Source organism: Dipodomys merriami, unplaced genomic scaffold (assembly GCF_024711535.1).
Source record: "Dipodomys merriami isolate MVZ:Mamm:240054 unplaced genomic scaffold, mDipMer1.0.p SCAF_25, whole genome shotgun sequence".
Classification (NCBI taxonomy): domain Eukaryota; kingdom Metazoa; phylum Chordata; class Mammalia; order Rodentia; family Heteromyidae; genus Dipodomys; species Dipodomys merriami.
The window spans coordinates 15,667,825-15,805,836 of NW_027203937.1; the positions used below are offsets into that span (position 1 = coordinate 15,667,825).

Sequence of the window (138,012 nt, forward strand, 5' to 3'; positions counted from 1 at the left end):
GCTCTACCACTTGAGCCACAGCGCCACTTCCAGCTTTTTTCTTTTTGCTTATGTGGTGCTGAGGAATCGAACCCAGGGCCTCATGCATGCAAGGCAAGTGCTCGACCACTGAGCCACCTTCCCAGCCCCAGAAGATATTCTTGACCATTAAGTATGGTCAGGCATTCATAATGAGAAGAGGGGGCCAGTTACCATCCTTTATTAACTAACACAGACCTTTCCCAAAGCCACCTCCAATATTTCTTTCAAGTCAGAGGGGGCCACACAGAGTTTCCTCACCAGTCCCTGTTCCCTCTGAGAACCTCAGTCCCTCCTCTGTGCCAGGTCAGCCTTCTGACCCAGCTTCTAGCTTAAAGTCTCATTCTACCAACTTCCAGCTTAGAGTCTTCCAGGTTCTGCCAACACCTTTGCCTCTGACTCCTCTTCCCATGCTGGCCTTACCTGCAGCCCTTTGTCAGCTGTCCTGGTCACCAAGGGTTGTCCTGCTCCTCTTTTCTCACTCCACCCACCTCTGACCCAAAGTCACCCATGATCTCAGCCACCCAACACACAACCAGGACTTAGGTCCATTCATATCCTTCTTTTTTCCCATCCTGGGGCCACTTGAGTAGCTAGGATTACAGACATGAGCCACCTGTCTGGCTTTCATCTGAACTCTTAAAACAGCCCCACTCTGTCTTCCTGCCTTGGTCTCTCCTCCAAAGAGCAGCCAGGCCACTCCTGGCCTAAGCTCATTCTCCTTACCCAAACCCTCCAGAATACCCTCTGTCCTCTGTCCTTAGCATAACACCTGATGTGTGTGACATCTCCCTCCACGCATCTCCCAGCATGCACAGCCCGACCTTGGCCTGCCCATCATTGTCTCAGGATAATCTCTGCTGACCAGAATAGGCCAAGGGTCCCCAGAGGTGTTTCCCTGATTCCAAGTCCTTATTTTATCTGTTCCTCCATCATCTGATGTCGGCTGTCTGTCCAGTCCCCTCTGCTAAGCCACAGCATCATGGTATTTTATTTTATTTTATTTTTTCATGGATGAGAACCAGAGGTTCAGAGAGGTACAGCAACCTTTTAAAGTCATACAAAGTCTGGGAATTCGATAGTGATTGATGGGTAGAATCTTGGGCCAGCCGTAGGATCAGGGACTGGCACATGGCTCCTCTGTGCTTGGACCCCCTCATCATTATAATGGGACTGGAGTGAAGGCTTACAGAGGAGCTGTGCTGAGCGGTCCCAATTCCCCTAGCTTCCCAGGCCAATTAGTGGGTTTTACATTGCCCACCCACTGAAAATTCATTCATACATCAAGACTCTCCAGTGTCTGCTGAGTGCCAGGCCCTGCACAGGGCACAGGGGGGAGAGAGGGAGAGAAAGAAGCAGCAGCTCCCACACGAAGGCGCGGGTGTGGGCGTGGGGAGAGCCCACAGCCCGCAGACACATCACGATTCGTGGTGTGCTGTCCTCAGATACCTCGGCTCTCCATTTCGTCTTTTTGAAACTACCCTGCTTCTCCTTAGCGACGGACGCTAGGAAAAGGGAAGTGTGGAAGAGAGGTCCGCTCTTTTATTTTCAAAAACTTATTTTTCACCGCTTCCTAAAATCTGAACGTTTCCTAGCTCTCAACTCACGTCTGCGCACTGAGCCCTGGAAGGAGGGGAGGAGAGAGAAGAGGGCAACTAGGCACCATCATGGGGGCTGCACCGTGCCGAGGACCCACTTTGCCTCTACCCTGCCCAGGCCCACCACAGGCCTCACGCCTGAATCCCGGACAACCCAGCCCTTCCAGCCGGATCCCTTTGATGTCTCTTCTGGAGCTCAGATCTTTAAGAACCCCCAGCTCGCCTATTGTCTTCTGTCCAGCCGGACCTCTAGGCTCTACCCCGCCCGGTCCGAGGTAAGGTCCACGTTCCGCAGAGCTCCGCCCCCTATCCACTCTCTGATTGGCTCCTACTGCCCGACGGCTGGGGGCGGGGGGACTCACGATAGAGAGCAGGCGTGTGCTCCACCCTTGTCCGAAGCCTCAGGGGGGCGTGGTTTCCGACGGTTCCGCCTCCGTGGGCGTGGCCGAGCTCCCCGGCGCTTGGGCGTGGGGCGGCGCTCGCTCGGCTCACCTCGGCTGGGCTCGGCGGGCCTTCGGCCGCGGCTCCGGCGGGGGTGGGCGGCGAGGATGACAGCGGCGAGGGTGGCAGCGGCTGCGGCGCGGCGCTGAACGCCGCGAGCCTGAGCCGGGAAGAGGAGGAAGTGGAGCTGCGGCCGGGAGCTCTGGAGCCCGCCGCCGCGCTCTGGCAGAGCGAACCGCGTCCCGACCCGGGAAGACTTCACCGCGGGGCTCCAGCCGCCGCGCCTGCCCGCCGGCGCCAGCCCTGCCCTGCCCGTCCCGGCTCCGGTCCCGTGCCCGGACTCTCCCAACCCCGCGGTCCGGAGCGGACTGTCGAGACGCTCGAGTCTTGAGCCGGTGCGCCGGGGCTGGACGTCCCTTGGCCCCGCCGGCGGTGCAGGTTCGTTCCCAGCCTTTCTGTCTCTGTGCCCTCCTCCCCGGGGGGGGGGCGGTCAGCGCAAGGTGGCCCCGGGTCCCCGAGGGCAGAGCAGCCCGGACGCCCCCCCTGCTCGGGCTTCACGAGAACCGAACCTTCGGCGGCCTCGGACCGAACTGCTCGGAACTTGGAACCGAGCGAGCGCCGGGGAAGCCCCAGGCCGGGTCCATTGCCCCGTGAGAGGGTCTCAGGGCGGCCGGGGCGGCCAGAGCGAGCCACGGCGCCGATCTGCCGGCCGAAGCCGACCCCTTCCTCCGCCCTAAGCTGAGGACTCAGCGCTTGCCCCGGAGAGGACGCGGGGACTCTTCTTCCCCGTGGCCGGCGAGGGCAGAGGCTGCAGGTGAGAGCCCCGGATGCGCGGCGGGAGCGGGACCCAGCGCGACAGGGCCCCGGCCGGCCCAGGGCCCCAGGGCGTGGAGGGGTCCTTGAGAGGGGCTGAAACTGTCTCGGAGAGGGCGCGAACCAGGGGGAAGAGGGAGGGGGGAGAGCACTCCTTGAGCGCCCATTGTGTGCTGGTCCGTGCCCCACCCTTGCACAAATAGTCCCTCGTTTAAAGCTTAGGATACCTCCTGAGGTAGAAGGTGGTGTGTATCGTTACTGGCACTGGCCGCTGGGGAAACTGAGGCTTCACCGGGCTGAGGGGATGCTGCTCCCTTTCCCTCTTGGAGATCAGGCTGGAGAGGATAAAGAGGGAAAGAGTGCCGTCCTAACCTGGGAGGGAGAAGAAAGGAAGTGGGTAAACTGCCTGAGAGTGGCAAGGTGGGGCTACTGGGTCCAAACACTGATCTTGAGGCTGAGGAGGTGTCTTCCCCCTGCTTCTCACTCCTTGGGCTCTTCACCTCCCCTTCCGCACCCCCCACCCCCAAAAGAAGGTGATCCAGAGTTGAGGGCAGAGATGAGAAGCTTCCCAGTTCAAAGCTTCTCTCCCTGGGGCCCAGGATGGGGAGCGACTACCCGCTGTCCCTGTTGGCACCAGACTTCAGGGTCACCAAGACAAACTGGACTCGCTGAGATGCTGCTCATTGTTAGGGAACTTAACAGTGGGGGTCCCCAACTGGTGCCCTCCAGAAGTTGGAGGAGATGTGGCCCCTCAGCACTCACCCTGGCTCACCTCCTAAATACTAGTAATGGGGAAAATGAGGACTGCTCCCTGAGGGTGGCAATTGCCCCAGGTTCTAAAGCCACTAAGTAATTGAGTCAAAAGTAGCCTTGCAAAAACTTTCCCAACAGCCGTCAAAGTGTCCACTCCCCTCTATTTTCATCCTCTGGGTACAAGGCTGAGATTTTTCCCTGTCCCTAATGAGGTCAAGTGACCATGTATGCTGAGAGTGTGTGTCATTAGTACCAGAGCCTGAGACACACCTCCAGCCCCATAGTCTTTGGCCCAGATTAAAGGCCTGACCTCAATCTCTCTTGGACAGGGGAACCTGCAAGATCCCTCTAGTCCTGGAGGGGTGGGAAGGTTGATTCCAGGTCTTAAGACTGGGGCTGCCAGGGCTGGGGGCAGTGCCAGGTGTCTTAATTCCCAGGCAGGGGTTCCTTCTGCTGCCCTCTGAGGTGTTATGAAAGAGGCTGGCATGGATTCTGTGGGCATTTGTTTGGGTGGGGGGTGGGGGAAGGACATATGGCCTTGGTCTGGGCTCTGTGGCCTTGACTGGGGACTTGTTAACCCTTGCTAAGCCAGATCCCTGAAGTCAAAGGGAAATCACCTTGGAAAACCCCTAGGAGGTAGAGCAGAGGAGTGCAGACTGCAAGCTTGTCTCTGGGGTTGGAGGGGTTGGAGGAGCCTAGGAGGTGACTAAGGGGCTTGGGATTCCCCCTTCTCTGCCTCTGTCTGCAGAGTTAAATCCTTACAATAATCCTTGCATCTCAACAAAGCCCCTCTTTGATGAACTAATTTCACACCTGTGATCTCATTTCATGGCTTAGCAGGAAGAGTCTGAAACCTGGAGAGAGGCAAAGCCAGGATGGGGGTAGTCTCCTGGTATCTCTTGGATATATCACTTGGAAAGTGGGGGGTCAAGGCAGCCTGCCTTGTTTTACCTACCCAGATAGTGAGGCTTTCCTATCAGCAAACTATCAGAAGGAAGTTTCTTGCATTTGCCAAGAATGGGCTTGTTCTTTTTTCTTTTTTTTTTATTGGTTGTGGGGCTTGAACTCTGGGCCTGGGCATTGTCCCTCAGCTCTTCAGCTCAAGGCGAGCACTCTACCACTTGAGCCACAGCACCATTCCCGGTTTTCTAGTGGTTTATTGGAGATAATAGTCTTACGGACTTTCCTGCCCGGGGTGGTTTTGAACCGCGATCCTCAGATCTAAGCCTCCTGAGTATCTAAGATTATAGGTGTGAGCCACTGGTGCCCGGCGTTCTTTTCTTTTCTTTTTTTGTTGATTCTGGGGCTTGAACTCAGGGCCTAGGCACTATCCCTGAATTTCTTTTGCTCAAGGCAAGTAAAGTGGTAACGAGCCACAGCCACTTCCTACTTTTTCTGAGTGGTTTATTGGAGATAAAATCTCATGGACTTTTCTTGCCTGAATTGGCTTTGAACCTTGATTCTCAGATCTCAGCCTCCTGAGTAGCTAGGCTTACAGCAGCACCTGGCTGGGCTTGTTCTTAATGTCTGTTTTTTGTTTTGTTTTGTTTTGTTTTGCTTTTTGATAGAAGATTGAAGACCACACAGGTAAAAACTACTTACTCAGGATCTCTGAGTTTGTTTCTTCAACTATTTGGGTGCCAACTGCCTACTAGGTGGCTTGGAAGTTACCCAGATAAGGTCTAAATGAGATAATGAGCTGGAGCTCAGTGGTAGACTTGCCTAGCATGTGCAAGACCCTGGGTTGGATCCCCAGTACTATAGGAGGGGTGGAGACAGATACAGATACACCGTGCCTGGCCAAATATCTATTTCCTTCCTTATGAAGAAAAGGAAGCAGGAGTTTTGACCAGGAAGTCTGGGAAATTCTCAGACTTGACTGAGAAGGCAGACTGCTTACTATTAATGGGCGGGGAGACCTGAATTTGCTGAGCTCAGGCTTATGTGGGGGTCAGACTCCATGGGCCACCTCCCTTAGTCTCATATCTTACAGCATCTGCTTGGGACCCTCACAAGAGACTCCTGGAGTCTGACAATCACACATCCCTTGTGGCTTTCTGTGGAGGTGCTATGGAGGGGAGAGTTGGTATGCATTCCCTTGAGCCACTGTCTGGCCTCCCTAGGCACAAGTTATAGTGAATAATTTATTGCTCCCCTCACTGAGAGGCAGGCTAGGGAAATAGCTGTGTTCAGGTGAGCTGCTGACCCTCAGTAGAGGTGTGGAATGGCTCCTGTATGTGGTTAGTCTAGGATATAGAGTGTGTGTAGAGGAGGGGACAGGGCAGGAAGAGGGTGACCTATTGCTAACATGGATCTCTTCTGTTACTGACCCACAGTCAACAATAGGACCAAGTAGCTGAGCTAGAATCAAGTTGTGATCATCTGTTTCAAAGAAGTGTGGAGGGGAGCGGGAGGAGGTAAGGATGAAGATGCAGGACAGGAGGGTGGTGGGGGAGACCTTTAGGGACTAGAGTGATGAGAAGGCTTGGTGGAGGGGGGGTGGTTTCTGGGCTGGAACTTGCTGTAGACTAAGAGACTGAGTCCTGCTTCTACCACCTGTGAGACTGGGGACAAGACACCTGAACCCACCAAGCCTGATTTCACCCTTTGTATCTTTTTTTTTTTTTTTTTTTTTTGTCAGTCGTGGGCCTGAACTCTGGGCCTGGGCACTGTCCCTCACTCTTCAGCTCAAGGCTAGTGCTCTACCACTTGTGCCACAGCGCCACTCCCGGCTTTTTCTGCTTATGTGGTGCTGAGAGATTGAACCCAGGGCCTCATGCGTGCAAGGCAAGCGCTGTACCACTGAGCCACCTTCCCAGCCCCCACCCTTTGTATCATTAACCTAGCAATACCTACTTCTCCAGAAGGCCACCTGTGTAGCACACAGCCCTGATTGTTCTTAGCAGAGAGGCACTTCCCTGTGAACACACAACACAGAGTAGACCAGGGGCAGGGAAAATGGGAAGGTATGATAGACATGGGGGAAGACTCAGGCCAGTGACAGCAGGGCTAGGTTTGTTAGGTTAGTAGCAAGGGGAGAGATGAAGAGGGGTGAGTGATCAGATGGGACAGAATTCAGGTTTTAGAGAGCAGTAGGGAGGCCTTTGTAGCTCCCTGTACTTCCTCCATAAGAGGCAAGCCAGGCCAGGCCCCTGATTGTATCATTCAAGTCCTTGCCCACTAGAGCCACTGTATGGCCCCAAGCTTGGAGCCAACTATCATGATCTAAACATGTAAATGTGACTATACATCACTGTCCCTGTACTCCCCTATTCTTACCCAGATTCTGTGTGTCCAGGCTGACTGGGTGTCACATTCTCCTATAAACATTTCTGCATCACCCACCTTCTAGGCATGCTCCTTCTAAATCTCCAGCACTTAATAGGAAGAGTCATAACACCTAGCTACCTTCTGCAACATTCTACAGTTTGTAAAATGCATCTTTACATTTAGCAATAACAATGATATTAGCAATAGCTGATACCCTTGCATATTTATTATGAGCCAGATAGTATACTAAGCACTTTAGAGAGCTTCCTATTCACATTACTTCTGGGAAGTAGCTACTGTTATTCCCTGAGACTGGTACTCAGAGAGATGCAGTCTTGCTCAAAGTCACACAGCTAGGCAGTGGGGAGCAGCAAGTCAGATTTTTGCATCTATTTTTTTTTTTTTTTGGTCCAGTTGTGGAGCCTGAACTCTGGGCCTGGGTGCTGTCCTTCAGCTCTTCAGCTCAAGGCTAATGCTCTACCACTTGAGCCATAGAACCACTTCCGGCTTTTTTCTGCTTATGTGGTGCTGAGGAATCGAACCCAGGGCCTCATACATGCAAGGCAAGTGCTCTACCACTTAGCCAACTTCCCAGCCCAGATTTGCATCTTTTTGGGTTAGCAGTCTGTAATTTTCTGTCACTGAATGGACAGCCATTGAGCTTTTAGGAGATATACTATGTGCACTCCATCCAGTACCTTGAAATCATTCTTTGCATGAGAAGAACCTGGAGCCTTCTTCCCAAGGCTAGAAAAGGGCAGTGCTGGCCTAAGTGTGGGGCCTGGGAAGGAACCCTTGGCTCTGGGTCCTGTACTGGCCGGCTGGTGACCTGTGGTGAATCAACCCTCTCTGTGGTCACATTTGCCTTCTCTGTGGTCACATTTGTCCACATCCATGGTAAGCATCTCCTGCCTTCTGCAGTGTCCTTCATGACCCTGGCAGGAAGAGGAAGAGGAGACCATAGCATAGGGCCAGAGGATGTGGTGTGACAGGCAGCTGTGATTTTGACCTGGCCTCTGTCTGGCCAACAGGGACTATGGCCACTTGAAGGACCGCACTGGTCTGGGATGCAGGCAGCATGGTCATTAGCTATGATTGGGAGCTGCCTGGGCCAGGCCAAGTTGGCAGGACTGGAAGCTGGCTGGCCTGGTTACTGGGGGGTCATTGGCAGGGCAGCTGGCTGAGCAGCAGCATCAACTCCCTTTGCTACCTCTAGGCATACACCAGGCCTAAAGTTTTGTGGGCCACAGCTTGTCCTTTTTCCTGCAGTAGCTGCTGGGGGAGAGACCAGGCCAGCAAAGCCCTGCGAGGCCTGGAGACACCTCTGTTGAGAAACCTCTAGGACTCCTCTAAGCAGGTGGCACCCAACCCTCTTTAGCTGCACTGATAGATCTGTAATTTCCATTTGCCAACTGCAGCAGGAAGGGGGTGGGGTGCTATCCTTGCCAGCCTAACAGGACTAGACTCTGACATCCCCACTCCAAGTGCCAGGCAGTATACCTGGCACAAAGTAGTCAGGAAAGGCAGTATGAACTGCCCCGGGACAAGTTGTTCAACATTTGCACCTGTTTCTTTACTAAAAGCTAGGCTGGTAATAACAGTCTGTGAGGGCTTAAGAAGATGAAGGGAGAGGTACCCACTGAGGTCTGGCACACAGATGTCTCCATCAATTCCCTCTAGCTTTTCTCCCTCATTGGCCTCATGAACTAGTGACTCAGGAGCCCATCATAGACCTCAGTGAGTAAAGCCTGGAAGGAGGGTGTGGCAAGTAGAAGGGAGGACTTCCCCTTAAGATCTGTTGAGATGCAACATCTCAGTAGCATGTGAGTGGGCAGTAAGGGACCTTGAACTGGGTTCAGGGCCGGGAGCAGAACTATGATGTCCAGGGCCTGGGTGTCTTTTCTGTCTTGGGCAGCAGAAATGACAGCAGTTGGGTGGAGCCATTTGGGGTCCAGCCAGCAGATGCTGGGCAGAAACTGTCCCTTCTTAAAATGGGGAGGGAGGTGGCCTTCTTTTGGCCCTACCCGTATACACTCAGCCACATCTAACCACAGTGGGACACCACTGTAGAAGCTGGCCTATAGGGAGACAGATTTGGAACAGATAAACTAACATTGCTGAATTTTGAGGCGTGAGCTTCTGAGCTAAGCACTGTGGGCCTCAGCTGTCCTATCTGTAAGATGGGGCTCAGGGTGGTACCTGCTTTATAGTACTGGTCTACTCAGTGGACTTGAGCTGTTGTTCCAAGCTGAGGGAGAACAGGAGCTTGGGAAGAGTGTTGGAATGGATTATGGGCACAGCATTGCTACTATGAGGAATAAATGAATGAATGAACAGCCTGAACAGGGGCAATGACAATGCAGAATATAGCAAGGCTGGCTAGGCACTGGGCCGTCTAGAATAGAGTGGAGAGGGAGTTAGGGCAGGCTTCCTGGAGGAAGTAGTGCTTTGGATGCTGAGCTCAGGCGCAGTGAGGTCTGCCCTGTGTGTGAGCTCAGAGGGGACTCAGAGGATGGTCCACCCCTAGAGAAGCTGTCAAGAGTGAGGCTCGGGTGGACACAGGACTGCTGGGCTCTGAAGCTCTCTTCCTGCCACCCCACACTGGGACAGCCTGTAACATTCTTTACCAAGGGCAGGAGGAGGGCCAACAGGCAGGTGTGGAGGAAGTAGGGGCCACAGGCCTCAGAATCCCAGCTCTTCCCAGGCCGGGAGGCCAAACCTCCTATAGAAAACAATCCACAGGCCTGCTTTGAGTTCTTTTATCTTCCTACTCCCATTGCCGCCAGAGGGGTCTCCAGCTTTCATCCTGCAGCTGGTTAGCTTTTGAACAAGTAGATTCTGGGGGTGGGGGTGGAAGGTGGGGGAAACAATCCATAAAGAAACATCTCACTCTCCAGGAAGCTTAAAGAGAAAGTCCTCTCCCAGTACAAGGATCCCCCCCACATCCGTCCCTGCCCCCAAGGATCTCAAAGAAGCTGACCCAGAGACAAGCTAAAGTCAGGAGTTCCTCATGCTGCCTCCACTGTGACTGACTAGCTGTGGACTTGTACATTTTGTCTGAATTCTGCCTTCCTGGGAAATGGGGTCAGAGCATGAAAGACCCTTCTTAAAAGGGATGGGTAGAGGTATCCAGGTCTGTGGCTTTCTGGGAAACTTTCCAAAGTCCTTCATGGGCTGTAGCCTGCCATTGCTGGGGTGCTAGCTGTCAAAGCTTTCAGGTGCTTTCTGGGCAGCCACGTCTGGGAGCTGCCTGCTGCCCTCCACATGTGGCATGCAACCACATTGTATGATGCTGTACATCCCCAAGATGGGGAGTCACACCCACACCTCAGGGCCATGTCTATCCCTACAACCCCCTTGTCCAGAGAAATGTGGGGTGGGAAGAGTTTGTGATAAAACTGGGTTCCAAGGTGCCTGTTCTCCCAGTATCTTCTTCAAGCCTTAGTTTTCCTCTTCTGGAAAATGGGAATGGCAACAGTTTCTGTCTGAAATGAGGCCATGCATGGAAAGCACAGTGCCTGACACGTCACCATCAACAGTGGCAGATCTGGGCTGGACTCAGACCCTGCCCCAGACACTTGTGCCAGGTTTCCAGGATTGCAGCTGAGTGGGGGAGGGGATCACATCGAGTCTAGAGGCCCTTCCCACTATCCCCCATCTCTGGAAGGGATAAGCAGCAAGCATTTTGTTTTGCTTGGTTTTGTTTCAGTGGTCAAAGTGTCAGACTCTCCAGAACAATGAAGCCTTGTGCAGACCTGCTTGTTTTCCAACCCAGACACCCAACTGCACCGCCTGCTTGGGGCCCATCCCACCTGGGAGAACTGAAGAATGTTGGAGAGGTGTTTTTGGAGATTTTGTTTTCCATCCTGGGGAGGGTATCCAGGGGACATCAGAGGCCTCTGTGCAATTCCTTACTGATAACTGACTCCACTCAAGTCAGCCACCTGCACCGAGAGCCAGATCAATATAGTAATTTCAGTGTGGCTCAAACCCAACAGGTTTCAGAGACAGAAAATGTGTGTGTTAGTCGTGGCTTTATCCTTGCTGGCAATATGACCATGGGCAAGTCATTTGTCTCTGTGACCACCAGTGTCTGCCCTGCCCAATACATTAACTAGGAGGGGCTGCCTTGGCTTGTCTGGAAAGTGAGTGAACTGGGAGAGGGAGCTAAGCCCTCCACTGATCTCCCTGTGCTTGGCCAAACCCTTGTCACGTGCATCCTTCCAGTGGCTGTTCTTTGATAAGGTTCCTTCTATTTGGACTTAGAGGAGCCTGAGGGTCAGTTGGGGGAAGACTGGCAAAGGAGAGGCTAATAGCTAGGCTTCCTTTCCTCTGCTTTGCCCAGCTATAGAATGGGGAATTGACACAGGGTATGGCACAGCCAGGAAGGAAAGTGCCTCCCTCCCTCCCTCCCTTCCAGCAGTAGCTGGAACAGACCAGCAAGGCTGTAGGAGCAAGGGGGAGGAAGTGGCCAGCTGTAGGGACAGGGTCCTTGACCTTCCAAAGAGGGACCCAGTCAGTCCCAAAGTGCTTGCACAGGGGATAAGCCTCAACTTTCTCCCCTCCTTCCTCTAGTCTTTCCTAGTTAGGCAAACTTCCTAGCAGCTGGCAGCTCAGGGCCTGCACAGAGAAACCTAGAGAGCTATGAAGACCACAGACTCCACCTCATGATTTATGATGATCAGTTTCAGAGGGGTCCTAGCCACCCCTACCTCCAAATCCCAGCAGTCTTAATTGCCATAGACTTCTCACAAAGAAGGGTTCTGCAATACCATCTCTCTTTTCTGCCTTTTCTCCAGCCCTCATACTGCAAGTGGCTTCTAGGGAGGCCTAACAAGGGACGGACTTATCTTTGGAGTGGGCAAAGGTCACGGGTAGCTAGTATCAAAATTGCTTGGATGCAAAGAACTTTTCATAGCTCCCCCAGCCTAGAGCCAGCCCTAGAAAGCCATTTGCCATGCTCCTTAAGCTGGGTAGACATCACTGCCCTGGGAGCAGCCTTGTACCTACATGGACCTCTGACCAATTAATTCTGTCTACCACCCTGGGCTCAGCCCTTGACTCTGTGAGGCTAGGAAGGCCAGCAGGAGAAATGTGGGTCCTGCAGCCTATGATAGGGTCAGGGTCAGGGATGGAGAGGGTGCGGGTTGTACATGGGTCTCCTAAGCAGGGAGTAGGTAGCATGCATCTGGTACAAGAGTTGACTCTGGGACTGTAAGAGGCACAGTTAGAGGATGGGAGTGTGGTTGAGACACCTCAAATGGAAAGCAACTGGAAGGCGCTGGCAGCTGAGAACACAGAGCCCTGTGGCCTGCCACCAGCAAGACCCAGTGATTCATCTGGGCCTCAGTGAGATGCCTGTGAGGCTGTGGTGGTGTCTCCATCCTCAGAGGGTCCTGAGGACAGAGGTGCATGGGTCTTGTAGTCCACAGAGTCCTGGCTTGCAATCCCAGCTCTGCCTCTTTTGAGCGGAATTTAGAAGACCTTGACCAAATCAGGTAACTTCACTGAGCCCGAGCTGCTCATCCATGAATAAGGGTAGCAACACTTACCTTCTAGGCTGCTTGTAGGCACAATGACATAATAGATGAGGTAGCATCTTACATTTCAGAGGAAGTGCTACTACCACCCTCATCTTGCTCCCCATCTCTCTATGTGCCATCCATTCTTTAAAAATATTTTAACTTGTGCTGAGTGCCGGTGGCTCATGCCTGTAATCCTAGCTTCTCAGGAGGCTGAGATCTGAGGATTGCGGTTCAAAGCCAGCCTAGGCAAGAAAGTCTGTGAGACTCTTTTTTTTTTTTTGGGCGGGGGGGGGGGGTCCAGTCGTGGGGCCTGAACTTTGGGCCTGGGCGCTGTCCCTCAGCTCTTCAGCTCAAGGCTAGCACTCTACCACTTGAGCCACAGCGCCACTTCTGGCTTTTTTCTTTTTGCTTATGTGGTGCTGAGGAATCGAACCCAGGGCCTCAGGCATGCAAGGTAAGCGCTCTACCACTGAGCCATCTTCCCAGCCCCGGTCTGTGAGACTCTTATCTCCAATAAATCACTTAAAAAACCAGAAGTGGCGCTATGGCTCAAGTGGTAGAGCACTTGCCTTGAGCTGCAGAGCTGAGGGACAGTGCCCAGGCCCAGGGTTCAAGCCCCATGACCGACAATAAATAAATAAATTAATAATAAAAATAAATTTAACTTGTTATATAAAGGTCATATATAGAGTGTGCCATCCAGTCTTAATGCATCTTAAAGAAGTTCATTCTTATCTCTAACCAAAGTCCATAACACTGTAACTAGAATGCTTTTTCTCATGTTAGGGACTCTGTAGAGACAGATGGAGCCCATTCTCCATTCAAATGAGCCAGTCAGTACCTATAGTGAGTGAGGCTGGGAATTGGAGCCATTTGGCTTTGTTTCTACCCTAAGACTTGGGGCCCAGCTGTCAATGGCCAGAGCCTCCTGACCAGGGCAGTGTGAGTGGGTGCATCATGCTAACTATTTACAGTGCTCTCCTCCCAGCTTGAGCCATTCCCCAGAAGGGTGGCTCTGGAGAGAGTCATGGAATAGGCCTAGAATCCAGCATTCCTGGTACCTTCTGCCTTGCCGTGTGGCCTGAGGCTAGGTAGCAACTTCTCTGAGCTATCATGGGCTTAAACAATGTGCTCAGGGGCCCCAGTCTCCCCATTGAAGATGCATACAGTTCTGACCCTTTTCTTGTCTCTGCCCCTCTTGAACCCTAGCTAGCCTGGGAAGACAGCAGATGAAGGTCTTACTGATTTTCTGGCAGTGGTAGGGACTGAGTGGTCTCCAGATTAGGGCAATCAAGGGCAGCTGTGAGTTCAAGATTAGCTGAGGGATTTCTGGTGGGTAGAATAGTTTCCCTTCTCAGAGTAGGGTACTCCTCTGCCTGCCTACCCAGTCAACCAAGCAACCTGGAAGTAGACCTGTCTCTCAGGCCATCTGCTTTAGTCCCTGGTTACACTGCCATCCCTGAGAATGGAAAACCAGGAGCCCAGAGAGCCAGAGGTCTGGCCTGAGAACTCACAGGCTGTCCGTGGGACCCACAAGGGACCAGGAGTAGCTCCTATGACGTCTGGGCCAGGCTATCTTCTCTATGTGCCCAGTAGGGATGAAGCACTGGAGAGGCAGATGCTCCTGAGCCAGGTGATCTTCTGGGCTGGAGAGGGGGCTGTGAGATTTGTGGGCTATTGGGGAGGGATATCAGCAGGGGCTGTGGAACTGTAGCTCTCTCCTAGTGAGGCAGCTGGCCAAGGAATGCAGGAGGTCGAGGGATCAGGAGCCCAGGAGTTCTGGGTCCAGCCAGTTCTCAGTGCCCTGTGGACTTGAGTGTTTGGTTTCACGGAGGAATCAAGACTTAATTCTTGTTGCCCTTGGACACATACAAATCTAACTTTACAAAGCATTTTCTTATCTACGATGTCATTGAATCCTCAGGAGAATTTGTTTGGGAGAGCAGGTGAGTGTGAGATGTGGAAACAGACACCTGGGATTACTTTGTGATTCATTCACACTCTGGCCTCCATTTGCACATCTGTGAAAGGGGCAGAGTTAGTACCCTGCACCTATGGTTGAGGGGGTGTCTGTGACTGCTGGTCCCATGCCTAGTGCCACTTTACAGAGGGGAAATGGAGGATCAAGGAAGAAAAGTGGCTTGAGAAGCTGCACAAGGATTTAGCGCAGTCCTCCAGAATTACTACCTATGTGTGTTTTTGTTTTTTTCTGTAATACTTACCTCTTGTATTCAAGAGACCCAATGCCTCATTATCTAGAACCTTTCACATATCATGCAATCTGCTATGGCTTTGTATCTACAGTGCCTAACATTTGCCTGGCACATAGTAGGCACTTTGAAAATATCTGTCCTGGGCTGGGAATGTGGCTTAGTGCCTAGCATTCATAAAGCCCTGTCTTCGATTCCTCAGCCACATAAACAGAAAAAGCCGGAAGTGCCGCTGTGGTTCAAGTGGTAGAGTGCTAGCCTTGAGCAAAAGAAGCTCAGGGATGGTGCCCAGGCCCTGAGTTCAAGCCCCAGAACTGGCAAAAAAAATATGTCCGGTGCATGAATGTGTTGAGTAGCATAAAATGTAACAAGCAGCACTAAAGCCAGGCACTGGTAATCCTAGCTCTTCAAGAGGCTGTGATTTGGAGGATCAAAGTTCAAGGCTAGCCTAGGCAGAAAAGTCCATGAGACTCCATCCAAAATAATAAAAAGCCATACATGAAGCATGGCTCAAGTGGTAGAGCACAAGACAAACAAGTAAGGGAAGGTCTTGAGTTCAAACCATTAGTACCATAGAAGGAGGAAGAGGAAGAGGTAGAGGAGGAGAAGGAAGAGGAAGAAGTAGAGGTAGAGGAGAAGGAAGAGGAAGAGGAAGGGGAAGAGGAAGGAGAAGAGGAGGAGGAGGAAGGAAGAAGAGGAAGAAGGAAGAGGAGGAGGAAGGAAGAAGAGGAGGGGGAAGGAAGAAGAGGAGGAGGAGAAGGACCACCAGGCATGGTGGCTCGGGTCAATAATCCCAGCTATTCCCAAGGTATAAGGATTGCAATTCAAGGCTAGCCCAAAAGGAAAGAAGTATGATATCCTATCTGGAAAACAAACTAAAGCACAGAGGGCTGAGAGCTTCTCAAGTGGTAGTGCTCTTGTTTAGAAGTGCAAGGCCCTGAGTTCAAACTCCAGTACTGCCACAAAAAAAAAAAAAAAAAAAAAGTAAGAATCAGTTTTCCAGGCAACTAAGGCCTATGTCATGCCCCCGAACTTTTTATGTGCTCTCCACCCTTTTAAAAACAATGCAGGGCTGGGAAGGTGGATCAGTGGTACAGTGCTTGCCTTGCATGCACGAGGCCCTGGGTTCTATTCCTCAGTACCACATAAACAGAAAAGGCCAGAAGTGGTGCTGTGGCTCAAGGGTAGAACGCTAGCTGTGAGCTGAAGAGCTGAAGAGCTGAAGGACAGCACCCAGGCCGAGTTCAGGCCCCATGACCAACAATAGCAACAAAAACAATGCAGATGCTCATTACCTGAAATGGTAACCCTCCTACATACACCTTAATAATAACAATAAAATTATACTTTTAAAAAACCTTACCATTCACAGGAAAACATCTTGGAAAAAAAACCCACAGAAATTCCCAGCACAAATGCCTAGCATTAGGGGGCAGAGAGTTGAGGATCACAGTTCAAGGCCAGCCGAGGTAGGGAAGTCTGTGAAACTCTTCAATTAAGCACCAAAAAAAAAAAAAAAAAAAAAGCTAGAAGTAGGGCTGTGCTCAAGTGGTAGAATGGTAGGGTAGTAGCCTTGAGCCAAAAAGCTCAGGGACAGTACAGGCTTTGAGTTCAAGCAACCTTCCCCCTACAAGAAAAAAAAAAAAAAAAAAAAGCAAATGATTTGGGGTAGAAACCTTCATGTGAAAGGTTACCTTTCCCTGAATGAAGCCAACACATTAACCTTCCTGGGATGGGCTTCATAACCCCTGCCTACTTTGCTGGGAGTGCCAAGCCCACCTGGCCCCTGCTTTGGATGACCCCAATCTCGGGTCACTGCTCTCAACTCAGGCCTGTTTAACTCTGCTTTCTGACTCTTTCTACCCTGTCTTTTTACTCTGATGACCACAGACCTGCTTCCTCCAGCTCAGTACCACTTTCTTCTTCTCTTCTATTGTGTGCTTGATAATCTTAATTTGCTTCTTGTTCCACTTTGAGATTGAGAAATGGGGCAGCTAACTATATTAGAATTGGCATTCCATCTAGGCCCTAGTGGCTTATGCCTATAGTTGCTACTCAGGAGGCTGAGATCTGAGGATCATGGGGCTCAAAGCCAGCTGGGGTAGGAAAATCTGTGAGACTCATCTCCAATTAACTACCAGAAAACTGAAAGTAGTGCTGTGGCTCAAAATGGTAGAGTGCTAGCCTTGAGTGAAAAAGCTCAGGGACAGTGCCCAGGCCCTGAGTTTAAGCCTCATGGCTGACAAAGAAAGCTAGGCAGGAGGTATGACTCAAGTGGTAAAGTATTAGCTGAGTAAGCCCAAGGCCCTGAGTTCAAACCTCAAAAAAGAATCAGTGCATCATTCATCCACTGACACCTAGTAAACTAGCCACTGGGAAGCTTGAGTCTGGCTGGGGAGACTATCCATCCTGATGGAAAACCTTCTGAGTGGCTTGGGATCAGTGAAGACCTGACCACATCCTCCTGGCAAGTGCACACAGGGAAATAATGATGCACACAGCAAGTGTTGGTGCAGAACCTCACAGTTTATAATCTGCCTCTGCTTGCGTCATCACTTTAAATCTCCACAGCAGCATAGACAAAAGCATTATCCCCACTTTACAGGCAATGGAAACAAAGCCCAGAGGTTAAGCCTCCTCCTAACCTATTGCCAGCACACTCAAATTTCCAGCCTGGCCTATGACACCCCTCTCTCACACTGGTGCTCTATTTATAAGATGTCTGATGCCACCTTCTCTGTCACCTAGGATTGATGGTGGTGGCTGAGATTAAGTTATCTGTGTCTATAAAATGGTCAGTGTAGGGAAACGTGGCCTTGGCTGGTTGCCACCTTCAGTATACACACCTTGTCCTTCAATCTCCTCCTTAGTACGTAATTCCCAAACTGTGTTCTAGGAAGCCCTAATGCCAGGGGACATTAGTAAGCTCTGGATCACGTGGACATGCACGTTTGGGAACTAGTAGATCATGCAATTCATAGTCTTTTCAGGGCCTTTAATGCACTGATTTAGCCGGGTGCTGGTGGCACATGCCTATAATTCTAGATACTCAGGAGGCGGAGATCTGAGGGTCACAGTTCAAAGCCATCCCAGGCAGAAAATTCTATGAGACTCTTCTTTCCAATTAACCAGAAAAAAAGCCAAAAGTAGAGCTGTGATTTAAGTGGTACAGTGCCAGCCTTGAGTGATAAAGCTAAAGGACAGTGCCTGGGCCTGGCGCATTCACACACACATGTGCGCGCACGTGTGTGCGCGCACGTGTGTGTGCGTGTGTGTGCATGCGTGCATGCGCGTGTGTGCACATACGTACATACACACAACATTGATTGGAGTTAGGAAGCCCCAACAGGTGTCACAGGATCCAGCCAGCCTTTTCCAAGCTTGTGTGTGCCCCTGTTTGGTCACAGAGCAGAGTCTGGGACTGGGGAAAAGCAAACCCCCCACTTTGCTGCTTTGCACAGAAGCTAGTTATCTGGCCCTGGACTTTTTGTGTTTTGGGAAAGCATCCCAGGAACATCATTTGGCCCAGTAAAACCTTCATAATCATGGCAGGGCTTCAGGCAGCAGGGGCAAGTAGAAGGTGAAGATATTTTTATTCTTTATCTACCAAACGAATATATCTCAGGCATCGCCTAAGCCAGGCACAGAGCCAGCAGTGAGAAATGCCAAGATAAGTCTGACTAAGAATCTTCCATTTCATTTCCTTGGGCCCACTAAGGTTTTTTTAAAGAAAGACAAAGACAGGCCTTAAAAGGAAGAAATGTTTCTTTTTAATTGTTCTAGGTCGAGGTGGCAGGTGGGTGGGTGACGCATTCACTTTATTAAGTGGAGCTGTACTGAGCCCCTGTTTAGAGCCAGATCTTCTAGGGCACGTGAGATTACTCAGCTCCAGCCCCCTTGGGCAGAATACACAGATGCTGAGAGGTCAAGGGTACAGGACTGCCTGGAGGAGGGAGGGAATGGAAGGCCAGCAGGAGAACTTCTTCCTGATACCCACCAGCCTGAGCTGGGGACTGGGGACTGGGGACTAGGGACTGGGGTGAAGTGCTGCTAAAAGGAGATGGAGAGGCTCTGGCCAGTAGGAGAGAGTAGCAGAGCAGAAGCTGTAGAAATGGTAATACATGGAGGCACTGGAAAGACCCTGGGACTGTGGGGACAGAGGAGGTAGAGATAGCATTTGGAGACAGGCTGGAGAAGTTGCTGGGACAGAGCACAGGTGCCAATGAGTATCCAGGTGCCCAGCTGACTGCAAAGGCCGGGGCCAGGTTACATTCATCCTAGTGTCCACTGAACTTGGCTGCCGCCTGTTAGGTTTTTGTGGGCTGATTGGGCCTAGACAAGTCCTTTTGCTCTCAGGACCTCAGTTCCTCATGTGGTCAAGGCCAAGGGCACATCCTTCCTGCCCTGGAGGGCTCTCAGGAAACCTGGGCATGTGTGTGGGATCACTTGCTCACCTCATCCTCTAGCCTGAGGTCCTCTGAGCTGCTCCAGCTGGGTGGAGGTCGTGGGTGGAGGGCTGCCTGGCAGTGGAATTTGTATCTTCTCCTCACCTCCTTCAACAGTGGCCATTGAGCTTTGACAGATGCCTAGTGGGATTCCCTCCCTGTTGTTTATTCTAAGGCCCCAGAGCTCCCTGTAGGCAAGAGCTGGGTAGAGCAACTGGGACAGGCCTTTAGCCAGGCTGGGGTTAAGGCTTGATATAAGGGTAGGAATTCTGCTATGTGAAAATGGGCAAGTTACTCTGCCTTTCAGCCTCAGTTTCCATCTCTTTTAAAAGGGAATAATGTCCTTCACACTGGAGACTGGTGGCAGTTCAGTGACTAAAATTTGTGAACACTCATAATATACCGCTTTAACCTGCATGCATGTAAACATCTGTGGTGATCAATATATTTATTTGTCCAGTTTCTATTCAACTCTCTTGACCCACTTCAGGTCCTTTTCTGGAACTGCTATTAATGGTGGCTCTCTGTTCTGCACTCAGCCTTTGCTGGTAGGTGTTATCCAGGCCACAGCAACAGGAGCCTGTGAATTATGTACAAGTTGTACATATAGGTGGAGCCAGGTATCTGCAGCCTAGTTGTTTGGTACTGAGTGCCTCTTGTCTCCTGGACATAGGGACCAGATCCTGCCCTCCATCTGTGACTGGAGGGTCTCAGCCTTTGCGAAAGGGAAAAGTAGGGAGCACTTGTCAGAAGCTCTCCCCACCCCTTACTTGTCTGCTCTGCTCATAGGCTGGCCCAACAGGCCTTGCTCATATATAGGAAATTCTGCATCCCTAGTCAGTGGGACACAGTGGAGTGGATGGTTGGGGCTATGGGCATATGGCCTGTGGGGCATACGGCCCTGGGGCTATGGGCTATGGGCATACGGCCCTGTGTTTCCCTATTGGTGCCAGGAGGTATCAGTCAGTCAGGCAACTTGGATCTCTAATGTGAGAGTTACTATTCATTTCAGCAGGACCTGGGGCTCCCACTCTGGGGGACCTGCAGCTTGTGAAGGTGCTTGGGGCAAGTCCCCACCTTGCCTAGGATGGGGCCTTGGGGGCCAGGATTAGATATCCCAGCATCCCTTTCCTCTTACTTCTGAGGGCCCCTCTCAATGCCCTTGTACCCAAGCAGCTCCCAGATGGCATCCTGGCCCCACCAGGGTATGGTGCGGGGGGGGGGGTAGGGTGTGGACAGCTGGTGAGGCTGGCTCCAGAGGCGACACAGATGCCCATGTGCTTGGATTGGTGGGGGAGGGGGTGCCTCATGGCTGGCAGGCATGGAGAAGAGAACAGTGGAATACCAACAAAAACAGAAGCAAGTTAATGAAAAAAGTAACCAACCACCCTTTTGGAACCCGGAGCCTTGTGCGTGCTGGGCTAGCACTCTTCCATTGAGCTGCCCCCCTCCCCAACCCACTACTTACCTTAAAGAAGGGCAAGCAGGTACAGCCTGGGTTCCTGTCCTGGCTCTGCTCCTTTGTCTATGCAACCCTGTCCTGGCTCTGCTCCTTTGTCTGTACAGCCCTGTCCTGGCTCTGCTCCTTTGTCTATGCAACCCTGGCTTTGTAACAAGGCCTTGTGGTAAGGTGCTGGTGACAAAGCCAGCTATGCAAGGCCAGAGGGAAGTCAGAACAAACAACCTCATGGGTGGCACACCCAGGAGGGTGCCAGAGGCATGATAGGCCTCTGATTTGTAGGAGAGAGCCAACTTCAGTCCTCAGCAAAGAAACTAGATGTGGTCTTCCTACACAAGAAAGAGGTCATGTCTGTTACTCCTGGAAATGGCCAGTAGAGCTGAGTTGGCTCACGCCTGGCACCCCTTCCTCCTAAGGATTTCGGGTCATCCTAGGGCCTCTAACCTGTTTTAAGCACCAGTCAAGACAGTGGAGCCATGCAGCCCTGGGCATGGGGGTGGGCATGTTAACTGGATGGCCTGGATGAGTCCCTAGTCCTGCCAGTCCCTTTAAAATAGAGGGAATATTCACAGAACTTTCAGGTTTGATGGAAAATCAACTGGGAATACATCTTGGAGGGAAAGCAGCAGCAGATGGGTAGGAATGTGGGCTGGGGAGGGTTTGACCCAGGGTGCAGGCCAAGGTTAGGTTCCCCATTCTGGTTCTGGTGACAGCCAGGCTCTGTGGTAACCAGCTGACTGGAACCTCATTTGCTTTCTTTAATGGGACAGCTGGTTAATTAGCCTCCAAGTACTACTGACAAGTGCTCTGAGATGTCCCTGGCACGTGCCAGGGTCAGTCTTCCACAGCCCAGGTGTGTGTTCTGCAGCCAGTCCTGTGCATGAGGCACCTATACACTATCCTATCCCTGCTTCTCAGCTTGTCCCCTGGATGACCTTGTGGAGTAGTCACTGTGTCAGGGATGAAGGGGTAGGGGACAGCCCTGCCTTAGTAGCCCCGGTTAAGGATAGGTGGGAAAGAGGAATCCAGAGAAGGACCAAAGGCAGGGATGTGGACAGAGGATGGGGCAGCCACTGTCTCCAATCTGAAAATAATTCTCTTGAACTCTGCTACCAACTCCCTGTATGACCTTGAGGACATGACCCTTCTCTGCCTCCATTTTCTCATCCAACAGAGGATGTCGGAGGAGGTGGTCTGAGGAAGACGTGACTGGAAGCCAAGCAGTGAGGGAAGTGTGATCTTTGAAGCCAGCTAGGCCTGGGGTTTTCACCATGCACCTCCATTCTCTAATTGATGACCTTGGGAAAGTCCCCCAGCTGTTCAGAGCTTGTGTGACTGGCATAGAACAGACACCGAGTGTGGGTGCTCTACTCAGTCGTGTTTGGCATTGATGACCTCTCTGTCTCTCCACTTTTCCTTTCCCTGCTTCTCTTGCCATGCCCCAGCATGATTGAGGTGAGCTAGGCAGAGGGGAGTGCTGCTGACCTCCGTGTTGAGACCACAGCTCCATTGCCTGGGCAGGATCTGGACAGAGTGGGTAACATCCACCTATGTGTGCCAGCTGGGAAAGGGAGGGAGGGAGGGGACAAGGTCTTCTTGTCTACGGAACTGTGGATTCTTCCTATTCTCAGATCATGGAAGCATTGGATCATGGGATCTTAGAATCTTGGCCCTAGGAAATCCATGACTTGGAAGTGACCTTGGAGGGAGAGGGAGCATCAGAGTCAAACTTCTGTCTAGTTTCCACAGCCCCTCGGAGGATTCCCTGAATACCCAGAAGGTCCTCTTGTGGCATGAGGCTGCAGTTGGGTCACAGGACGTCCCTACCCTAACTGATATGGGCTCCACAGCCATGAATGGCCACCTGGGGCTACTTGGTTCTGCTGAGTGGCTGGGAGGGAACCAGGCCTTGCTAAGAATAGAAGGCTCTGGGCAATTTAAGTAGCAACTGATCACATCAGCCTCCCACCAGCCCCAGGGAGCTTATTAAATGAGACCTGGTGCCTCCCTGGGCCTTCCAGGGTGGAGGGCAGCCACTAGGCTTCCCCAGGATTTGACCCTTGGTCCTAGGGGAAGATGATGATTTTCCTTTTTGTCAAGTAAAACTCATCACTCCTTCTCCTCCCTGGAGCCAGCCAGGAAGCATTTCCCAGTGTCCTAGGGGAAGGGCTCTTCTGGGACAAGTTCAAACAAACAAACCAGCCTTGGAGTAGAACAAAGAGATAGATGAAAATGGTTTAGTCTGAAAGGAGAGGACTGATGGTAATGGGCCATTATTGAGTACCTACTGTGTGCAAGGCTGTAGGCTCAGCGTTTGGCCCTCTGACCTCATGTAACCCTCCCAAGGGCTTCGAGAAGAAGGGATCCTTGTCCTTCCATGCAGGAGAGAATAGAACTTAGGAGAGCTGGGATTAGAACCAAGAACTTCCCTATCTCATTCTTTTGAGGAGAAATTAGGGATTCCTGGGAGTCAAGGGAACGGATGAGGCTCAGAGTTCTTGGGGAGAGCTCCAGGCAGTCAGTAGCTCAAGTGAGTCCTGCTTTACCTTCTGTTGTCAGATGGAGTAGGAGGAGCCTGGATGGATGGGGGAGGGATGGGAGTGCTGACACTAGCACACACGTATTGAGTTTGAATTAGCCAAACTCTCTTGGGCCTCAGATTTCACTCCTGAAGAATGAACTGTGGCTTCACAGAGCAGAGTCCCAAGGTCGAAGCTCCAGATTCCGGCTTTAAAGACAGGAAGTGTCTTGATCTTTCCTTCTGCAGATGATCTAGGGATCCTAGATCATCTTCTGATTGTACTCATGAATAGACAGCAACTCAAATAATAGATGACCAAGAAATCTCTTCTGACCCTTCTGAACCTCCCTGTGGAGCACTGCCTGGAAGGTATCTGGAGGAGTCAAGTGGGCAGGGCCTGGAGTCAGCTTGATCTCTCCCTCCCAGGAAGAGGTCCCAGACAGAGGCAGAGGTCCCAGCCTCTGTCTGGGCTTAACCAGTTTGTAGTGTTAAGTATAGTCACATTACCTGTGCAATAGATCTCCACAGCTGTTTTTGTTTTTGTTGTTGTTTGTTTTTGTTTTACAGGGCTGGGGTTCAAGCCCTTCCTCATGCTAGGCAAGCCCCCTACTGTTGAGCTACACCCCTAGCTCCAATCCTCATAGCCTTTTCATCATTCAAAAGCAGAATTGCTTTCCCATTAAACAACTCATTTTTTTCCTTCCCTATCTCCAATAACCATTTGATGTTCTGTATCTATGAATTTGATGACTTTAGATATGGTATATATGTGGAATCTCATAGTATTTGTGTCTTTGTAACTGGCTTATTTCAGTTAGCATAATGCCCCCAGGTTTCCTTGTTAAGACCTAGAGTAATATTTCACTGTATGGATGTACCACATTTGTCTAGTCATCTTTTGATTAACACTTGGGTTAGTTCTGCCTCTTGGCTGTTGTGACAAGAGGTAGGTAGTTAGATAGGCCTGGGTCAGACCCTGAATTTAATATCACTGTACTTGGGAATCTGAGTCCTTCCCTAACTGGCTGCCCTGTTCAGTGGGCTTGTTACAAAGAGCAGAAAATGGTCTGGCATGCAACAATCTGATGAGAAGTAGGCAGGATTCATTTTCATTACCCCTTCCCTTCTAGAGATGGATCCTTTTGTTTATGGGTTGCAGTATCCATATGCCCTCATCATACTTGCACTCCACCCGTGAGGCCAGCATAATACTTATGTTTTAGGGCTTGTCAGCACTTGGGTCCAGAGAGGCAAGAGCTTGTTTAGCCTCACAGAACCAGTCAGTGGTTTCCAGTCTCCTCGTGCAGTCCCTGGAGTTCCAGGCCTTCTCTCTGGAAGCACTGGCTCTCCAGGGATCTCTGTATACTGCTGCAAGTTTCAGGGCTGGATGAGGCAGGAAGCAGAGAAATGAACTTCTTGGGAAAATCCTCATCCTGAGCAGGGCCCACGGTACTTGCCAGTCTCCTCAGATCCCCTTCTTGCCCTCCAAAGCTGTGAGTAATGAAACTACCCAACAGCCAGCACTCATGTCATGCTCGTTTGCATGGTGAAGGCTGTGTGAGGTCCTTGTGTGACACCTGGTAGCTCATGTTCAGCTTTTGTTTGCTCCTATTCAGTCATTTGATTGTTGATGCCTTCCTCTGTCCTCCCTTCCCCTACAGGTCTGCAGTGGGCCAGGACCAATCAGACCTTAGAGGCACTTTGGTACATCATTGTAGCCATAGTATAGATTCTGGGGCTCAAATCTTGGTTCTGACAGTTACTAACTCAGTGGCCTTGGACAAATTGCTTAAACTCTGTGTGCCCAGATCCTCCTCCTCTAAAGTGGTCATTTACAGTTCCAGTTACCATCATCATATAACAAATCACCCGCAAATGTCATGACTTTGATTTTATTGGTTTATGGTTTCCATAGGTCAGAGACTTAAGACAGGCACAGTGAAATGACTCTGGATCGCTGTCTCATGGCTATAGTCAGATGGAGGCTGGGATTGGCATCCTCTCTCACTCTTCATGCAGTCACCCGGCTTACTTTCTTCATGGCCTGATTGAGCTTCCCCACAACATGGTGGCCTCTGAGTAGTCAGAATACCTTGTGTTGGCTTAGAGAGCAGCCCAGTGAGTAAAGCAGGGCTGCATCACCTTCCATGACCTGGAAGTCTCACAATGTCCCCTCAGTCATTACTTATAAGTCCTCCCTGACTCAAGTAGACACCCTCCCTTATTGGAAGGGTGTCAGTGGCTAAGAAGAGCATGGATGTTGGAGGGGCTGCTGCAGATGTCTTTGGAAGTACAGTTGGCTGCAGTCAGGAGGGTTGCATGAGTCAAAACTGAAAACACCTTCAGCAGTGCCCAGGCATTGCCTATAAGCCATAATCATACATAGCCAATGGTGATTCTGAGCGTATGCCATTAACTTGGGGTGTGCTGAAGTTAGGACCCTATTGCCACTGCTGAAGCCAATCCATGGAACAGCAATGCTTCCCATTTGGGCACTGAAGGAGTCAAAGGAGTTTATCAAGCAAAGACAAGTGGGGAGATTAATTGTGCAAAGGTACAGAGCCAGAGACTGGAGTTCCTTAGAGCAGGACATGGCTCTGAGTATGAGGTTTTCCTAAGACTCAGAAATGAAGACTGGAAAGGTAAGTTGAGGCCAGCTTGAGAAGAGCTTTGCATATGGAGTTTGGACTTCATCTAGTAGGTTCCAGGGAGTTCTCTGATGTTTCCCAAAGGTGTGAGGAGGCATGTCATAATAGAGAAGTCACTTCTGAAGTGAATTCAGCAGGATTGAGAGAGGTTGCAGCTATGGATGATGGAAGGCGGAGGGAAGGGCTGACAAGGCTCACCCCAGGTGTTTGCCAGTATCATTTGCATCAGTTTTGAGTGTGATGTGCACATCTCAGCTGGCTCTCTCCTTCCCATACATTCATTGTTCAGAGTAGCTCTTCTGGAGTGGAGGGCATCTGCCTTGGCAGAGGGGTCAGAGGAGCCTGGTGGCCAGCCCTGGGACAGCTGGCAGGACCAGAAGACAATCAGTGACTGCCTCCTCTGCTCCTCATCTGTGGGGAAGGCCCTAATCCTTCCTCTCACCATACCCTCCTCACTCTGTCTATAGCCTTGGTATCCAAAGGGATGGACGGGCCATCTAGGGCTGACTGTTCCTCTCCTAAGCCCTGAGCTACAGCAGCAAGGGCCACTCAGTCTAGCTAGGCCAGCCCTTACTCCTGCCTTGGTGACTCCAAGTGAGACCGTGGCTCAGGTCTTGTGGGCCTGTCTGCTCTCCATGAGCTTAAGTGCCTGTGCTAGCATCCTCTGTGCCACCTGCGGCTGGCTGTATATATGTGCTCTTTATAGGTTTCTTTATGTTCCTCTGAGTATGTGTGTGTGCACATGTGTATGTGTATATATGAGATGGGCCCCCTTGGTCTCTCTAGGCACATGTGATAGGTCTTTGTAAGAGGCAGGCATGTTTGGTGTTTCTAAAAGGGGCCAAGGGGGCTGGGAATGTGGCTTAGTGGTAGAGAGTTTGCTTAGGATGCATGAAGCCATGGGTTCAATTCCTCAGTACCACATAAACAGAAAAAACAAGAAGTGGTGCTGTGGCTCAAGTGGTAGAGTGCTAGCCTTAAGTAAAAGAAGCTCAGGGGCAGTGCCCAGGCACTGAATTCAAGCCCCAGGACTGGCAAAAATAAATAAAAGGAGCCTATAGAGGAAGGGGAAGAAGAACCAAGGGGAGATCAGAAATACAAGTTCTCAGACATAAGAAATCACTCCTGGGGCCCTGGGAGTGATTAGCTAGGTACTAGAGCCTCATTTAGAGAAGATGTGCCCTTGCCTTCTGAAGCCAGCCTAGGCATCAAAGTGCAGATGTAGGTTTTTTTAGGGGGGGGCAGTGGGCTGCTGGACCGATAGGGGGGATTGTGCAGGATACAGGAAAACAGCTGGGGGCATGCCCGAGACTAGTAGGGAAATCCAAGAAGGCTTCCTGAGGGAGGAGCTTGAGGGGAGAGATGATTGTAGGGAGACAGAGAAGGAGGTGGGGATTGGAGTGGAGACTGGTACCCCATGGGAACTGGGGATTGGAGGAAGAGGCAGGTGAAGGTCTCATTTCTAGGCTGAAAGGCAGAGAATGGAGGAGCAGGTCTAAGAGAAGGCAGTGACCACTATGGTGCAAGGCTGCCATGGGACACCAGGCAGGTAGACTCCTCAGGTCCTGAACTCATTCAGAGATAGGGCTGGATGAAGCGAATGTCATTGTGCCAGGGGAGCAAGAGGCGTAAGGGGTAGGCAGCCATGTTGAACCTGGGCAGAGAGGGGCAGGGAAGCCTAAAGGGGCTGGGAACAGAGAGAAAACTAGTAACTGGTGTCCAGGAAGCTAGAGAAGGAGACCTTTCTAAGAGGTGGGCCAGGACCAAGGTCAGCTGTAGACAGAGAGGCCTTGGGTGGATTTACCCACATGGAAGTTGTGGATGAACATTGGTGGGAGCAGTGGGTCGTGGATCTAGCAGGGGCATGGGGTGACATGGAGATGTGGAAATCTGAGCTTAGCAGAAGTTTGGGAAGAAGGAAGGAAAGAAAGGTGGACAGGCTAGAGAGCATGGAAGGAGATAGGAGGTTGTCTTAGGCCTGTTTATAGCTGAATGGAAGGAGTCGGCCTACAGGGAGATGATGCAGGAGTGGGGGAGGGCAGCCTGGCACTTGACAGGCCCTCTGGAGCAGAGAGGTGAGGATGGGGGTGGGCGGTGTCTTTCTGCAGGGGTAGACATAGAGGGCCAGAAGGGGTCATGGTGGTTAGGGCCTCTGGCTGCATCCCTACCAGAAACATCCTTATAAACCAGACTCAGGCAGGAATTGAGGCTCTGGCTGAATAGCCATGGTCCCTGGCAGTTTTGTCTTCAGTGTCATTTAACAAGAAGGGCCTGGGAGGGTCTAGATGCTGATTCACCTATTTCCAAAGAGGCTACGCCCAGCCTCAGCCCTGAACCTGGCTTCCAACCAATGGGAAGTTCTTCTTTTGGATCTAGCCTAAGACTCTTTTGCTATATGCTCCCGCCTAGTGAACTTGTTCAACCCTCTCCCCAGAGCCAACCCTATCAGCCAACCGCTTCGAGTGGCCTCAGTGTTTTTACAACTTGTTTTCATGAAGTTGGTTTGAAGTCCCTCTGCATTCCCAGAATGTCAGACCCGCCCTGATTCACAAGGATTGACCAAAACAGGATCAGAGCCAGAAAGAGGAATGTGAGGACTTAGTCATCGTCCATCTTCCACAGATCCTCCTCTTTCCCTCCCACTAATTGAAGGAAGGAAGCAAAGCCCCTGGATCACCAGGAGGGACAGTGTTAGCACTGGGGGAGGTGAACAGGACAGAGGATACAGGTGGTAGACAGAGGGGCAGGGTAGGAGAGAGGAAAGGCCATCCGACAGAGCCTGCTGGATGGGGCATCTTTAACTCTTTGTCTCATCCTTAGTTTCCCAATATCTACAAGGGGACAATGAATGGTACCACCCTTCTGGGTGACATGGAAACAGACCCCCACTCAGAAATCTCTGCGTGATGTAACAGGAAGTTTTTTGGGACAGAAACTGCAAAGGAAAAATTAAGCAGGTTACTTTAGCCTAGTCCAGCAGAGGTGCTACCTTGGAGGATGGCTGTGCCTTCCAGTGAAGAGGTTCAGCAGTTCTGAGGCAGCTAGACTCCTCAGGGCCAGGTGGACTCTTGGGAGGGATCACACTGCACAGTATGCTCCCCAAAGGGACAGGGCCCCAGCAGATGTGGGTGGAAGATGCAGTCTGCTTCAGGGGATTAGTGCTCGGATTACATGAGACAAAGCAGGTAAGATACTGACTGCCCAGAACCTGACACAGTGAGTGACAGCTGTTAGGAAGGAAGTTTGCAAATCAGGGAGTCCTGGACTGAGATCAGCTGCAGCCAGGACCTTCTGACTGCTGCCTCTGCTGCACCCCAGACTGGGTCATTCCTCATTAGTTTCTAGAAGTCCTTTTGAGATCCCTTGTTCTCACAGATGCCTTAGCTCTGGTCAATCTCTCCAGCCTAACCAGCCCTAGAGCTGCTAGGGGCTTGCTATAGTGCTCTCCCAGACCTACAAGGTCATCAGTGAAGGAGACAGGGACTGGGCTACAGGCAGGGCTGTGGAGGAGGAAATCTAGGCCTTTGTGGGTCATCCCCGTTAATTGCACTTGGCTTTTCTTCCCAGCTCACCCCACAGAAAAAGGGTTGTTGTTTTTTTTTCCCTGAGCTTTTCCAGAGAAAGTTCCCTGGATCACACTGGTCAGCAGGTCCCAGGACAGAACAAAGAGAAGTTGTCTTTCCAGGCTATTATGACTAAATTCCAGAATCTGACCATGTAACTTTAACTGCTGGTGTCGGCCTGGGTTGGCTCCAATAGCCCCTGCCCTAACTCTTCTCTGTGACACCACAGCTTCTGGGAGTCTAGCCTTCAAAGCATGAGCTTGGGTTCTTATGCAGACTTACCTGCTGTGTGACCTTGGCAAATTTACCTCCCCTCTCTGAACATCAGTGCCCTGCCATATGTTCCTAACCAAAGTTACATATGTCCACTAAAATCCAATGATTTCAACATGGTGCTAATACCTGTTTGACCCAGCTATGTCCAGAGAAGTGAAGTGTTTGGCCTGTGACCACACAGCTGAAGGGCAGAAGACAGAGAGGGCCAGGACCTGCTCCCAGGCCCATGATTGGTTCACCTTGACTTTTCTCAGCTCTTCCCTAGCCTCTCAGCCCTTGTCTTTCTTTGGGAAAATTAAAGCTCCCTATGGTGAAGGCAAACTGAGTCTAAGTGGTCCCCATCCCCAAAGCACTGTGGAACACCTACTGTGTAAGGGTCAGTGTTTATACAGTCCCACCCTGCCCTTAGACTTAGGCAGCAATGAAATCCAGATGTTGTTAATATCTTTTTTTTTTTTTTTTTTTTTGGGTCCAGTTGTGGGGCCTGAACTCTGGGCCTGGGCGCTGTCCCTCAGCTCTTCAGCTCAAGGCTAGCGCTCTACCACTTGAGCCACAGCGCCACTTCTGGCTTTTTTCTTTTTGCTTATGTGGTGCTGAGGAATCGAACCCAGGGCCTCTGGCATGCAAGGCATGTGCTCTACCACTAAGCCACCTTCCCAGCCCCTGTTGTTAATATCTTAATATTTTGAATTCACATATGAAGTTCAGCCCGGTTTTATCTGACATATGGAATAAGATGAGATGTCTACCTAGGCCTCCTCATTTTCCTCACTCACTGCTCCTAGCCTCCTGGCAGGAGGAATTCCACGGGTGGTGTGCAGAGGCTGCTGGTAGCTAGCCCTCCTAAATCTGTCTAGACAACCTGAGCACAAGTGGCCAGTACACATTTCCGGAGTTCTCCTAAGTGCCAGTGCACAGTGCATGGACTGGAGGAGCCTGTGGCTTAAGGGCAGAGCCAGAGAACCCGAATCACTGTGATGGAAGGTGGCAAGGTCGAGTGGAGGGGGCAAGAGGGCCCCCTCCAAAGCTGACTTCAGCCTCTCACATAGCTGGGCCCAGCTGGGCCCCCCTCTTCTTATTCCCAGCTCCTGGGCAGGTTAGGGTCCTAGACATTTTATACCACTTCCTTCTCTAGACTCACCATCCTATGTCCACTGTCATACTTGAGCTCTGCAGATTCTTCCAACCTCAGTTGGACCCTGAGTGAGATCTCAGCCTCCTGAGTAGCTAAGATTATAGGCATGAGCCATCAGTGCCTGCTGAATATATTTTTGTAAGAAATATAAGCTAATATAAATGTAAACACAGGAAATACTTTATATTTTCAGAAGTTATACAAGATTATTAAAATGAAAACAGTATACATCCTCACTATTATAAGGTTTCATTAAAAATGCTTTCATAAAAATGAAACTAGTTGGGCGCCAGTGGCTCATGCCTGTATCTAGCTACTCAGGAGGCTGAGATCTGAGGATTGTATTTGAAGCCAGCCTGGGCAAGACAGGTCTATGAGACTCTTATCTCTACCTACCAAAATCTAAAAGTAGAGCTGTGGATCAAATGGTAGAGCTAGCCTTGAACAAAAAAGCTAGGGGATAGCTCTCAGGCTCTGAGTCCAAGCTCCAATATTGGCACAGAACAAGCAAGCATAAAAATGAAAACAAAAATGTCAAACACAGTTCTAGTGTTTGACATTTATATCGTTATCAATTTAGAGTGAGTACAACTAGGCATGGTGGGGCATGCCTGTAATCCCAGCACTCAGAAGGCTAGCCTGAGCTACTTAATGAGATACTGTCTCACATTTCATGTTTGGCTAAAGTAAAAGGGATTGTTAAATACCATAGGATGTTCCTCAGCCACCATGTGTGTTCTCTGTGAATACCACACTAATAATTCAGGAGTACTTTTAGAACCACAAAATGGAATAGGAAAAAATGCCAAAGGTGGGGGGGTGGTGAGGAGATGAGCATTACTGGAAAACTGATACTTATTATGCAAGCAACTCTTGCACTTTGCTATCAGAGAGAAAGGATTTGACAAGTTAATTCATCTTCCCTCTGAAATACGTCTACCACTCAGCAGCCCCTTCCCCCACCTTGCAGAGCCTTATCCCCTCACCAGATGCCCTGCACACAGCTAGACAGTCACCTTTGGTTCTTCAAGTACAAATCAGGGAGAATAGTTTGGCTGGAGCCTGAGCTTACTTGGTCAGGGAGCAGATGTTTAGGTTACAGGTCACATGGAGATTGTGTATTGGGGGCTCCAGGATGTCCTTTGACCTGTGCGCTTGGGCTGGTGGTCCCTTTTTCTATGTAAAGGTAGCTTGGGAGTGATCTTGCCAATGAGAGCTGCATTATACAACTAATAAAGGATGGGGCTTATGCCACAGCTAGAGTGTAAATATGTGCTTCAACTTACCTCCTCCTTACTCACCTGTGAGTGAGAGACCTCCATTTGCTCACCCTAGTCTTTCATCTCAGTCTTCTGTATAGCCCACAGTCTGACTGATGAAGGAACTGAGGCTCAGAGAATGCTGCTGTGCCTAAGGTCACACAGCCAGGCTGCCACAGAAGAGCCCTGTGGGCTAGGTTTCTCAAACCTGAGGGTGTACAACAGGTTTGAGTGTCTGGGGAAATCTGAGCAGGTGCCTCTACATCCCATCAGCTTCCCTCCCTGCATCAGCCTCTACCTTCATCCTTGGGGTTTCAACATGCAGAGCCACTTCCTGTTTGGGCCCTGCACTTCCTTCAAGGGACTCACTGGCTTCTGCACTGGCCTCATGCTGAGAAGCCAAGATAGGGGTGGAGCTAGGCCTGGGACGTGTCACTCTCTACCTGGACTCCAGCTGTGTGGTCATGACAGAGCCTGGGTCTGGGCTAGAGGTAGGAGGTAGGGTGTGGATGATCAATGTTAGACTGTTCTGCTTCAACCTGCTTGACTCTGGAGAGGCCAGAGCAGGTATGGGGTGATCTCTGCATCCTGCTCTCCTCTATCTGCTTTTGAAGGTAGCTGCTGGCCCAGTGGTGGCAGCTCTATCCTCCTAGATAGACCGGAGGCATTTTCTCTTCATAGGACAATAAGGTGTGGTACGAAGAGTGCCAGACCTAGGATTTGTCAATTTGGATATCTGACACTAGCTTTCTGGAGACCATGTCAGTTCCTTGCCAGTCTCCTTTTGGGACCTCCATACCCACTCTGAACCTGGAGGAGGGCTCGCTGGCTGTGAATTGTATTGAAGGGTTTGCAGTAGGTTATCTGGGGTTGAATTTTAACTTTGACGCCTTGCTGGGTAGATCCATCTCTTTAATTCTCTTGTCAAAGTTAAAGAAAAGTCAGGTGCTGGTAGCTCACACCTGTAATTCTAGCTATTCAGGAGATTGAGATCTGAAGATCTTTGTTCAGAGCCAGCCTGAGCAGGAAAAGTCTCCTATTAGCAAAAGAAAGAAAGAAAGGAAGAAAGAAAGGAAGGAAGGAAGGAAGAAAGAAAGAGAGAGAGAGAGAAAGAGAGAGAGGGAGGGAAGGAGGGAGGGAGAGAGGGGGGAGGGAGGGAGGGAAGAAGAAAGGAAAGAAGGAAGGAAGGAAGGAAGGAAGGAAGGAAGGAAGGAAGGAAGGAAGGAAGGAAAGAAGGAAGGAAGGAAGGAAAAGCTGAAAGTGGAGCTGTGGATCACTTAAGTGGTAGATCGCTAGCCTTAAGTTCAAGCTCCAGAACTGGCACAACTCTCTCTCTCTCTCTCTCTCTCTCTCTCTCTCTCTCTCTCTCTCTCTCTCACACACACACACACACACACACACAATTGAAAGGAAAAAAACCCAGAATGATCATTAAGTATTTTACACATTAGCTAACTAAATGCCTGGATCAACCCTATGGGGAAGATTCAGGTTCTGTTACCGTTTTATACAAAAGAAGTTGATGTATAGAGAGGTTAAGTAACTCAAGGCCACCCTGTAAAAAGCCAAAATTCTAACTTGGATGGTTTGGCGCAACCTCATATCATAATGATGTCCTTGCTACTCAAATCATGGTGCATGTCCCTGCAGCTCCGACATCACTGAGAATTTATCAGCTTGTGGGATCTCCAGCCCCAACCTGGACCTACTGAGTCATACTGCAGTGTAACAGGATCCCCAGATCTGCTTATATCCTTCTGCCACTTAGCCCTGAGGATCACTATGGGAGATAAAGGAAAGAAGTATTTTGTAAATTGTAAAGCACTGTGCCTTCCGGGTACTATGAGATGGCTTGGCCAGGGTGCGGTGCAGAGTCTGCAGAGTCTAGCATTGCCTACCTGCTTGTAGGTTGGGTTTGCTGTGTACTTGTTCGTGTCTGGCTCCAGAGCCTGACTTGGGACAGGGCTGGCACCAGACCTGAGGTGCTGCTTCTGGGGTCCCTGCCCTGCCTTTGCCTCTGCCAGCCCAGTATCCCTGGGTAAGCAGGGTGTCAGCACTGGCGTAAGCCTACAGCGCTAACCTGAAGCCCCTTCCCCATCTTCCTCCCCCATGGCCTGTCTTGCATTTCTTCTTCGAGATCCTGGGCTGGGGTCTGCCTTGCTGGCTGCAGGAGCTGGGATGGGGGAAGTGATGATGAGTCAGAACTCAGGCGCATAATTGCAGTGCCCCAGATCCCCAGATCCGCCTCCGGCCCACCAGCCCTCCCCTCTTCTCCCCTGGCGGCTGCCTAAGAAGAACAGCTGGTCTGGCAGCTCCACAGAGAATCAGGTCCCTGACATCAAGGAAGACCTCTGCCCAGCGTTTGGGGCTGGGGTTGTGTTCCTGGGACTGGCCCCAGACAGGGGAGTGAGGGTTTATAGAGTAGATGGCATGGGCTTAGGCCCGGAGCTGACTTATGGGCAGCATGTGGGGAATTGGGATTGGGCCGTGGTGGCTGGGGGGTGGTCTCACTAAGGGCCAGGTGTGAAACGTAGTGGGGAGGGTGGAAAGATGGAAGAGCTCACTGGATTTGTCTCCTTGTCCCCTCAGCTCTTCCAAAGAAGTGACATAATCACCTCTCTGGACAGGACAGGTCCAGGAGCCCAGCTCACAGTCACTGGTACCTTCTTCCAGGTAAAGAAAAAAGAAAGGAAGGAGGCAAGGAGAAAGGAGGTAGAGACAGGCTGTGGAGAACAGCTCTGGATTCTAAAACAATGTATGCTTCTCTCTCCCATGGGGAAGCACTGTACACTTTTTAGGGAAAGGCAGAAAGAGCAGAAATTGCCATTCCATTTTATAGATAAGAAAAACTGTTTTTCTATCCTGTTTGTTTCATGCTTTGTACAGTGTACATGCTCCAGGTACTTGTCTAAGGGGAAGCATACTTAGTCCTCATAAAACCTGTAAGGCTGGTGTCATTATGTTCCTCTAATAAGTAAGGAAACTTCCAGGCCCTGGTGACTCATGCCTGTCATCCTAGCTACTCAGGAGGCTGAGATCTAAGGATCATGGTTCAAAGCCAGTCAAGGAGGAAAAGTCCATGAGACTCATCTTCAAATAATCACCAAAAAACCCCCAGAAGTAGAGACATGGCTCAAATGGTAGAACACTAGCCTTGAGCAATAAAGTTCAAGGACAGCCCCCAGGCTCTGAGTTCAGGCCCCAGTACTAACACACACAAAAGGGAAACTGAGGCCCAGAGGTATTAAGAAGTTTGTGCAGTTAAGTATGTGGTAGGGTAGCTTTCAAATCCCAGCAGTATATCTACTCCCAAATCCTATGATTCACAGCCTTTTGGGAGCCCAGTGTGAACCAAGTTTCCTTGACCTCCAGTGTGGGGGGTTTAATGGGCTCCCAACTGCAGGGAAGATTTGTATTGGAAGAGAGAATCCTAGAGAAAGCAATGCTTTAGCCAAAGGAATGAATGGCAAATAGCAGAACTGGAAGACTTGCCTGGTAAAATTGACATGATCCTTTAAGCCATGGCCAACTCCTGGACTTGCTTCCTCAGTAGTCAGTCAAGGCTGATTTTCTCCAGTTGCCAAAAGAAACTTGAACATTTGAAGGAGTTAAAGAGTTTAGGCCCCAGGTTCTGAGACATGTCTGGAAGCACAAAGAGAAATTGCTGCTCTTTGCAGAATGCTGGAAAAAAGGGAGATGTTAATGACAGGGATGAAGCTAAGAACCTGCTCAACCTTAGGTCATCTTCACTACCTTAAGTGCAGAAATGGCAAACACATGGCAGATATTTAAGAAAAATTTGTGGGAGAAAACTGAGATGATTTTTTTTAGTAACTTAAATTTTTTCTATAAATTAGGAAAAGGGTAATGTTTTCAAAGGTAAAATACAGAGCAAGCACAGGAGTAGCTCTGCAGTCTTACACGTTTATTGTTTGTTTCTAGCGATGAAGCCCAATTTGGCCTAGAACATTTTTTCCTCCTACCTCCTCCTCTGGATGTCTAGAATTTACAGGCATGTACCACCATGCCCAGCCAGTTGTGTGATCTAAAAGAAGCATATTGTTTCCTTCTTTCCTTCCTTTGCACATTTTAGCAGCTTTTCAGATTGGCAAATGCATGAATACCTTATTGGAGCCAGGCCCAGAACAGGGGATACAGGTCCTCTATACAGTGAATCCTATAGACCAAAGGTTGCTAGGGTATCTTATGTATCTTATGTATCTTATTTATTTATTTATTTATTTTGGGTCTGGTTGTGTGGCCTGAACTCTGGGCCTGGGTGCTGTCCCTCAGCTCTTCAGCTCAAGGCTAGTGCTCTATCACTTGAGCCACAGCGCCACTTCTGGCTTTTTTCTTTTTGCTTATGTGGTGCTGGGGAATCGAACCCAGGGCCTCATGCATTGCAAGGCAAGCGCTCTACCACTGAGCCACCTTTCCAGCCCCATCTTATGTATCTTATGCAGATGCTACGGGCTTCAGAAAAACCTGGCCAAAACTGGGTAACTATGGGAGGATCACAGCTCAAAGCCAGCCTGGACAGAAAAGACTGGAGGTATGACTCAGGTGGTAGAATGTCAGCTGTGAGCTAGGAAACTGAGCTAGAGCATGAGATCCTGTGTGAGCTAGAGCATGTTCAAGCCCTAGTACTGGCATGCCCAGCCACCCCCCACCCCAAATAAGAACAGGGAAGGAAGAAGAGGAAAGGGAGGGGGAGGGAGGGAAGGAAGGAGGGAAAGAGGAGAGGAAAGGAGAGGAGAGAGAGGAGCCTGGCCAAATAGATGAGAAGTCTCAGCCTGGAGAGGCGCTTACCCTGGTGGCAAGGCAGCCTTGGAAACAGGTGATTATGGAGCACTGAGACCTGTGATAAGTCTCAAGAGTTGTGCCAGCTACTGTGAGAGCAAAGCTGGGAGGCAGTGGGCTTCTGTGAAGGAACCAGACCGAGTTCCAGCAGGTCCATTTGTTAAGGTAGAAGGAGGAAGGCAGGGCTCTCTCAGTAGAAGGCACGGAAGTGGGAAAATGAGATGGCGTGGTATCCTTGGAGGCTGGAGTAGAAGGAAGGGTAGGGGAAGTGAGGCTGGGGAGGTGTCAGAAGGAAACTTTAGATGGCTGGACTTGCTTCTCTTCCCACCTCTGGATTGACTTGGGAAGCTGGTTTGTATAACAGCTCTGCTAGTTTACGTAAGTAAATAAAATAAGTCACCGCTCCCCATTCTTTTAAGGTGGCAAAAACTGGGCAGGAGACAAGTTTGTCTGGTACAAGTCTCTGCCAGGCTCAGGTACAAGTCTCTGCCAGGCTCAAATTCCTCCTCCTCCTGACCCCATGTGTGTGGGTCCCAGAGAGGGGTCCATCAGGAAAAGCAGCCTGATCCCTGTGGCTGAATCACTGGGCTCCTGGGTGAGGCCTTGGGCATCAACCTAAGGGTGAAAGGATAGGGAGTCTCCTTGCCAGGCATCCAGCTGGCTCAAGCGGCCCAGCCAGAGGCCTTAGGTGTGTTTGCCAGCTCTGCTTGTCCCAGAGAGAACCTGGTAGTGCCACTGGGGGAGGGTTGGCCTTCCTACAGTCCTTCAGAGAGGTAGGGATGCCATGAGGGTATCAAGCCTCTGCTCGTGTGGACAGCTGGGTGCCAGAATCTCTGCATGGGAAGGGAGTCTGGAGAGAGGAAATAAACTATTTTGAGACAGCTAGAGTCTCATAATTAGATCCTTGGAACTCACAACCCTCATGTCTCAGTCTCCCAGCTGAGATTACATATGTGTACCACCCCATGATTCTAAAACTCTGACTTGGGGTATGCACTGCCTGAGATTTTTTGTTTGTTTGTTTGTTTTTTGGTTGGTTGTAGGGCTTGACCTCTGGGCCTAGGTGAAGTCCCTGAGCTCTTCAGCTCAAGGCAAGCACTCTACCACTTGAGCCACAGTGCCACTTCAGTGAGATTTGGAGTTCCAGAATGCTCAACTCTGCTCTCAGAGCAAGGTCATTTGTGGTGGCTGCTCGGCCTAAGCTTGTTGCTCTGACCTGGGAAGAAAGGTCTCTGTTCTCGGGTCCCCATAGAGGACCCAAGGCTCCTGGGTAGACACCTGAGCCTGGCTTCTATCTAATCCATGGCTCTAGATGTCTCCCAAACACACACGTCTGTTCCCCGAGGTTCCTGCTTGAGGAATAGGCTCTGCAGATACCTGGTTCTCAGCCTAGTGCTCAGCAAACCTTTGGCCTCCCTCAGCCTCAGCTTCCCTGTCTGTGAAATAGGAATCTTCATAATGACCTGGATGATACATGTGGAAGTTCTTTGTAGACCGTAGAACACTATGTGTGGAGTTGGGCTTGCAGCCACTGATGTACAATGAGGTTGTCTCCTTGAAAGGAAAGAAAAGCCACTCTGATTCTCCATGAATCTCTCACTCAAAGCATTTCTGGGCACTAGAGCCACAGGACAGGACAAGTGGTACCCTACAGATGTGGTTGGAGGAGGAGGAGGCTGCCCTGTTTCTGCTGGAAATCAGAGAGCTTTCTAGAGGGTGGAGGGACTGTAGAACCCACTATGGGTGGGGACAGGCCCATAGGAAGGCCTAATCTGCCTCCCCTCCAGCCTTTGAGAGAAAGAGAGAGAGAGAGAGAGAGAGAGAGAGAGAGAGAGAGAGAGAGAGAGAGAGAGAGAGAGAGAGAGAGGGAGGGAGGGAGGGAGAGAGAGAACACAATCTGCCTCTTGGGACAAAAGAGGAGGGTAAATAGAAGTCCCTGACATTGCTTTGTGAGATTCTTAATGACCCTAATTATGGTGTGATTAATTCTTCCGAGGGCTCTGGCTGTCAGCTCTCCACCACCCATGAGCTTTTCCCTAAACAATAAGCTGGCGTGATGGGGGTAGGACCCATCTGGCCTTTTCATTTCTTAGGCCTCTCCAACCCCCAGCAGTGGGTAGAAACCCATTGCACCTGCCTGAGAGACAGACATCTCCCTGCCCTAGGCCTCATCTTTCTCTGCACATTTCTTTAGAATCTAGGGCTTTGTCTGAGGCCCAGAGAGGCGGAACTATTCACTCAAAGTCACGCAGTAAGTTGGTGACAACTTGGAGCGGCTATCCTAGCCATTTAATGAAGGTATTAGAATGAACAGAATACTGCAGAAGGCCAGAGTGCTGTGGTGTGGGGACTGGGATTGGTGGGCTCCACCTTTCCTTGGGTGGGTTTTTCATGAGCCTGAGGAGTGGGAAGACCCACAGTCAGTCCTATTCACCTCCTCTAGCCCCACCCTGGGACCCGGGCTTTGTGTTAGAGGTTTCCATTGGGTTGTTTATTTTGGGAAGAGGATCTAGTTGGTGAGCTCTTTGAGGGAGTACCCTGCTGGGGGTCCCTGGAGGAATGAGGTGACTTCTGCTACTCAAAAGCTCTACCCAAATAGGATCTGCTAACCAGAGCCTGGAGAAGCCCTGGTGGCCCCTCCTGGCTTCCCCTCCCAGGCTGGCTTTGTGCTCCTTGCTCCCTAGAATGCTTATCTTTCTACATTCTGTATATTTATCTTGCCTTATTTCTGAATTCTGGATAGCTCCATCTATCCAGGTAACCTCTATGCAGAGGCCACTTCTGGGACTGACCCTTCTGTCAGGAGGCTTTCTGGAAAGGGTGTCCTAGACTGAAGTGAGAGGCTGCCGGGCCTTGAGGATGGGCACAGGGGCTCCCAGCCCCTAGGTGAGACTGGGAGCTGGGCATACAGTGAGGAAGGACGACAGAGAACCCTAGCCCCACTCTGCATCTGTGCTCGCTAAGGACCATGGTAAGCCCAGTGGTTCAGTGTCTTTCACTTGTGAGGTTTACTTGAAGTGAACCACACTGATTCTCCATGAATCTCACTCCAAGAGCTGCTGGACACTCAGTGGAGGCCTTTCAAATGCCACTGTGTGAGCTTCAGGGTCATAGGGCAGGACAGGTGGTGCCCTGTGGGTACAGTTGGAGGAGGAAGCTATCCTTCCTGATGGGAGAAGGTGGCAGCACTTTCTAGGGAGGACAGCCAGGAGGTATGTGTGGGTGGGACTCCAGAGCCTATTACTGTTTGTGAGTGATCCAGGCCCTGGTCCCTATTCCTTGACTATTGCCAAAGATGGCAGGGGCCCTTGGGCAGTGGTAGAGCTCTGGGCAGCCTGGTAGGGGTGGAACTAGGCTTCAGGCCTTCCGGCAGCCTTCTTCCAAGTGTTGAACTGGGTCCCAGGAGGGTGAGTCACTGTCAGGATTCCAGTGATTTAGCCCTGAGAATGGAGGGGCCCCCTCCTGCCTGAGAAGGAGGGGCTATGGGACTGTCCTCCTTGAACAGGCATGTCTCTGCTTTGCTCCGGGGATGAAGAAGGAGAGGTGGCTAGAGTTTTGGAAGTTGAGTGCTAGAAAAATTCTTGTAGATCATTTGAGGTATTCTGGCCCCTCTGCTTCTCCATGCTGATAGGAAAGCTGGGGGTCACAGTAGAGCTTTGAAAGTCACCCTGACTGGTGGTACAGCACAGCCTCAGACCATCAGCCTTGGACTAAGCTGGTGTTGAGGCCCCAGTAAGGGTAGTCAAGGCTGAGGAAGAGGGAGAGGAGCATTTCTCTGATTCTTCTTCCCTTCTCCCAGGCCCTGGCAGGCTGTGGAGAAGGCCAGTCCTGGCTGCCTCAGCCCTAGAACCCCCTGGGGGGATTGTCCTCCTCCACTGGTTGCCCTCCCTGCTTGGACACCCCTGGTGCCAACCAAAACACTGAGCTCTTCCGTGGGAGGTGCTGGTTGCTGGATGCTATGGCTGGCAGAGTCAGCACCCTGGGCTCAAATCCTCTGTCCTCCATGATTAGCTAGCTATCTGGCCTACAACTAAAGTACAGAGCCCCCTCTCCATAGCCTATACCCCATTCTTTGCATCTGTATCACTGTGGTGCATTTGTTACAGTGATATATGGATATTGATATGTTATTACTAACTGAAATTGACAATTTGTTGTTAAGTTGCATATTCTTTTTATTTTTTATTTTTTAATTTGGTATTACTGAGGTTTGAACTCAGGGCTTTTGTTTGCTACACAGGTGCTTTACCACTTTGCACCATATGCCCAGCCCTTTTTGTTTTCGTTATTTTTGAGATAGTGTCTTATATTTATGCCTGGATTGATCTGGACTGTGATCTTCCTGTTTATGCTTGCATAATAGGCAAACACCACTGCAACCAGCCATTGGTTCAAATGAGGTTTCACTAATATTTTGCCCAGGTTAGCCTAGAACAGCAATCCTTTTGATCTCCATCTCCTGATTAGCTGGGTCTACAGGCATGAGCCACCACACCCGGCCTGTGTTGCACATTTATAGAGCTTGACTAGTATGTCATGAAAGCATGGGGCATTACTGGGACGTACAGACTAGGTAACTGCCCCATTCCTGCCCCCAGCTTGTGCTCTGCCTCGTTCTCTCTCGCACTCCCTGAGCCCCCTAAGCCACTGATCTTTTTGCTGCCTCCACAATGTTGCCTTTTCTAGAATGTCATATAGATAGAATCACACAGTATGTGGCCTTTTCAGATTGGCTTCTGTCACTATTGGCAATATTCTTCCAAGTTTCCTGTGAGTTTTTGTGGCTTGCTGGCTCAATTCTTCTTATTATAGAACAAGATTCACTGTGTGGCTGCACATTCACTCAACCCCTTAGCTTTAATGTGTGGAGTAAGGCTGTGGGCCTCCATTGCATAGGGCATTGTCAGGCATTCTACAGTGCAGCACTCAGTGTGGTAACCAACAAGCCCTACGGCCCGGGGTACCAGTGACCATCATGACAACTCATGGTAATAGCACACATATATTGGCTTCAACACTTCTGGGAATACAACAATAGAGTTTGTAGAAACCACTAAGCACCAGGAACACAGTGGTTGTCTTGGGCTAGACAAGGATTTCACTTGCAAATGAGAAAAAGAACTCAGGTTAATTTTGAGCACAACAGATTTTTAGAAGGAAACAGAGCCATTCCCAGAGACCCCCAGCTTAGGTGGGACTGAAAAGGACCCAGGTATAAACAAGGACCCCAGGCCATTATCATGTCCTTACAACACTTCCATACCAAGCAGACAATCTCTAGTTAATTTCCAGTGCTGGCATTTTTTTAAGTTCATTTTATTGAGATTAAAAAGCCACACCCTATACAATCTTCCTATTTGAAGTTTCCAATTCAACAATTTTTAGAATATTCAGTCATATATCCATCATCACTATATAATTCCAGGACATTTCATCACTCCAAAGAGAAACTCCATACTCATATGATCAGTCATCCCCATTCCTCCCTGGTCCTCCCAGCTCTGGCGTCCTTCATTTACTTCTTGTCTATGCCTATTCTAGACATTTCTTAGGAATGGAGTCATGTAATACACAGCCTTTTATAATTGAATTCCTTTATTTAGCGTAATGTTTTCAAGATTTATTGATGTCATAGCACGCAGCAGTGTTTTATTCCTTTTTATTGCGGTTTTGGGTACTTTTGTGGACTACCCCCATCTAGCCCCCCTGGTTTTTTTTTAATGTAATAAATTAAGGTTCAAAGACAGCTAGCTAGTGCTCTGTCACAAAACAACTCAGTTGGGGAATTCAAGGCAGAATCCTAGGCCCTCTCACCTGGCTAGGAACTTTCCACTCTCAGGAAAGAGAGAAGGCAGCATGGCCTGGGGGGCTGGGAGGGCCTGGTAGCTGGCAGCCTCAGCAGGAAAGAGGAGCAGGGACACAGGTCAGGTGCATTCCAGGAGAGCAGGATGACAGAGGCCCCCACCTTCGTGCCTGTGCTTCATAGCAGGTACTTGTTCCACCTCAGGCATGGACCCAGGGAAGGTCTTGGCCCTGTGCAAACAGGAGGCCGTGGGAATGCAGGGCAGAGGCTAAGCACTCAGACAGAAAACTGGACTTGGGGCTGGATAGCAGCTTTCTCTTGTCCCGGGGCTCTCTGCAGGGGATTTCGCAGGAACTTGGCTGCTTCAACAACCCTGGGAGGTAGCTTGGGAGAAATCAATTGGTGCAAGTAATACCATTAGCCTGGCTAGAAAGGGAGGGGTGGTGACGGGCTGGGGGTGAGTGGAAGAAGCTGCTCTCTGAGGCTTATCTGAGTGTCAAGTGCCCAGTACCTGAGCCACATATCTGTTAGCAAGAATTCCTGGGTCCTTCTCTGAAGCCCACTTCAGGAAGCCTCCAGTACCTTTTCTTTCTGTTGCCCTGTGCTGGCCTCAGGGGACATGAGGATAACCATGGTGTAGGTGTGTGTGTGGGGGGGCTGTCAGCAGTGCACACACTGAGTAGAACAAAGTGAAGCTGACAGCATTCTCTCTCTCTCTCTCTCTCTCTCTCTCTCTCTCTCACTCTCACTCTCACACACACATATACATGCACACACGCACATATACACATACACATGCATATGGTCTCTTCTCTTCCAGTCTTTACTTCACAAGCTGCACTGGGGACAGCATCCCCACTCCCTGCCTGGCCTATTGGCATACAGTGTTCCTTCTCCAGGGACCTCCAGGAACTCTTCACATGTTGGGGCCTGTGGGAGCCTGATGGAGCAATCCGGGACATCTTGAAGGTCCAACTCCTGCTTGGCAACCTGGGATGCCTCTAAGAGAGTTGACATGCCATGGGGCGATGCTAGGCAGGTATGACCAGAAGAAACTGGCTGTGAATACCTTCTACCTGGAGTCATGCATCACCTCATCACTGTTGTGAGGAAGATGAGGGATCAGGCCCCAACTCCACATCCCAGTCTATACACATCCGGAACTCAAAGCTCTAAGTTTTGAACCTGTCCTGCGTCCTGAGATAGTGGGAACAGGACAGACACAATGGCCTCCCTGTACCAGCTAGACACCACTCCAAGTGCTTTCCAGTCATTCTTGCTTTCATTCTTGCTCTTCTCTGGGAAGGAAGTGGTACCATTACTTTTCAGTTGGGATAAGAACCACATGGCATAGTACCACGGCCAACAAAAAAAAAAATCACATGGCATAAAATGCAAATATTTCCAGTGTGCAGATTCATGTTTGGTATGTTCATCTTGTAGTATATTCACACAGTTTTCACCTAATTCCTAGTTACCACTATTGAATTCCACATTTCCATCATCCTAACAGCCCCTGCCCCGCATACCCACTGATAGTCACATCCCCATTTACCTCAGTCTATCCCTTAACAATCCTAGCAATTCCTGATTACCATTGACAACCATTAAACCACTCTGTCTCCATGTATTTGCCTGTTTTAGAGATTACCTAATGGAATTTGCTTCTTTCCCTTAGCATAATGTTTTCAAGGTTCATGTGTTCTGTAGCATATGTTAATATTTCATTTCTTTTTATAGTTGAGTAATATTCCATGGGATGATAGCCCTCAGCTGATGGATATTTTGGATTGCTATGAATCACTGCTATGAATGCATTGTGGGGTGGAGTGGATACATTTTCACTTCTCCTGGGGTAGAGTTGCTGGGTCATATGATAACCTTTACATTTGACATTTTAAGGAAGTGCCAAACTAGTTCCCAAAGTGGTGGTACCATTTTCCATTCCTAAAACATTGTCATCACTAGTCCTATTTTATGAGAAACCTGAGACACAGAAAGACTTAGCTACTTACCAAAGGTCACACAGCACAGCCAGAATGCACACCCAGGAAATCTGACTCCAGGGACCTCCCTCTAACCAATGGCTTGGCGAACTGAAAAGCATGGTCTCACCAAATTTGACCTGGTGCCTATTTTTGTCCAGCTTGAAAGCTAAGAAGGTTTTTTATATTTTTAAACATTTGGGGAACAAAATCAAAACAAGAGTATCTTATGACATATGGAAATTATATGCGAGTCAAATTTCAATGTCCATAAATAAAGCTTTATTGGACACAGCCACACGCATTTATGGATTGTCTATGGCTGTTATGACTATAGCTGAGAGTTGGGTGTTTGCCACAGAGACCTGCAGAGCCCAAGTGCTTCCTGTTTGGCACTTAGGAAGCTCCTGCCCACCCCACACCCTGCTCCTTTCTCTCTCTCTCTCTCTCTCTCTCTCTCTCTCTCTCTCTCTCTCTCTCTCAGCCTCAGTTTGTTTTAAGACTCACTACCTGCCACTTTAGGTAGGTGTGACAGCGATATGGAACAGGGGTGTAAAATATCCACATGATGCTTGCTGTGTTTAAGTACTCGGTCCATGCCACCTTTTAGGATAAAGTATTTAGCATCTTTTTATTGTTATTATAAAGGTGATGTACAGAGGGGTTACAGTAATATAAGTCAGGTAAAGCGTACATTTCTTTTTAGACAGTGTCACCCCTTCCCTTTCCCTCTTTCAGTTTTTAGACAGTGTCACCCCTTCCCTTTCCCTCTTTCAGTTTTGGATAAAGCATTTTTAAATGTTTGTTTTGGCCTCGCTACTTAGGAGGCTGAGATCTGAAAATTGAGGTTTGAAACCAGCCTAGGAAGAAAAGTCTTGAGACTTTATCTCCAATTAACCAGAAAAATGTCTCAGGTGGAGGTAGTGGTTCAAGTAGTAGAGCACTAGCCTTGAATATAAAAAGCCAAGTGAAATCATGAGACCCTGAGTTCAAGCTCCAGTACCAGCACACATGCACATGCACACACACATTCACATGCACATGTACTTGCACACACACAATGTTTATTTTGAAAGTCTACTATTGCTAGGCTCTGTTCCAGTTATGAAGGGTACAACAAAGAATAAAACAGACAAAATCCTTGTCTTCAGAAAACTTAGAATGGTGTATGCAGACAAAATAAGCTTGAATTATATTTAAGAACATGACTGAGAAAATCAAACTGAGAATGTGGGAAGGCACTTGGGAAAAGTGGAAAGGAGTCCCAGTTGTACATATGATCATCTGAGAAATCTCATTATTGTATCCCTATAATCCAAGCACCTGGGAAGCTGAGTCAGGAACACTGTGAGTTCAAAGCCAGGCTGAGCTATGTAGTGAGACCCTGTCTCAACACAGAGAGAGGCTAATTGGAAAAAAAAGGACATTTGAGCCAAGACTGAAGAGAGTGAGCCATGCAGGTTTCTAAGGGAAGAGCATTTCAGGCAGAGAAAATAGCAACATGCTGGGCAATGTCTATGAGATCAGTGTGACTGGAGGAGTAAGACAAAGGAGGATGAAGTCATGGGTGAGTAGCAGGGGATAGGTCTTCACTCTGGTAACAGGACCTGCTTAGAGGCTTTGAGCAGAAGGTAATCCACACTGACCTAGGCTCCAATAACTTTTGGAGTGGTGGGCCTGACTCCTCACAGCCCTGTGTTTCTCTCTGCAGGACCAGCCAGGGGCCTCCATGGGCGCTTGAGGGCCTGGTGCCAGGGCCACGGGCACGAGCATGGTGAGACACCAGCCGCTGCAGTACTATGAGCCCCAGCTGTGCCTCTCCTGCCTCACAGGCATCTACGGCTGCCGCTGGAAGCGCTACCAGCGTTCCCATGATGACACCACACCGGTGAGCTATCCCTGGGTGGACCCCAGGAGCCACAGCCAGTGGCCCAGGGAGATTGGGTGGCTCTGGACAGATAATAGCCCTTCTGGGTTCCAGTTTATCCCTCTATAAAATGGGTCCATGGTAACTCCTGGGTTGCTCTGGGCCAATTGGGCAAGGAAGGAGCTCATTCTGCCAAGGATGTGGGGAGTTGTTAGAGGAGATGCTGACAGAGGCCTGGGCAGGAAGGATGACCGGAAGAAAGAAGTTCTCAGCTTCCTGGCAGAGCTGGAAGGTTAATGGGCAGTCAAGTGCCAGCAGGAGGGTGAGGAGGTAGGCCCCGGCCATCTTGGAGCCTGGGAGCTGGCAGGGTCAAGGCCTGGCACCAGGGGCCCAGTCACCTGAGCCACCAGCCTGCCAGAGCTGGCAATAGGCACTAAGCTGGATAAAGAAGGCCTCCTCAGTGCTGGGCTCCCCAACCATTCCCGATCCACACTCCCTTCCCCTGGGCGCTATCAGCCAGGGGATCTAGTTTCTTTTCTGAAGGAATCCAATTCTCCAGTGGTGTTTATCTAAAAGCTTTGCTGCCTGGAGAACAACTTCCCTCCTCCCTCCTGCTTGTCTGAACAAAGAAGCCAGACTCCAGTTCAGTCAGCCCCAAACAGGCTGGAGTGGTCAAGGGGAGGTCAGAAGCTTGTCTACCTGTCTGTCCAGAGCACTACACTGGGTCACAAGTCTAGACTCATGACCCAGATGGTGAGAAGTAGTGAACTCCAGAGTGGATACTGTCCTGATTCCAGCATGTAGGAAGCCATATAGTCAAACTGAGGCATGAGAGAGGAAGAGGCCTGACCAGGGTCACAGAGAAACCCCTGGCAGTGCTGACACAGGGGACTGCAGTCTTACACCCTGGCTCCAGCCTGGACTGATCTCCCAAGACACCTTATGAGCACCATGTACGTGTTGTGGCTTTTCCCTCTGAGATGGGCTGATGTGCAGTGGCACCTCTTCCTCTGGTACTCAGTTTCCCATGAGCTGCCTTATCTGGGCACTGGAGGAGAAAACACAGCCCTCTCCTGAGCTGGCATGAGACAGGCACAGTGCTAGCAGTGAAATGCTCAAGCCCTGTCTTCTTTATCACTGACATGGGAGAAGGCTGGGTTGAAGACCAGCATTCTGTGGCCTTTGACTTAGCTCCACACCCTGTTCTGACCTGAGCTTTAGACCCCATCTTATGCTTGCTGGGAGCTGGTGCTATGCTGACTCTCTGGTCCTGTCCTCAGTAGGACATGGGAAAACAGAAGTCTGGGAAGGTAGTGCCTAGATCAAGGTCACACAGCTGGGATGGGCTGAGCCTGGATCTGGCCCCAAGGGGTTCAGTAGCTGGGGGTGGGGAGCCTCAGGGGTAGGAAGACAGCAGGAACAGGAGGAAGGTAATAGAAGGACAGGGCTCACCAGCAGAAAGCCTCTTGGCCATCAGGACAGACACTGGAGGAAGATGAATCTCCCAGAATGCCCCACAGCCTTCCATGGTCCCAGGCCTGCCTTTCCTATGCCATGGAGTCAGGAAAAGCAGAGCAGCACAGGATTCTTGGTGGAAGAATTGAATGGGCAAAGCCATGGCTAGGAGCTGGGGTGGTGCACCCTATGGGATTCCAGGGTCTGGGGCACCAGCTACGGGGCCAGTGTTGAAGGAACATCAGGAGGCCACAAGCCAGGCTGGCTTGGAGAGGAGGAAGGTGGCAGCCTTCTGTGGAAGGGGCTGAGCTCACCTCAAGTGACCCAAGACTAGCAGCTGAGAAGGAGCCTCCCCAGCTCCCCCCTCGGCAGTCGCGCAGCTCATCCTGCCCCTCCCCTACTTGCACAAACATCTTTTCTCTCCTCTTCCCTCTTCTCTCCTGTCCCCTATGCAAGAGCTGGGCCAAGACAGTGAGGGGCTGTGGCTAGGCTCTCTGGCCAGGCACAGTGACAGGAACAGTGATCTGGTGTCTCAGAGACAGGCCTGGTGCACAGCAGGGGGTTCCATAAATTTTTCTGGACTGGCAGTGGCCACGCTGAACTCTGGGGCTGCTGGTAGGGAGAGAAGTGCCCCAAAACAAGAGGCCCTTGCAAGAGGAGGGACCATCAAGGACCCAGTGCCTCTCCTCATTCCCGCCTTCCCTTCCTCCTGCACCCCCAGACTCAGAAGCTAATCTCTCTGAGCCTTACCAGTGAAGTGGGGTGACAGACAGGCAGGTAAGTCACCCAGTCCTCCTCCTCCTCCTCGGCAAGTATGAGAATAATGGTGAAAGTGGCATTTGTTGAGTCCCTACTGAGTGCAGGCTACAGTGGTTTGCATGGTTTGCTCAACTAATTGCTACAGTACCCCTGTGGGTCGTGATTAACTGTGGGCACACTTCACAGATGGAGCAATCCAGGCAAGAAGGCTCCACATAGGAAGTCATAGCAGACCTGTAGCAGGAGCCTCGGGAAGATGAGGCTGGGGGAAATCACGTGTGTCTTGAGGATGCCTGTGTCTAAATAAGAACTCGCTGGCGGGGGAAGGGAGGAGGGAAGCTGAGTGATGGAGAGAGGGAGATAGGACAAGGCAAGGAGTGTCCTCAGATGCCAGGCTTGGGTCCCCTGGTGGCTCTCTGGTCCAAATCTAGCCTGAGTACTGAAGAAGACTTGGGATGAGGAGGGTGGCAGAAAGCTCAGGAGAATTCCCCCCATCCAGGCTGCTCTGCTTCCTCCCTTCCTGCCTCAGAGCACAGAGTCTACAAACAGGAAACTGGGCAGCAGAGAGGTGGGATGGCCTCTCTTGCCTTGGGTTGGGGGCCTGGAGGAGCCAGGCTGCAGGGGGGCTGCCTCACTTGACAGCAAAGAAGGGAAACAAGGCTTTTTATAACTGGGGATAATTAATTGGTTGTTGTCTGTGACTGCCAATTAAGGACTTGGTAGGACAGAAGACTGTTCTGAGGCAGTCCCCACAGGGCTCCCTGAAGTCTGCGTGTCTACAGGGGCAGTTCAGTGTCAAAACCAGCTGCCTTGTAGCAGGAAGGATTTGGGTCAGAGGCTCAGAGGAACTTCCTAGCCAGAGACAATGAAGGAGCAGATTATGGTAGTCAGCTGTTCCGCTTGCCTTTTTGTTGAAGGCTGTTATGATTTTAATTGATCCCCTCCATCTTACAGATGGGACTCCAAGAAGAGACATTTGTTTATTCAAATCAAAGTGCCAAAGGCACAGCTTTTGCTCTGTCCATACTGCTCGTACCCACAGCCTGCTGTCCCCCTCTTACTCTCCTGCTTCCATATCCAGTGGTCTTGTCTGAGATGCACTGGTTATTTATTCAATTAACAAACACTTCCTGGTATCGTCTCTGAGATCACATGTATATTAGATCTGGTTCTTCCCTCCCAGGCTGGTGGAGGAACAGACATGCACTAACACACCCAGACCACCCTGGGTGATCATTTCCAAGCCCAGGGAAAGCTGAGAGTTAGCCCCATATCCTCTGGGTGAGGAGTGTTAAGAGCAGTCCACCTGTGTATTTCAGTATCTTATATTAGGGAACAGAAAGTAATTGAGCCGTGTGTGTCCAGGAAGGAAAAGTTGTGGTGGGGGGTAAGGGGGGGAGAGGGAGGAGCTGATGCTTGTGGTAGTGCTAGACAGCCAGGGCCTGCCAGGGAGAGCCAGCATCAGACTGATGTGGGTTACATCATGGAGCATGCTCTGAGAATCTTGGAGTGGAGGTAAGGAGGATCAGGCAGCCAGAAGAGAGAGGCCAAGGCCTCAAGGATGGGGATACATAGGGATATAAGCAAGAGAGGAGGAATTCAGAGACATCTACAATGTGTGTAATCACACTTTGGCTAGGTGGAGACCGAGAGAAAGGATGCTCATGATGACTCCATCATCCCATGGTTTTCAGCCTGAATAGACGGAAGCCATCTCCAGAGAGGATGAGACCGTGCTGTGCCAACCATGCTGTGCTCAGAGCAGCACAGGGGAGTGGGGAGGACAAGGTCAACTGTCTTGATCCCAGCTGCCTGTCTTCTGTGATGGGATCTAATGGGAGCCCCTCCTGCCCTGGCAGGGAGATGCCTGCTGGAGAGAAGTCTGTCCCCACCTCCTCTGCCCTGAACGCTTGGCTGCCCAGGCCTTGTCATGCTTCTCCCCATTCCCTGCGGGGTTCCCTGCCTTTGCTCCACTGTCCCTGTGCCTGCAGTGCTCCTTCTATGTCCTGTTTTTCACTCATAGCAAATGTCCACACCCCTAACAAAAACAAGCCAGCTCTCCTCTGGTCCCATCTTTCTGCCCCTCAGCAACCTTCCCCTCTCCCCCAGCTGCTGTAGCATCTTGGGCCAGCTTGAGGATTGTGATTTTTTTTTGTGCCTCCCTCTAGAGTTGTCTGTGTTGTTATGGAATAGCTTGTGGCTGCACAACTCTGAGCCTGGCTCAAGTTTAGCAAGGTTTACTGAATGAGTCCCAGGAATGGTGAATAAGGAATCTGGTTAGGGGGTGCCTGACATTTGCTGACTGCATGATTACTCTTGGGTACTGGGGCTCTGAAAGAAGGCAACCATATATGTATGGGTGGGTACAGCTGCTTTTTTGCTCTAACTTCTAGACCCTTAGCTGTAGTTGGGAGGTGAAGCACTGACTCAGCCCATTCGACCTCCAAGGCCATCCAGGATTGGTGGGATTGGACTCTGCAGGAGGACAAAAGGGGACAGGGGACAGTCCCTTACTTATTGTCCTGTCAATAGGTAGGTTTGTGCCCATCAGGACACAGGGCAGGGAAGAGTAGACCTACTGAGGAATTGGTGGTGATAGTGGTGGTAGTGGTGAAGCCTCTTTGAGAAAGGCTTTGGGGCGTGACTGGATTCAGCTATATGCAATTAGGCACTGCTAAACAAGAAGCTCCAGCCTGAACTCTGTCTAGTGTTGACCCGAGACTGACTAGGACTTTGAACAAGGCCCAGACTCTCTGGGCCTCAGCTTGCTGGTTCAGTGGAGGCAGAGAATCTCTTCTGTACAAGAAACTTGTGAAGGATGGTGTTCCCTTCCTGAATGCGATGGGAAATGGGACTCAGGGGCAGTGCCGGTAAGGAGGAACCTCTGGGCTTCATTTTCTCTCTTCTGAGATGGGCATCAGCAGTTTTTGCAGCATTTCACAGATGGTCCTCTGACCTCCAGAAAGGAAGGGGAGACCTTCAGAGCTAGGTCTGTGGCAGAGAAGGGGGCAGAGGATTTGTGGCTGCAGTGAAGCCACGCTGTCCTCGAGAGTCCTGTGGCCCACCCAGCTCTTCTCAGAAGGGCACTGATAGCACCTGGTATGCCCATGTGAGAAAAAGCTATCTGGGAATTCTTGAACATCCATTTGGGGATGTGCATGTCTGTTGGAGGCTCTGCAGCCTCCACCCTAGGGTTAGGGCAGGGCCTGAAGAGCCTGAAATAGTCCTTCCTTCCTAAGAGACCCCCCAGCTATGTCATGTCCAAGAGGTGGGCAGAGAGACCAGGAACCGCAGACTGAGTCTGATCCCACCCTCCTACCTAATGAGTGGCTCTGAGTGCATCCCAAGGGCAGACAGAGGCCTAATTGCCCAGTAGTGTGTAGCCCTGAGAAATAAATCCAGCCTCTTAGGCTGCCAGGAGCTGGCTGGGATAGAGATTCTAATAATCCCTTTCCTGCCTCTGCCCTAATGCTGCCATCTCTCTCAATCCTGCCTGGACTGCCTTCTCCCCCAAATCTCTCAGGTCAGAGCCAGGGTAATCCTGCCAGGGCCTGCCCATCTCCCCCTCCCAGGAGCTCCTGCACCCTTCCTTGCCCACATTTCCTAGGCCTTTCCTATGCATCAAATGTCCTTTTGGAACTTAGTGAGTGGGGAACAGGCTGATGTATAGAGGATCAGGTGTTGAGATGGGGTTGGCAAGTAGGCAGACTTCCTTCATTTTCTCCCTCCCAGGTCAAGAACATAGTTGGGCTCAGAACCCCTAAAGCAGAGTTGGGACCACAGGGAAGGCATTGGAGGCTGCTCAGCTGATCAAGAATCCATGCTGGGCAGAGGCAGCACACAGAGGAAGGGCTACCTAGGGCTGGACAACCACTAGAAGCAAAGCTGCAGACATCTGAGGTCTTGATGGGTGAGGAAGCCATTATTGTGAGTGTCATCATGGTGTGGGGACAGCAGAAGCATCTGTGTGACCAAAGAAAAATTAGATCCTGACTCTTTCTTACCTCACACTAAAATAAATTCCAGATGGATTAAAACGTATTTTGTTCTGCTTTTATACATTTTTTCTACTTAGAAAGCACATGTTTGTTGAGAAAAATTGAAACAGCTTGGAATGATATCCAGTGAAAGAAACTTGAGTCTCTGTGCCTTAGAGAAAGGGTTTTCAAACCCCTCTTTGGATGCCAGTGACAGCAGTAGGAAGCTGGGCGGGATACAGCGTTAAAGGTAAACTGCAAGCTCAAGAACTCCCAGTGAAAAAAAGTATGACCAAGTGTCTTATCTAGGCCACCATAACACAACACCAAAGGCATAACCAACCAATGAAGGAAAAAATGACTAGACCTGACATAAGGATGAATTCTCCTCCCCCCTTTGGTGGTACTGAGTTTGACTCTTGAGTTCCAAGCTTGCCAGGAAAGTGTTTTGTCACTTAAGCCACACCTCCAGCACTTCTTGCTCTGGTCTTTTTTTTTTGGTCTGTTGTGGGTCCTGAACTCTGGGCCAGCTCTTCAGCTCAAGGCTAGTGCTCTGCCACTTGAGCCACAGCACCCCTTCTGGCTTTTTCTGCTTTTATGATGCTGAGGAATCGAACCCAAGGCCTCATGCATGTGAGGCAGACACTCTACCACTGAGCCACTTTCCCAGCCCTTGCTCTGGTCATTTTTAAGATAGGATCCTGCTTTTCACTCAGACCATGATCCTTCTATGTATGCTTCCTGCCAAAATTGGGATGACAGGTGCCTAATACTAGGCACAGTTTTTCCTATTGAAACAGGTTCTCTTAAAGTTTTATGTTCAGGCTGGCTTGGCACTGTGACCCTCCATCCCCACTTACTCCATAGCTGGGATGAATAGCATGTGCTACCATGTCTCACTATTGGTTGAGATGGGGTTCTCAAGAACTTTTTGCTTGAAACATTGACCTCCTGATTTCTGCTAATGAATAGCTGGGATTACAGGACTAAGCCACTGAGAGCAGCTGAAAATTTAAATCTTTATATGAAAAGCATGATCAACAAAATCAAGTTAAATGATTAAGAAAAATACTAGCTATATAAAGGTTATTACTTTATGTAGAGAGAATTTTTGTAAGACCATAATAAACTAGTTCCTCAAGCAAAATCTGTCCTTCTCTGTGGCTTTGTATCGTTAGCCCTCTCCCTGCCTGGATGAAGGCTCCCCAGCTTTATAAACCCAGCAAGCACTCTGCTTCCAGTTGTATTTTAGGTATATCTCCTCTTCCAGGAAGCCCTGCATACCATCCCTCCTCCCACATCAGGTGGTGTTGAAAGACTCTGGCCTCCATACTTCTAAGCATCCTTTGTTTGCCCCACTCCACTCATCCCCAGAAATGGACTTACATCTTTGCTGTACAGTCACTGTTGTGAGTTGCTCAGGATGATCTGCAAGTAGCCAGGCCCAGCAGAGGAGGCCCGAAAAGCACAGGGCACATGTGTGTGGAAGGACTGGAAGAGAACAGGAGCCAGGAGTGGCAGGGCAATGCTGGAATCTGACTTAGTGTGGGGTAAGAGGTAGGGATCCACTTGCATCTATCCCCGAGTGGGGATTCCAAGTGTCCCAGGACCATCTGCGGAGCTCTTCATTGTTCTGCACTGGTTGACTGATGGACTATTTAGTGAATGTCCATGTTTTCCAGGCATTCGCCTCCTTTAGATCTCAGTTTCTGCATTGATTTTTAGAGAAGACCAGATGATGAAATCCTCTGAAATCTTGTCTTACTCTGAAATTCCAAGGTCTCCCACTAGTACCACCTGTGATTTGCAGGGTGACCCCGCACAAGGCCCTAACCCACTGATCCTGTTTCCTCTGTGGCCAGACAAGGATAATTACATGTCCTTGTTGCTTTGAGACAGTTGGGAGCCTTAAAGTCACCCAGACCTGAGTGTGAATTCTGGCTGCACTCATTATGTTTGCCTTTTGTGCTGTTGGGTCAGTCTCTTCCCCTGTCTGGGCCTCAGGCTTCTCAGATTCTATCGCTTGTTTTGCCTAACTATGGGGAGGAAGAGATAGAGTACCACACCTCATTGTGCTATGAAGAACTCACACAGGGCTCTGTCTTCTGCAGCTCAGGCTGCAGCCTGTGAGGGGGATTGAGAAGCTGAGTGCCGAGATCCTTTTCCCAGTCCCACCCCCACCCCCAGTTTCAGCTCCTGGGGCCACAGCCTGCAGAGCCAGGCCTGGCCTCTTGTGTCTGGTGGCCCCTGGCACCCACCCTGGACTGGGGGCAGGTGATCAGGCTTGCTGTCCTCAGCAATCAGAGAAGGACTTGGTACAGAGCAGGGGGAGGGAGAAGACTTGATCACTGTCTTCACATAATTAAAGGGCTGTCAGACGCAAATGATAATTATAGGACCAATGGTGGATCTGGCGACTTACAGCTTAACATCTGTAATCGCGTTGGGGCCTGGCAGCCCTCCTGTGAGGTGGTGATGATGTCATCGCTGTGAACAGTGGAGGAAGCTAAGGTTTGAGGCTCTGAGTGCCTGGCCCACAGCCATACAGTCAGTGGGTAGAAGGGCCTGAATTAAAGCTTAGCTCTGTATTACGCCCCCCCCCCTCCCTGGCCCTTTGACCCTCGTATGGCTTGCCTTTTTGGCTAGCTTTGTTATGTGCAGTATTTGAAAAAGCAGCTGTGGGGAAGATTTCAGCTCTTTTGGGGGCAGAAGGAAGGAAACGGCTTTCTGCCTGGCCAGTGCCACACACTGTGCCTGTGAGTGATCTCTCCAGTGCTCTGTGCAGCATGCCAAACCACTGCTCCCATTTCAAGAGCTGGAAGACGGGGCTCAGAGAGGATGGGTGTCTTCCTGGAGGTCATTCAGCAGTTCCACCTGGGATTCAAACCCTCTTTCCCCTGTCAGGCTTGGGGTCTTGAGTTCTGAATAAAGAGGACCAGGCCACCCTTCAAGAGGTCCTTTCTGGATATCCTGAAGCCAGAGGGGGCTGGGCTCCTGGCTTTCCCCAGGTCTGCAGAGGGAGGCAGCGTCTGGCCTGGGGGACAGGCAGGAGACAGGAGCTAAGTGGAACAGCTCTCACTCTAGTGTCTGTGATTCTGTCTCTGATGTTGTCAGGGTGGGGCTGGCAGCTCCTGCCAGGCCCTGAGCAGACCACAGAGTTCAGACTCCAAGTTCTCTTGGGGGAGCTGGAGCACATGCTCCACACCCTGCAGGTCGCCATCAGTGGCTGGCAGCCATGAGTATCCAGAGGCTAAAGAGGAGCCAGGTGGTGAGTGGCGGCCAGAAGTAGCAGGACTGTCTCACCCCAGCGTGGTGCCCACACTTCCTGTCGGGTTGGGGTTTGGACTGTAGTCTTGCTCTGGGACTGTCTGAGCCCAGCTGCTAATAAGCCCTTTGTGTATGCATGTTCTTCTTGAGTGCAGAGGGCTCTGGAGGGGGAGGGACAAGGCAGAGGCATGGAGGGCGAGGAGAGGATGTGGCTGTCAGCAGGAAACGGGAGATGGAACAGCAGCACTCAGTGAAATTGGTCCTCTGTGGGTCAGATTAGGATGAAAGACTAGGGCAAGAATGGCAGTAGCTGAAGCAGAGGTTGCACAGCTGAACGCCCACAGACTCTGGGGCTGAGGCCTCTGGGATCCTCCATCGTAAGTGCCAGCCCTCAGCCTCTATCCTTTGGGAGTAAGGAAGTAGCATCCTATCTAGCCACAGCCAGGATCCTCTCCAAACCAGCCTTATGCAGCCTGCTGCTGCTGGCTGAGCTCAAGAACTGCCAGGCACATGAAGGAAGGGGCTGCTTCCTCAGCCCAGCTCTCCTCAGCCTCTGCCCTGCTCCTTGGTGGCTGCCGGGGCTGTGAAGGAAGGAGGCTTGCATGGACTAGAATTGCATGGGATAGGCTCTGAGTGTGAGCCTGAGGATAAGTCTGGGGTTTCAATGATGATCTTGGTCCTGAAGTGTCCCTATGCCACACAGACTCACACCTATCCCTTCCTCATACTATATCTCGGTGCTACCTTGTGCCACAGCATCATTTGGGCCCAGGGGATCCATGGATAACCTCAGAGCATCCCTTCCCTGAAGATCATAGCCCAGTGAACTCTCCCTTATTAGGTACCTGCTGTGTGCCACTGGAAGTGTATCTGCTCATTTGATTACTCTCTCCAAGGTAGGAACCCAAGGCTGAGAAGGTAAATAAGTTTCCTGAGTGGCAGTCAGTCATTAGAAGCCATGCCCTTTCTGTCTCTATGGCTGAGGGTGTGGTTGAGAGCCAAGTTTCTGGATACCAAGAATCAGTGCAGGTTGCTCAGGGGTGAGAGGTCTTTGGAGGCTGGAGAATACAGAGGCTTCTTGGAGGAGCAAGAGATTAGGACAGGGGCAGTCCCCCAAATGACAAATAGGTGGATTCAAGATGGGCCTGGGCTGGCTGTACAAGGTCCCAGAGAACAAAGACAAGTTTGAGGGGAGCAATTCAGAGCCATCTCTGCTCAGGATTCCTGGCTTCCCCACTCCTCTGCTTGATGACTCTCTGATGTCCACTTCCCCTACATTTTGCTTTTGTAAAATAAGCAAGCTGGGCACTGGTGTCTTACACCCATAATCCTAGCTACTCAGGAAGCTGAGCTCTGAGTATGGTAGTTTGAAGCCAGGACAGTTAGGAAAATCCCTGAGACTCTTTTTTTTTTTTTTTTTGGTCAGTTGTGGGGCTTGAACTCTGGGCCTGGGTACTGTTCCTGAGCTCTTCAGCACAAGGCAAGCACTCTACCACTTGAACCACAGCACCACTTCCGGTTTTCTGATGGTTAATTGGAGATAAGAGTCTCATGGACTTTCCTGTCCAGGCTGGCTTTGAACCGTGATCCTCAGATCTCAGCCTCCTGAGTAGTTAGGATTACAGGCATGAGCCACTGGTGCCTGGTTCTCTGACACTCTTATCTCCAATTAACCACCAAATAGCTGGAAGTAGAGCTGTGGCTCAAATGGTAGAGCACCAGCCTTGAGTGAAAAAGCTAAGGGTCAGTGCCCAGACTCTGAGTTCAAGCCCTAGTACTAGCACAAAATAAATAAAATAAGCAAACAGCATCTTTTCTGTCACTTGACTGCTGATTACCAGATAATAGTCGTCACATATCTGAACATTTGTGGTGACCGTGATGTATCTTAGTGTGCTACAGAGCCCACTAAGTGTATAATGTCCTTTAAAACACCGGGAATGCTGGTAGATACCCCTACATAATGACTCCCTGGTGTTGTGCAGAGTGACAGACACAGGGAAGGCTGCAGAACCATTGTCTCTGGTATGGCAGTAGTGACTCTGATGTACATCTGGATGTAGGGCCAGACTGGCTTGTTAATAGGCAGAGCAGGCACAGGGGTGGTTGTTTTTGTTCTTCGTCTGTAATGTACCCTGTCAAGGCCATTAGTACTATTTCAAAAATCATCTTTCTAAGTGGAGCTGCCCCGCAGGCCACTTCCTCCAGCTCTCTGACCTCCCCTCCTCCTCCTCCCTTCCAGCCCCTGCCATTCATCTTTTCCTTCCATTGTTCTTGGCTTGAACCCACTGCTTCCCTCCCTTCCCTAATTCATAACCATCAGCAGCCTGCCAGGCCCTAGTGGCCTCTAACGGACTTGAATCTCAAGGTTCCTCAGCCCCAGGCTTACTCCAGTTTTGAAGTGGTGATTCCTAGCTCCTTGTTGTTTAGGCTCTGTCCCTTCCCTGCCATTCCTGGGTTCCTCGTGCACCCACTAGCTCCAACCTGTCCATTTGGCCAGTTCCTAGGGTGCAGTTCTTCATTTTTACCCTATCCTATGCCTCGCTGTAAGGATCTGGCCAAGTGAGGACAGTGGACTATGGAATGTAGGATCCCTGATTGCCATAGATACCTACACCTGTGACACTGCAGCCACAGGTCTTTCTGGTTACCTGTCAGCATTATCTTAGGTCTTAATTACATCTTGCCCCAGTATGCCTTTGAGCACCTGTAGCAAGTGCTCTTCCCTCTTGGCCTCCAGGCTACTTGCCTGGGACAGGCTCCACCTGTCCCCACTGACTAAGCACTCCTCTGAGGAGTGAGGTGGGATGCCCAGTGAAACCTCTCCTGGGTGGCCATTCTCAAGCCCACAGTAAGAGAAAGGTGCTCCTTCGCCTACCAGGTCCTTATCAAATCTTTCTTGAGTTCCTCTGCCTCCTGGGACTATAAAGCCATCCAGCTCTTAATGTATAGCAAGGAGACGCACACCCAGAGACAGTTGTACACCCACAGGCCCTGTGCTAGAATTGAGGGAGTGCACAGGTGGTAGGAGCTCTGGGAAGACAGAGCTCATGACACAGGAGGAGGTGCCCCTGCAGCGAGGAGGGTCTGCCAGTAGTAGGTTTGATGACCTGTTGGAAACTGCTGGAAATTCAGTGCATCTAGGACGAGATTGAACTGGGCTTGGGGTCTGCAAAGGAATGATTCGAGGGCACATGGCCCATTGGGTGGGAGACCCAGATATGAAATCTAGTCTGGGACCTGACTGCTAGCATCTACAGGAAATGGGAGCTGTTAGGCACAAATAAGAATTTGAAGCTCCAGGCTCCAGTGGCTCATGCTATAATCCTAGTTACTCAGGAGGCTGAGATCTGAGGATTACAATCCAAAGCTAGTCGAGACAATAAAATCCCTGAGACTTTTACCTCCAATTAAGCACCAAAAACCTGGAAGTAGAGCTGTGACTCAAGTGGTAGAGTGCTAGCCTTGAGCAAAAAAGCTCAGGGATAATGCTTTAGCCCTGAGGATAAATAAACAAGGGAAGGAAGGGAAGAAGGGAGAGAGAGAGAAAAAGAGAGAGAGAGAGACAGAGACAGAGACGGGGGCGGGGGGGGGGAGGTAGTGGAGGGAGGGAGAAAGGCAGGCAACTAGAGTCTCAGAAGGACTTAGGGTTCTAGACCAGCCAAGGTGTAGAATAAAGAGAAGACACTAGTGCTGACATGGCAGTGCAGGTAAGCCCCAGAGCCTGGCTTCAGGAAGCAGGACTAAGTATAACCTGCTTTGCTCTCTCACAGCCTCAGCTATCTGCCTGTGGCTTCTAGGGTCTGGCTCCTCCAGGCCTGTTCTGTGCTTAACCAGGGCTTCTCCATTCCTGAGCAGCGCTGTGCTTGCTATACTCGGAGCTAGGTTCTGTGCCAGGCTGTGTCCAGGTGGAGCAGATACAAAGGACCTCTGTCAGAGGAGCCATTCCCACCGCCAACCCTGCTGGCCAGATTTGGTTTTGGAGGACTGTCATCTTTGCATCTCTGTTTATTTATACAGTGGGTTAAGCAAAGCAGCCTGGCTCTGCACATGACCATGAGTGGTGACAGCTGCTCACCCAAACATGGGTCACCAACTTGATTGAGTCACCAGGGCGGGAGGGATGTCTGTATGCTCAGTAGCCAGTCCTCAGGATTGACGGCCTCTCTGGCACACTAGAGGGAGCCAGACATGCTGGCTGCTTGCCACGCACTTGTTCTGAGCATTCGAGTTGTACTCTATCACTTAATTCTCACATCTCACATCACATGAGGCAGGTGCTTTGACAGTATTCTTTTCATAAGCACGGAGGGGTTAAGTGACCTGCCTGAAGTTACACAGCTTGTCAGTAGTGGATAGGAATGTGAAGTTCCCAGGCAGTCTGGTTCCAAATGCTGAATTTAACCCCTTCACTGAGGTATCTCTAGGCAGAATGGCTGGAGGTGTTCTGAGTAGCCAGGGAAATTTTTCTCCCCTTCCTGCAGCCTCCTTCTCTCTCTCAATCACCAAAATTAATGGGATAAAGGCAGACTCAGTCCCAGTCCTTTTGGGACCCTGTCAGGGTACTGAGTTCAGATGTAAAGACTGAGGAACACTATGCTGTGGAGCACAGAGGGGGCACAATGGTATGGGCGAGACAGAAGGGCTTGTGATATTTGGAGCTGACTCCAAAGGAAATGGCAGTGTTAGAGGAACAAGCCTGAAGGGAGTGAAGGAGCTAGTTAGGGAGATGAGGGGTCCACACATAGCGTGATAGATAAGACTTCCACAGTTCTGTCCCCCAGAGGAGACTAGTCTGAGTTCTCACCCTGCCTCCCCTCAAGGCTGCTGATTGACTCTGATGACTGCAGCAGAGTCCCAGAACAGGATATCTGGGCTTGTTGTGCTTCCCAGATAAGGAACAGAAGGATAAAAGGGGGGAGGGGAGACCAGAGGGCTCCAGCAGAAGGAAACACCTGTGGACCTCTGAGCCATGGCCTCCGGACGCTGTGGTGACAGATTCTGTGCCTCCTTACCCTTATCCTGGCTGGAGACAAAGGGACAACCTGACGTGGCCCTGAAGTACCAGTGCCTATGGAAGAGGTACATTTGTTCCAGTCTAGAGGTTAGGGCACTGGCCCCCACCAACTTGCTATGTGATTTGGACAAATCACTTGGCCTCTCAGGGCTTCAATGGTTTTACCAGTAGCATGGAGTAGAAGTAGGGAAAAACCTATGTAGGAACATGTGTAAGGGCAGAGCAAGTGAGGGATGTGACTTCAGAGGCTACAGGTTGCTGCCAACGGCCTTTATTTCTGGGGGTCATCACCAGTAATAGGGAGGCCATCATCAGAACAGGGGGATAACACATACTGGAAGGGCCTCAGGCTGCAGTTAGAGCACAACTGTGTTTATGACTTTGGGCTCTGTGATGTTGGACAAATCACCTCTCCTCTCTGAACCTCAGTTTCATACCAGTGCCAAGGGTGCATTAACGCTACCTGGCAGATGTGGCCACAAAGTGGGAGGAAGAGAGGTGGGTGGGGGCATGGAGGGAGGAACCCCAAAGAACAGCTCTGGGCTCCCACTGACTCCTATCCTTCTCCTCTGCCTTCCAGTGGGAGCGCCTCTGGTTCCTGCTTCTCACCTTCACGTTTGGCCTCACACTCACCTGGCTTTACTTCTGGTGGGAAGTCCACAATGACTACGACGAATTCAACTGGTAAGTAGAGTAGGGGATCTAGGGACTCCAGTTTGGGCCTCTCTCCCAGGGTGGTCCTCAGGGCTATGTACAACCTCAGGCCCTGTGTGACCTTGAGTGTGTATCCTGCCCACTTGCAGGGTTTTAGACATCACAGGCTGGCAGGGCAAGTAAAGAGAGAGACCAGAGCCTGAGGTCATCCCCTCTGGAACTTTGAGAAGGCTTCCTAGAAGTGGCAAATTTGTGTGGGTAATAGCCTACATGACCGGTCTAAAGAGATGTGAAGGGAGGCTCACGCCTCAGGAGGCTGAGATATGAGAATCTAGGTTCGAAGCCAGCCTGGGCAGGAAAGTCTATGAGAAAGTCTCTTGTTTCTGCCTCCTTGCTGGTTTTTGTTAAATAAATAAAGGACATGAGAGAAAGTAGGAGGCCCCAGGTTCTTTCTAGTGGGAACCCCTTCCTTGGCAAATTTAGAAGCAGGCTTAAAGTCACACAGTCAGTTGGGAGCAATTTGGCTTGGGAACCAGGCCTGCTCCCTCCCTGTTAATGCTGATCACAATGTCAGGTGGTAGGCTAGGGCATGGTCTAGTGGCAGACCATGAAAACACAAGGCCCTGAACAGCTTCAGGTACTACAGTACTGCCAGTAGCAACAATAACAACCCCATTGGCTCATATTTACCTATCAAATTGATAGTGGAAGCTGAGCACTAGTGGCTTATGCCTGTAATCCTACTCAAGAGGCTGAGCTCTCAGGATCACAGTTCAAAGCCAGCCTAGGCAAGAATGTCTGTAAGACTACCAGAAAAGCCTGAAGTGGAGCTGTGGCTCCAGTGATAGAGTGCTAAACTTTAGCTCAGGGTCAGTGGATAGGCCTTGAGTTCAAACCCTAGGACAGGCACATACATATATACACACAAAAAAAAATTGGTATAGGGATATACACCTGTAGGGAAGCTAAGGCAGGAAGATTATGAGTTTGAGGCCAGTCTGGGCTACAGAGCAAAACCTAGCTTTAAAAAGCCAATGAACAGGGGCTGGGAAGGTGGCTCAGTGGTAGAGTGCTTGCTTTGCATGCCTGAGGCCCTGGGTTCGATTCCTCAGCACCACATAAGCAAAAAGAAAAAAGCCAGAAGTGGTGCTGTGGCTCAAGTGGTAGAGCACTAGCCTTGAGCTGAAGAGCTGAGGGACAGTGCTCAGGCCCAGAGTTCAGGCCCCACGACTGGACCTAAAAAATAAAAAATAAAAAAATAAAAAGCCAATGAACAAACAAAAATATAGTCATATGACCAAGAGCAAACCTGTGGTACCATCTCAGCTTTTTCCTCTTCAGCACAAGGCTGCTCTGAGGATAAGATGGCCTGATGGACAGGAAGGGCTCAGAGCTCCTCTGGATGTGAGGGCTGCTTTCTGGGAGGTGGAGCTTACTCCTGGAAGGTGGGTGTGATATTAAGTGCATAGGGCTCTCAGACTCACCTCTGATGGGACATGGATCTGGGCTCTGTGAGTATCCTGCCCACTGCAGTTAACTAGCACAATAAAGGATGTGTCCCACAACAGCCACACAAGGTGAACCAGAGCTCTAGCCAATTCCCAGGGGTGGCCTCTGGTCTTTATTAAATGTTATAAATCAATTATTCATCTTTGCGGTGTCCAAAATGCAGGTGCCATTGTGGGTAAACGGGGACCTTCCTTGCTGGCCCCAGTGGCAGACAGGACAGTTCAGCTGAACTGGAAGATCACAGTGAAAACCATGTACAGATGGGAAAGAGGCCCAAAGAAGGACAGGGCTCATGTATGGCCATCCAACCAGTCACTGCCAAGGACACATACACAGGGCAGTCTGAGTTGGTTAAAGAGCCTTTATAAGATCACAGGGCCAGGCTGGGAAGGTGGCTCAGTGGTAGAGCACTTGCCTTGCATACCTGAGGCCCTGGGTTCGATTCCCCAGCACCACATAAGCAAAAAGAAAAAAAGCCGGAAGTGGTAGAGCACTAGCCTTGAGCTGAAGAGCTGAGGGACAGCGCCCAGGCCCAGAGTTCAGGCCCCACGACCGGACCACAAAAAAAAAAAAAAGATCACAGGGCCAGATACAAACAGATCTGAGATGGGGACTTGAGCCTGGCCAACTGTGACTCATGGTTCATGAGGTCACCCCACTCTTCTCAAGAGAGCTTCCTATCCCCAGGAGACCTCACAGAGGGTGAGCATCTGTCCTGTTGGGGAGGTGGCTTACCTGAGACCTGCAGCTCTTCACCTGCTGCCTCTTTCTTGAAGGCCTAGTATTGGAGTTCAGGAGAGCCTGGTCCAGCTCTCATGATCTTGAGGGCCTCCGGAGTCAGTTCATGCACTAAGAGAATGTAAGCAAGATTCCAGAGGACAAAGAAGGGTACAGGGGTATCTGGGCAATTACTGCCCCTGGTGGCTGTACTTGAAAGACAAGTGGGGCTGGTAAAGCTACCAAGACCAAGTCCTATCCCTCTTCAAGCCTCAGTTTCCCCAACTCTGCAAGAAGATGTGTACTCATTGATCTTCCCCTGGTCAGTCTTCCCCTGGTCTGTGAGACTGAGGCCCTGAGAAGGGGGCAGACTCTGGGGTTCTGCTGAGTTCATCTCCCAGCCCTCTGCCAGAGCCCAGGTTGGCAGCAGGCTGAAATGGCTTAGCATTGGCCCATATTCACAAGTGACCCTGGAGAAAGTTTCTGCCTCCTCTGATCCTCCATTTTCTTAGTTAGAAGAGGAGGATAGTTGTGGAGAACAGCTAAGCTGGATCTACCAGGAACTTTAAGTTCACTCCCTTTGCCCCTGCAATGCTATTTATACGAATCTACCCTAAGTATCAGAACTTCAAAAAGATATGTACACATTTTTTCACTTTTATGTTAATTTATAATAGTGAATCATTGGAAACGATGAAGTGCCATGAATAGGCAGTTGTCTATATATGGTACATGAATTCAATAGAAGACCTCGTGTCTATTTTTAAAAAAAAAATCTCCCATTTCCTCAGCATTTTTACCGACACCAGTAAACGTTTGTGTGAAGCAGTGTTAGTGGGATGCCTAGAACGTGCCTCACCTCCCTGTGTCCTCTGCAGACCTCTGCAGCTTTTATTCTTACTCCCATGATAAATGAGGAGAGGAAGGCTCAGAAGTCAGGTGTTAGCCTGGTGCTGGTGGCTCACGCCTGTAATCCTAGCCACTCAGGAGGCTGAGAACTGAGGATCATGGTTCAAAGCCAGCCTGGGCAAGAGTGTCCATGAGACACTTATCTTCAATTAACCACCAGAAAACTGGAAGTGTCGCTGTGGCTCAAGTGGCTAGCCTTGAGCTAGCTCAGGGATAGTGCCCAGGCCCAGAATTCAAGACCCACGACTGACACCTCCCACCCCCACCAAAAAAGAAAAAAAGAGCCAACATGGGCAAAAAAAAAGTCTTCAAGACTCTTATTTCCTACAAAAAGCCCAGATTTGGAGGTGTGGCTCAAGTGATAGAGTACCAGCTCTGAAAAAAGGCAAACAAGAACTGGAGACCCTGAGTTTAAACCTTAGTACTAGCCCCACCTCCCCCCCCAAAAAAGATCAGGTCAATTCCAAGACCCCACACTTTCACATTTGAACATTAAATTGATGCATGTCACAACCAAGGGCATTGAATCTGTGAAGCCTGATGCCTTCTCCAGCAGGAGGCTGAATGGTTTGGAGCCCAGCGTGGATGCCTCCCAGGAAGCTGTACTGATAGCTCTCCTGGCTTTGCAGTTTATACAAACATCCAGAATAGGCCCAGGAGCCATGGGAAGGAAACCCAGCAGTCTTGGTAATGGTTACTTTGTGACAGTAGAATCTTGGTGAATTGTTCTTTTCTTCTTCATGCTTCTTGGTCTCCTAGTGTCCCCCAGAAGCAGGCATGGCTGATGATGAGAGGAATACTGGGTGCTATTATGGGATGGGCAAGGCCTGCTTGCCAAGCCCAGCCTATGGTCTGCCCAGCTGATAATCTCCTGGGCCAGGCAGAGGCCCAGTGGAGGTCTGACCCTTGTCCCTTTACCCCCACAGGTACCTCTACAATCGCATGGGTTACTGGAGTGACTGGTCTGTGCCCATCCTCGTGACCACATCTGCTGCCTTCACGTACATTGCAGGCCTTCTGGTATGGGGGTGGGGTGGGATGTGTGGAAGGGTAGCCCTGTTCCCCAGGGAAGGAAGCCTTGGCCTGTGCTTGACTGATGGAGGGCCTTGTACTGGTCTATATGTTGAAGCTGGTTCTGCCCAGAGCCCCTCCAGCTGCTGCTCGGGCCTGAGTCCTGGGGCTTTCAAGGTGGAAGATCCTAATTTGCCAGTCTCTGAACCGCCTCTCCAAGAAGCCTCCCTCCCAGCCCAGTAAAACCATCCTGGCTTTTAGAGCAGATATCCTCTTCCAGAAACTGGGCTTTGGGGCTTCCCAGTCCCTCTGTTCTATTCACTGATATTCAGGCCGTTCTGGACTGGGGGCTTCTTGCAGACAATTCTTTTTCAGAATCCTAGGGCTTGAAACTCCCAAACCTTGCATGAATTAAGTTGGGCAATCCAACTGCACTAGGACTCAGTGACCTCTTAAGTGACAAACCCCAGGGGAAGAGCCTAGACTAATCTCAAAGGAAGCCAAGCCATGCCTCTGCTGGCTGGACAGGACATGGCAATCTTGCTGCCTGCCCTGGGGCAGGCTGAGGGCAGTTGTATGGATCAGGGTGGTATCTTGGGAGCTGGCATGGTCTCACCATTCCACAACCTGACTGCCCCTCTGGCCCTCCTCAGGTCCTGGCACTATGTCACATTGCTGTGGGACAGCAGATGAACCTCCACTGGTTGCACAAGGTAAGAAGGATGCTCAGCTGGAGCTGGGGAGGAGATGGGAAACTGGAGGAGGCAGAGGAAGACCCTGCGCAAGGCATCCTTCCTTTTTATCCAGACTATCAACTGTGCTAGTAGCTCACACTGAGCACACTAGATGTGTGCCAGACCCTGTCTTTGTAGCCCAGCCTGCATTCACTCAACCCTCATCATAGCCTTGTGATGTAGGCCCAGTCGCCAACACAATTGCAGGTTGGAAAACTGAGGTACAGAGAGGTTGAGTGACATGCCTATTGTCTCCTGGTGTGAGTGGGGTTGGAGGTTCTAGTCTTGGAGCTATGTGTTTCACCAACATGAATCCCAGCTTCCATTGGAGCCCAGCTGTTGGCTGGCTCTGCTTTATCCCTTGACTTTCTCTCTGTTCTTCAGTGGACTCTTATCTGCACTATTGTTTTCTTAAAGCCTTCTCTCCAATTCCCATGGCTCCCAGGATGACCTAGATCCTCCCATGGTCCTGATCTGGCCTTGCCAATGTCTCCTGGCTCCTCAGCATCTGTTGACTCAGACATCTTTAGCCCCCCGGTCTTTCTCTGCTTTTAGCCCTTTGCTTTTGCCCTTGATCACTCATTCTTCTGGCCCCTTGGGTGTTACTCCTCACTTATGTAGGCAACTTTCTTTCATGGGTAGGGGCTTCTACCTAGCCCCTGTGATCTGCCCTGCTACAGCTCCAGGCATCTGTGCTATCTGATGTCCATTGGGTTCCTCCTTCCCAACCCAGTCCATCTTGATGTTCCTTATGGGCTAGGTTGCCATTGACCACTGTGCTGTCCCCAGTGTCCCACTCAGGGCTGGGCCCAACACAGGCAGGCTTTATATTTGAGACCAGAGACTCACCATCATGTCTTACACACTTGGTGCTGAGTGTAAGTATTTAATGCTGGTTCTCCTGGAACAGGGTACAGCAAGGTACAAGGTTGATGGAGACAGAGCCCCAGGAGCAGTGGGCCATGGAAGGAGAGCTGGGTTATCTCTTCTCCCAGAGCCTACTCACAGGGGGCACTTAGGAAGGGCAGAAGTGTCCAGAAACACCAAAGATAGACCAAGAGTGACTCCAAAGCAATGGCCTCACTTCTAACTAAGAAGGGAAATAGAACAGGAAGAAGAGGGACAGGGTGAGCTTGGTTGGACATGGGGAGTAAGAAGCCAGGAATCATGGAAGCAGTTCAGTTATTCACAGAGTTGGGAGCTAGGCCTGACCCAAGTGACTGAAGTGTTGCAGGGGTGAAGAGCAACACGTAACTCCTGTTCCCATCCACCTTGCTCCCACTGATCACAGTATCCTAGGCTTCTATGGTCTCCCCTGTGAGCCATTTTCTTTGCCCAGATGCAAAACTGACACTTGAAAGGACTGCACCAGCTGGCACAGATGATGGGCTGGCACATGCTGTGGCCACCTCCTGAAGTCATGCCTGCATCTCAGTAGGTCAGGGTACACCTGTTTGATCCTAGAGAGAGGCTGTTAGAAGCCACTGAGCCAGCCGGAGGTGGTGGATCAATGCCAGGAGTTAGATCCTGTCATCCTCACCAGTACTCACTCCTAGGGGGAAGAAGGCCAGCCTTCCTGTTCCCCTGGCCCTCCCATGAGATCTAAGCAAGAGAAAAGACTTCTTGGGCAGAGCTGACCCATCTCTGGGACAGCCATGCCAGGAGAGAAGGACTTCTCAGCAGGAACTGGAAATTCTATGTATGCATTCTGCTTCCAAGATTCCGGGATTGGATTCCAATATCCTAAGGAAAACTTATTCCTTTGGTTTATTTGCTTGTTTCGTTTTAATTCATTTTTGACCAGGCAATATGTTAACATGGTTCAAAACTTAAGACACTAGAGTATATAATGATAATTGTTCTATCTTTCTAGAGGCACTGACGGTACTGGGGAAGGAACCTGGGTTCTCAAGCTTGCTAGACAAATGCTCTACCACTTGAGCCACACTTCCATTCCTTTTTGCTTTTAGTTTTCAGACAGATTCTTGTGCTAACATTGCCCAAGCTGTCCTCAGACTGGAATCCTCCTGTCTTTACATTCAGAGTTTTTGCATTTCTGGAACTGAGCCACCATGCCCAGCCCTTTCCAGAGACAACTTAAGCATATCCAAATATACATTTCCTTTTTTATTTTTCAGACATACATAGTCCACTGGATTTTCTGTCCTTCCCCTTCACCAACTGTGTGGAGCTCTTTTTTTGAGTATATTAGAGCACTTTTTCCCAGTGTCTGTCCCTTGGCTTTGTTCGTGACCTGTATATTTTCTAATTCCATAGGTGTTTAGCCAGTCCTCTGCTAGTGGCCCCCCCAAAAACCTTTCTGTCCTTGGGCAAGGCAGTCTGGCAGTGACCCAGAAGAGAATTCTTGAGTTTATTTATTTATTTATTTTTTGGTCATTTTGAACTGAGGGCATGGGCTCTGTCCCTGAGCTTTTTCATTCAAGGCTATCACTCTGTCACTTTGAGTCACAGTGCCACTTCTGGTGTTTTGATGATTAATTGGAGGTAATAGCCTCATGGACTTTCCTGCCTCAGTTTACTTTTATAATGCCTTCCCTGCCAAGTGCTAACAATACATGCTCCCTGGACAATGTATGGTTATGCCTATAAAAAGTCCTTGCCAGGGGCTGGGAAGGTGGCTCAGTGGTAGAGCGCTTGCCTTGTATGCTCGAGGCCCTGGGTTCGATTCCTCAGCATCACATAAGAAAAAAGCCGGAAGTGGCACTGTGGCTCAAGTGGTAGAGTGCTAGCCTTGCGCTGAAGAGCTGAGGGACAGAGCCCAGGCCCAGAGTTCAGGCCCCACGACCAGACCCAAAAAAAAAAAAAAAAAAAAAAGTCCTTGCCAGGGCCGGGAAGGTGGCTCAGTGGTAGAGTGCTTGCCTTGTGTGCATGAGGCCTCAGCACCACATAGGCAGAAAAAGCAGGAAGTGGCGCTGTGGCTCAAGTGGAAGAGCGCTAGCCTTGAGCTGAATTGCTGAGGGACAGCGCCCAAGCCCAGAGTTCAGGCCCCAGAACTGACAAAAAAGAAGTCCTTGCCAGAGCCTGGTGCTGGTGGCTTATGTCGGCAATCCAAGCTACTCAGGATCTGAGCTCTGAGAATCGAGGTTTAAAGCTAGCCCAGGTAGACAAGTTCGAGAAACACCATCTCCAATTATCCAACAAAAAGCTTGAAGTAGAGGTATGGCGTAAGTGGTACAGTACCAGCCTTGAGTGAAAAAGCTAATGGAAAGCACCAAGCCCTGAGTTCAAGCCCCAATTACCTGCACACAAACATTCATTAATTTTAAAATTTGCCCACAGGGTATTTTCAGGCTTATTTCTTGGCTTTTGCTAATCTAATGTGTGGAAAGTGGTACCACACTGTGCTTTCTGTCTGCATTTCCTTTATGTTGAGTTGGTATCTGTCGTCCACAGTCCTGAGTCACTGGCATTTTTGAGCTGTCTCTTCATATCCCTTGCCTTTTTTTGTCATGGGATTCGCTTTCTGTTTATTAATTTGTAGGAACTCTTAATAGATTTGGGAAATCAGTCCATTGGCTGGTGAACAGCAGATATTTCCTAGTTTGTCATTTACCTTTTGACTTTGCTTATTGTGCCATAAGGATTTGTGTCATAGGGATTTTTTTTTTAATTCTTGAGGATTTGAGCCTGTCATCTCTTTTTTGTCTGGCCCCTAGTTTTGTGTCAGACTTGGAAAGGTCTTTCCCATTCCAAAATTATACAGAATTTTTCTGTGGTATCGCTTAGTAATTATTTTTTCACTTTTTTTGACATTTAAATTCTTTATCTCCTTGGGAGTTATTCTGAGGTATAGTGTGATCTTGGCTCTCTTTAGATGGCTCCCAACATTCCCAGCTGTCTCCACCCTTTCCCCTCTAGTCTGATGGAGATGACTTTGATCATTGCTTTATCCTGGTCCTGGGGCTTGAACTCAGGGCCTATGCACTGTCCTTGAGCTTTTTTGCTCAAGGCTATCCCTCTACTACTTCAGCTATATCTCTGTTTCCAGCTTTTTAGTGGTTAATTGGCGATAAGAATTTTACATACTTTTCTGCCCAGGCTGGCTTTTGAACCATGATCTTCAGGTCTTAACCTCCTGATTAGCTATAATTACAGGCATGAGCCACCAGTCAGAACTTGTATTTTGAGGTCGTGGTCCCCCTGAGTCCTGAGGAGAAGACTGAGGGCTCAGGTCTGGGCAGGGAAGGAGCCACACACACATGCTTGGTGCTGTGAATGGATCCTGGGACCATTCATTCTCCTCTTTCTCAGTCCACCCAGGATTCTGTCTCCTAGAAACCTCTCCCAGGTGACCTCCAGGATAAGTGCAGAGACATAGGAAGGAAGGAAAAGGTTGAGCTATTCAGAAAGGTTTTAGGTAAAAAGGAGGCTCCTCCCTGAGATATTCCTTCTGTCAACCCCCAATCCGAAAGTTGCTCAGATGTCACTTCTGAAAGGTGCCAGTCACAGCTCCCATACCCACACCCCCTCGGCTGTCCTGTTGCACCCCCAAACACATCACACTGCTCTGGGGATGTGGTCCCCTGACTACTCTACCACAGGGTCAGTAGTGGTGGCCCAGGCCTGCATGTGGAGGAGGGTTTTGTCAGCAACCCAGATGGAGACCCAGAGAGAAGCACCGGACTCCGGACTCCGTATGCCCTGGTGGCTGGGCTGGGCTGGGCTGGGCAGGTTTGGTGCTCCTACCCCAGCACAGGCTGGATCCAGCCTCAGCCATGGGTACTTCATCAGCACTCCAGGTGAACTCAGACTTCTCTCTCACAGCCAGTCCATCTGTTAGGTTTCTGGCATTTAGCCTCTGACCTTCCTACCTTCTCACAGAAGGCACAGTTGAGAGTTTCCTGTATGCAGGCACTGTTTATCATAATGTCATTAACTGTATGCATCAGACACTTCTCACCTTATTCATTCATTCCTCATCATTACCTGTTCAGTTGCTGTCACTGAAAATGACACCACTTCGTGGCATCCATGGTGCTAAGCATCACACTTATATTGTCTCATTTACTTTTAGCCTTCTAGGTAGGCATTCACTGGCCCCATGTCCCAGCAAGGGGGTAGAGGAAATCTCTGGAGATGTTACCCTCCCCTTGAGCAGCACATGTGACCCAGAAATGAGTGTGACTTGTCACTCTGGACCAGCCATCTGCCATGGGGTCCCCAGATCTAGAAGTCAGACACCCCTCCCCACCAAAAAGCCAACCAACTGTACCTCTGCAAGTCTGGGTTCCAACTCCTCTCAGACCCTAGCACCCAAGGGAGACTAACTGAATGAGTACGTGAATGAATGACTGAATGAGCATTCCACTGCAACCTCTATCCCTCCCCTGCCTTCACAGTCTTCAGGACAGAAACCCCAATACCATGTTCTCATAGGACAGCAAGGTGGCAGGTCTATGGCCTGGAGGACGAGGCCTGGGTGCTGAGAAGACAAGCTTCTTGGGGATTGTTAGGAACTCCTTGAACGCTCCCCGCTCCCCTCCTCCCCCCCCCGCAGACAGAAGCCTGATCCCTGAGAAGAAGCACAGGGTAAAATGGAGCCCAAAAGGCCTCATTCATTACATGGAGTGCTCAGGTAGACTCGGAAGTGCACCTGCATTCCCTTGTTGGCCCTCATCTTCACATGGCACATTACAGCCTGTGAAAGCCCTGCCTCAGTCTTGGTACTGTTTCTTAAGGGGAGAGGGAATTTGCAGGGAGAGGGTGGGATTTATTTCCAGGCTGAAGGTCTGAATGACAGGATTCCAAAGGAAAACTTAATCCTAGATGAGAATTCATCTTTCCTTCCTGGCAGGGAGCAAAGACAGGCAGGTTGCCATTTCTTCCCTCACTTTTAGCCCTTGCTTCATGGTCAGAGGGTCTCAGAGTGCTGCTGGTAATAGCAAAAGAGGAGGTTGAGGATGACTTAGAGAGTAGGCATGTCATGGGAGAGGAGCTGAGAGGTTCACAATGAGGGGGCGTGAGGTCAGTTGAAGTGTGGGCCTTATGGAGATAAGCCAGGTGCTATGGGGTGGGCAGGTGGGCAGTGAGACCACAACTTGGGAGAGGGGTAGCAGAAAACCAAGCTTATTTGGCGGTTACATCTGTCCCTGGAGATCTCTGTCTCCTTCAGGTGGCCCTGCCCTCTGTCAAGGCTCTACTCCTCTGTTTCTGCAGAATACATTTGAAGCCAGATGCTAGGGAGAGCCAGACTGGGGGGGAAAAAAAAGCCTTGTTGCTGAGACAGAGTGCAGCCCCCATGTAAGAGTGGTCACATACCTGGCCCCTGCCCTTCCAGGTTAAGAGGGCTGGGTGGGCGGGCCTGAGAGGCCCTTTTCAAGGCCTATTTTTAGCAGGAGCCTCTTGCCTTCTCTCCTCTCTCTTTTATCCATGTCACTTCCTTCCAAGGTCTGCTTGCTCATCCTGCCTCTGCCTCTGCCTCTGGCTGTCCTCACTCTCTGCCTGTCCTTCCCTGCTTCCTGTGCCTTTCCAGCTTGCTCCACTTCTACTGTGACCATCTCTTGGGATTACCTTCACCCACCCTTACTGTTCTGACCTCCTGTTTGATGCCTCCCTCTTCCAGATTGGGCTGGTGATCATCCTGGCTGCCACGGTGGTGGCCATGTCAGCAGTGGCTCAGCTGTGGGAGGACGAATGGGAGGTACTGCTCATCTCCTTGCAGGTGAGTGGGGTGGGTGACTTCTCCAGGACCAATGCAACAGGCAGCATCTTTTAAAAAAAATCATATAATATCAGTCATGGGTCAAACAAGGATATTGATTGGTTGATTGACAGTTGCTATGCCTGGAACCAAACCCAGAACCTTGAGCATGTTAGACAAGTGCCAAACCAACTGAGCTATACCCTCAACTCCCATGCAGCAACACCTTTTTAAAAAAAAAAACATTCCTGTTTCTGCAGTGGGATAAGGAGGGGTCTCAGGTCACACTGTAGGACTGAGGCGGAGAGGATGCTCCAACCCAGGACCACTGGATTCCCAGTGTTTGCAGCTAGCAAATGAAGACATGGGTTGCCTGCCCTGTGGGTAGAAATGGGTTGTCAGTGGGCATGGACATGACTGAGAGACCCAGGAGCCTCTTACCTTTCCACACACACAGGGCACAGCTCCATTCCTGCACATGGGTGCCCTGGTGGCCATCACTGCACTATCCTGGATCGTGGCAGGACAGTTTGCCCGTGCAGAACGATCTTGTGAGTACTCAGGGCAGGGCCTGCTCCTCCCATCGCTCCCTGGGTGGGCTGCCTCCAAGAGACTCTACCTGGGAAGCTTGGGGCTGAGGTAGATCCCTCATTGTTGAGGTCTGGCTAAGACTGGCTCATAGATGCCATCAGCCTTGCACTGTATTCTGACACGACCCCATATCAGAGTGGGCACATGTGCCACACAAAAAGACTGTCCCTCTGAGCCTGCACCCTAAACCCTTACTCAAGGGCTCTGGTTGGGGCTAGAGGGAGCCCAGTGTTCATGGCCCATGTCTGCAGCCTCCCAGGTGACCATCCTCTGTACCTTCTTCGCTGTGGTCTTTGCCCTCTACCTGGCCCCTCTCACCATCTCCTCTCCCTGCATCATGGAGAAAAAGGATCTGGGCCCCAAGCCTGCTCTCATTGGCCACCGCGGGGCCCCCATGGTGAGTGTAACCCAAATGTCCTAACAGAGTGTGTGGGCGTGGGCATAGCAGCCACTCCAGGAGAAGGCTTTGCCAGGAAATAGAGGTGACATATTAGCATAATAATAGAAATAGACCCTAGAGCGATGGGACAACTGTATCAGAAGGACAGGTGGAAATCCCAGAGAACCTGGATGGGACCAAAGGGAAAGATCCCAGAAAATATCTCACTAGATAGGTTGAACTCTTATCCTGAGGCATGGAAGTGCAGGAGGGTTTTAGGCTCTTAGGTCAAGAGGACCAGGAGAGGGCAGTTGGGTAAAGGGCCTGGGGCTGCAGCCAGGCAACTGATATTGTGTCAGGCCCAAGGGGAAGAGAGGCTGGCACAGCTCCCCAGAGAAGGCAGTTGAGCCAGGCTGAAATGGAAAGAAAAGAAAAGATAGTTAAAGTCAGTATGGGGTCCAACCACTGAGATGTCCTGTACTCTGCAGGAGAGCCAAGGCTGAGGGGACAGGCTCCAAAGCCCTGCTGCTTGGGCAGGAGCCCAGCCTGGCCCCTAACTGGCTATGGGAACCAGAGTTCTGTCTACTCTGTGCCTGGCTTCCTCCTGTACCATGGGATTATTGACAGTGCCCACTGCAGGATGTGAGAAGCAGGAAGTAACATAGCAGTATCCAGATATACACTGTCTACTAGGAAGTTCCTGGTATTTATTGGGATCCCTTAAAGCCCCTCTTTTGAACTCAGCTTCTCAGCAGGAACAGTATCAGTCTCCACCCCTAGGGGGCATCTGGGACATTCCACTGTGCCACTGGGTAGTAAAGTGACTGTACAAAACCATGGTGTTAAAAGGATATGTCTGGGCTAAGAGTGTAGCTGAGCACTTGCCTAGCATGGGTGAGGCCCTAGTTCTATCCCCAGCACTATGAAAAAGAAAAAGCAGAAAGAAAGAAGGAAGGAAAGAAAAATATATCCAAAGAGCTGCAAATCCTCCTGAAAGTCCTCCCCCATACATGAACTGGGGGGTATTATTTTCTAGATGACTCACAGGCTAGACCCTGTGAGCTGGACCTTGGTACCCTCCCATCCCTTCCTGTGCTGGCAGTGGCACCTCTTATTCTCTTTGGGAATGACAGGTGCATGATACTGCAAACCATGATCTCCCATCTCTGCCTCCCAAAGAGCTAGGATTATAGGCTTGAGTCACCGCACCTGGCTAAGTACATTTTTTTTCAACCACAATGCTGTTATTATACCTAACCAAATTAACAGTGATTCCTTAATATGATCTAATAGCAAATCCATGTTCAATTTTCCTTTGTTGTCTCCAAAACATCTTTTTATAGTTCACTTGTTAGAAATCCATCTGGGTAATGCCTGGCTCCTAAGTATCTTGTAGTGGATGATCATCCTCTCCCCATTTCTCCTTATGCTGTTGATCTGCCCAAGTTGTCATTTGTCCTACAGAATTTCTCACAGTGTGCATCTGGCTTACTGCATCCTTGTGATGTTTATTTGATCATTTATTTGTTTGAACTGTGCATATGTATGGGTCATGACATGTTATTTCCATACATGTGTACAATATGTAGTGATCAAATCAAGGTGATTGGCATGTATACCTCCTCAAACATTTATCATTTCATATTTTGGAAACAATACAAATTTTTCTCTTATTTTGAAATGTACAGTAAATTATTACTTGTTATAGTCTCCCTACATGCCATTGACTACCAGAATTTATTCCTCCTGCCTCTCCTAGCCCCTCCTCTCCCCGCCCCTTCCCAGCCTCTGTTAATCACTGTTTTACTCCATCTTTCTCCTGTGAGGTCAACTTTTACTGGTGGCTTCCTTTTTTTTTTTTTTTTTTTAAACTCGAGGCCTCAGGCTCTTGTTCATGGCTGATCCTCTTCCCCCTTGAGCCATGCCTCCATTCCAGCATTTTGCTGAGTAACTGGAGATGGAATATCATGGACTTTTCTTTCCAGGCTGGTTTCAAACCTACAGTCCTCCAGGTCTCAGCTTCCTGAATAGCTAGGGTGATAGTTGTGAGCCACTAGCACCCAGCTTAGTGATGGGTTTTGAGGCATCAACTAGGACCGCCTCTGTCCCTGTGCATCATGTGTCTCGTCAGGGGGTCTTCAGATGGTTGGTCATGGGGTTCTGATTGCAGTAACCCTGAGTGTACCCCCCTGTCAGTGTGTCCCATGTGTTGTCCCTGTGTGGACTTCAGTATTTGGAGGAGTAGATCCACAGAAGAGGCTCTCACATACTGTTCTGCTAGCGAGAATGTACCCTTCTACTTCTCCCCTATGTGCTCCGGGCAGCAGGACCCTCTTTGGACTTGCCAGAGGGAGGTGGGAGCTCTGAGATGAAGATCCAGAATTCCACTCATGTGATTTGGGAGACTTCCTAAAGCCTAGGAAGTGAAGGCTAGGATTCCATGCTTTTGTATAAGAGATCAGCACCAAACCCAGGCTGACTCTGAAGGTATTTAGTAGCTCAGCTCCAAGAATGGAGAAAGAGAAGAGCTTACATTATGAAGTCCCTACTGTGTACAAGTCTCTGGTCTCAGGTCTCCGGCATCTGTTATATGCCTACCAGGTGGATAACATGAGCCCATTTTATATAGCTAAAGAAACTGAGGCCTCAGGCTGCCCAGTGGGAAGTGGATTGCTCCTTCTTGCCAACTCCAAAGCCCTTGTCATTCCCTGGATGCCTCCCAGCAGAGGGGAATGTGTTGAGTTGTGGTCAGAGAGAGATAAGGTGGAATTGAGAGCAATTGGGGGAATCCATTGCACTCTTGACCCTCTCATCCATCTTCCCACCCTCCCTCTCTCTGTCCTCCAGCCCCAGGCACCTGGCCTTAACCCAATTCCTAGTTCGGTGCTGACCCCCAGTGGCAGCAAAGGGTAGGACAGCCAAAGAGAGAAACAGAACCCTGATTCTCCCAGCCTGAAGACCTCAGAGAATGGTGAGCGGATCCCCCAGGGCAGATGAGGAACCAGTATGCAAACGGAGATCTGTACCCTTAGCCCCAGATCTACCGTAGAGTCAAGGCTATAGCTGGATGTTTCCATACCTCTGCCACAGGCTTGCCATTCTAAATCATTTTCTGTGTCAGTCAGGTGATGTGCAAGGGGACTTGGTTCATGTATCATTCTAGAATAGTGCTGTTTGTATAGATGAGGAAACTTGTCACCCCACTGAAACTCCACCCTGTCTTCCTCCACCAGGGAATAATCAAGAGGGAAGAAAGTGTTCAGTCTCCATGCCTCACACATTGTCTTGGACTCCTAGGCCTGTGAAAAGGCTTCCTGCTTCCAGAGTATAGAGTAGTACCTTGGTAGAGAAGGGATGAGTTAACAGTCAGGGCTACTATTTATTAAGTGTTAGCTATATGTCAGGTATTTGTACACATCTACACAAACTATCATGTCTGCCTCGCTTCCAAAAAACACCCTTCAAGGTGGATCTGACTTAGCAGGTGAGGAAACAGAGCTTCTGAGAAGCTCTGTGAGTTCCCTGGGTCATGTAGCTCCTGGGTAGAGGAGCTAGAATGACAACCAGGCTAACCCAGCCCCACACATGAGCCCTCACACTCCTTCCTCCCCAGCTTGCCCCAGAGCACACGCTGATGTCCTTCCGGAAGGCCCTAGAGCAGAAGCTGTTTGGGCTCCAGGCTGATGTCACCGTCAGGTATGTGGGGGCACCTCTTCCTCACCCCATGGCATCTGTATCCAGATGGAACTACCTGTCCCAGAGCCTTGGAGATGGAAGGGTGGAGGCTTGGGGCATCCTTTTTGTGCAAATGAATGTTGTGCTGAACTCTTGGATAAAAAGTAGGGGAGAGAGAAAAGACACTTGGTTTAGGCAGGTGGGGTGAAGATCAGGGGGTCAAATTCACTTGAAGGAAAGCTAGATCTGTCTGTTTTCATGATAATGCTCAAACATTTGGGTAAGTGAAGTTAGCAAGTTATAGAATGATAATAACAAAAATGTCATACTCATTTTTTGCCTGCAGATATATGAATACATGTTAGTATAAATGGCAGGGAAAAGCCACACAAGTCATATCAGCTGAGAGAGGGGGAGAAGGGTAGGGCTGTCATACAGAGTTGCACAAGTTGGGCACTAAACAAGGGCACCATGTAAGTGAGGACAGTGTCCTCAATGTAGAAAGGCTAGAAGTAAGTGTTGGTCTCACCTTTCCAGCAGATGGTGGTAAAATGCTTTGAGGAAGAGGGTCATAGATGCCTTTTTTCAATTTCACATAAAGATAGCCTATGAGCTATTGACAGCCTGGTGGGGTAGATAGGAATGGGGGGGGGTGGAACTTGTCACAGGGCCTACCTTGGCACTGTTATTACGGACCTGCATGGACTTGATTTTTTAAGCCAGATTCCACCACTTAGTGTCCATGGACCTTGAGGTAGGAACTTCCTTCTGCTATCCTCAGTTTCCCCATTATGAAATGAGGCAGAATCTACCTTCAAGGTTTGCTAAGAATAGGATCAGGCTTTTTCCAACACTCTTTGAGCAGTCCCCCCATACACACACACACACACACACACACACACACACACACACACACACACACACACACACACACACACACACACACACACACACACACACACACACCACACACACACACACACACACACACACACACACACACACACCCCAATATGATCCTGATAGAGAGCCAGAGTATTGGCCCTTTGGAGTGATGCCATCCCACTGTCCCTCCCATACAGATGAGGAGTCTGCAGCCCAGAGAGGGCCAGAGCCACCAGGGCCCCACCATGATTAGGGAGGAGTGAATAAGGGAGCAGTGGTGGGCGGGTGAAAGCCCGGGTAGGCTGTGACAGCAGCTCCCTCTCCCATAGTCTGGATGGCATCCCCTTCCTCATGCATGATGCTACTCTGCGACGCACCACTAACGTGGAGCAGGTGTTCCCAGAGCTCGCCCACAGGCCTTCTGCCATGCTCAACTGGACCGTCCTGCAGAGGCTCAACGCTGGCCAGTGGTTTCTGAAGGTCTGTCTGCACTGGGCCCAATTCTAGGCCTGGGAGGGGCAGCAGGGACCCTGAGAAGTGAGAGAGGCGGTGGCTGTCATCTCAGATGACCCCAGGCAGGCTGGTTAGCAATTGCTTCTGTCTCCCTCATCAGGAAAGGCGGAAGGGGACGTGGGTGGTTAACAGGATGTTAATGCAGTGGCTCTAAAGGCAAGGTAGTTTCTGGTTTCAAGTGTTCTGAGGTGGAAAGTTCTGGGGACTGGGAGAAGCCCCAAGCAAGTTGTTCTCTGGGAAGTGGACATGGGATAGAAAGCTGAGGTTCAGGACCTTCTAGGACCACAGACTCACACACACACCGCAGATGCTGGCAGACCAGGAGTCTCCATGCTAAGTTTTCAGGAAGGTATGCAAAGGCCCCCCAAGGGTTGGTGACACAGCTTTGTGTGCCCCTTCCTCTACCAGACTGACCCCTTCTGGACGGCCAGCTCCCTGTCACCCTCAGACCACAGGGAGGCCCAGAACCAGTCCATCTGTAGTCTGGCAGAGCTCCTGGAGCTGGCCAAGGGCAATGCCACGGTGCTGCTCAACCTGCATGACCCACCCCGTGAGCACCCCTACCTCACCAGCTTCCTCAACATCACCCTGGAGACCGTGCTGCACTCAGGCTTCCCACAGCACCAGGTGAGGCCCGCTGCCACCCCCATGCAATAAAGACCCATGCCAGGTGGCATCAATGCACCCATCTCCCCTCCAGACTTCAGCTCTCTTGTTTGTAAAATGATGACTGCCTGCCCTGCACATCCCTGGCTGTGTCCTTATGGGACAGGTGGGGGACTAGCCAGTACTTTGAGCTGTTCAGAGGTGTGCCCTAGGCCCTCTGGTCACTTCAGAGAACACAAAGTATCATGCAGTCATTTGGGACCCCAGGAATGGGAGGCCACCCTATGAATGCAGGGTGGTGGATGTTGAATTATGCTTTTGTTGTCCTTGTACGAGGAAGGGAAGCTCCAGAGTTGGTTGGCCCTGTGTATTACAGCTATGGACAAGCCACCTGCAATAACAGTTCCACCCAAGCCACAGTTCCAGCCCCTTGCACATCCCTACGTGGACTCTGGGAGGGCTAGGGCCTCTTACCCAATTTGACAGACTAGAAGCCTGACTACCACATCTCTCGCCTGCAGGTTATGTGGCTGCCTAACAGGCAGAGGCCCCTAGTGCAGAAGTTGGCACCTGGCTTCCAGCAAACGTCAGGGTCCAAGGAGACCATGGCGAGCCTGCGGAAAGGCCACATCCAGCGGCTGAACCTGCGCTACACTCAGGTGTCCCGCCAGGAGCTCAGGTGCCTGCCCTGTGGCCCTAACTCATCTGGGGGGGGCGGACTGAGTGTCCCCCAGTCCAGGCACAGCCAGGCACAGGGAAGGATGGATCCACAGGGGCGGGGCCCACGTGGCTCAGAAAGGGGAGGTGCGAGCATGTGCAGAGCTGGGTCTGCCATGAGCCTGGTCCTTGGGTGAGGACATTGCTTCCCACAGGAATAGCTGTGAGGGGCTGCTTTACAACTACTTCCTGCCCCCGGCAGCCAGAGTCCTGGGCTGATCAAGCTCTGTCCCCTGCCCAGGGACTACGCATCCTGGAATCTGAGTGTAAACCTGTACACCGTCAACGCGCCCTGGCTCTTCTCCCTGCTGTGGTGTGCAGGGGTCCCGTCCGTCACCTCTGACAACTCCCACACCTTGTCCCAGGTGCCCTCTCCACTCTGGATCATGGTGAGTTGGAGACTGAGGTGGCCAGAGGACACCTAGGGGGACAGATCAGAAGACTGCTTAGGGGCTGCCCCACCCCTCAGCAAGAACTGGGGAGGTCTCAAGTGTGATGTCTGAGGCAGGGGTACAGACTCCAAACAGACCCCACAACTGCTGGGGACTGAGGTGTTGGAGGCCCCTGGGCCTGACCCACAGGGAAGAACACATCAAGCAGACAATAGCTACTGGGTGTTTCTGGTTTGGGGGTTTATTTTGTTTTGGGAGTTTGTTATATTTGGTTTTTAAAGGAAAGAAAACAAAGGCTACCATCAGGGTGAGAACTGGGAACGTGGAAGTCTGCTCAGAGAAGAATGAACAGAACATATTTGGATCAGTTGACTGAGACCCTGCAGATTGGCTAACTTTCAGTCCCCACTCTGCCCCAAGCCTGGGGAGCCCAGTAGAGGCTCTACCTCCAAGGATTGAGGGCTGCTTGTGGGACGAAGAGTGGCAGGGTCAGCAGGTCAGAGCTGAGCTATGGATGGCTCCCGGGGGGACTAGGGAGTTAGGGGAACTGGGGAGAGACAGATAGGAATGAGACCCCAAGAGAGGTGAAGCCAGAAGAGAACCGGAGAGAACCAAAAAATGGGAACCCGTCATGGGCTTCAGATCCTGGGCTCTTTCACAACCCCTTCCAAGCCCTAAAGGCTCTGTTCTTCAGTCTCCCCTGTATGTCATCGTTACAAACCTCCCAGGCTCCTCCAGGATGGAGCACTGACGGACAGGTTGATGTACAGCTCCTGCCCTAGTGGGATGAAGCTTTGCACTCCCAGCCCCTGTGCTCCTAGTTGAAGCCACACACCTGTTCACAGGCACTGCACATCTGTTTACAGGCTTGCATTTGCCCACCTGTGAGTCATGTGACACTGGCATCCACACACAGTAACCATCTTCCATTGCTAGGCTCTTTTTTTGACCACCTTAAGTACATACAGCTTGAACACATTCTACTTCTACCCTGTGTGCACACACATGCCTTCATATACACACATACACACAGACCTACCTAGGCACACAGTGCCTAGGGCCTACCCCCACAAAATAAAGCCAGAAGCCCTCAAGTCCCCTGCTTACTAGTCATGGACCTGTGGTTTGAATGGGCCATAACTGGGAGCTGGCCTTGCCTTCTGTCCACAGCCCCCAGAGGAATACTGCCTCATGTGGGTCACCGCTGACCTGATCTCCTTCACCCTCATCGTCGGCATCTTCGTGGTCCAGAAGTGAGTAGGCTCTGATGTATTCATGACCTTTCTGCCCCTTGGCAGGTCCAGCCCAGCTTCCCCACCCCCCTAGCCAGGTGAAGCTGCTCCCAGCCTTGAGCCCTTGGCAAGGAGACTAGGAGGGACTGCCAGAGGCCTCAGGTCCTCCTCCCTCAGCAGAGGCGGACTAGCTTAGGGGATAGAGCACCCAGCTAGGAATCCAGAGCCAATCTCTGCCCTAACCTGCTATGTAGGCTCTGGCAAATCTGCCCTCTGTTACCCAGGGCATGGGTTTGTTTCCCACAGCACTGACCCCTGCCAAGCTGAAAAGCCCCATCCCTCAGGCCAGCAAGGATTGGCTGAAGTGGGTGGTCTGGGTGGTTCAGGGGAGGGTTTAGGGCCAGCCTGGGGCCCCAGGCCAGCCAGCAACCAAGGGGCTGGGTTGATTCTTGACTGATGTTCTCTCTCTGTCCATCCTGCTCTGATCGGCGCATGTCCCTCCTCTCTCCCCTCCCCCTCTCTGCTGCACTCTGGCATCTCACAGCTATCACTTGATCAGGTAATTCTGGTGTGGTCCTCCTCCTCCTCCTGTTCCTCTTTCTGGCCATCCCCTTCTCCAGTTTTGTCTGATAATATGCCATGCACTGAGCCCTGTGCCTGGGTCACCCTCGCTGACCCCTGCCTGAAGCACTAACCCTCCTTTTCCCCCTGCAACAATCTTCTCTGCAATTTTTTTTTTTAGGTAAGGTCTCAGTACTCAGCTCAGACTGGCCTTGAACTTGCAATCCTGTCTCAGTGCTGGGATTTGCCCTTCCCATCTTGCTGTGTGTGTCCCTGACCTTTCTAGTCTTACTATAGCTTCTGCTGGTAGTGACCAGCATGTCCTTCACATACAACACACACACACACACACGCACGCACGCACGTACGCACGCACGCATGCACGCACACACACACGCACAACCTAGCCTCCCTCAGCACCAGTGTCTCCCTCGGGGACAGGGTCCCTGTCTGAGTATAGCACTCAGGGAAGTTTTGCCTGATGCAAACTCCCAGTTTGTTTTCTCTCTCTCCCTGCCCTGCCCCCAGTGGCTTTTGCCTCTCTGGCTTCCTCTTCTAGGGTCCATGCTCTCTGTTTATATTTCTTTGTCTCTCCCAACTCTTTCTTTTTTCACTCCTGTCTGATTCCCACCCCTGTTCCTCTCCCTGTTCCCACCCCCTAAATACCCCTGGGGAGGGCCCCATATGGCTTCCTGCCCCCATGTTCCTAGCTGCCAAGACTTGGCTTGACACTTTCCTCCTGGGTTTCAATGTTCATTTCCAAAGTAAAACTCAGGTCTTAGGGATCTAAGCCCTGCCTTGGTCTGGTGCCTGTGGTCCTCCTGGGTCAGGAGGCTTCCCTGACGCACTTCTAAAACATGCTCCCTGGCTGTGGGACTGAAGCCAGCAGAGGATCATTTTAGTCAACTCCTCTACCTGCAGAGTCTGCAGACTTCACAGTGCTACTGAGTATGGTGCTGGGCCCCTGGGGTCCTGGGGAGGGGGGGTCAGGAGCAGTTTGATGGAGCTTGATGGTGCTGCGGGAAGGGGGAGAATATGGGCCTCATTGTCCCGTTTATTCACTCAACAGATGCTTGTTCAGTACCCACAATATGGTAGGCATCTGAGGCTAAGGCTGGGCACCAAGTGAGTCAGAGGATAGTCCTTACTATCAAGGATTCAAAGGGAGGTTAGCCTAGCGAAGGTGTAAGTGCCTTCTGCTCCCCCTTGACTGCCTCAATTTTGTCCGCTCTGATCAGCCTTCTGTCCGTTTCTACTGTGTTGACTCCAGCTAGAAATTTGCAATTAATTTCTGTGGAGTCTTGGCTGCCCCCTCAGCCAAGTAGGGTTCAGTCCCTTGGGGTCCCACCCCTCTTCTTAGTGAGACAGGGGTAGGGATCATGAGTCCTTCTACCTAGGTCCTAAGAAAAGTCCAGTTCATAGGCCAGAGATTTGGGGGTTGTTCAGGGGAGCTACTACAGAAAAAACTATTGCCCTGGGCTGGGGACCAGAACTTGAGTCCTCCCCTCATTGTCCTGGTCCCTCTACATGGCAGCCTACCTCTCAGCCTATGGTTGATTCATTTTTACCCTGCCCTGCTGCCTTCTCCACCACCGAAAGCATTAATTTTCTGGGTTATGCCTCCTACTAGGGTGGCTAGAACAGTGCATGGCACCTTCCCAAGTATCTCTAAAACCCTTGCTGTGGCAAACTGTGAGAGCCAGCTCTGAGTAAAGAGCCACTGCCATCTGTCCTCACCTGCATATCTCCTGACTTCTCTGGGACTAGTTGGGCTCACTCTGCCTGTCATGATAGTGGATCTGTAGGAGGCCTTAGCTGCTACTTCCTAAACTAAGTGTCCGCCAGAGTTAAATCTCTTCCTTCCCAGAGAGGAAGGAAGTAGCCAGGCACTGGTGGCTCAGCTCTATAAATCCTAGCTACTCAAAAGGCTGAGATCTGAGGATCATGATATAAAAACCAGCCTGGACAGACAAACCTGAGAGGCTGTTATCTCCAGCCAACCAGCAAAAAGCTGGAAGTAGAGGTGTGGCTCAAATGATAGAATGCAAAAATGCAAGGCCGAGTTTAAGCCCCACTACCAGCACAAAAATCAAACAGAAACAAAAAGACAACCAGGTGCAGAACTGGAGGCACCTGAAACAGAAATAACCAAATCATCTTTCTAGACAGTTGCAGATTTAGGGTCCTGAGGATGAGAGGGAGGCAAGAGAGCCTTGGCTGATCTCTGACCTGAGCCCCTCCTCTGCCCCTCTCTGGGCCTCAGTTTCCTCCATTTGCATAGGGAGCCTCTCAGACCACATCTAGAAAAGCTCTAGAAGTGGGCAGGGTCTCTGCTCCACGAAGGGAGGGGGAGGACCTGATGCCCACAGGACATCTCTGCAGGTGGCGCTTGGGTGGCATACGGAGCTACAACCCTGAGCAGATCATGCTGAGTGCGGCCGTGCGCCGGACCAGCCGGGACGTCAGCATCATGAAGGAGAAACTCATCTTCTCAGGTGAGCTGCCCACAGCTGGGCCAAGGCAAGGCCTGGTCTCAGTGGTCCACACACCATATGTTCACCACACTCACCAGGTCCATATGGAGCAACAGTATATATAGAAACACATGTCTACCCACAGTCAGCTCTATCAACACTGTGGTTAGTAGATGGGGTGACATTCAGGGAGACTTTTTGAAGGCTCAACCCCTTTGCCTGCTTCATCCATGGAATCTACAAATGATGACTTCACCCCTGCCAACCTCCCCAGTCTGGTGGAAGTGGCAGCTATACACAGATGTGGAAAAGTGGGTGTCACTGGAGCTCTCCCGTGAATACTGAGGTGGAGAGTGAGGGAGATTACAGGTGGTGAGAGTGAAGGATAGCAGGTGGTCCCTGGGTGGTGTGGAGAGGCGGGGCTCAGAGGGTGAAAGAAGGCAGGTGTTCTGGTAGGAAACAAGGGTTCAGAGGCAATCAGAGGCATCAGGAACCAAAAGCACTCTACAGGCCCATGCCAACTCAGCAGAGCGTTCCTGAACCTGGGCTGTGTGCCCAGCATTCTGTAGTATTAGAACACAGATGTCCTTGGAGAGCTGTGCTCACTGAGGGATGCAGCAGCCACAGAGAATGTGACCAGGGTTGAGGGAAAGCAAGAGCTGGCCTGATGGATGTGCCCATGAGGAGGCCCCATCTCAGCCTGAGACTTCCAGGAGGCCAATGCCAAGTATCAGGAAAAGGAGGTGTTGACAAGAGTTCACCCTTAAGGGAGGAGCCCTAAGGAGAGTAAAAACAAGCTCAAGAGCCTGTGGAGGGTTTTCTGTTCAGGAAGCAGGAGACTGAGGCAAGGACAGTGTTCAGCAGAGACGAAGGAGGTGCCCTGAATGCCAACAGGTTCAACACCAGGACCGGTGGCTACATCAGTCTCTTAAGTGTCACACAAGGATTTACAGGGCACTCTTATTTCTCCACCCGACGCCATCCTCAGGACCCATCCTCGCACTCACATTCTGTCCCCTCTGGTCCAACAGAGATCAGCGATGGTGTGGAGGTCTCGGATGAGCTATCTGTGTGTTCAGACAGCAGTTATGACACATACACCAACAGCACCACCCCTGTGGGCCCTCGAGGGGGCGGCAGTCGCAGCAAGACCTTCACAGACCATAGTGGGCGCTAGCTGAAGACCCGTCGGTCCCAGCCTGTATGGGACATAGTACCAGTTGAGCCCAGGATTGCTGGCAGAAGCTGTTTGGACTTGGAGGGCTCTGGGAGCTCCTCCACAATTTCCTCACGGGCTCTAACCCTTGTCAGTCTCGGCCTCTCTTGGAGGAGTCTCCACTCCTGAGGCCCAGCTGGCCAAGACTCCAGCCTCTCAGATGCCCCTGCAGGCCTGGGGCTCCTCTTTCTGGGAAATGTGGTGCCTGGGCCTGGTGGCCTGGTCCCCTGGTCTCATTCTTTCATTTCTCCCTCATATCCCAGCCTGGAAGCTTTGACAAGTCGCTGGGCCACGCCACATCCACAGAGGCAATGAAGGGTGGGATGCTCACTGTGCCCACATGTGTCTGTCAACCTGTCTGTGTTGTGAAGCAACTGACATTTCCATTTCTCTATCCTGCCTTGAGGACCTGAGATGGTCCTCCACCCCAGCCCCGGCAGCTCTGTTCTCCACTTTATCTCAAAGCACAAGGAGGTTCAGTCCAAGAGGAAAGCCAGCAGGCATGGTGCAGACATGTCCTCCTCCCAACCAGCCTCCCACCACCTCCAGCCCCTGCCCCAGGAAGGGCTCAAGCCATGTGCCCTAGAAGCAGCTGAGATGGCCAGAAGTACAGGCTCACAGGGCTGTTCTTTCTCAGCCCAAGTGTCCAACAGGCCTGTGGGGCATGTGTAGCCCTGGGGCCCAGGAGATCCAGAGACTGAAACAACCTCAGGTTCCACAGTGATGGCCACAGGGCAGGGCCAAAATGTGCTGGGCTCTGTCACGTGTGGGGGTGTGGCCAAAAAGTGAAGGGAGCTGGGGGGGCCTTGGCCAGGATGATTAAAGCTGCCATCTTGATATGTGTTGTCTTTGAATTGTGGGCAGGAGGGTGGCACACCGCATGCAAGGTTTGGGATTCGGTTCTGACCTGGGATATGAAGAAGGACTGCTGTCAAAGATGACGGAGACAGTGGCAGGATGGTTAGCTTCCACCCTGGGTCAGCCATGATGCTAGAGGTTTAGCAGTTCTGCCATGGGGGACCAGTATCTCTATAGTATGGGTGGGAAGTCAGGCCTGGAGAGGCAGAGTGACTCTCTAAGTCCATACAGCTTAGAAGAGGTGAAGCCAGGCCCCCACCCACATTCTGACTCTAGCCTGTACCATATTCCATTACCAGCCAGGAGCAGCCCAGTGCACGCAGGGGAGATTCTCCTGGGTCTGAGGCAGGGATGGGGAGTAGGTCCAGCAGCTCCTTCATGGCTCATGGCGATGTTCTGGCCCTTGTCTAAGGAGAACGAACCCTCAGCAGAGAGATGACTTCCCCACAGCAGGGGTCAGCCCTCACTTCTCCCCTGGGCTTTGCCTGGGTAAGGCAGGCACAGTAGACACCTGGATTAAAAGCTAAAATATAGGGCTGGGAAGGTGGCTCAGTGGTAGAGCGCTTGCCTTGCATGCCTGAGGCCCTGGGTTCGATTCCTCAGTATCACATAAGCAAAAAGAAAAAAAGCTGTGGCTCAAGCGGTACAGCACTAGCCTTGAGCTGAAGAGCTGAGGGACAGCGCCCAGGCCCAGAGTTTAGGCCCCATGACCGGACCCCCCAAAAAAATAAAATAAAATATACCCCTTGGGCCAAAGTATGCCCTTCTATCTTTCCATCTTTGGTGGTTTCTGCCTTTTGCTCTCTCCAAGGAGGAGTCGGCAGTAGATTAGGGCAGGTGTTAAGTCAGCTTCATCTGAGATTGCATGATTTGAGCTGTATTTTGGGAGTGGCTAAACACTCAGCTCCAGGCTGCTTTAAATAAATGCCAGTCTCTTCTCCAAACTCTTCAGGGTAAAATTCTTGCAATCTGATATTGTTACCTTCTTTGAGGAAAGAGAAACAGCCCCTTCCAAAGGTCTGACTGCCACTGGGTCCCCCATATTAACCTCTAAGACAGCCCCTCAGGACTGAGGGAACTCACCTGACTCACCCTTCCCACAGAATACCTGGTAGATTCTTCCTGGAGCAGAAGTCAGCTGTCACCTGTCCCTGGCATAGGCAGTGAGTAAAACAGAGCTGCTGGGACAGGAATAAGGGGGGGGGGTGGACACTGACAAACCCTAGATAGCCTCTGGGAGCCTACTGAGGAAAGAAGACAGACCTTCCCTTTCCCCGGGTCCATTAGCCAGGGTGTCTGACACTCTTGGACACACTTGGGCAGCTTGAGACATCCTAGAGTCTTTTTAAATGGATGGGAGAGAAGGGGTGAGAGGTCAGGGTCCTAAGCAGGCAGTGAGCTACATTCTATCACCACCAGGACCCTAAACTACTCCAAGTCCAAGGTCAGTTTGCTGCCTCCCTCTACTCCGGCAATGCAGGAGAGCAGCCATCTGCTAGACTTATAGCTGGTCCAGTCTCCATCCTTAGCTTAGCCTATGGCCTGTGGTACACACTGGCTCCTCTCCTATTATACCCAGCAAGGGCATCTCCTTGCAGCATGTGGCTTTCTCTCACTCTCTCCCAAGTGTGTTAGCAATCCAACACATCTGCATTCCCTCCTGCTGCAGGAAAGAGTCAAGCTGGACAGTAATCAGGCCAGGGTTGTACAAGCTCACAGCAGTGTCACCAAGGCCAGGTGCCTGGGGCCCCGTACAGGATTTTGTCAGGACAATCTCTTCAAATTGCTGTTCCTTGCCATGAAGGCAAGTCCCCTCCTTGCCAGGTAGCAGTGAGCCAGTACCCACTTAGAATCCCCTTCTAGGTTCAGGCAGATCTGTCCCAGATCTGCCTCGTTTTCTCCTCCATCCTGTTCAACCAGCCCAGTGCCATGCTGTGTCCCTCCAAGGGGCCAGCACCCATCTACACATGTACACAGACACACACAAAAAGCAAGGCCACACACTGTAAGCACACACATACATAGACAGACCCCTGTCTCATACACATACATAGATGTCTACAGACACCTGATCTATGGGTATACATAGCTGGGACATCATACAATTCAGAGATACAAACCTCTGACACATAGAAAAATAACAATCACAGAGACACCCAGACACAAAGAAATGGCCAGGCAAAATCCTACAATGATATGCCTGCTACAAATCAGGAACATAGGTTCAGCACAGTCACACAGAGGCCAGAACTTTGATCCATAACTATGACAGTCACATTCTTGGTCACATGTGGCTATATAGTCACCTATCCATGCATCCAGGATACCCCCAATGAGACAGTCACTATGTTCCACACACTGCCATATTCACACATAGGTACCTGGAACAACGACACACTGACAACTATCTCATCTACCCAAGGCAGACACACACACACACGCACGCACACACACACACACACACACACACACACACACACACACACACACACACACACAGTTTCATTATGGCCCCAAACCAGACCCTGCAGTTATACACAGTGGATCCTGTGCTTCCTCCTATCCCCTGCTTCCAGGGCTGGTCCAAGAGTGAAACAAAAGCCCAGCATCCACCCCTCCCCCTTCCTCCTTCCCTCTCCCTGGCGTCCAGCCCCTTTGTCCTCCCACAGCTGAGCCTGAGCCCAAGTCTGGGCAGAGCAGCAGAGACATTAAAGCCTGAGCTCTGGCCGGCACAGGCAGAGTGAAGACAGGGTGCAGGCACTGACAGAAGTGATCCCTTCCTGAGCATCAGCCTCAGAGTCCCAGGAGAGGGGGTGGCCAGGTAAGTCCCAGGTACCTGGGGGTAGTTTAGGATTCTGAGCTGACTGGGTGTTGGCCACAAGTCTAAGCATGTGTTGTGAGTAGATGTTAGGTGAGGAGGAGATGGGGAGGGTGGTGTGTTGAGCCAAGTTTACAGGCTGGGTCTCTCAAAGGTCTGTGTCTGACTCTTGGCATGAAGTGTCTAGACTCTGCTGAGATGAGAGGACATTACAGATAGAGCCTTGCCTGGCAACCCCTACTTTCCATGATCTGACCATCCAGGTACTCTTCAGCCCTCACCCTGGCAATCTCCAGGGTGGAAGAAGAAGAGCTGGGAGAAGTCCCCTAGATGCTAAGGGGATCTCCTGTGGCTGTCCACAGTACACGCAGCATGCTCCTCAAGAACACACCCCCAATCCAGGTGAATGCATTAGAGGGACTAAGCGGGCAGAACTTGGAGCCACACAGCTTCAAGACCCAGCCCCCTCTACTTGGGCAAAAGCAGCGAACTTATGTGTCCACTGGAAACATTTCATTTCTTGTGATGTTGAGGCAGGAGGAGATCCATTGCCCAAGATGATCCAGGCATAAGCCATACAAGCCAGGCTGATCCTGGATAGGACCTGAGATCAGGAGAATGGAAAGAGACAAGGGGCAGAGGGCAGAGCCCGAATCCCCCTGTAGGGAGCTGCCACATAAAGAAGAGAGCTTCTTGTCCCTGGAAGCATGCAAATATTAGTTATATGCTTATAGGGAACAAGACCTAACAGCACACAATGTTCACAGACATTCGTCCCGCTCCCATTCTCACAGCTAACTCAGAAGGCCAAGTTCCCTCTGTGTGCTTGTTTCCTCATGACAAGCTTTAAAAAGCTAGGAATGGGGGCTGGAAATGTACAGTACTTGCCTAGCATGCATGAAGCCCTGGGTTTGATTTCTCAGTAAACAGAAAAAGCCAGAAGTAGCGCTGTGGCTCAAGTGATAGAGTACTAGCCTTGAGCAAAAAGAAGCTATGGGACAGTGCCCAAGCCTTGAGTTCAAGCCCTAGGACTGCCAAAGAAAAAGAAAAAAAAGGGTGGTGGTGGTGTATGACTAAAGACATTTCTCAGGGTTGGGAAGATCAGTTCAAATTATGTTCACAAAAGCAACAAGCACATGTGGTGTGCTCCTTTTTGCATGAGTCTACACAAGACAAGGAAACCTTCATTAAGTACTAAGGACTTAGCACTTTTCATAGTGAGTCAGTTCCTCAGTTACAACTATAGGCATTATGATCGTGTTTTTGAGCCCAGACAGAAGAACGAAGGGGAGGATCAGAACCTCATAATCCTCCTCACAGCTGCTGCTTTCTACTTCCCAGCAGCTAGACACATCCTCCCCTGGGCTCCCTCACCCTTAGTTGGCTAATTCTGCCCATCCTTCTCAGTTTGGAGGTCTTCCTCCAAGATCCTCTTCCTTGATTAACCTTTCCTGGGTTTACTGTCCCTTCTAAAAGGTCCCCCCTAATTCTCTACATTTCCCAGAAGTACCCCTGCCAAGCTGTGAGCTCTGCGAAGCTGCATATAGTTGTCTTGCTCACTGCCTGACACAGAAAAGGCTTTCACTAAGTAGTTGTTTAAAACACTCAGCTGTAAACAGTGAGTGCCGTGGAGGGCGGAGCAGACATTAAAGAGCATCAATCAAGGTTCAGCCTAAGGGTAACCAGCCTACAGATCTGGAGGAGGCAGGATAGAGGACTGGTGTAGTGGATAGTACTGGATAGTGGCACAGACCAGAGGAGTATTCTCAAGGCCTGAATACCTTGTCCACAGCTCCTCCCTACATAATTTTGTCCCAAGTTCCAGGACCCTTCCTGTCATCCCCCTGTGACTAGGAATACGCCCTTTTGTTTGTTGGTAGCCATGTGGCCATGTGGAGTCCCCAAATACCGCTTAAACATTTGCAAATCGTTCATTTATTGGACTCTGCTCAAATTTCCCTATTTAAGGGTCTGCCATCTGTCTCCAGCAGAGATTGATAGGGAATGAGCTTAGCAGTCTGAAGAACAGAAAGAGCGCTGTGACTGAAATCAGTCCACACAAGACTGAGCGCCAGTGGCTCATGCCTGTAATCTTACCAACTCAGGAGGCTAAGATCTGAGGATTGTGGTTCAAAGCCAGCCTGGACAATAAAGTCCACGAGACTTTTTTTCTTTCTTTAATTGGTCATGGGGCCTGAACTCTGGGCCTTGGTGCTGTCCCTCAGCTCTTCAGCTCAAGGCTAGCGCTCTACCACTTGAACCACAGCACCACTTCCGGCTTTTTCTGCTTATGTGGTGCTGAGGAATCGAACTCATGACCTCATGCGTGCAAGGCAAGCGCTCTACCACTGAGCCACCTTCCCAGTCTCCCGTGAGACTCTTATCTCCGATTAATCACCAGAAAACCAGCAGTAGAGCTGTGGCTCAAATTGGTAGAGTGCTAGCCTTGAGTGAAAAAGCTAAGGGTGGTGCCTACGCCCAGAGTTCAAGCCCCAAGGCCGACAAAAAAAGAAAAAGGGGAGAGAAGAGGGGGTGGAGGGGAAAACGGGGGTTGGAGGGAGACAGACAAGACTAGATCAGTGCAGCCAGGACTCCCAGTGGGTGGCTGGAAGGCTGCTGAACGAATGCGCGCCTACAACCTAGCATACACGGGGGTGTGCGCTGAGCCAAGCCTGCTCCCGCCAGAGGGATTTCCCAACGCTATCTTTGTTCTCTGCTCCATAGGATGCGAGAGGCCCCCGGGCCCGAGGACCCGGAGCCGGGCTGCGAGGCTCCGTGCGCGGCGTCGTGCCACGCGCAGCGCGTCCTGCAGACGCTCAACGCATACCGGCTGAGCGGCACCCTCACCGACGTGGTGCTGCGCGCCGGGGGCCGCGACTTCCCGTGCCACCGCGCCGCGCTCAGCGCGGGCAGCACCTACTTCCGCGGTTTGTTCGCCGCCGGCCGGCCGGAACGCGGGCTGGCGGTGGTGTCGGTGGTGCCCGAGTCCCGGGGCTCGGGGCCGACGGCGGCGGCGGCGCTGGCGGTGGTACTGGACTACGTGTACGGCGCGGGCGTGCGGCTGCGCGCCGAGGACGAGGCGGCCGCGGTGCTGGCGCTGGCGGAGCGGCTGGGCGTGGCGGGGCTGCGCGAGGCGTGCGCGCGCTTCCTCGAGGGCCGCCTGCGCGCCGCCAACAGCCTGGCGCTGCGCCGCGTGGCCGCCGCCTTCTCGCTCGCTCCGCTGGCCGAGCGCTGCGGCCGCGTGCTGCGCCAGGCGTTCGCCGAGGTGGCGCGCCACGCCGACTTCCTGGAGCTGACCCCCGACGAGCTGGCGACGCTGTTGGCCGACCCCGCTCTGGGTGTGGCGCGCGAGGAGGCCGTGTTCGAGGCGGCCATGCGCTGGGTGCGCCACGACGCGCCGGCCCGCCGCGGGCAGCTGCGGCGCCTGCTGGAGCACGTGCGCCTGCCGCTGCTGGCGCCCGCCTACTTCCTGGAGAAGGTGGAGGCCGACGAGCTGCTGAGGGCCTGCGGCGAGTGCCGGCCGCTGCTGCTCGAGGCCCGCGCCTGCTTCATCCTGGGCCGCGAGGCCGGCGCGCTGCGGGCCCGGCCGCGGAGGTAGGGCCGCCTCCCCATCGCCTCTGCGGAGTCAGCCTCCAGCTCTTTCCTCCGCCATCCCCCGAGTCACTGAAAGCCAGCTCCTTCCACAGCCATGCCCGAATTAACTTGGACTTTATTCATCTCCTAGGCTGGCGCAGGCCTGCCTACCTGCCTTGTGGAATTGTTCCAGTTAGGGAGACAGGAACCCTCACCTCCACTCACTCTATTCTGTAGCCTCCCATCTACAATGCCGAGCGCTTACTGGGCACAGCCTGCTGAGATTTGTAATCTGGGAACCCATAGAACTAGTATGAGCATGGAGGGGGGAAGGGGTGGGGGTAAAAGGCCTACTTGGGCCCCTGCTACGCCAGCCTGGGAAAGTATAGGTGAAGTCGTCCTCCATTAATGGTCACCCCAAACCCCACCACCTTCCCATCCCTCACCTGAGACAGAAAACAGAGTTGACACTGTACCTCTACCCCATCTCTGACTAATCCCAGGTCCAATGTTTAGGATTTGTGGAGAGAGTCGCGAACCGCTGGCTAAAGGGTTTGTTGAAGGGTCAGTGGGGGAAGGAGATGCATTGCTGAGGAGCCCTGTCCAAAGGAATCAGTGAATAGGGAATGGCTTTAAGACATGTATATAGGAGTTGGGTGCAGTGACTCACACCTATAGTCTTTACTCAAGACGCTGAGACTTGGGAGGATCACATTGAAAACCAGCCTAGATAGATGGAAAACGTTGGACTGGAAATATGGCTTAAGTGATAAGAGTGCCAAAGAGCAACAAAGTCCAGGAAGAGACCTTGAGTTCAAGCTAGAGAGAGGAGGTGGGTTACCATCTGGAGAACTAGAGTGTGACATGTAATAGAGTGCTTGCCTAGCAAACACAAGTTGAAGCCCTAGTAGTGGCGGGGAGGGGAAGGCGGTATTGGATTTTTTTTTGTGGGCAGGGACAAGGCTAAAATGGTAGAACACCTGCCTAGCCACATTACCACACACACAGAGAAAAGAGAGATTAGCAGTTGAGGATGGAGGTCAGAAAAATGTAGTCATAGTCCAGTCTTTTTCTCCCTCCTAATTCCTAGCTGATGGATCCATTTTAAAGATTAAACAGTTCTAATTTTTTTTTCCTAGGGAAAGGGCAAAGGCTTTTATAACTATTTTTTCTGTTACTTAGTGGTGAGTATAGATTGAGAATTAGAGATTTTCTTTCTTCAATACCAAGAAAGAGTGTTGGAAGTGTCAGGGTCCAGTGTGGGGCCAAGGTATGGAAGGGCAGAACAGCTGAATTGCATGGTCAGCAAGAGGGTGACAAAGGTTGGCAACTTGGGTGGGAGACAATAAGCCCTGGTTGATCCTATGCCAGATTCATGGACCTAGCTGAAGTGATCGTTGTTGTCGGCGGTTGTGACCGAAAGGGTCTCCTGAAGCTGCCTTTTGCTGATGCCTACCACCCGGAGAGCCAATGCTGGACCCCGCTGCCCAGCTTGCCTGGCTACACTCGCTCAGAGTTCGCTGCCTGTGCTCTTCGAAATGACATCTACGTTTCTGGTGAGGGTGGGACTGTGGCAGAAGCCCCATGGGATTGGTTCATCACCTCTCACACACTTCCTTCTTTACTGCAGTCCACCCAGGGAGCTAGACTTTTCCTGATAACCTGCTGTTACTGGCTGAAGCAATATGTTGTGTCCTTCAGCTGAATGCTGGGCTTGACCCTTGAGGTTAAGCTCTGGGTTTGATCCTTGCCTCTAACAAAAGGCCAGGTGGTCTTCAGCAATCCCTAAGCGGGTGTAATCATCCCACCACCTCAAGGAGGGAAGGGACTAGAAAGCATAAAGGTGAAGAAGGGTTGATTACTGATTACCTCTGCCCTTCCTGTACAGGTGGCTCTGTGTTGCCTTGTCCCCAGCACATCCTTAATGCTTGTCTTTGGATCTGACATGCTGGTTCCTTGGGGGGCACTGGGAGGGTAGTGAGAGGACCTGGAGCAATAGCTACTTATTTCTCCTTAGGAGGCCACATCAACAGCCGTGATGTGTGGATGTTTAGCTCCCACCTGCATACCTGGATCAAGGTAGCTTCCATGCTCAAGGGCAGGTGGAGACACAAGATGGTAGCCTTGCAGGGGCAGGTAGGTACCTGCAGCAAGCTGCTATCCTGGGACCCAGAGAACAGATCTATGACTATCCTGAGGGAAAACTCCCTCCAGGACCCTTTAGGCAGGCACTTTACCCCAGAGTCACTCCATCAGCACCCCCAGAATTATTCTTTGTAAGAAGGCCTGAAACGAGAGAAAGTCTTGGGGCTGAGAAGGTGGCTCAGTGGTAGAGCGCTTGCCTTGCATGCATGAGGCCCTGAGTTCGATTCCTCAGCACCACATAAGCAAAAAGAAAAAAGCCGGAAGTGGCGCTGTGGCTCAAGTGGTAAAGCACTAGCCTTGAGCTGAAGAGCTGAGGGACAGCGCCCAGGCCCAGAGTTCAGGCCCCATGACCAGACCCCCCTCCCCCCCCAAAAAAAAACAACAGAAATGAGAGTCTTGCCCAAGGTCACACAATAATGAGAATGCTAACAATAAGTAGTGTGTGGGTATCTGTAGGCTCTGGGGCTAAACAATGTAGGATTGAACCTTGACTACCATCTAAGACATATAAGTTATCTAGAATGCATACATATGTATATATATATAATGTATATGCACATAATGTATATGTGTAATATATATCTATATATACGCCTAACTTTTGTAAACTACATCCCAAAGTTAGAATCATAAAAGTGCTCCTTAAGGCTAAGTAGGGTGGTAAAACCCCTAATAAATGACTCCCTGTTATCAGCTTGGTGCCATGCCTTGCAGCTCTAAGCCTGCCTCATTAATCCCTGTTCGAGGAGAGGAAGCAGCTCAGGAGGTTCAGGAACTAAAGGAGCACCGTGTGTGTGTGTGTGTGTGTGTGTGTGTGTGTGTGTGTCTGTGTGTGTGTGTGTGTGTGTGTGTGTGTGTGTGTGTGTGTGTGTGTGCGCGCGCGCGCGCGCGCAGTGGTGCGCGCACGCACACACGTGATGGGGCTGCGGGGTTCCTTACGGCTGTAACTCTGGGCACCCTCCACCCCTATCCTCGCAGCTGTTTGCGGTGGGCGGCTTCGACGGCTTGCGGCGTTTGTGCAGCGTGGAGCGCTACGACCCCTTCTCCAACACGTGGGTGGCCGTCGCCCCCCTACCCACGGCCGTGAGCTCGGCGGCGGTGGCGCCCTGCGCGGGCCGGCTCTACGTGATCGCGGGCGCTGGGCAGGACGGCCTCAACACCAACACGGTGGGCTCAGGGCGGGGGCTGCAGGGGCAGGGGGCGTGGGATGCTGCAGGAAGGCCATGTGCCAGGCTAGACCCAAGTGTGTCGATCAGCAGCCCACGAGGCTCCGGCTTTCAGACGAGGACATTATCTCAGAGAAAGGATCTCAAGGGTCCTGTAGGTCAGCAGAATGCTTGGTCTCCTCGGGGTCGGACGTCCATACACGTTTCATAGAGGTTGTTTGTCGGTACTAGGGCTTGAACCCAGTATTGGGCACTACCCCTGACCTTTTGTACTCAAGGCCAGAGCTCTACCACTTAAGCCACAAACCCACTTCCAGCTGATTTTTGGTGACTAATTGGAGATAAGAGTCTCTGGGACTTTCCTGCGCAAGCTGGCTTTGAACCTCAGCCTCTAGTAGTTATTATTACAGGCGTGAGCCACTGCGGTTTTATAGGTCTTAAGAAATGAAATGAAGCAGGGGTAGGATTAAAATGGTTTTCCTCACCCCCCCCCCCAAAAATAGTATTGAAGGCTGGAAAGGTAGCTTAGTGGTAGAGCATGAAACCCTGGGTTCGATTCCTCAGTACCACATAAACAGAAAAACTGGAAGTGGTGCTGTGGCTAAAGACTGCTAGCCTTGAACAAAAAAAAATAGAAGCTCAGGGACAGTGCAAAGGCCCTGAATTCTAGCCCCAGGACTGGCAAAAAAAAAAAAAAAAAAAGGAAAAATAATAATATTGAAATAAGAAATAGTGACCTACTGTCCCACCATCTAGGGACAACTATTGTGAATATTTTGGTGTGGTGGCTTCCCAGCTACCACAGAATTGGCTTTCACTATTCTATTATTTGTTTTCTTCTGACTGTAAAACTTGACCTTCTGCTTCCTAGTCTCAGTTCAGTATGAGCACTCTACACAGAATTCTCCAGCCATCATTTGAGCAGCAGTAATAATCCACTGAGTGATAAACTGTAGTATACCTATGCTTTACTGTTGGGCATTTGAGCTTTCTGAATAAAAATGAACCTTCTTTTTTTTTTTTTTTGGTCCGGTTGTGGGGCCTGAACTCTGGGCCTGAGCACTGTCCCTCAGCTCTTCAGCTCAAGGCCAGTGCTCTACCACTTGAGCCACAGCGCCACTTCCGGCTTTTTTCTTTTTGCTTATGTGGTGCTGAGGAATCGAACCCAGGGCCTCAGGCATGCAAGGCAAGCGCTCTACCACTGAGCCAACTTCCCAGCCCCAAAAATGAACCTTCTTGTCACAACTTCTCCACCCCTGACACCCTCACAGTCTTGTGGTCCTGAGACCAGAATCCTTCCCAAATTAGAACCGCTCCACTCCTCCCTATCCTCAGACACCACTGTTCTAGCAAACTTTCCAGAACTTCCCAGGGCATCAGCTTTAGGCAGCTCATTTTATACTGTCATCATGCAGCAGCCATTCTGTGGGTCTCCACAAAAACAACAGAGAAACTGGGATGAAGGTGAACAGGCAGCCAGATAGAGGTATGTATCCTCAGAAAGGGGCCAGGAGAGCATGGGAAAGGGTGATATTGTCCAAGAAGAAATGTACTCTTTACCTGACTTATGTAATGGTAACCCCTCTGCACATTACTGTTAACAACAATTTTTGTTAAATATTAAAGGGTCAGGGAATCATAAACAACTATGAGCCTGGGAAGCCATGGACCATTGTAGCAAGGAGTGGGGTTGCAAGACACCTCGGCTACAATCACTCCTGACCCCAGAGCACAGGGAAAGGTTGCTAGGGCATGTGGCTAGACACACATCTCTGCAGGGACCTGCAGAGAGGACCTGTCTCCTGAGACACTTCTCCCCACTTGATGAGACATGCTCAAAAGACTAATTCCCTAAGGTGACTGTTCTCTTCCATCAAAAGAGACACTGTTCCTCTGTGGGGAAGGCTTTGAAGATGGGGAGGCATTTGAGCTGATGGCATTTGAAAGATGAGTCAGCTTTTAACAAAGGATGTGCAGGAGCTGGGGAGAAAAAGTAGAACTAGGCTGAGCACCAGAGGACAGGGTCAGCAGGTCTCCTACCTCCCAGATGCCCAGTGGACATAGATGGTGTTCTGCTCAGCATCCCGAGAGAGGGGTGGAAGCATGTGGGTAGTACGGTCACTGGGGGAAGCTTTATCAGCCCTGCTTTTCTGCCCCTCAGGTGCAGTGTCTGGACCCCAAAGAGGACCAGTGGAGCCTGCGGTCACCGGCGCCCTTCTCACTGCGGTGTCTTGAGGCTGTCTCCCTCGAGGACACCATCTATGTAGTGGGAGGCCTCATGAACAAAATCTTCACCTATGACCCGGACACAGATGTCTGGGGGGAGGTGGCTGTCCTCCCCAGGCCTGTGGTAAGTAGAGAGGCTCCTGGCATGGTCCTTACCCAAGTCCATTCTGGAGAACCAATCTGTTTGTAAGGCTGTGTAACGTGGAGGTGGTTGGTCTCAGGCATGACTCTGGGTAAGTGGTTTTACATTGTTCTTTAGCTTGTCTGGGTGATCAACCTTGCATTTCACACATGAACAGACTGGCCTTAGAGGCTGGCCAATTAAGCCATATTAGGGCAGAGCCTGGGCTGGAGCCTTAAGTGAGGCAGATCCAGTAAGCCTTACCTAACCCTAAAGGGCAAACTTCCAGGTCCTGGAAGTTCTCATTCCTACAGCTCCTTGGCTCCCTCTTCCCTGAAATTCAAGAGACTATAGAAGTGTGGCCTTCAGTAATCCCAAGATTTCTGACTTTTAAGTCTGACATCCTAAGGGTGTAATTATTATTTCTAGTGTACTTATCAGATGCCAGACAAGGTACTATATTCAATGCTTTATATAACTGCTTAACTGTGAAGAGAACCCTGTAATGGTAGCCACTCTTCACACACTGCAGATGAGGAAATCTAAGGCCCAGAGCAGTTACATGACTTTTCTAGGCCATTCATTTACTAAGGGTCAGGAGACAGAACTTTAACTCAGGCCCACCTATTTTCTGTCTCCCTGCCATCCATCCATGCTACCTGTTCATAGTCTGTACTGTTAACTGGTCTGGCCAGCTAGGAACTGAGGGGACCAAAGATTGGACCTCATAGATAATTGTCATTCTGTGTGTCCATAGGAGAGCTGTGGAGTGACAGTGTGCGATGGGAAGGTCCACATCCTTGGTGGGAGAGATGATCGTGGGGAAAGCACTGACAGGGTCTTCACCTTTGACCCCAGCAGTGGGCAGGTGGAGGCCCAGCCACCCCTGCAGCGCTGCACCAGCTCCCATGGATGTGTCACCATCATCCAGAGCCTGGACAGGTGACTCAGATGAACAGCCTGAGTTGGAGGTAGAGGCAGGAGAACTCAGGCACAGCACTGCTCCCCTCCTGGTACCCCCATGTAAATAGTTCTTTAATTTATTGTCCCTTTTTCTTATAAATAAAACTTTGTTTGAAGGTTGGATCTGTATTTCAGCTCAACCCCACTTTGCTTGAGCATCCATTCCCAACATCTTACTCCATTTGGGCTACTTACTACCTTAAGACTGAGTCATTTAAAACATGAACACTAGGAGTTTATTTTTCATTTGTGGAGACAAGGAACTCAAGATCAAGGCACCAATAGATCCAGTGTACTGTATGGACTTTTCTTCATAGCTGTACAACTTCCTCCTTCTGGAGGGGTATGAGGCAGTTTGAATAAGAGATTCTACCTCATAATGGCACTAATGCCAAGTGACTTAACACTCAACGAAGGCCCCACCTCTTAACACTTATCAAACTGAGTATTAAGTTCAGACATAAGAATTTTGGAAGGAGGGCTGGGAAGGTGGCTCAGTGGTAGAGTGCTTGCCTTGCATGCATGAGGCCCTGGGTTTGATTCTGGCAGAAAAAGCCAGAAGTGGTGCTGTGGCTCAAGTGGTAGAGCGCTAGCCATGAGCTGAAGAGTTGAGGTACAGGGCCCAGGCCCAGAGTTCACGCTCATGACCAACAAAAACAACAACAACAAATTCTTTTTTTGGAGGGAAACCAATATTCAACCCATACCTACAACCTTATTTACTTTCAAAAGAGCAGCATGGATCATAACAATTATTTTATGCAAAGCCATGGACATTAAAAACTTTTATGCAAGGCGGAGGACAGCAGAGCCACGGGCCAAGCTGTGTACCCAGACTTGCCAGATCCCTATCAATGTAAAGCACTGCTGCCATTATAAAGCTTGGTGTGGCCTGGGGCTCCAGTGACAGTGATAAAATTGCTGGACAAGGAGGTAGCTCAGAGGGAACAAAGCACACCAGAGATTCTGAGCTAAGCTGTCTGTGCCTGAGGCTCAAAAGCTGGAGGCATTGCCAGGCCCATCTGCAGGCCCATCATTTGTACTAAGATTGCCTTTTGGAGTGTCATCTGCTCCCAGTACTCTCTAGCAAAGGTTGGCCCACACCCTCCCCATCTTCAAAGCCCCAGGGCTTTGACTGCAGGGTCTCTCTAGCTAGGACTGACCCATCACAGCCACAAAGCACCAGCTGAGTTCAGCTCACAAATTACCTCAGATTAAGGAGCCTGAGACCATCTGGACACAGCTGATAATGGCAGCAGGGTGGGGGATGGAGTCCCAGCCCCACTGATCCTGCCTGACCCTATCCCACAATATCACTAAGGACAAAACTAAGGCACCATGTTTCTAGCCTGCCCAGGAACAAGGCACACATCCAGGGCAAGCCCAGTACTGTGTACTTCATGTGCCAGGAAGTGACCTTCATGTCCCCAATGTTCTTCCTATTGCCTGTACTTCTGTTGCCCGTCTCCACCATCATGAGGAGCTGTGAAATGAGCTGGTCAGTGGGGTGGTGAGCAATGACAGAGCCAGGATTCGAACCTATTTCTGGCCATCTCAAAAGCCTATTTTCCATCCTGCCTCATAAATTGTTAATCTGACAACACTGTGTTGGGCACAGCAGTTGTGCAGGAGATATCATCATTTTCACATGGAAGTCTTACCTGAATGGATACTGTCCCTGCCTCTAGGGAGTCTTCAACTGGGAGACATAGTTTAAATGTGAGGACATCCACAGAAGCACCAAGCAAAGGGAAACAGCCCATAACTTTTAATGGAGACCATGTTATATATGGCCTCCCTGGCTTTTAGCCCCTAGTTCAATGTACTTTATAGGCTGCCCTCTAGGTAAAGGGGGGCCCCTTACCATTTCTCCTGTATGACCTCTTAGGAATGCATGTTTGCCAGACCCTCATCTGAGAACAGAAACTTAATGTGTTATCACATCACAGAAGTCACCAACCTAAAAAAGCTAGTATTTGAGGTTTGATTTCTTGTGGTACTGGAGGTTGAATGCCAGGCGTGAGCTACCACCGCACGGCGACCTGGAGGTTTTTTAAGTAGGTCTTGTGACTTGATGTTTTATTATTCTTTTATACTGCTCTTTAAAAGGAATGAAAATGTACTTTTATGTTAAAAACAAAAAAAACCTGGGCGCCTGTGGCTCATGCTTGTAATCCTGCTACTCAGGAGTTTGCGATCTGAGGATCATGGCTTAAAGCCAACTCAGGCAGGGAAGTCTGTGAGACTCTCCAATTAATCACCAGAAAACCAGAAGTGGTGCTGTGGCTCAAGTGATGGAGCGCTAACCTTGAGCTAGAGCTGAGAGACAGTGCCCAAGCGCAGAGCTCAAGCCTCATAACCAACAAAAACAAAAGCCAAAACAGTTAAAAAACAAAACAAAACAAAAACACCTTACAGGCCAAGGGAGCTGAGGAATTCAAAGGATCTAGCTCCTCTAGCTCAGCAGAGGGCTGTGAATAGGGTCAGTGGATGACCCACAAGTGAGGGTAGGATGAATCCATCAGTGCTTTTTGTTCAGGAATGCACCTGCCAGGCTGAACTGCTAGCCCTCTACAGCAAGAAGCAACTTTATTTGAATTTCAGAGCTACTGGGCTTCATTCATTGTTTCATTTGTAAAAATGAGGACATTGGCTCAGACAAGGCTTAAGCCAAGGCTCTCAGGTTTCTTGCTCCTAAAAATCAGAACTCCAGTGCTCATGCCCATAACCCTAGCTACTCAGGAGGCTAAGATCTGAAGACCAAAGTTTGAAATCAGATTGGGCAAGTAGTCTGAGACTTGCCAGTCCTGGGACTTTAACTTAGGGTCTAGGCTGTCCCTGAGCTTCTCTGTGCTCAAGGCTAGCACTCTACCACTTGAACCACTGACACTCCCGGCCTTTTCTGTTTATGTGGTACTAAGGAAATCAAAGCCAGGGCTCCGTGCATGCTAGGCAAGCACTCTACCACTAAGCCACATTTCCTGTCCTGTGAGACTCTTATCTCCAATAAACTACTCTGAAAAACCCAGAAGTGGTGCTGTGGCTCAACTGGTCAAAGTGTTAGCCTAGAACACAAAAAAGTTCAGGGACAGTGCCCAAGCCCCAGGTTCAAGTCCCAAGACCTGGGCTCCCCCCAACCCAAAAAAATCAGATGATGGGCTACTATAAACATTGTTCAAGATCCAAGAAAAATCATAGTTCCCCAAGATATATTCAAGGTTGAACCGGCTGTCAAATAAGGTTAATAAAGGAATCTGTCCACATTCCAGTTGTTGGAATGAAATTTGTTCCCAGTTCAGGGTTTAGAATTGTTACCCCCTCATATTGGTCATGCTGTTAGTATTGTCTTGTGTTGGTCTAGGGTTGGGCACTGACAATTTTTTTGCTAACATTCTACTTGAGCCACAGCTCAACTTCAAACTTTTTGGTTGTTAATCATGGACTTTCCTGTCCAGGCTGCCTTAAAGGCATGAGCCAGGGACATCTAGCTGTAAATTTAGTTTAAAAAATAACTATCTCTAAGGCTGAAGTTTTGACTCTAAAATGGGAATGACACCTGCCCATCTCCCAGTAGAAAGTGTAATCCCTATGGCCAGAACTTTACAGTGAGGGCAGGGAGGGTGCATCATGCTATTATATCCAAAAGCCAATGGATTTTAGAACACTCCAGCCTCTAGAAGGTCTTATACTTGGGAGTTACAGGTCCACTATCAGTGAAGCAGTGCTGGTGACAGCATAACTCAGGTAGTCTCTTTGACAAAGTGCTCTGACAGAATAAGGTGCTCCCTTTACTGTGGTCAACATTTTCAAAATTAACCAGCACTAGTAATTGAGGACAGGCTGACAAACTGGTGGTCATGACATGCTAGAATGAGGTAGCCCCCACCCCCCCAGCCCTGAACACTGTCCTCACCCTTTTTTTTTGTATTTTTCCTGGTTTATCAGTCAGTTTTATTTTGGTCCACGATCCTTACTGGCCATCTTTCCAAAGATCTCACTTGGTGCATCCCTCCCTTAAGCTTATTAGTTGAGCCTGTCCTTGGGGGAAGGACAGGGTACATGAAAAATGTCAACACATCTCATGTCCAAAGCCTTATTTTTGCCTGCTAGTTCTGGGACCTCACAGTATGGTTTTGGCTGCCTTACCCATTGGGGAGAGACTATATAATACACTGACAATTGTGATTTTTACATGTAACATTTTTTCCTCTTTAAATTGCAAATGTGCGGGCTGGGAAGGTGGCTCAGTGGTAGAGCGCTTGCCTTGAATGCTCGAGGCCCTGGGTTCGATTCCTCAGCACCACATAAGAAATAAAAGCAAAAAGCCGGAAGTGGTGCTCTGGCTCAAGTGGTAGAGTGCTAGCCTTGAGCTGAAGAGCTGAGGGACAGTGCCCAGGCCCAGAGTTCAGGCCCCACGACCGGACCCAAAATAAATAAATAGCTACTGTGCAGCAATCCTTTTTGCTAGAGTACCTCCTGGTGGCGTTGAACACTTTCACAACTTACCAGAGGGAAGACCACTTAATACAAAGGCTTCTAATGGGCTATGCCAGAATTACATTGCTCTATTTCTAGTACTCAGTAAATGTGAAAGTATTTAAAATTTTAATGTTTTAGCACTACAAAGTCATGTCTTAAACAAACCACAAGTTCCAAAATAAACACTGGGGCTGGACATGTGGCTTAATGGTAGAGTACTAGGTTTAATGACACACATAATAAACACCAACAGTATTACAGGAATAGAATTCCCATAAGGAATCAGTTTGACAGCTCACTTCTGAGGCATCACCACTGATTGGAAGTACTGTTAAAGGGGGGGGAAAAGGTAGCTTTTATATTTATGTTTAGGAGCTCCAACTCACCCTGAATCCTACTAAATGGGTCTACTGTATTAGCGATGTTGGCAGTTAGAGAACTCAGTAATAGCCAGTCCTCATCCTTGAGTTCTGCAGCTTTAACCACATGTTCTACTTCTAAAAACTTACAGGCTGTTTTTTAAAGGTAGATTGTTGATAGGAAAACAAATACTTTTTGTCAGTATGTTTTCAGCATTACTCACTCAAAATATTAATAAGCACATGTGTAGTAAAGTTTGGCCTGGTGTAATTCAGTGTAGTTGAGAAGATAAATCACTTACTAGAGATTGAGCATCTGTGCAGCTAGTGGTTTTTTTTCTTTTTAAAATAACTAGCCAAGCCACATCCCAAGCCCATGACAACATTAAGGGGAACTTTATTTCAACATCAGTCATATGGTTTTCAAGCCAACTTGTCCTTCACTATCATCACCTGAATAAAGTAAAGCATCCAATTTGTTACAAAATAGATACCAAGAGCAAATACTCAGGACAGATTACTATAGAATACCTATACCTAGGACAATATGACCAAATAGAAAATATTTCCTTATGCACCAGAAAAATATTAAAATGTATTTTCCTCTAGGCTGTAGATATAACTCAGTGATATAGTGCAAGAGACCTAGGTTAATCCCTCTTCTAAACCTGTGATCCTAAGGCACAATTAGCCATGATGCTGACCTGTAGCCATCAGCCTTTGATGTCTTATAGTGTATTTCTCTGGTCAGCTCTGCTTGGGTCCTCCAGTTCTGACCTTTACAAATCCCAAACAAGTCTTGGCTTAAGCTAAGAGGATACGCAAGGCTGTAGGCCAAAATCACCAATTACTGGACAGATAAGTCTAGTAAGGCCTTATGTCTTTGTACATGATTTTATTACATGTCTCTAGGGCAACATCCAGGTTCCAGATACAGCTGCCAAGGAGACCCTGAAACCAAATAAAACACAACAGTAAGAAAATAACCTGAGCATCAGATTCCTTCATTTACCAGGTATGGAGTACACACTCTCACTATGGATTTTCATTAAGATATGGATCAGCATTAAGATAAAAGAAGCACTGGGAGACAAAATTCTTATGTGGCTAGGGCACAAAGAAGGGGACTTGGTGTTACTATTTAAGAGAGCCCTGAAAGGGTAGAATAGCAAATTGGTGGAAAGAGTACCTTAAAAATCTCTACCAAAGGGGCTGGGAAGGTGGCTCAGTGGTAGAGTGCTTGCCTTGCTTGTCTGAGGCCCTGGGTTCAATTCCCCAGCACCACATAAGAACAAAAAAAAAAAAAGAGAAAACACTGGAGGTTAAGTCAACCTTGGCAATTAGTTACCTCATGCAAGTAATTATTAAAAAAAAAATCTCTACCAAATAAGGGAAAAATGTCAAACATGGCAGTAAAAGCAGAACCACCTTTTGGGGGGGATAATTTTGCTATACACAAAGCCCACACTGGCCTTGAACTCAGTCCTAAAACACCTCTACCTCCCCTCCCAAATGCTGAGATTACAGGCCTATATCACTAACCCCCTCACTAGGACCTTCTTAAAAAAAAAACAAAGAAAGGCAAATATCCATCCCCATCCCAACAGTTGTGGGAGGTTGAAAGATAGGATCCAGATTCCTATTTGTACTCTCCCACATAAAGCATGGGGATCCAATTTTAATTCCCAAGTGTGTATTACCAGTGCGAGATACCAGTACAGAAAAAAAGGAATAGGTTCCTGTTTGGCCTCAAGGATTCCCTGAAGACATACATACCTGTTATGCTGTAGGGACTGGCTGTGGCATGGCAGGTGGCTCTGGCTTCCCACCCTTCTGTTCTGAGATGGGGGTAGTTGGCAGGATCTCATCTTTAGGTTCCACAATGCTCACGTGGTCAGGCAGGGGCTTCTTAGGCCCAATCTTACCACTTGGGTCCCAGGGCAGCATGATCTTCACTTTGATGCCCAGCACACCTACAGGACATATGAGAATTAGGGCCTAGTTGGGTTTCCTGGCACCCAGCACCTAACAGGACAGGACACAACATTTTACCCAAGTATTGCTGGATTGGGTGGCCCTTCTCAGACAAATGCCTCTAAATCAATCAATGAACAGGACACTTTTGCCAAAGGAACCCATGCACAGCACCACAGAACATGGCACTGACAAGGACCAGAAGCAGGATGTGACCTTTCTGACTCGTCATCGTGTCATCACCGAAGGGTACAGATGCTTAATGACAAACCAACTATCAAATTGTCTCATAATACAATTTTAGCTAAGCCACAAATCCAAGGTATACACTTTTTTTTGGGGGGGGGGTCCGGTCGTGGGGCCTGAACTTGGCCAGGGTGCTGTCCCTCAGCTCTTCAGCTAGCGCTCTACCACTTGAGCCACAGTGCCGTTCCAGCTTTTTTCTTTTTGCTTATATGATGCTGAGGAATCGAACCCAGGGCCTCAGGCATGCAAGGCAAGCACTCTACCACTGAGCCACCTTCCCAGCCCCAAGGTATACACTTGTGCCTAGCTACTTCTAAGGTGAATTTTTCCAGAGGTGTCTACAAAAAGCAATCTGTTAACGCCTTTCGCCACAACATCCTCAACTGCTTACCCTGTCTGAGCAGCACATGACGCACAGCAGTGTCGACATAGTAGTTAACAGGGTCCCCACTGTGGATCATCAGGCCATCTACAAACTTCATAGACTTAGCCCTCTGTCCTCGGAGTTTCCCAGAGACCACAACCTCGCAGCCCTTGGCTCCACTCTCCATGATGAACCGCAGCACACCATAGCAGGCCCTTTGAAGAACAAGAAATCCACACTGCCAAAGAGAATTCACCTACCCCTCCCACCAATTTTAAAATGCAGAACTGGAACTTCACTGTTGTAATAGTTACTTTAGTGGAAAACAAACCTGACCAGAAAATAGCAATTCTCTTGTATGGCTATTTCCCTCGAACCAGGTACTTGCCAACTGTGCCTCAGCAAACCAAAAAATCCCTGATGACTAGGTCCTTCTCTAGCAATCTGGCGAGCCAAAACTGAGGCATGGGTATTTTAGAAATGCTCACCAAATTGTTCTCATGTTCAAAATTGAGAAAAATACTTAAAACCCCACTGGCCCCAGCCACTTAGTGCACCCTTTAGAATTTACCTTGATATTAAAGTGCTAGATAGGAAAAAAGACCTTATAGATCTCCAAGAAGCTTTTAAAATATCATGCTCTCACCCCCAACTCATTTAGTTTCCTGAGATAATTTGATAGCTAACCACCCCAGACACTTCTAAATTCTCATCCCCACTGAAAGGTAGTATAATTCCTATTTACCACTTAAAGAGAGGAGACTCAAGTGTCAATAATATGATTAGGAACCAGGACTTCCCAATCTAAATGTGCAAAACCTATATAGAGAGGGCTTACAACAGATGGCTGGGACACACCTCCATTTTCCTATTCATATTCTACTTTACAAAGTTGAACCGAAAAGCTTTCTACTGAAATCTTACTAGTAGGATTAGCTCCAGGGGAACCCCAACCTTTTCATGTTCTTTTTCTCTATTCACAATACTATGTATACACATCTCGAAGGTTTTAGTGTATAGATCTCAGGCTCTCCCTCATCAGACCATGCAGTGGCCTTATCATCCCCACCAGAGTGAACAATTGATGACTCTAAATGACTTTCTAGCTTGATTTGAATTTGTGGCATCCCACAAGTACTTAAGTAACAGCTTAGTAACGGGGCTGAATTACTCCTACTGCCTATCTGCTAAAAGGTCCTTCCTAAAGCCTAAAAAGATTAAAAAGGTCATCCTGCACAGTTCCATTTCTACTCTACTCCCAAAGCACACAAAACTCCTCCTGCCAAACTGTAGCACTGACCATCTCTTATAGGTTATTAGCTATATCATTTAGCCTACCAGTTCAGTAGGAACATGGATTAGCACTATCTTATTGACCTAACTGGCAAAAAGTAGATGATCTTATAACTCATTTGTTGACAAAAATGGCAGACATGCCATACTGATTCATACAAGAGCATGAGCAAGTCATCTCAAGATACTTACCTCCGCACAGCAAGCCCTCCAAGGAGTTTGTACCGCAGAGACTCTGCCTGTGCAATGGCACACAGTCCTCTTGTGGCCACTTTTTCGGCATATAGCTTTAAAGAGACAAGGCACATCCAGTTACCTTCACCAGTTTTCCAGCAAAAACCAGCACTGTCACCATACAAGGTTCTCTATGTATCACCATGTCCCTCAAACACTTTTTCTATACCCACACAGCACCGTAATACTAGGCGGTTGCCTTCCCACTACCACACTAGGGAGAGACTAGGAGGATTGCCAATCTATTCTATATATCATTTATAAACCCAAGTGAAATAGGAAACCCACCAGATTAAGCACACTGCTTTTTTTTTCCCAGTCCTGGGGCTTGAACTCAGGGCCTGGGCACTGTCCCTAAGCTTCTTTTTGCTCAAGGCTAGTGCTTTATCACTTGAGCCACAGTGCCATTTCCAGCCTTTTCTGTTTATGTGGTACTGAGGAATTGAACCCAGGGCTTCATGCATGCTAGGCAAGCACTCTACCACTAAGCCACTTCCCAGCCGCTTATTTTTTTGTTTTTGAGACAAGGTCTTGCTATGTAGTTCAGTCTAGCTTCAAAGCCTAAATCAGGAAGATTATGGTCCAAAGGCAGCAGAAGCAAATTTAGCATGACCACATCTCAACAAGCAGGAATGGTGTTCTTGCCCTGGGATCCCTTCTATACTTATATATCTATAGAGATGCAGGTAAAAGATTAAAGGGAGGGGAAGATTGAGACCCCCATCTGAAGAATAAAGCAAATAAAAGGGCTGAGGTAGAGCACATGCCTAGCAACCACAAGGTGCTGAATTCAAACCCCAGCACTGTAAAAAATAAAGAGCTGTTTCCAAATGCATGATAATCAAGATAAACCAGGACCACTCACCTCTACACTGCCCTCAGGGAAGCCAAACCTCTTCTGAACTACTGCAGTCAATTCCCGAATGCGACGACCCTTCTCACCAAGAACATTCTGTGTCCTGGAAGGGTGAGGGGAGGGGAAGACATTCATAACTTACAAAACCTCATTCATCTGCCAGGAAACACACACAGTTTTTAACAACAAAAGCCAAGATGAAGTCCAACCAGTTTTTAAGTTTTTACCTGGTGGCTAAGATAATGATTTCTGTCCTGGTGGGTGTAACTCGGACCTCAACTCCAGAGTAGCCATCTTCAGCCAGCTCACGAGTAAGAAATTCATTCAGTTCGGCTTTGAAGATACCATCAGCAACAAACTAGCCAGAAAAGCAAATTCCAATATTATGATATGGACAAAGGCTTACTTTCCTCTCAACTGGGGATTGCACCCTTCATCCAAATCCAATACTCTTGTTCCCATAGAAAATGAAGCAACCCTTCTCAGACAAATGCCTCTAAGTCATCTTTAGGAAGTTTCTTCCACCAGGTCCCTTTAAGCTATGCCACAGAACGCAGCACAGAGTGGGGCTATCTGGCCAAAGGTAATACTCCCAAGTCAGACTCGTCATCACCTCTTCATTGAAGGGTTGAAGAACTTGCTATTTACACATGCCAAGCAAAAAGCTGCCTGAAAATGGTGGGTTCCGTTTACTCAGCATAGCAAGGGCCACCGCTACTTGTAGCTCTCAAAAGACTTTTACAGCAGTTAAGACTTCAAACTGCAGACAGAACAACCCCGAGAACCCCGGCAACTTAATGTGACCTTACACTACTTGGGGACTGAGTTGATCAATCCTAACAGCACTGTGGTTTTAAACTTCAACATCTATGCGAAGTAACAGACACAAAGCTAATGCTGTTTACCTACTTCTCTAACTTGGGCTGACAAGTTAAAAGTCTGAAGGAACCTCAGCTCCCTGCACGGTCCCCGCGGCCTTCCTCCCAAGGCCTCTCCAGGGTCGGTGCTGAGACTTCATGTCACAAACTCTCAGGGCTCACGCGCTCAAAACGCCACGCGTATGCCTATTTTGTCGGCCAAAACCTGCTCACCAGCCGCTTCTCCGGAACAGGCAAGGAGAGCGGAGCTCATCTCCACCGGAACCGGAGAAACCCGTCTCTCCCTTCCTGCCACATCTCGCCCGTCGGCGCGGGCCTCGCACTCAATCCGCCGCCATCCACGCCCACCGGGAACGCCAAACGGCTGTAGCCGCTTCTTAGGGTAGGACACGGGCCCGCGGATCTTCCGACGACACCCTGAGAAGACCCTGGCCCCACGAGGCGCTGCGGTTGCCGGGAACAGGCCCGGCTGCTCACCTTCCTCTTCTTGGAAATTTGCACCGCCATCTTGCTGCCGCGCGCTGCAGAAAGGAAAAGAGGTAACTCGCGGGCGGAAGTGGGTATAAGGAGCGCGGCCTGACGACAAAACTGTGCGACACTGACGCCCACCAGTGCTCATGGGAAATGTAGTTTTCCGTAAAGAAAGCCTCTAAACCGGGTGCGGATGGCTCAGGTTTGTATTCTAGCTACTCAGGAGGCTGAGATCTGACGACCAAGGTTTGAAGCCAGCCCAGGCAGGAAAGCCAATGAGGCTCTTATCGCCAATTAACCATCAAAAAGCCGGAAGTAGAGCTGTGGCTCAAGCAGTAGAGCATTTATCCTTGTTTGAGAAAGCTCAGGGACAAGTGCCCAGACCCCAGGCCCTGAGTTCAAGCCCCAGGTCTGACATTAAATAAATATGTAACTATATTCATATATGACTTGGTAAATTAAGACAAGAAAAATAAGATGCAGAGAGTCACAAATATACAGATTTCTGATCACAACAGTGTGGATGTCTTTGGCTGAATACCAAGTCCCATAACTTTTTTTTGCAGAAGTCTTAGTGTCTCTTAACCAGAAGAGAAATCCATAGGGCCATTACTGTCACCTCTGGCCACATGTGGCTGCTGAGTAGATGAGATGGGACTAGTCTGAGTGGTAAAGAGCTGTAAGAATAAAATACACCCTAGATTTTTAAGTATAACAAATATAAAATTTTATACTGAGCATATATTGAAACAATATCTTTAGATATACTGATTAAAATAGGTTGTTAAAATCATGTTCACCTTTGTCATGTTGTTTTTTGTTCACATGGCTGCTAGAAAATTTAGAATGATATGTGTGGTAACATTTGAGTCTTCTGTTATTGAAAGCTTAAATATGATTAATTAGACTTTGCAAAGAACCACGCAGACATCTAGATACAAAAAACAAAGAAAGGTTTATTGCTGGGAAAGGGGGCTGGCAAGACTCCTTCTCACAAGGGAGGAATGAGAAGAAGCATGGGCTATTGTCTGGGATGACCTATATAACCTAGGGGGTTTAGGAGGGGTTAGAAGGAGGTAGGAGGCAGAGACCCTGGTATGGACGTGTGGGCCAGGGGCTTCATCATGGTGGACTAGGATTTGTGGATGCTGTCCATAGTAGATCAGGGTCCTGCAACTGCCCAGACCTAAAGGTCACTCTGAGGGGCTCTTGTTGCCTTATATGGTGGCAGCTGCCCCAGAGAAGTGCTATCCCAAGGTAAAGGGAGCTGGAAGTTGATTATTTACTGCCTTTACTATATGGGCCTGGTGTTGCCTAGGAAGGGGAAATGCTAAGCTGTAGAGAAGGGAAAGAATGGACTAAGCTGTGGGAAGGGACTCATTTCGCTAACAGTTACATTCTGTTGGACAATAACTTTTGTAATCTTGTAATCTTTGTAATCTTTTCAATAACAGAGATCCATAGTGTTTTCCTTGGTTTTGTGTCTATGAGATTTGATAGAGCAATTGGAAGAGGGTGGGTTACTAGTAATATTCACAAACTGAAGCAAACAAAAAGATTGATAGTGTTAAGAATCAGTCTTAAGCCACGTGGCTGTGGCTCATGTCTATAATCGTAGCTACTCAGGAGACTGAGATCTGAGGATCACAATTCAAAGCCAGCCCAGGCAGAAAAGTACCTGAGACTTTTATCTCCAATAAAAAGAAAAGGCTGAAGCCCAGAGTGCTGGTGGCTCAGGCCTGTAATCATAGCTACTCAGGAGGCTGAGATCTGAGGATCACAATTTAAAGCCATTGCTGGCTGGAAAGTCCAGGAGATTCTTATCTCCAATAAACCACTCAAAACCGGAAGTGGCGGTGTGGCTCAAGTGGTAGAGTACTAGCCTTGAGCTGAAGAGCTGCTCCCAGGCCCAGAGTTCAAGCCCCGCAACCAACAACAGAAGAAGAAGAAGGAGGAAGAGAAGGAGAGGAAAAGAAAGAAAGAAAAGGCTGGAAGTGGTGCTGTGACTCAAGTGGTAAGAGTGCTAGCCTTGAGCACAATGAGGGTCAAAGACAGTGCCCAGGGCTAGGAAGGTGGCTCAGTGGTAGAGCGCTTGCCTTGCATGCCTGAGGCCCTGGGTTCGATTCTTCAGCACCACATAAGCAAAAAGAAAAAAGCCGGAAGTGGCGCTGTGGCTCAAGTGGTAGAGTGGGACAGCGCCCAGGCCCAGAGTTCAGGACTTACTGTTCCAGGCTTTAGAAGCCAGAGTTTGATGCCTCTTGGCTATTTGGCTTGAAGGTTTATTTCTCTGGGCTTTATCTACCAGTGCCCAGCCCTTGGCAACAAACAACAAGGAGCAGTAAAAAGCTAAGAAGTGCTGAACATTGGTGGCTCACACCTGTATTCCATCCTAGCTAATCAGGAGGCTGAGATATGAGGATCACAGTTCAAATCCAGTGTGGGCAGGAAAGTCTATGAGATTCTTTTTTTTGTTTTGTTTTGTTTTGTTTTTTTCCGGTCGTGGGGCCTGAACTCTGGGCCTGGGCGCTGTCCCTCAGCTCTTCAGCTCAAGGCTAGCACTCTACCACTTGAGCCACAGCGCCACTTCCGGCTTTTTTCTTTTTGCTTATGTGGTGCTGAGGAATCGAACCCAGGTCCTCAGGCATGCAAGGCAAGCGCTCTACCACTGAGCCACCTTCTCAGCCCCTCTATGAGATTCTTATATCCTGTTAACTAGCAAAAAGTCAGAATTGAAGGTATAGCTCAAGCAGGAGACTATTCCCTTTGAGCAAAAAAGCTAAAGGAGAGTGTGAGGTCCTGAGTTTAAGCTTCAGTACTGGCGCACACACGTGTACATGCATGCTCTCTCTCTTACACACACAGAGTCTAAGAGGCTGAACCTTCTAGTGTTAGAGTTCTACAGGCCTTGAGTGCTGGGACCCTCAGCCCTACAGCAATGGCTGTTATAGCTCTGAGGCCTAGAGTGTTGGAGAGATGAGGGAGAAGGACAGCTATAGCAAAGCCCTGCCCAGGGCCAGCAAGGGTTAGGAGGGAGAGAGCAGGCTCACAGCCAGGCAGGGAAAACCAACTAGCTCTTCTTGAGGAGTAACATGATTGAAGGACCCAGAGACAGGAAGCTTGTCCAATTTAATTTTACAAGATGAAATACCATCTTCCCCACACTGGTTCTCCAACACTGTGGATATCATGCTTGCCAGCAGCCAAACTTAGCATCATGGTCAATTTCATTACCAGAAAGGAATAGAGCACTCACAATAATTTCCAGCATTATCAGATGTCAACACTTCAAGATAAACCAGTTAGTTATTCTTCTAATTTTCCTATGTCCACAGGAACTCAAATGCCACAGAAATTGGATACTTGCAATTATCTACTTAAAACACACACAAGTTTTTCCTTGGACAGTTGTATATTTTATGCTATTCCATTCCCTTCTGCAGCTTCTATTTCCATTCCTTGCAACCCTGGGAATATCTTTGTGCATCCTGGAAAATCCAGAGTTCCCCATGGAGCTGCCCAATGACCTATTCCCTGTCCACTTCCCTTGCCCTGCTTAACTCTGCTTTGGTCTTGCTGGGTAATTTTCCAGGCAGATTCTGACCAGCTGGGTATTTTCCCAGTCTAGCAATCCATTAAAATTTTATTACTTTCCACTCTCTTTGTTTACTTACCAAGAAGGCTCTAGCTGGGCATGGTAGTGTATGCTGGTATTCCCAGCACTTGAGAGGCTGAGGCAAAAGAATAATGAGTTTGAGACCAGCCTGGGCTGTATAGTACAATCCAGTCTAAAAATAAAATATTTCTAAACCTAGCAGATGGGAACAAATAGCACTATCAAAAGATTGTTGCTTGCTGTGTGCTGGTGGCTTATGCCTGTATTCCTACTACTCAGAAGGCTAAGATCTGAAGATCGCAGTTCAAAGTCAGCCTGGGCAGGAAAGTCCATGAAGTCCATGACACGCTTATCTCCAATTAACCACCAGAAAACCGGAAATGGCACTGTGGCTCAAGTGGTAGAGTACCTTGAGCTGAAGAGCTCAGGGACAGCGCCCAGGCCCAGAGTTCAAGCCCCATGAACACCACTAACAATAACAAAATAAGATTGTTGCTTATATAAATAACAATTCCATATACCAATAGCTATATTTATTAAGAATTTATAATGTACCAGACACTGTGCTAAAAACTTCATGTTCAATGCTGGATGCCAGCCTGTAATCCTAACTACTACTGAAATCTGAGGATTGGGGTTCAAAGTGAGCTTGGGCAGAAAATTCCTCAAGATTCTTATATCCAGTTAAGAAACAAAAAGCCAGAAGTATGGGTGTGGCTAGAGTGCTAGCCTGGAGCAAAACAGTATAGGGACAGCATCTAGGCTCTGAGTTCAAACCCCAGTACTAGCACCAAAAATAAACAAAGAGCTTTATGTACATTATATAATGTCCATATACAATCATCATAATCTTCATAGTGATTAACTTGGCACCACACTGTTAACTTTTTGCTAAAGGAAAAGGAGATCCTTACCAGACTAAAAATCTAGCTCCCAAATCCAACTACCTATTCACGTGAAGGAATTTTTTTTTTTGGGGGGGGTCCGGTTGTGGGGCCTGAACTCTGGGCCTGGGTGCTGTCTCTCAGCTCTTCAGCTCAAGGCTAGCGCTCTACCACTTGAGCCACAGCGCCACTTCCGGCTTTTTTTCTTTTTGCTTATGTGGTGCTGAGGAATCGAACCCAGAGCCTCAGGCATGCAAGGCAAGCGCTCTACCACTGAGCCACCTTCCCAGACCTCATGTGAAGGAATTTAAAGGAGCACATAACATCATTTTCCAAACAAAAGTGCTAACTTTCTATCCACCAAAAGCCACACACAAAGAGGTTAAGAGGCACCTAAGCCATTATTATAGTGATAGTGATAGCTGTGGAGGCAACTGGTCAAAACAGTGAAGAAGCCAAATGCTGGTGACTCATGCCAGTACTCCTAGTTATTCAGGAGGCTGAGATGTGAGGATCCTGGTTTGAAGCCGGCCTCAGCAGGAAAGTCCATGAGACTCTTGTCTCCAATTAACTGCCCCCAAAAATCTGGAGGTGGAGCTGTAGCTCAAGTGGTAGAGTGCTACCCTTAAGCAAAAAAGCTCAGTAATAGAGCCCCTCCCCCAGTGCATCCGTACACAAAAAACAGTGAAGAGGGCTGGGAAGGTGGCTCAGTGGTAGAGAGCTTGCCTTGCATGCATGAGGCCCTGGGTTCCATTCCTCAATACCACATAAGCAGAAAAAACTGGAAGTAGTGCTGTGGCTCAAGTGGTAGAGCGCTAGCCTTGAGTTGAAGAGCTGAGGACAGCGCCCAGGCCGAGTTCAGGCCCCACAACTGAAAACAACAACAAAACAGTGAAGAAGGCTCAAGCCTGTAATCTAGGCCAATGTAGGTAAAAAAATCCTTAGCACTCTATCTCAATCTCAATCAATGGCTGGTGGCAGTGGTATCCACACAGGGAAGCACAAGTAGGAGAACAGCTTGGATGGCCTGGTCACAAAGCCATACCCCACCAGAAGAATGACCAAAAGATGCTGGGTGCTGGTGGCTCACATATGTAATTCTAGTTATTTAGAAGGTGGAGATCAGAAGATTGTGGTTCAAAGCCACCCGGGGCAGGAGAGTCCATGAGTTTTTTTTTTTTTTAATAGGCAAGAGCCAAAGGTGCTGGGTTTGTAAGATTTGTATCTCTAATAAACTACCCAAAAAGCCAGAAGGAGAGCTGTGGCTCAAATGATAGAGTAGCCAGGTGCCGGCTACACTGGAATCCTAGCTACTCAGGATCGCAGTTCAAAGCCAGCGCGGGGCAGGAAAGTCTGTAAGACTCTTATCTCCAATTAACTACCAGAAAACTAGAAGTGGTACTGTGGCTCAAGTGGTAGAGCGCTAGCCTTGAGCTAAAGAGAGGGACAGCGACCAGGCTCAGAGTTCAAGCCCCACAACAACAACAACAAAATGATAGAGTGCTAGCCTTGAGCAAAAGAAAATCAAGGAGAGTGCCCAGGCCCTGAGATCAACCCCTAGGACCAGCACCAAAAAAAAAAAATTATAACCAAAGATAACAAAAAAGGGATGGAAGTAATGCTCAAGTGGTTGAGCCCCTGCTGAGCAAGCTCTAGGCCCTGAATTCAAACCCAGTATGAAAAAAAAGAACTATAGAGCCATGAAATTATGACCTAATTTTCTCCTATCCCAATAAAATCAAAACAGGATAGTAGGTAAGCCAAATAAATGATTTGGGACCACAAAATTTCAGAATGACAAGTCAAGTGGGGTCCCATCAGCTGATTTAAAAGTCTCTGGAGTGCAGTGTGGAAGAACAGCCACTAGAGGGCAGAAGAGCACAGTGGGTGGAGGAGTGTGCAGCAGGAGCAACTTAATGTGGAATATCCTGAACCTGCCCTGTCACTGGCTTGCAGACCTAGGCTTTCCCTACAGGCGAAGGGAGGCCATGGCTCTGTTCTGTAGAAATATAACATCAGCCACGTATGCAATTTCAACTCCCCATAGCCACTTACAAATTTTATTTTATTTATTTTTTGTTTTTTGTTTTTTTGGTCCAGTTGTGGGGCCTGAACTTTGGGCCTGGGTGCTGTCCCTCAGCTCTTCAGCTCAAGGCTAGTGCTCTACCACTTAAGCCACAGCGCCACTTCTGGCTTTTTTCTTTTTGCTTATGTGGTGCTGAGGAATCGAACCCAGGGTCTCATGCATGCAAGGCAAGCACTCTACCACTGAGCCACCGTCCCAGCCCGCCACTTACAAATTTTAATATTTTTGTTTAGCTCCAGTTATACGAAGTATATCACTTAGAACCTAATTAATATAAAATCATTCACATACCTTTCTCTTTGTATTAAGTCTTTGAAGTCCCATGCATATGGGTGTGAGAGTAGGGTTGCCCCAGCAGGATTGAGGTTGGAGAGTTTATAGATCACCTAACTTCAAAACCAAGTGGAGCTGTGGCTCATGTGGCAGAGCACCAGCCTTGAACAACAAGTACACACACACACACACACCACACACACACACACACACACACAGAGGCAGGAGGGACAATTAGTAGATTGTCCATCCAGTTTCCCGTGGGGATGGCAGATCTGCAGCCAGCAGGAAGAAACCCTGCTCTGTATCCTAACTGTGTGGCTTTGGGCAAATACCATAAAGCTTAATTTGTGCCTCAGTTTCCTCATCTGTTTTGTTAGTTTTAAGAAGATTGTTGAAAAAAAAAAAAAGAAGATTGTTGAGAAGAATACAGGAGAGCTACATATTATTAGTAGTAGTTGTACTGGGTTTGTATTCAGGACCTTCCACTTGCTAGGCAGGCCCTCTACCATCTGAGCCCCTCCCCAGCTTAATTGTTATTTGGCAGATTTTTGAAAACAACTGCCTATCTGGCTGTGTTGCCATGGAGTGGGCTGGCATTGCTCATCAAAAACCTTGTCTGGCTGGGTGCCGGTGGCTCACGCCTGTAATCCTAGCTACTCAGGAGGCTGAGATATGAGGATCACGGTTCAAAGCCAGCCCGGCAGGAAAGTCCATGAGATTCTTATCTCCAATTAACCACCAGAAAACTGGAAGTGGTGCTGTGGCTCAAGTGGTAGAGCGCTTACCTTGAGCTGAAAGCTCAGGGACAGCGCCCAGGCCCAGAGTTCAAGCCCCACAACTGACCAAAACAACAACAACAACAACACCAAAACCAACCAACCAACAAAAACCTTGTCTGTGATTGGCCATTCCACCTAGAATGGCACCTGGCCATTCCAATGGCCCTCCTGTCACCTCCAGCCAGGTGGAGCATTATGAACCTTCTCTGCCAATTAAATTTTTTTTCTTTTGGTTTTCTCTTTCTCCGTCTTCCTTCCTTCCTTTCTTCCTCCTTCCTCTCTTCCTCTCCCCCTACCCCTCTCTCTATTTCTTTGTTTGTGCTGGTCCTGGAGCTTGAACTCAGGGTTTGGGTGCTGTCTCTTGAGCTTTTATGTTTAAGGTTAGCACTCTACCACTTGAGCCACATCTCTGCCTCTAGCTTTTTGGTGGTTAGATGGAGATAAGAATCTCATTTCCTGCCCAGGCTGGCTTTGAATCTCAATGCTCAGATCTCAGCCTCCTGAGTGGCTAGGATTATAGGCGTGAGCCACAAGCACCAGACTTTCCTGTTGTATATATGCCAGTAATGAGGCTTGAACTCAGGGCCTGGGCACTGTCCCTTAGCTTTTTCACTTAAGGCTGGTGCTCTACCACTTGAGCCACAGCTCTACTTCAGCTTTTTGGTGGTTAATTAGAAATAAGAGCCTCAAGGACTTTCCTGTTCGGACTGGCTTCAAACCTTAATCCTTAGACCTCAGCCTCCTGAGCATCTAGGATTGCAGGCAGGAGCCGCTGGCACCTGGGTTTTGTTGTTTTGAGACAAAGTTTGAGTGGGTAGACCAAGACAACCTGCAATTTCTCATCCTCCTGCCTCAGCCTCCAGACGGCTGGGATTACAAACATGGGCGGAGACCACACCCAGGTCTTGCCAACTGAAATTCCGTAATAATATAAAGGAAAAGATTATCACTTAAATTTAAAAACAAAACAAACCACTGTAAAACAATTTAGTTATTTGCTGATAAGTGACCGCCACTTACTGAATCTTTGCCAAGTGTCAGATGTTTTCCTGTTTTATTTTTTTTAGCATGTTTTAAACGTTTCATTCCCATAAGCATGTTATGCAATATGTCGTGTATTGTGCAGAGGAGAAGAGAGGTTAAGAGTTGGGCAGGGGCAGGGGTGAGACTGCAATCCACGACTGTCTGGCTCCAGAGTCCAAGCTCCACCCTTTGCCACTCCTGCAGTACGCAGTCTCCCAGACAAGCGGCCTCTACTGTAGAGCCAGGCTTCTGAGACTGGCATGGGAGGGGTCCTCCCCCTCTGCCTGAAGCCTGCCTTTCCAGCCTGGACCCATTGCAACCCCGGATCTGTGCCCACCTGCTTGCCTCTGTCTTTGTCCTATTCTCCCTCTTGCTCTGAGCACCCTTTCAACGAGCGAAATCTCTTCTGCCAGCCTTTTGGTTTCTTCTGAAAGGCTCTCACCTGTCTCAAGCCTTTGAGCCCCCATCCTGTCCTTTCTGACCTGTCCTGTGTGCTCTGGGCCTGCGTTTCCAGGTGCCAATCATGTGATGTGGCCTTGTAAATGAATCTGGAATCCAGTTCCTCATGCCAGGCTGTCAGCTTCCTGCTGGGGACAAGGACCAGGCTCAGCCTGAGCAGGAGCTGACAGGCCAAGGATTGGTTTCTGGCTCTTCCACCCACTTTGTGGGTGGAAGGTTAATTCACCATGCCTCAGATGTGTCAGGAGGGTTTCAGGCAAAATGTGTATATTCTTGATACATAGCACATGTTTCAGGAATGATGGCTTCCTCTTATGAGAAACAATGACTATATTATAATGTTATCTGGCTTAAAAAAATAAAAAAGACAGCCAGGTGTGGTGGAACACACTTGTAATTGAAGCACTCAGGAGGGCAAAGCAGAAGGATTGTGAGTTTGAGGTATACCTTAGCTACACTGCATGTTTCAAAAAACAGAAAAAAATGCTTTATAATCATACCATGACCTAGTCAGCAGACTGATAAGAAAGCCCCCAAATTTGGCAATGATCTTAAATATTTAAAATATATATGCCCTTTGGACCAGAAAGTCTACTTGTAGGACATTATTTACAAAGATATTCCTATACGTTAGGAAATTATACATATACAAGAATGTTTACTGTAGCAAAAAATTGGAGACTACCAGAAGTTCCAATGCTAGGGAATTGTTTTAACAAGTTCTGGTGTGGCTACCAATATATTTAATATATATATATATATATATATATATATATATATATATTATGAAGTCATGAAAAATAAGATGGCACCATGTATAGTGGGGTAAACCACTTTGTGAGAATAAAAAGAAGAAAGAGCAGAGTAGTGTAGGAAATGTGACAGTTTGTGTAAAACCTGGAAAGCAAGGCTGTGCATAAGAGTGCTAATATATGCACTGCATGTCTCTGCGAGGGGATTCCAGAAATGGCTCTCAGACACGGTCTCTACATTATGAGTTTCAAATCTGGGCTTCAGAGCCATGGGATGACTACAAACTTTTTCCTGTTTTTTTTTTTTTTTTTTTAAATCAATACTAGGGTTTGAACACAGGGATTCACACACTTATTAAGCTTGCCTGCCCAGCTGCTGCTCTATCACTTGAACCATACCTCCAGCTTTGCTTTTTGTCAGTTTCTTAGAGATGGAGTCTTAAGAACTTTTCTGCCTGGGCTGGTCTTGAACTGTGATCCTGCAGACTTCAACTTCCTGGGGAGCTAGGCTTACAGGCGTACCACTAATAATGAGCTCCATTGTATCTTTTTTTTTTTTTTTTTTTTTTGTCAGTCGTGGGGCTTCAACTCTGGGTCTGGGCGCTGTCCCTCAGCTCTTCAGCTCAAGGCAAGTGCTCTACCGCTTGAGCCACAGCACCACTTCCGGTTTTCTAGTGATTTATTGGAGATAAGAGTCTCACAGACTTTCCTGCCCAGGCTGGCTTTGAACCTTCATCCTCAGATCTCAGCCTCCTGAGTAGCTAGGATTACAGGCATGAGCCACCGGCGCCTAACCATTGTATCTTTTTAAATGCACAATTTACTCTTGTGCAGAATTGAGAAAGTATGGGAAATTTTATATGCCTTTTTTCCCATTAACTTCCTAACTTGGCATTAATGAACACCACTGGTGACAGTGCACCTCTACATCTCTGCATGGACTGGGTAGGAAGGGAGGTTGGGAAGGGGAGGGGCAGGGGCGGGCTCTGGCTGCATTGTAAGGTAGAGTTTCTCAACCTTGGCAAAGTGGACAATTTGGTCACAAGAATTCTTGCAGTGTAGATGAAGCTCTAGGCTAAAGTCCCAGAAATAGGACTGCTGGGTCAAGGAGTAAGTGCATTTATAGTTTTATCTTCTTATTTTTTTCCTGCTTCCTGACTAGCATGTAAGCTTCATAACAGGGCAGGATTTCATTTCATTTTATTTTATTTTTTGGTCAGTTGTAGAGCTTAAACTCAGGGCATGGCTAGTGCTCTACTACTTGGAGCCACAGCTCTACTTCTGGGTTTTAGGTGGTTAATTGAAGATAAGAGTCTCATGATCCTTTCTGCTGGAGCTGGCTTTAAACTTCCATCCATAGATCTCAGCATCCTGAGTAGCTAGGATTACAGGTGTGATCCAACAACACCTAGCTGAGAGCAAGAATTTTTATACTTCTTTTCTTGCCATGTCAAGTGCTTTACACAAGCCTTCTACAGAGCAGATGCTCAAAAAATACATGTTGAGCTGGTGCCAGGGGCTCACGCCTGGAATCCTAGCTACTCAGGAGGCTGAGATCTGAGGATCATGGTTGAAAGCTGGCCTGGGCAGGAAAATCCATGAGACTCTTATCTCCAATAAATCACTCAGAAAACCAGAAGTGGTGCTGTGGCTCAAGGGGTAGAGCGCTAGCCTTGAGCTGAAGAGCTGAAGGACAGTGTCCAGGCCCCACGATAGACCCCCCCCCAAAAAAAAGTTGAATATGGAGATGTAGCAATGATATTCTGCCTCCTCGCCCCATATAATTAATATAAGCTAATTTAAAAACAAAACTATACGTTGAGCCAGGCTCAATAGCTAATGCCTTTAATCCTAGCTACTCAGGAGACTGAGATCTGGAGAACTACAGTTTAAGGCCAGCCTGGGTCAAAAAGCTCATAAGGACTCATCTCAACCAATGAAAAGGCTGGCTGTGATAGTATGTGCACGTCATCCTAACCTTGTGAGAAATCTAAATAGGAGGATCAAGGTCCAGGATAGTCCTGAACTAAAATTGAGACCTTGTTGGAAAAATAACAAAAGCAAAGTAAGTTAGAGGAGTGGTTCAAGTGCTCAAGTACCTACCTAGCAAGCTCCAAGGCCCTGAGTTCAAACCCCAGTACCCTTCACTCTTGCTTAGTTTTTTTCCCCTCTCACTCTGCCATACCTCCATTTCTAACTTTCTGGTGGTTAATTGGAGATAAATATCTTACAGAATTTCCTGCCCGGGCTGGCTTTGAACGGTGATCCTCAGATCTCAGTCTCTTGAGTAACTAGGATTACAGGCATGAGCCACTGGCACCTGCCCAGTATGCACCATTTCCTCTTTATTTCCCTTCCTGACTGCGGTTTCCCCTTCTTGAAAATTTGTCACCCTCATCACCACAAACCTGAAGGCTTATCAGGTGGCAGAGAAAGTGGGATCATTTTCACAGAGAAAACTCATTTGTAGTGAGAATTGCTTGCCAGGCCTGATGTTAGCAGTAAGATCAGAGACAATGAAAGCTGTCCCTGCTGTGGGGTGCTTATTGCTCCCAGCATCCAAGAAGTCAGCACCCAGGCCCAGGCTGGGAGCCTTATCTACTCATCTTGAAGTTTAGGTTTGTAGCTAGCACAGAGTGTAGTATATTCAAGATGTCCGTCTGCTCCCTGTAGTCAGGTATGGGTGGTTCATGCCTGTAATGCTAGCTATTTAATGTTAAGTCTGTCCAGAGAGAACAGCCCCCTACCCCTCTCCCCTCACTCCTTGGGCTATTCTTCTGAACAAACCTAACATTCAAGAGGCTGAGATCTGAGGATCATGGTTTGAAGCCAGCTCCGGTAGACAAACCCCTGAGACTCTCATTTCCAATTAACCAGCAAAAAGCCAGAAGTGGAGCTGTGACTCAAGTGCTATAATACCAGCCTTGAGCAGAAGTTAAGGAGGTCCTGAGTGCCCAGGTCCTGAGTTCAAACCCCAGTACTGGAACACATGCACAAATAAAGAAGTCCACTTGCTCCCCCTGTTTCTGGCCCTCTCAAAATTATCTGAGTAATAAGATAAGCCAGGTAATGAGCCCGTAGCTCATTCTTGTAATCCTAGTGACTTAGGAGGTTGAAATCTGAGAATACATGTTTGAAAGAGGAAACTCATTCATAAAGTGAATGGTAAGCCTGGGGAGTTTTCTCCTGAGAGTCTCCATAAGACTCTTATCTCCAATTAACCAGCAAAGAAATGGAAGTGGAGTAGAGTGCTAGCCTTGAGCCAAAAAAGCTCAAGGACAATGCCCAGGCCCAGTGTTCAAGTCCCAGGAGGATTGGCACACACACACACACACACACACACACACACACACACACACACACACACACACACACACACACACACACACAATTACCTGGTTGAGATTTAAGTCCTTAGCCAGGTGTCAGTCGCTCATAATTGTTATTTTTGCTACTCAAGAGGCTGAGGTCTAAGGGATCATGGTTCGAAGCCAGTCTAAGCAAACAAAACTGTGAGACTCTAATACCAATTAACCAGAAAAAACATGCTTGAGGTGGAGCTGCGGTTCAAGTAGTAGAGCACTAACTGAAATAGCTAAGCAAGAGTATGAGGCCCTGAGTTCAAGCCCCAGAACTGGCATACTTGCACTTACATTTATAGGCCTTAAGTCAGGTACTGGTGGCCCACATCTTTAATTCTAGCTACTCAGGAGGCTGACATCTGAGAATCAGGATTCATCCCAGGCAAACAAATCTGAGAGACTCTTAATTCCAGTTAACCAGCAAAAAGCCCCAAGAATTGGTAGAGCACCAGCTTTGAGTTAAAAAAGAAAGAAAAAAAAGAAAAAATGCCAAACAAGAGCTCAAGGCCCTGAGTTCATGCTGTGGTTAGGTAGTGGGGACAATAAAGAGTTTGACCTACATAGTGCTGTTCTCACCTGTCAGAAAGCGCGTGGCTGTTGCTTTGGCTTTCTGGGCATGCCTATTGATATTGGTCTGAGTTAGCTGTTCACCTACAGGACACTAGGCTTCTAGATCCTGGTATTTCTCTGGGTCCCTCAGTGACCCAACTCAGCACCAAGCTTCTCTGGGCTTCCACGGTCCACAGGAGGGGAGAGGAGGGAGAAGGGGTTAAAGGGTAGAGCCAGATCGTTCTGGGTTTAAGTTCTGCCTCAATGACTTAGTAACAATGATGATGAGGTCTTGGGCAGCTCAGACTAACGCTCATTTATCTCCTGCCCTAGCCCTGCCTTCCCTTCCTCCCTCTCACCCCCACAAGCAATCACCCCAATAAATAGAAGTAAGGGTAAAGTCCATCCAGTGCCTATGACTCAGGGTGTGTGTGTGGGGGGGTGGAGGCAGAGCTTACCTATCTGTGGCCAGCCACCTCTTCTATTGTCAGGGCCAAGCTGGTGCTGTGGAGTGGCGCCTGTAGATTATGTCTGAGGCTCCTAACACTTTCTCTCTCCTCAGCTAGACTTCCCGGGACTGTCTGAGAGGTGCAGAGATAAATTGGAGCACTATTTGAGTGTTGTTAATCCCGTCTAGCTCTCAAGTTTCCATAGCTTGTGTAACCAGGAGAGTCTATAATAAACTTAGGCAAATAGAAGAGAACAGAGGATTTCTGGCATTGGACACCTGCTGTGGTGCTAATGCTGGAGTAGGGGGACCCCTCCATTTCTATAATGGCCAGACCACCAAGGAGATCCTTGAAAACATAAATAAATATGAGATTTGTTGAACTCCAAAGAAACTGAAAATTGAGAGCAGCCTGAACTTGGAGACTAGCTAATAATTCTTTCAGGAGATAATTGAAATTTGGCCTTTGAGCAAGAGGATTTTAGGATAGTGACTGGAGCAGTTGAAAAGGAAATGTAATTTCACACTCCTAAACTGGTTCATGCCTACAATCCTCGCTATGCAGAAGGCTCAGATCTGGGGATCAGGGTTCAAAGCCTAATGGACTTTCCTGCCCAGGCTGGCTTTTTTTTTTTTTTTTTTTTTTTTGCCAGTTCTGGGGCTTGAACTCAGGACCTGGGCACTATCTCTGAGCCTCAAGGCTAGCACTCTATCACTTGAACCACAGCACCACTTCCGGCTTTTTCTGTTTATGTGGTACTGAGAAATCAAACCCAGGGCTTCATGCAGGCTAGGCAAGCATTCTGCCACTGAGCCACATTCCCAGCCACCAGGCTGGCTTTGAACCACAATCCTCAGATCTCAGCCTCCCTGAGTAGCAAGGATTCTGGGCGTGAGCCACCTGCGCCCAGCGCCTGTGACACTCTCATCTCCAATTAAGCACCAGAAAAGCAGGAATGGAGTTATGGCTCAAGTGGTAGAGCCTTGTGCACAAAAGCTCAGTGTCAGCACCCAGGCTCTGAGTTCAAGTCCAAGGACTGGCACCAGGAAAAGAAACAGAAACAAACAAACAAAAAACCCATCTAAGCTGGTGTTCTCCAAAAGGGGCTTGAGGTTAACCAATACCTTAGGTTAACCCACAGACTCCAACAAACCAAATGGAAAGAAAGGACACACACACACACACACACACACACACACACACACACACACACACACACACACACACACACACACACACACACACAATCTGGGAAAATTGGAAAGCTGTCTAGATATTTGAGATTGGATTTTCCCCCCTTGTAGTATCATGGTTTGAATTCCAAACCTTTTGGTTAGTAACCAGGTGCTCTACCATTTGATCCACACCCCCAGCTCATTTTGCTTTAGTTACTTATTATTTTTCAAATTAGCTCTTGTATTCTTTGCACAGACAAGCCTGGGACCTAGATCTTAGCTAGCTATGCCCTTGTGTAGTTGGGATTATGGACAAGGGTTACCATGCTCAGTTGAGGTGGTAGGTCCCTGGGAGTTCATTTTGATGTTTTTTCTACTGCATATATTTGAGTTTTCCCATAATAAAGTAAAAAGTAAGTGGGTGCTTGTGGTTATGCCTGTAATCTGAATTACTCAGGAGTCTGAGATCTGAGGATTGTGGTTCAAAGCCAGCAAGGGGGAGGAGGGCTAGAAGGTCTGTGAGATTCTTATCTCCAATTAACCACCCAAAAGCTGGAAGTGGGGAGGTGTGGCTTAAGTGGTAGAGCACCAGCATGGAGTGAAAAAGCTCAAGCACAGTGCCTGTCAGGCCCCGAGTTCAAGTTCTAGTATTTCACAAACAAACCAATAAAGTAACACAAATAAAGAAATTGGACTATTTAAACTGTTCAGATCAAATACTTCTTTCTTCACATTCTATCAGCTGGAAAATCTTGTCACAGTTTCCTATTGGACCACAGTTTTATAGTACAGTTTTGCTTTTCCTGGAGTTTCTTGGCATCTTTCCCATTCATCTTTGGGAGAAGAAGCAGGTGGCTCCTTTACACTAAATATGACTAAGAGCTTCTGGTTTCTTAGTTGTACTATTCAGTGACTAAAGTTTCTTTGTTTTTTTTGTTGTTGTTGTTTTGTTTTTGTTTTTTGCAAACACTATAGAGTTTTCTTCTCCCTATAGGTATAGATGTGTTCTATTGTTTTTTAGTTTCTTCTGATTCCCCAGAATCAGAGCTTTAGATTTTGTTTTAGTCTGTTTCTTAGTGCTGTACTGGAACACCTGGGGGGTATTCTGTAAAGAAAAGAGGTTTACTTAGCAAAGGCATGGTATAGGCATGCATTTGGCTCTGGGGAGGACCTCATGGCAGATAGCATCACAGTCGCTGGACTCTGTGTGTGTGTGTGTGTGTGTGTGTGTGTGTGTGTGTGTGTGTGTGTGTGTGTGTGTGTGAGAGAGAGAGAGAGAGAGAGAGAGAGAGAGAGAGAGAGAGAGAGAGAGAGAGATGGGGGAGGAGGGAAGATCAGAGATTATATGACAACACAGGAAACCAAAATGTAACTTACTTAGGGGTCAGGCTCAAGATAACTTCTGCTTTTGAGAATTAATTTATGGTCCTAGAGGACAATCCTTAATCCTTTCTGAAGGCAACAAAACCAAACTAGGGATGAACCTGGAAGGAGAGAGGTCCCACTTCCAGGCAGAGGCAGCCACTCCTAGCAGGGGACCATGGGACTGGTATAGAGGCTTTGTCAGACCACCTGCACCAGGCACTCAAGAGCCTCTTGAACATTATATGTGCCATAGTCTCTTGGAGGGTTTGTGAGAACAGACACTGAGCACACTCCTGGAATCTCAAATTCTATAAGTTAGTGTGGGCCAGAGCATTTGTACTTCTAGTATGTTCTCAGATGCTGCTTCTGCAACTATCCAGAATCAAAGTACTGTATTCTATCTTTTCCCTTGTGCTTGGAGTACAGGCTCAGATGACTTGATTTCTTACCCCCACCCCCAGACTGAATGGTATGCCAGGTATGGTGGCACATGTATGTAATCCCAGCACTTGGGAGGCCACACTGGGCCACATAATCCTGACTCAGAAAAACCAAATAACAGCAAACAAACAAAAAAATGCATTGGGGATAGAGGCTTGACTTAGTGGTAGAGCATCTGCCTAGCAATCACAAGGCCCTGAGTTCACAAAAAAAGAAAAACAAAATAGAAAAAAAAAAAAAACAAGAACAAAAATAGGTGTTATATACAAGATTCAGGGCACCGGAATCAAATACAGTGAAAGCAGAAGTTATACCATGGGGGAAGAACATACAAAAGAAAGAAACAAACAAAAAATCACATGGTACATTATAAGTACATTAAAAACAACAGGGAGAGGAAGGGAAATAACAAAATGCTGAAATAAGGTTACAGGATGACCCACTGTAACAACGACACTATGTTGAAAACAAACTTTACAACTTTGGGGGGTGGGGAGGGAGAAGTTGGGGAGGTGGGGAAGAAAGGAATGGTAAGGGAAAAACAAAGGAGGAGGTAACAACACTCGATAGGAAATGTACTCATTACCTTACGGTTACCTTACTGTAACCCCTCTGTACAGTATTTTTACAATAAAAATATATTAAAAATAGATGTTATAGAGTAGAACTCTTAACATATATACTGGGTTGGGGACATGGCTCAAGTGGTAGAGTGCTTGCTTAGAAAGCACAAGGCTCTGATTCAAGCCCCAGTACTGTCAAAAGAAAAAAATAGCAATAAAATATAATAAAGAATTATATTGAAAAACGTTTAGCTTGGTGCTGGTGACTCAGGCCTGTAGTCCTAACTACTCCAGAGGCTGAGATCTGAGAACCTTCATTCTTTTTTTGTTTTTTGTTTTGTTTTGTTTTGTTTTTTGGTGGAGTTGTGGGGCTTGCACTTTGGGCCTAGGTGCTGTCCCTGAGCTCTTCAGCACAAGGCTAGTGTTCTACCACTTTGAGCCACAGTGCCACTTCCAGTTTTCTGGTGGTTAATTAGAGATAAGAGTCTCACTGACTTTCTTGCCCAGGCTGGCTTTGAACTGTGATCCTCAGATCTCAGCCTCTTGAGTAGCTAGGATTATAGGCATGAGCCACCAGCATCCAGCGGAGAATCTCCATTCTAAGCCAGCCAGGGAAGATAAATCTTAGAGACTTTTATCTCTAATTAACCACCGAAGAGCCAGAAGTGGAACTATGGCTTAACTGGTAGAACACCACCAGTTTTAAATGAGAAAAACTAAGAGTGGGAGGCCCTGCCTGAGTTCAAGCCCCAGGACATACACACACACACACAAGAAAAGAAGTACAGTCAGATATTTTGTAGAATGTCCTCCAATTCACTTTTTTTTTTTTGGGGGGGGGGGGGGTCTGGTTGTGGGGCCTGAACTCTGGGCCTGGGCGCTGTCCCTCAGCTCTTCAGCTCAAGGCTAGCGCTCTACCACTTGAGCCACAGCACCACTTCTGGCTTTTTTCTTTTTGCTTATGTGGTGCTGAGGAATCAAACCCAGGGCCTCATGCATGCAAGACAAGCGCTCTACCACTGAGCCACCTTCCCAACCCAATTCATTTTTTTTTTTTTGAGGCTTATACCAGGTTAGGTGGTTGAGGACAGAATCCCACAGAACAGAAATGCCCACCTGGTCATGTGATAGGGATATCTCAACTGTGGTCACCAGATGGAAGCCGTGGTTGGTTGTCAGACTTTGGGGCTATTATTTCTCTCTTTGCACACTGTGCTTTGGGGAAGTGAGTCACTAACTCCTGCCGGAACTCAGGGGAGGAGGGTTGGCCCGCCAGGCCAGGCAGAACACTCCGCAAAACCAAACTGCTTGCTACGCATCTGTATTGTTATTCTGTAAGGAAGTAGTTCTTTGATTTTATTTGTTTATTTAGCTCAGTATGGACTCATGCTTATTTATTTTAGACTCTGAGTTATGATCTAATCAGACATTATTCATTTCATTGCTGTAGTTGTTTCAGATTTGGCTGTTAAAAGGTTTTTTTTGTTCCTCCCCCTCCTCCCTCCTCCCTCCCCCTCCTCCCTCCTCCCTCCCCCTCCTCCCTCCTCCCTCCCCCTCCTCCCTCCTCCCTCCCCCTCCTCCCTCCTCCCTCCCCCTCTTCCTCCTCTTCCTCCTCCTTCTTCCCCCTCCTCCTCCCCCTTCTCCTCCCCCTCCTCCGTGTCCATGGAACAGGTCTTAACCTTTTTCTTATATTTGTGCAGATCCTGGGGTTTGAACTTAGGGCCTGGGCACTATCTCTGAGCTTTTTTTTTTGCTCAAGGCTAGTGCTCTACCATTTGAGACACAGTTCCACTTCTGGTTTTTCAGTGGTTAAGTGAAAATAGCCTGGCTTGGAACCATGATAATCAGATCTTAGCCTACTGAGTTGCTAGGATTACAGGCGTGAACCACCAGCACCTAGCATCTTATCCTTAAGAAGAAAAGAACTCTTTCATTTTCTGGACTAAATTCTAGATTTTAAGTTATTTGGTTGTTTTAATTTAATTTTATATTATTTTTGTATTATAAAGGCGTTTCATTTTAATATTTCCATATATACTCACAGTCCATTTTGAACCTATTCACCCTTTCCAATGTGTACTCATTCCTCCACCCCTCATTTTGTTTCTGTTGGACACAGTCTCTGTGTAGCTTGGGCTCAAGCTAACCTCTAACTCTCAGTCCTCCTGCCTCAGTTTTCTGAGTGCTAGGATTATAGGTATACATTCAAATTTTATTTGGGCAATCATATTTCTCATTTATCTGAGCTCTTGTTTTCTGAATTATCCTTTTTTTTTTTATGGTCGGTCATGGGGCCTGAACTCTGGGCCTGGGCGCTGTCCCTCAGCTCTTCAACTGTAGACTAGCCCTCTACCGCTTGAGCCTCAGCCCCACTTCCAGCTTTTCCTGCTTATGTGGTGGCTGAGGAATCGAACCCAAGGCCTCATGCATGCAAGGCAAGCGCTCTACGAGTGAGCCACCTTCCCAGCCCCAGAATTATCCTTTTTATTAGCAGTTTTCTTTGTAGTTTTATGAAATGAACTAGAATTTGTTTCTACTCATAATATAGATTTGTCAGTTTATTCATTGTTAATTCTCAGGGGCTCCTGATTTTACTTCTCACTTGAGGCTGCTCCTCCAATACTAGGGCCATACCTCCACTTCCTGTCTTATGCTAGTTAATTGGAAATAAGTCCCATGGGCTTTTCTGCCCAAGGTTGGCTTTGAACAGCAATCCTTAGATCTCAGGCCCCTGAGTAGCTAGGATTATAGGCTTGAGCACCAACACCAGGCTCCAATTTATTCCTGTTATATTCAGAGAATATTGTCTGTAAGATTTCAATCTTCTGCTGGAGATGGGGCTCAGTGCTCAGTGGTAGAATGCTTGCTTAGCAAGTGTGAGGCCTGAAGTTCAAACCCCTGTACTATACCCCCAAAGATTTCAGTCCCCTGGTGAACTTTCTGTGGGTACTTGAAAAGAAATGCGCTCACAATGACTGGTTATAGTATTCTAAAAATGTCAGTGAGGCCAAAACACTTGATAGTATTGTCCAATTTTTGTTTGGTCCTGGGGCTTGAACTTTGGGCCTGGGCATTGTCCCTCAGGACTCTTCAGCTCCAGGTGAGTGCCCTACCACTCGAGCCACAGCGCCACTTCCAGTTTTCTGGTGGTGATCCTCAGATCCTCAGATCCTCAGATCTCAGCCTCCTGAGTAGCTAGGATTACAGGCATGAGCCACTGGCACCCAGCTCCAAATTTTTGTAATAATCTTATTTATTCTTGCCTAAATGTTCTTACTGAGATAGGAATTTTAAATTTTCTAACATGATTTGGGGTTTGTTTATTCTTATTTTAGTTTCCTTGGCTTTTCCTTGGTGTATTCTAAAACTCTTCAGAGCATGGCCATTTCTGGCTGTGCCGTCTTTCTGCCTGGTATTTTACCATGCATGTGCAACACCCCCCTTTCTCTCAGGGGGTAATCTGTGCCTTCAGTTCTGCCTTCTCTCACATTAATAAACAATTCCCTGTACAAAGGGCTTGCTTGCCGTTTCATAAGTCAGGTAATGAGTACATTTTTTTTCTTTTCTTTCTTTCTTTTTTTTTTTTTGACAATGTCCCCCAGTTTCCCCCTCCCATCCCTCCCCACAAATAACATAGATCATTTTCCACATGGTGTCTCCTGAGTAGCACAATTGCTTTTGTTTACCCTTCCACTCTCCCTTTCTGCACCCCACAGTTCTTTTTTCTTAAATGTCAGATTCCTTCCTAACTTTTTATTTTCCAACAATCTTTCTGTTCACAGGGCTTTTTTTTTTTTTTTTTTTTTTTTTTCTTCCCAGTCAGTCATGGGGCTTAAACGCTAGGCCTGGGCGCTGTCCCTGAGCTCTTCAGCTCAAGGCTAGCACTCTACCACTTGAGCCACAGTGCCACTTCCGGCCTTCTCATTTATGTGGTGCTGAGGAATCGAACCCAGGGCCTCATGCATGCGAGGCAAGCACTCTACCACTGAGCCACCATCCCAGCCTCACAGGGCATTTTTTGAAGGCAGTATACGTAGTTGTACTTTGTGTGTGTGTGTGTGTGTGTGTGTGTGTGTGTGTGTGTGTGTGTGTGTGTGTGTGTGTGTGTGTGTGTGTGTGTGTGTGTGTGTGTGTGTGTGTGTGTGTGTGTGTGTGTGTACTGGAGTTTGAACTCAGGGCCTGGTTACTGTCCTGAGTTTTTCTGAGTCAAGGCTAGCACTGTACCATTGGAGCCACAGCTCTACTTCCAGCTTTTTGCTGGTTAATTGGAGATAAGATCTTTTCCTACTTGTACTGACTTTGAACCGAGATGCTCAGATCTCAGCTGCCTGAGTAGCTAGGATTACAGGTGTGAGCCACCAGAACCTGTCTGAATCATAACTTTTTATTCTTTTAATCATAACTTTTTATGCTTTTTACTTGGAATATTAAATTAATTTCTTTTGCGGAAGGGGATGATAGAGATTGAATCTGGGGTCTTGAACATGCTAAGCATGTTTTCTACCACTGAGAGACATCTCAAACCATAGTTCATTTTTGTTTAGTATTATTTTTATGTGGGAAGATTTAGTTCTACCATTTAAGTAGGTTTAGGTGTTATTTTATTTTTTGTTATTGGGTTTTCCCTTATTTTTCCTTTCTTATCTTCTTTCAGATTGATCATGTGTGTGTGTGTGTGTGTGTGTGTGTGTGTGTATGTGTGTGTGTGTGTGTGTGTGTTGGTTCTGGGGCTTGAACTCAGAGGCCAAGTGTTATCCCTGAGTTGTTTTGTTTTTATTTTTGTTTTTGCTCAAGCTAGGGCTGTACCACTTGAGCCACAGCTCCTCTTCTGACTTTTTGCTTGTTAATTGGAGCTAAAAGTCTCATAGACTTTAGTGCACAGACTGACTTGAACTGAGACCTCAGCCTCCAGAGTAGCTAAGATTACAAGTGTGTGCCACCAGAGCCAAACAATATCTTGCATTTTTCAGTGACACTGTGCATCCTCGTTACAGTTTATTTACAATATAATTTTGAACCTACAACAATGAAATCCACCTCATCTCTTCCTTGTATGCTACTGTTGGCATATATTTACTTTTATATCCACTGTAAACCACACTATAAAATGTTGTTATTTTGGGGCTGGGAAGGTGGCTCAGTGGTAGAGCTCTTGCCTTGCATGCATGAGGCCCTGGGTTCGATTCCTCAGCACCACATAAGCAAAAAAGAAAAAACCTGGAAGTGATGCTGTGGCTCAAGTGGTAGAGCGCTAGCCTTGAGCTGAAGAGCTGAGGGACAGCGCCCAGGCCCAGAGTTCAGGCCCCATGACCTGACCCAAAAATAAATAAATAAATAAAATAAAATGTTGTTATTTTGACACTTGATGGTCTGTTAAAAGTGGAGGAAAACCAGGTATAGTGTCACACTCTTGTAATCCTAGAACTTGGAAGGTAGAAGCAGGAGGATTGCAAGTTTTAAGTCATCTTTAGCTATGTAGTAAGAGTTTGTCTCCAAAAAAAGTGGTGGGGGGAGTCTCATATTTGTCTTTATCTTTACTATTTCTGGTGTTCTTTGCTTCCTTGTAAAGACCCAACTTTATCTTTACTTGAGTGGACTAAGAATTTTTCTTTGGCTTTGGTTTCTAGCATTTTTCTTTTCTTTTTTCAGTACTGGAACTTAAACTTAAGGCCTTACATTTGCTTGATTGGTGCTGTATCACTGAAACCTGCTTTTTTTCTCTGTCCCTGCATTTTGTTAGTTATTTTGGAGATGAGGTTTTGTAGACTTTTCTGCTTAAGCTGGTCTGGAAACTTGATCCTCCTCCTGGGTAGCTAGGATTATAAGTATGCGCTACCAGTTCCTGGCACTTTCTTGTCATTTTTATATTATCTTCATAAATGCCAGGATTTTTATGTCAAATAAGGGAAATAATAAAAAAAATTCTACTTAGCCAGGTGCTGGTGGCTCATGCCTGTAATCCTAGCTACTCAGGAGGCTGAGATCTGAGGATCACAGTTCATAGCCAGCCCGGGCAGGAAAGCCCGTAAGATGCTTATCTCCAATTAGCCACTAGAAAACTGGAAGTGGCACTGTGGCTCAAGTAGTGGAGTGCTTACCTGTGCTGAAGAGCTCAGGGACAGAGCCCAGGCCCTGAGATCAAGCCCCATGACCCACAAAAAAATAAAAATTCTATTTTTAGATAATATTTTATTTTCAGTGGGAGCTGAGCATGTTTGAGCTTATTTAAAATCCCAGCACCTAGAAGGCTGAGGCAGGTTGGTCTCAAGTTTGAGGCCAGCTTGGGCTATATGGTGAGACGCTTTCTTAAAAAAAAAAAAAAAAAAAAGGGGCTGGGAAGGTGGCTCAGTGGTAGAGCTCTTGCCTTGCATACATGGGGCCCTGGGTTCTATTCCTCAGCACCACATAGGCAAAAAAGCAAAAAGCCGGAAGTAGTGCTATGGCTCAAGTGGTAGAGTGCTAGCCTTGAGCTGAAGAGCTGAGGGACAGCGCCAAGGCCCAGAGTTCAGGCCCCACAACCAGACCCCCCCCCAAAAAAAAAATCGCCACTGGCCAGTGGCTCATGTCTGTAATCCTACCTATTCAGGAGACTGAGATCTGAGGATAAAGGTTCAAAGCTAGCCCAGATTAGAAAGTCCATGAGACTCTCATCTCCAATTACACACAAAAGGGGAAAAAAAAGCAAGAACTAGAGCTGTGGTTCAAGTGGTAGAGGCCCAGCCTTGAGCATAAAAGCTCAGGGACAGCACCCAGGCCCTGATTTCAAGCCCTAGGACTAGCGCACGCACACGTCAAGCTAGCAAGTTTTTCAAAAGCAACTAGAATTCTTAGATCAGCCTAAAACAGCCATGCCACGCTGAAGAGTTGCCCGTTTCTGGGCTTATTTCCTCAGGATGTGCCACCCCTCCCCTGGTTTCCTGTCCAGTTCCCTCCTCTCTCTGTGCTTTGGCCACAGGTCTATCTGAATTCACCCAGTGTCATGCCCTTTCTTTCCTCCCTGTCTTTGCAGCCCATGTGTTCTCTCCCTGGAATGCAGTTATCTCTCCAAAGGAACTGTTGACATGGAATTGATCTCACCCTCGGCATCCACTCTGGTCCACGTCCAATCTATTCTTCCCACACAGCCAGAGAGATGCTCTTAAAGTATGTCTGATCATGCCCCTTTGCTTAAATCCTTCAACATGACTTCATTCATCTCTGCAGCACAACTGAATGCCTTACAGGACCCTCCAGTACCAGTTTTACTGGAAGACATTTAGGAGGGTGGAGCCTAGGATGGGATTGATGCAGATTGAGACAAGCAAGTGACAAATCACAGATGGCACTCAGGGATCTGGTTGGGCAAAGGTAGAGAAGCTCCTTGGTTTCTTTTTTTTTTTTTTTTTTTGGGTCCTGTCGTGGGCCTGAACTCTGGGTCTGGGCGCTGTCCCTCAGCTCTTAAGCTCAAGACTAGCGCTCTACCACTTGAGCCACAGCGCCACTTCCGGCTTTTTTCTTTTTGCTTATGTGGTGCTGAGGAATCGAACCCAGGGCCTCAAGCATGCAAGGCAAGCACTCTACCACTGAGCCACCTTCCCAGCCCGCTCCTTGGTTTCTTTTCTTCCTCTTCCTCCTTCTCCCCTTCCTCTTCCTTCTTCTCCTCTTCCTCTTCCTCCTCCTTCTCCTCTTCTTCTTCCTACTCTTCCTCCTCCTCCTCCTTTTCTTCCTCCTCCTCCTCTTCCTCTTCTTCCTCTCCTCCCCTCTGCCGCCTCCTCCTCCTCCTCCTCCTCCTCCTCCTCCTCCTCCTCCTCTTCCACTTCCTTCTTCTTCTCGGTGTATGCCACTATTGCAGCTTGAACTCAGGACCTGGGCACTGTCTCTTCCACTCAAGGCTAACATTCTACCATTTGAGTCATATCTCCACTTCTGTTTTGTTTGTTGTTGTTGTTGTTTTGCTGGTTAATTGGAGATAAGAGTATCATGAACTTTCTGCCTGGGATTGGCTTCAAACTCCAATCCTCAGATCTCAGCCTTCTAAGTAGGATTATAGACATGAGTTACCAGTTCATGGCCCTTATTTTTGATATAAGAAATGATTAGTCAGCCGGGCGCTGGTGGCTCACGCCTGTAATCCTAGCTACTCAGGAGGCTGAGATCTGAGGATCGCGGTTCAAAGCCAGCCGGGGCAGGAAAGACCATGAGACTCCTATCTCCAACAAACCACCAGAAAACAGGAAGTGGCGCTGTAGCTCAAGTGGTAGAGTGCTCGCCTTGAGCTGAAGAGCTGAGGGACAGCGCCCAGGCCCAGAGTTCAAGCCCCACGACCTACAAAAAAAAAAAAAAAAGAAATTATTAGTCAGATGCTGGTGGCTATACCTCTAATCCTAGCTACTCAGGAGACTGAGATCTGAGGATTTTGGTTCCCAGTCAGCACAAGACAGGGAAGTCAGTGAGACTCTTATCTCCAATTAACCATCAGAAACCAGGAAGTGGAGGTGTGGCTCAAAGTGGTAGAGCTCTGGGATAGTGCCTAGGACCTGAGTTTAAGCCCCAGGACCAATAAAAACAAGAGAAAGAAATGATTCTTGTGAATGATCCAGACACATGATGGGTGTCAGTCGGGTTATAATCAGAGATGCCCTCCGTGAGCCTCAGTAGTGGAAGCCATTTACTTTTTAGAAAAGTTACTGGGTCTGTGTGGATGTGACTCAGTATGATAGACCACTTACCTATGTAAACATGAGGCCCTGAGTTCAAACCCAAGAAGATAAAAAGAGTGGGCTGGAAATGTGGCTTAGTGGTAGAGTACTTGCCTACCATGGATGAAGCCCTGGGTTGTTCTTCAGTACCACACAAACAGAAAAGGCCAGAAGTGACAGAGTTCTAGCCTTGAGCAAAACAAAACAAACAAACAAACAAACAAAAAAGAGCCT

At 49.1% G+C, this 138,012-nt stretch overlaps 3 protein-coding genes and 2 non-coding genes across 7 annotated transcripts; 2 read left to right on the forward strand and 3 right to left on the reverse strand.

Annotated features, from left to right (window-relative positions):
* The first annotated feature begins 2,157 nt into the window (after positions 1–2,157).
* Positions 2,158–87,124, forward strand: Gdpd5 (glycerophosphodiester phosphodiesterase domain containing 5). Of its 3 annotated transcripts, none has more exons than XM_070034990.1 (17): positions 2,158–2,871; positions 46,234–46,410; positions 61,445–61,548; positions 65,580–65,673; positions 66,318–66,377; positions 72,982–73,080; positions 73,517–73,610; positions 73,902–74,047; positions 77,643–77,725; positions 78,919–79,069; positions 79,511–79,729; positions 80,230–80,387; positions 80,667–80,814; positions 81,988–82,070; positions 82,594–82,608; positions 84,993–85,105; positions 86,116–87,124. In XM_070034990.1, the coding sequence occupies exons 2-17, from the start codon at positions 46,294–46,296 to the stop codon at positions 86,259–86,261; spliced, it is 1,830 nt and encodes a 609-aa protein (XP_069891091.1). In that variant the 5' UTR covers positions 2,158–2,871; positions 46,234–46,293; the 3' UTR covers positions 86,262–87,124. The 3 variants fall into 3 exon arrangements, with proteins under 3 accessions (XP_069891091.1, XP_069891092.1, XP_069891093.1); XM_070034991.1 differs by having other exon boundaries at positions 2,158–2,495; XM_070034992.1 differs by lacking the exon at positions 82,594–82,608.
* Positions 87,125–92,700: 5,576 nt separating this feature from the next.
* On the forward strand, positions 92,701–100,282 carry Klhl35 (kelch like family member 35). Its single transcript, XM_070034664.1, has 6 exons — positions 92,701–93,570; positions 94,921–95,105; positions 95,567–95,685; positions 96,673–96,861; positions 99,022–99,210; positions 99,965–100,282. The coding sequence occupies exons 1-6, from the start codon at positions 92,702–92,704 to the stop codon at positions 100,151–100,153; spliced, it is 1,740 nt and encodes a 579-aa protein (XP_069890765.1). The 5' UTR covers position 92,701; the 3' UTR covers positions 100,154–100,282.
* A 5,601-nt stretch (positions 100,283–105,883) lies between these two features.
* On the reverse strand, positions 105,884–111,408 carry Rps3 (ribosomal protein S3). The gene is made up of 7 exons (XM_070034995.1): positions 111,331–111,408; positions 110,203–110,333; positions 109,985–110,078; positions 109,078–109,172; positions 107,620–107,807; positions 106,785–106,981; positions 105,884–105,959 (listed from the first exon to the last, which is right to left on the reverse strand). Exons 1-6 carry the CDS (start codon positions 111,358–111,360, stop codon positions 106,788–106,790), a joined length of 732 nt encoding a protein of 243 aa, XP_069891096.1. The 5' UTR covers positions 111,361–111,408; the 3' UTR covers positions 105,884–105,959; positions 106,785–106,787.
* LOC138836661 (small nucleolar RNA SNORD15) lies at positions 107,085–107,230 on the reverse strand. The gene has a single exon (XR_011374979.1). It is a non-coding gene; the product is annotated as a small nucleolar RNA SNORD15 (small nucleolar RNA).
* Positions 110,453–110,601, reverse strand: LOC138836662 (small nucleolar RNA SNORD15). Its single transcript, XR_011374980.1, has one exon. It is a non-coding gene; the product is annotated as a small nucleolar RNA SNORD15 (small nucleolar RNA).
* Positions 111,409–138,012: the final 26,604 nt, after the last annotated feature.

Bases quoted from the DNA above. Each gene is read 5' to 3' on its own strand.
- Rps3 (XM_070034995.1), bottom strand. From the start codon at position 111,360: ATGGCGGTGCAAATTTCCAAGAAGAGGAAG. The intron at 110,334-111,330 runs GTGAGCAGCCGG...TTTTCTGGCTAG, and splicing joins AAATTTCCAAGAAGAGGAAG to TTTGTTGCTGATGGTATCTT. The intron at 109,173-109,984 runs GTGAGTGGTCCT...GTCTCTTTAAAG, and splicing joins TCCCTGAGGGCAGTGTAGAG to CTATATGCCGAAAAAGTGGC.
- Klhl35 (XM_070034664.1), top strand. From the start codon at position 92,702: ATGCGAGAGGCCCCCGGGCCCGAGGACCCGGAGCCGGGCTGCGAGGCT. The intron at 95,106-95,566 runs GTGAGGGTGGGA...ATTTCTCCTTAG, and splicing joins AAATGACATCTACGTTTCTG to GAGGCCACATCAACAGCCGT. The intron at 99,211-99,964 runs GTAAGTAGAGAG...GTGTGTCCATAG, and splicing joins CTGTCCTCCCCAGGCCTGTG to GAGAGCTGTGGAGTGACAGT.
- Gdpd5 (XM_070034990.1), top strand. From the start codon at position 46,294: ATGGTGAGACACCAGCCGCTGCAGTACTATGAGCCCCAGCTGTGCCTC. The intron at 61,549-65,579 runs GTAAGTAGAGTA...TTACCCCCACAG, and splicing joins GACTACGACGAATTCAACTG to GTACCTCTACAATCGCATGG. The intron at 65,674-66,317 runs GTATGGGGGTGG...GGCCCTCCTCAG, and splicing joins CGTACATTGCAGGCCTTCTG to GTCCTGGCACTATGTCACAT.